General features: G+C 39.7%; 5 protein-coding genes and 1 long non-coding RNA gene across 15 annotated transcripts in view; 2 read left to right on the forward strand and 4 right to left on the reverse strand.

Moving 5' to 3' along the window:
• Positions 1-7,429, reverse strand: part of LOC120807000 (neurexophilin-4) — a 116,530-nt gene extending 109,101 nt beyond the window's left edge. For all 3 annotated transcript variants that reach the window (XR_005709773.1, XM_040158595.1, XM_040158596.1), the window contains exons 1-2: positions 7,026-7,429; positions 6,366-6,533 (exon numbers count right to left, since the gene is read on the reverse strand). Coding sequence is in view for 1 of the 3 variants with exons in the window: in XM_040158595.1 (XP_040014529.1) it covers positions 6,366-6,368 (3 nt within the window). In the remaining 2 variants the exon portion in view is untranslated. The remainder of the gene's footprint in view (positions 1-6,365; positions 6,534-7,025) is intronic.
• Positions 7,430-13,241: 5,812 nt separating this feature from the next.
• On the reverse strand, positions 13,242-20,780 carry LOC120783229 (SH3 and cysteine-rich domain-containing protein 3-like). The gene is made up of 12 exons (XM_040116053.1): positions 20,764-20,780; positions 20,226-20,304; positions 18,308-18,464; positions 18,108-18,205; positions 17,815-17,896; positions 17,212-17,309; positions 16,921-16,987; positions 16,619-16,668; positions 16,309-16,412; positions 16,085-16,136; positions 14,919-15,056; positions 13,242-13,340 (listed from the first exon to the last, which is right to left on the reverse strand). Exons 1-12 carry the CDS (start codon positions 20,778-20,780, stop codon positions 13,242-13,244), a joined length of 1,041 nt encoding a protein of 346 aa, XP_039971987.1.
• Positions 20,781-26,426: 5,646 nt separating this feature from the next.
• LOC120807483 (R3H domain-containing protein 2) lies at positions 26,427-87,473 on the reverse strand. 8 transcript variants are annotated; one of them, XM_040159585.1, is made up of 28 exons: positions 87,160-87,473; positions 86,743-86,795; positions 79,482-79,584; positions 59,580-59,738; positions 58,691-58,849; positions 58,332-58,554; positions 57,707-57,748; positions 56,467-56,553; positions 56,161-56,299; positions 55,333-55,411; positions 54,407-54,466; positions 53,581-53,721; positions 51,016-51,124; positions 49,318-49,413; positions 48,589-48,638; positions 44,407-44,642; positions 43,266-43,441; positions 42,622-42,720; positions 41,222-41,515; positions 36,857-36,992; positions 35,449-35,606; positions 33,905-34,044; positions 33,317-33,417; positions 31,191-31,360; positions 30,698-30,842; positions 29,074-29,168; positions 28,139-28,223; positions 26,427-27,613 (listed from the first exon to the last, which is right to left on the reverse strand). In XM_040159585.1, the coding sequence occupies exons 6-28, from the start codon at positions 58,488-58,490 to the stop codon at positions 27,210-27,212; spliced, it is 3,201 nt and encodes a 1,066-aa protein (XP_040015519.1). In that variant the 5' UTR covers positions 58,491-58,554; positions 58,691-58,849; positions 59,580-59,738; positions 79,482-79,584; positions 86,743-86,795; positions 87,160-87,473; the 3' UTR covers positions 26,427-27,209. The 8 variants fall into 8 exon arrangements, with proteins under 8 accessions (XP_040015519.1, XP_040015518.1, XP_040015521.1 ...); XM_040159584.1 differs by lacking the exon at positions 79,482-79,584 and having other exon boundaries at positions 59,617-59,738; XM_040159587.1 differs by lacking the exon at positions 79,482-79,584 and having other exon boundaries at positions 56,161-56,278.
• Positions 87,474-89,735: 2,262 nt separating this feature from the next.
• LOC120806965 lies at positions 89,736-110,513 on the reverse strand. The gene is made up of 9 exons (XR_005709768.1): positions 110,397-110,513; positions 107,453-107,683; positions 106,296-106,403; positions 105,597-105,633; positions 105,016-105,107; positions 102,284-102,424; positions 101,647-101,728; positions 90,870-91,595; positions 89,736-90,186 (listed from the first exon to the last, which is right to left on the reverse strand). It is a non-coding gene; the product is annotated as an uncharacterized LOC120806965 (long non-coding RNA).
• LOC120806964 (inhibin beta B chain) lies at positions 89,753-94,460 on the forward strand. Its single transcript, XM_040158533.1, has 2 exons — positions 89,753-90,352; positions 90,830-94,460. Exons 1-2 carry the CDS (start codon positions 89,983-89,985, stop codon positions 91,609-91,611), a joined length of 1,152 nt encoding a protein of 383 aa, XP_040014467.1. The 5' UTR covers positions 89,753-89,982; the 3' UTR covers positions 91,612-94,460.
• A 1,494-nt stretch (positions 110,514-112,007) lies between the features above and the next one.
• Positions 112,008-144,179, forward strand: part of gli1 (GLI family zinc finger 1) — a 55,374-nt gene continuing 23,202 nt past the window's right edge. The window contains 1 exon segment of the mRNA XM_040116232.1: positions 112,008-112,302. The gene's annotated coding sequence lies outside the window, so the exon portion shown is untranslated.

The following is a 144,179-nucleotide window of genomic DNA, read 5'->3' on the forward strand; positions in this document are numbered from 1 at the left end:
CATAACTATAAAAATATAATACTGTTAAGTTGATCATCAAACTGTGAACATAGATAGCAAACCACACAGAAAAAATAATATTATAAATGAAGATCATAATCTAAGGGTGGTCGTTAATTCAATATTATCATTAACCACATTGCATGGAATCATATCAAAAGTATATGATAATATTTTATTACTGTTTTAAAAAATTGTTTTTAAATGAATAATACCAAGCAAAATGAAATTTAAAAAATTACGTTTTTCACATATAAAGCTGTCTAATGTCATGCACAACAGCGAAACAGCATTTAACGCCATGAATACCAATTTATATGTGCCATGTTATTTATGTGCCATTTAAAAATTTTGACATATCAATCAGAAAAATTATTTTGTATTAATATTGTGATAGTGATTACATAGTCTTATGCGGATTTTAGAGTGTTAACCAACTGCTTCTCACTTGCAGATTATTTGTTTGATTCTTTGACAAATAGATGACTCATTTACCTTCACTATTAGTTCTTAGTGTTTCGCTCTCAGTTCTAATGTTCACCTGTTTCGATGTGGAGCTGATATTTGAGGATAGGCCACCTAGCATGTGACTGACACTTTTTTTAAATGTACGCTGCAGTGAGCTTAATTTGACACCATATGAGTTGAATGCTAATTACCAGTATTAGCATTTGTCAGCTAAAAAAAAAAAGGAGACTTGGCAATCAGCACTTTGATATGTTTTCAAAGTAACAGGAGACTAGAATATTCAGCGTACTCAAAAGTAATTATAAAACAAATATCATTTCATATGTCAATGGGATCTGTCAAAATATGCCAAACAAATACTGCATAAACTACACTAATAAAAAATACAGGAAGGCACAGACAGGAAGTAATAAACAGATTTGACAGACTACATTTTACAGAATACAGAATATAGATAATTAGGTAACACAGCTCCAGAATGACCACGTGATTATCTCCAATTTTCTTTTCACAAAAATAAGCAGCTTTGGTCTAAAGGAAATGTATTTAAATGGGTGTTTCCGGAAAAAAAGGTTATGAAAACTGATAGTGAAAATGCCTTTACTTGTTCTGTAAACCACTGAGGTGAGCTATGGCTCTGTATGACATCACCCTCAGGGGAATAAAAACAGAATAATTCTCATTTGCAAGGTTTGCTATTTTAGACAATCAACGAATTATTGAATTTTTTATTGATTCTTCCTCTGTTCTCTAAATGGGTCATCTGCAATTGTCTGCAGAGGTGAACCTCACTCCTGGTTTTATTAGGAAAAGGAGAAACAAATGCAGAGGGAAGAGCTTAGCTGCTCATGCCGTTCTCTGACACCACGCCAGGCCAACCATTAGCAAGCAAGAGGCAATCGCCATTTCATCAATGTTCACTGCACGGCCTCTCCCCGTCTCTCTTTTATTCATGTCTCCTTTCTTTTTAAGTTTTGTTTTTACTCCTCCATTTCTCATTTTGATTCTATTTTCATCACTCTTCTCGCTCTCTGAGCTCTTTCCTCCTTCCCTTGGTTGACTGTGGTGGTGGACATATCCATTCATCTGCCTCTGCATGCACTGATTTGTGTGAAGCACACAACCCCACTGTGAAAGATTTTGTGCGTATGTGTTGCTACTGCGAGTGTGTGTTGATGTTTGTGTGCGTGTATGTGGAGCCACCTCAGGGCGACCTGTTGCACCCTGATGGCAGAGGAGGAGAGCATGGCGTCCAGCAATGCTGCTGTTTGGGGATAATGGAGTACGTGTTTCTCTCATTATAGGTCTCACATAAACACAGGTCTCTTTCCTTTCACGCAAACACACCATACAAGCGCACACATACGCACACACCTGTATCGTTTCCCTTTCCCTTTCCCTTTCCCTTCTCTCTGAGAGGCTTCACTCACCACCTTATCAGCTTAAACCAGCTCTGACAGTGCTGGCCCCGCTCACATAAACCTTGTCTCGGGGGCACACCACATTATGAAACAATTACCCCCTTAATTGACAGTTAATTAAAATAAAGTCAATTTGACCTTGCCAGCCTAACCTTGAGATTGAGAGCCGTAGTAGTCGTGACACTGAGACGAAGAACTGGGCTGATGGTGGGATGGAGGGGAATGATGGACTAACGTCGACTTATCTCTACACCAGTGGAGAAATCACTGGTAGTATCTTCTTGTCAGCATAAAGATAGACTGCACTAGTGTGGGGTATGTTTCTGTGGGTGCGTTGTGGTCTGTTTGTGTGTGCTCAACATTACACCTTATCAGACAATTCCCAGCTTATTCTGCTGGGTTGATCATTAGGTGTTAATTACACCTCTCATTTGAAAACTCTGCAAAACCTCTGCATTTTCTCAGGCATCTTGGCTACAGGCTGTGTGTGTGTGATTGTGTGTGTGTGTGTGTGTGTGTGTGTGTGTGTGTGTGTGTGTGTGTGTGTGTGTGTGTGTGTGTGTGTGTGTGTGTGTGTGTGTGTGTGTGTGTGTGAACATGTCTGTTTGTGTCCAGATGTCTTTATGGCTTAAGATGCACTTACCAGAAAACTTTCTTATTTCACTTTCCTTTTTTTCCTTTATCCTCCCTGAGGGTCAGAGGTTGTTTTCTGAAATTAAGCCTATCTACAATAAATACCTATTGTAGGTAGGTTAAGATCAATCCCAATAGTTTAAGGAGACAGTGTGATATATTCAGACTCTTACTTCAGTACTTACTAGAAGCACCTGTGGCAACAAATTACAGTTTCAAGTCTTCTTGAGCGAGTCTCTACAAGATTTGCACACCTGGATTTGGGCAGTTTATCCCATTCTTCCTGGCAGATCCTCTCAAGCTTCGCCAGATTGGATTGGAAGCTGCGTTCATCCTTCTCTCAATTCTGACCAGTCTCCCTGTCCCTGCCTCTGACAAGCACCACTGGAGCATGATGCTGCCACCACCATGCTTCACTGTACGGATGGTGTTATCCCGGTGATGAGCAGTGCCTGCTGTCCACCAGACATAGCGCTTGGAGTTCTGCCCAAAGGGTTACATTTTTGTCTCACTAGAGAATGTATTTCCTCCTGCTCCCAGCGTTCTTCAAAGAGCGTTCTCCAAGCAGACTGTCGTATTTACTTAATGTTGCTTCCAACTAGCCACTCTACCATACAGGTCTGATTGATGGAGTGCTACTGAGATGGTCGTCCTTCCGGCAGGTCCTCCCATCTCTGCAGAGACCTTCTGAATCCCTGTTAGAGTGACCACGGGGTTCTGGGTCACCTCCCTGACCAAGGCCCTTCTTGTCTGGTTACTCAGTTTGGCCAGACAGCAAACTTTAGGAAGAGTCCTGGTCAATCTTGTTTACTGAGCCCACTGTGCTCCTGGGAACATTCAAAGCTTTAAAAAAAATGGTTTTACGCCCTTGTCCTGATCTATGCAATTCAATTTGCCACAGACGGACTGCAATCAGGTTCTAAACACAGACACAGGGTTTGAATACTGTTGTAAATGAGAGATTTCAGTTTTTGATTTTTAATAAATTGGCAAAAATTTCTAAGAACATGTTTTAACTTTGTCATTATGGATTATTCAATGTAGACTGAGGGGCAAAATGATCCATTTACAAATAAATTGTGAAAAAAGTGAAGGTGTCTGAATACTTTCTAAAGCCACTGTATATACCATGAGACATTAGGAAATTCTGCAAATTAATAAGCAGGATAGCTTTATAGCTATATTGGATATACTTGATTTTGTAATGTGATAAAGAACCTTGATTTGTCAGGCATTAAACTGACAAGATTAATGAGAAACAGACATTCCCATCTGTTTATCTGATTCTATAAAATGATTCTCAGTTGAATTTCGAAAAAACGACATCGAAATATGTACTGCTTGCTATCGTGACATTAAAGTGCATACACTATGAGTTTATCCGTATCAACCAACCCTGTCCTACAGGGTCATGGGTGAATAACGGAACAAATGCTGGTAAATCAAATGTGATCATTTAGTTGCACCAGCTTGTTCGCGTCCTTACTTACATATTAGCATAATGCTGCATTTGTATTAGAAATACATTAATGATATAATGATATAATGCCATCAGCTCCAAAATCACATTGACAAGGGCAATTGTTTACGCTGCTTTGTCCAACTTTACATCGTCATAGCTGTCAAATTAAAAGTTCAACTTCTTGCCATGCAACCAAACAGAAGTCAACACTCATCAAAAGAATATCAGAGCCAACCTCAACATGAAAACCCCCATTTTCGTTTAGCCCCTTTACTTCACAAATGCCTACACATTTTCTGTATCAAAACCTATGGCGCGCTGGATAAATTTGTCTCCACTTTGTGTTGCTTTGACAAGACAGAGCTCTGGCTTCATGGCAGACTGAATTTGCGTGATTAAAGAGACGACAAGCAAAACCATCTGCTTGTCACATCCATCTGTCATCGCCCAGCGTTTGCCATCAGCCGCACATCACTCAAAAACAACAGCAAGTCGTGGCGAGAGAGAGAGAGAGAGAGAGAAAAAGACAGAGAGAAGAGGCCCATACGCTGCGATGCCTCAGAGAGAGAGAAAGGGGGAGGGAGGTGAGGAGAGAGGGGCCTGAGCTGAAGAGACCGTGAGGTGCGAGGATGAGAGTCAGAGGGTGTGAGTGAAAGTGAATGAGGGAGCGAGGGTGAAAAGACAGAGTGCAAGGGTGATGGAGAGAGGAGTAAACACAGCAAGAAAAAGGGAGACATAGATTTTCTGCTGTTTTCTGCTGCCCGTATAAACGGACATTCCTGTTGATGTTGCCCCATTGTGCCTGCAGATTGTCTTAAAGTTACAGAAAATGTCCTGCCAGCTCCCACCTGCCTACGATCACATTTCATCAGAGCTTTAATCCCTCTGGTTTCCCCACTTGTCATCCATTTTCCCAAATAAATACCAAAGGCAAGTAGACTGCTCATACCCCTTAGAACAACAACAACACAATAGGACTGATCTGTCTGCAGACAATGTTTAGGGAACCGGTTAGTCAATATTAAGTTCAAGACAAGCCCTTTCTCCCTATGGACTTGAGTATCTTACACTAGTTCCCCATACATACAACCTGGTTGTGAGAAATTTTGGGGTTCTGTGTCTTGACAGGCGATGGAAGCACCAACCCTACGAGTAATGGCCAGATAAAACTGGTCAGACAAAACTAGTGTACTCTGAAAAAAATTGTGAGTTAATTTTTTTTTTCCTTTTTTCTTTACGATTGATGGAGAAAGTATTTGGCAGATTAATTGATAATGAAAATAATCATTAGTTGCAGCCCTAAACTAGTGTGAGGTCATCCTTTCTTCTAAATGTGCAAAAGAAGAAAGCTACAGGACATAGGAAAGGAGCCATAAAATCAGTGCACTCCTGAGCAAGCTGAGTCAGGACTGTATGAAAAAAAGTCTCTCCAGGGCAGGGTTTTTTTGAGCAGAAGACACCTTGTTGCTTCACTATATTTCTATTTGCTCTGCTTTCCTTCTCCATTTTTTCCTCTATTTCAGTCATTCTCTTCTTCCTCTCTTTCTCCACTCTCTTCTTCTCTCCTTTCACCTCAACAATGTCCTCTCATCTTCAGATAAAAACACAGTCAGCAAAGGAGCCGTTGGGAGTTTGTGGGAAAACCAGCCCTCATCTTTCATCTTCCAATCCTGGCCCTTTTCTCCCCCTCCTTCTCTGGAGTTCCCATCTCCTTTTCTCTTCTTCCTCCCCCCTTTCTCTCTCTCCCCAAGCCACTTTCTCTCCATCTTTTTTTTCCCTCTCCCTCTCACCAACTCTCTCCAGGATTATCGATTTAGCGTAGGCTGTGATTGAGTCTCAAAGGGTGTAATGCGGGCCCTAAGGTGTCTCCTGAATGGAGAGCATCATGAGTTATGGACTAACTATAGTCACTCTTCCACAACACCTGAATCACAGGCAGACACGGCATCAACACACACACACACACACACACACACACACACACACACAGAAATTGCTTTCTCCAATGCAAACCAACCTTTGTGTGCAAAGACAAGGACACACACACTTATCATAGTTACACTCGCTGACACACACCCACATGATCTGATGCTCATTGTGGACATAACTTAACTTGAGGGAGGTATAACTTAACAGTGTCATTTTATAACCTCTTGTGCTTTTGCTCATTTGCATTCAGGGAGATCGCATCGAGCTGTGACCACTGATGTATATTTATTTTTTTCATTTTCATTGCAATAAAGGCACATCAAACATCCTTCTCTAATATTACGTCCATGATTCAACAACATGAACAGCCACAGATTGCATGGCGTACAAAGTAATCTACGGGACAACAGACTCACAATAAAGGCAGGGCTAAAATATTAAGCTTTACTCACCATTAAAAGGGGAGAAGATGGCAAAGGGCCCGTGCTGAGCCATCTTAGGATAACGTCCTCTCAGTCACTAGCGCACAGGTAAGGTTTTGCCTCGAAGCCCCAGCAGCAGTAACCAGGCCTTTCGTTGCATGAGGCACCTGCTCGCCCGTGTTTAGTGAAAATGATCTTCTGTGTGAAAAACACAAAACTTACTGCAAATACATTTATCCAAGAACTTTGCTTAAGTACAATTAACTCGGTACTTGTATTTAACTTTCCATTTTGTGCTACTTTAAGCTTCTACATCTTTTTTTTAAGTCTTCCAAGCTATTGAATTCCATTGGGTTTCAGACTGCAAGTTACGGAAATAACTGACAGATTAATCAATAACGAAAACAATCATTTGTGCCAGCCCTAATGTTTAGTTAATATGCTTTGCTGTAGTTTTATTAAGGATATTTTTGAATGCATTGTCTTCACTGACAAAGGTCATTTATATTGTTGTGCAGTAAAGTTGTTAGGGCGTTTTGCTTTTTTGTTTTGTTTTTCATAAACAAAATAAAATGTTTTACAAATTTGAAAGTGCATTTAGACAGCGTAAATAGGGCAAGGCAGCGAACTTCAGTGTCGCAGTGCCTTGACCGTTTCAAATAGTCTGGGTCCTTAAATGTGAAGTCCTACATTAGCAAAATAGACGTGGTTTGGTGCGTCAGTCCGCCGGGTGGAGGAGTGTTGGCTAAACTCTGGCCGATGCCTTTCCCCTGACACCTTTAGCTCAACCGGCCTCGGCTCAAGCTGCATCCTCGGGTGCTGCGGCCGCTGGAATCGCTACTGATGGAAAGTTTGGATCCATTTTTCATGCGCGCTGTCTATTCAGTCAAGGTGGGCGCCGGATGCTTTGTGGATTTCCACTTCCTGTCAACATTGTTAACACCTGAGCGCGGGGATTGGGGGGGGTCACGTCCAGTCTTAGAAACAGTGTGCACGGTTTTGCTACGGTTTCCGGGTTGAACGACGTTCGCTCGAGACGCGTGCATCGGGCGCATGTGTCCGTTGTCAGTCGTTTGGGTTTGGGTGTTCAACGCGCCGCTGTTTCCGTCTGAATGGACGTTGTGCTACGTGTTGACGGGGCCTGAACGTGCGCCCGGCGTTCCGGTCCGGAGGTTCCAGCCTCGACCCCCCCTCACACGAACAGGACAGCGGTGGAGGGACAATTCAGATCCGTTACTTCAGTAAAAGTACTAAGCCACACTGCAAACACACTCTGGTCCAAGTAAAAGTCCTGCATTGAAATGTTACCATAGTCGCTGATTATACTGTAATCAGGAGAATGCACCTAAAGTACTGAAAGTAAAAGTACTCAGTGCAGAAAAATGGCCCCTGTGCCTATTATTAATGTTATACTGTTATATATGATACCATATTATGATAAAGCATTAATGTAAAAGCAGCACTTTGTACTATTTTATATAACGCTGCAACCAATGATCACTTTCATTATGGAGTAATCTACTGATTATTTTTCTGGATTGATCAGTTCATTGTTTGGTTTGTAAAAATGCAGAAAATAATAAAGTGTGCCGTTACAACTGTCCACAGCCGAGAGTGACATCTTCGCAACGCAACAAACCTCAAAGTGAGCAGATCCTCACGTTGGACTAGCTGGAACCGCGAAGTACTCTCTGCATTTTTGCAGGAAAAAATTACTCAAACAGTTGTCATAATAGTGGCCAGTTGCTTTTTCCTTCAGTCAACGAATCGACGAATCTACAAGCATTTCACCTCTACTTGTATATACTACTGGTTAGTTTCATTTATAACAGAGCATTATATTGTAGAAACTCTTCATTTGTTTGTTATTCAAAAATCTGTCACTAAAGCTGTCAGATAAATACTGCTTAGACGCAGTACTTAAGTAAATGTACTTAGATACATTCCGCGGCTGACATATAGTAGTAGTTCAGCATACATGTCTCTAGTCACAGTGAAGCAGTCGCTCCAACCACAGCCATTTTAATGCGTCTGGCACTGCCAATCTAGCCTTCTCCACAGCAGAGCTATCATCTTTAAAGTGGTGGTCACCATTTCTTTATATAATGTTTCATGATGAATAATTCATTAAAAGACGTTTATTTTAGCATCAGCAAGTTGTATTTGCTGCTGATGCCTCCAAATGTTTGCTCACTCGTATCCATGCATTAACCCTCCCCTCCTCCTCAAGCGTCCTACCTGCCCCAAAAGCAAGACGCTCATTGTAATTCGTGAATCCTATTAGGATTGGCCCCACAGTCGGCCTCTGCTTAGCAAATAAATAATGGTAATGATGATGATCCCTCATCTTGTCACTGGTGCTCTCCCCTGGGGGCCTCATAGTGCAGGTGGAGGGAGCCTCTCCTGGCCTAATTGGTTCCAACCCTGCAGTCTTCTCTCCAGCCTTTTCTCCCTACCTCCGTCACTCTGTCACTTTCCCTCTCTGGGCTCCAGGACTCATTCGGTAAACTTGTCTTTCTGTGTGTGTGTGTGTGTGTGTGTGTGTGTGTGTGTGTGTGTGTGTGTGTGTGTGTGTGTGTGTGTGTGTGTGTGTGATCACCATCTTTAATTTATTCTTGCACAAGCATGAAATCACACGTATACACCAGCACTTTCTGTCTTTCTGTCCCTTTCTCCTTCTCCTCACATAGATGGATGGACAAAAGTGAAAACACACACATACACACACACATCTAAGTACTGTACTGTGGTAACAGGCTGCCAGTATCTTCATGCTGGCTTCCCCTGTGGTGTCTTTTTGGCAGCCAATGCATATTGAACACCTTGAATTGTTTAATGGTGCCAGACTGCTACCTGTCCACCCTGACCCCTACCCAACCATCATCATGCCTCGTTACAACTTCACTTTAAAAAAAAAAAAAGACACAGATTTGTATCTCACGAGATTGAAAAGTCATTTTGAATGTATGAGTAATGGAGATTAATAATTGTACAAATCAGATTAGATAATTGAATTTTGGCGCCTCAGTGAAAAATGGAAGATAATAAAAGGGGTGTTATTCTGCAACAGTTATTAAAAGAATCATGTCAGGGCTTTAATCTAATGCTTCAGATGTTCTGTCAGGAAATATGAGATTTGATACACATTCACGCTATTGCACGCTCATACACACACACACACACACATCTGTATGTCACAAAAACAGAGACAAAATTCTAAAAATAAGTCCAGTCCCTAAGCTTTGCGAAAGGCCTAAAATGTTACCGTGGTGCTTTGAGGTCTGGGAGAAGAAGCGGCATTAGTATTGGCCCTCAGGAGAGACTCTGTGAAACCTTTCTCTAAAAATCAATACCTTCTCTGCTAGGCAAAGCGGATCTCTAATATAGTTTTATGTTATTTTATTTTCCTCACACATGATACATTTCTCAGCAGCTGGCAGAGGGAAGATGGATTTTCTCTTCGACTGGATGCTAAATGTGAATCTGAATGCAGTGGGTCAATGAGATGATGCAGAGCCTGCACTCTTGAAAACGCATATGTCACTTCCTGCACATCCATAAGTGCAGCTGGACATCTCACAAAAAGTTGTATCGCTTTTTTTTTTTTTTAGTGCTGCATAATTCTGTGCCAACATGTGTTGCAAATGACATATCACACATTTGGGGATGCTTCTGTTAAAGTAACGAGCTGTGTGCAGCCTCAAACTGCACCCATGGGTGTGATACTTAACACCTCCGAATCACAAATTAAGGAGAGGAGGATTGTGGAAGTTTTAACAGCAATTTGTTCACTGGATCTGAAACAGACTATTGATACTGATTGAAGTCTATTACATATCTGCATTTGATTGTTTGAATATTGTAGAAATATGGGCTCTATTATAGAGACCGAATCAATCTCTGCAGCAGCTCTGCAGAGTTATTTTAGACCTCATTATCGTTAACATAAAAACTAACATGTTTAATTGTCTCTAACAAGCCTGGTATCCTTTGGCTTGGACAAGACTGCACATCAGCTTCACTACTGTTATCACAATAAACACACACTGTCTTTTTGTGGTGTGTGAAGTTATTTCCGTGAGAATAACACTGGGCTTTCCACTATATCTGGTGCAACAGGGACCTCTGTTGGGTAAAATCACCATTACATGTCAACGCTGTCCGCGTACAACATACTGTAATTCAGTATGTAATATATTGTTGCAATATGTGTTCGTTTTACACATTAAAATTCACCTTTTTATCTTCCCTCCGGGGTTCATCCTACAGCAAAACACTGACCCAGAACACTGACCCATGTGAAGCCACTGGACGGTGGCTTCACATGACGGAAGACCAGCACTGACTTAAACCGCATGGATCTAGTTTGGGATGAACTGGACATAAGGTGAAAGCAAAGCGACCTGCAAGTGCAACACATTTGTGGAAACTTCTGAAACAGTGTTGGGACGAACTTTCGGAGCAATGTTTCATTGTAGAGAGAAGGTCGCGAGTGTGTTCGGCTGCTGCAAAAATTTAGATTGAATTTAGTTCAACAGGAAGATTCCACGATTCCTTGTTTTTAAAATCTCCAATTGTTTATTTGTTCTTTGCTTTAATATCAGAAACGCTGAGACACTGAATCATGTCAATTTAAATAACAGATGGAAAAACTGAGGTGTTCTAAGACCTTTGACGGGTAGTGTAGGTGTTTGACAGTGTGGAAACTGAGCTCGACAGTTGAGAACACAGTCTCAACTCATGCTCCCGTTACTCACTTACTCTGGAGCTTTTGAACATATTACACTGTTGTCATCAGCTGGAATGACCTAAGTTGCCGTGAAAACTTGCACGCCTGGACTTTCAAACTGCTTCCGAGGTCAAGAGTGAACGGTGAAGCTCGACTTTTAAGTCAACATGGATGATAAGTCGCAGAGGAGTCATGGAAAGTATGTGGAAATCTGCAGTATGTTTCTATGGCAACGGAGCAAACTCGCTTAGCTGATGAGGACCACCTGATAGAGTCAAAAGCACCAGTACAAGAGAGTAAGGGGACCTGGAATTGAGATTATTTTGTCAACTGTAAATAGTGTTCTGTATTATTTAGGTAGAGGTTATGAATGAGCCTTTTTTGCTGACTAATATAATTTTTGTGTCCTTTGCTTGATTTTAACTCAATCAAATAAATAAGAATCATAGTTCCAACTCAAAGGTTACCTGCAGCTTGACTCTGAGTTTGGCTCTTAATGTGGTGTCCCCAACAAAAGAGAAATTCTCTTGAATTGAACAGATTCATTGCCAAAGCATCATGCCCCTCACCACGCACACATACACACACACACACACACACATATATATATATATATATATATATTATATATAATATATATATTTATATAAAATCATCCATCCACACAAACCCACAAACATTTTGGCATCCCTTCTCCATCCTGCCTGTCTGGAGTGGCAGGGTCAGGGGGTCAGGAATGACAACATGGCAGCTGTGATATCTTCCAAGAGGTCCCTCGGTCCAGAGAGGCACGAAGCGGAGGCTTTTTCTCAGGAGGAAGTGACCCGTGTCTGAAAGGGTGCTCTGTTGTCCAATCAGAGGACTGCCGAAGAATGGCAACGCTACCTGCTCGGGCCACGCTGCTCCTTTCCTCTGACAGACAACAGAGGAGGAAGGAGGCGTGACCTGACAACTCATCATCTGCATGTGAACGCGCCTGTTGCATGTGTGACGGAAAGGGAAACCAGAGAAATTAGTACAGAGAGCTACTGAATGAGAAAATCAATCTAATCTAGGAAAACAAATAAAGAAACGGCAAAAGTATAACAAAGAAAGGAAGGATTCTGTACTTACAACAATCAGAAGACAAGATGGAAGGTAAAAAAGGATATATGGAAAAAGAAGCCAGATTTTCCTTTGGATATTCATACTGCACCCTGAGTGCAGTGCAAATAGCTCTGCAGTCTTTTGAAGTTCTGGAAATGCCTCCATTGCACTTGAATCTCTCATTTGTTCCCCGACACGTAAGGGAATGAATACACGCTTACCTCTGCTATGAATGACACCAGTAAACCAAGTGATAACATTCTTTTACACTCTCTCACACACACACACACGCACACACACACACACACAGAGCATATCAGTAGTAATAATAATAATGATAATATAATTATGATCATAATCATAATAATAATCACAATAATAATAATAATAGCTTTGGGAGGATATTTGGAAGCTAAAAGTCACTGAGCTGCTACACTTTGATTGGGTCAAATGTGCAAACCAAAGTACTTTCCTTCCTCAGCCCTCTGACCCCAGTTAGTGCAGTTTTGCAGAGCACTGGTATAAAAGCAGACATAGTAATCAAGTTGAACAGACAAATTTAAATCCTGTTGCTTTTTATGCCAGAAAAAATTACATATTGCTCTCCTGTAAAATGAAATGAAAAGGACATTTCAGATGGGTAATAACGCTTAACCTGTTACCAGACAACCCCATTTCTCTCTGCATAAGCCTGAAAATAATGCACAAAAAATAAAAACGTAATTGTGTTCTTCAACCCTTTTGATCACAGTCACAACCGGGGTCTCATTTGAAAGGTAACTCTACAAATTTTACAACCAAAAAGTCAGACTGAGTATAAGAGTCTGAACCAAAGTTACAGAGGCGGAAACTTATTTTTAATTTTTTATTCAGCTCTTTATCTGAAGCTGCATACTGAGTAGGTACACTTGTTACAATATATTCTGCATGCAGGCTTTGTACGGTAATATATGAAGTATATAATAAAAATTCAAGTATAAAGAGTTACAGTATTGCTGCTTTGGACCAAGAACAAGCTTGTCAGCTACATCAGGTGACGAAACTGAGATAAGAGCTGGCCAGAGGTTTGACGAGACGCCTGCTGGTCCTCCTCAGATCTCCTGCAGCAGGTTGGCGGGGAAGAAGCCAAGCTTGCGTCCCGTGCTGACCTTCAGGTAGCCATTCACCTCCTCACCCTTCTTCACCACAATCTGAGGACACACACAGCAAACACACTTAGGTTAATTAAATCTAGGTTTTCCTCTTGAGGCCTGAGTGTGTTTTTGTGTCTGTGTTATATGGTGGCTTATCAGTAACAAAATTATTGAGAGCACACAACAGTTTTGAGCAGGAAACTAATCCAAAATTCAACGGTCAACAGTACAGCATTCATTCTTCTGTGCAAACACCAAGTGCGACGGAACAAAATCCACCGGATCTGACCATGAAGTGAAGGATCATCCTCCACCTCCTGAGCAACTTCATGACACCGCGAGTGTGGTCCTTTAGCTTTTGCATTTGTCTCAAAGACAGATCATGAAACTGATTGGACCCTAACAGCTAGATTTAAGTGCGTCAAGTTGAGGTTTTTGGTATAAGCTTATTTTCACATTTTCAGTCATTCAAAATCAAAAGAAAAAAAAATTGGAGAAAAAGTGAGATCATTTTGAAGAATGTGCTCAAAATCTGTATTTAACACTTTCAAGTTCTGGATCTGTGCCTGAACACTCTTAAATCTTGATTTGCAAAAGTGGTTGAAGCCACTATGGGTAGAACTGGAAAATTTTCCAATTTTGGCACCATGTGGTGTTAACGTACAGTCCGTTATAAAGACTCTGTAGCAGACGGCAGTGCGTGCCACTGAATAGTTTCCACGTCTCCACAAGAGGAATAAGAATTTGAAGTTAGAATTCAGGCTGATTTACAGTGAGGGTTAAATTTAAACAGCTGTGAGATTGAACAGCGGCTGGGGGTTAGTGACTGAATGTGAATCAGTGAAACTGCAACATTTGTCTTTTCATGTCAACACGACACATGCTTGTGTGTGTATTTCTGTGTACAGTGTGTGTTTTTGGGTTTATGTACAGCAGATGTGTCTTTTATAGTCATTATGTCAGCACAAATGATAATTGTATTTACATGACTAGCTGCTACACCCTATTTACTTCATTGAACTGGAAGGAACATTTTGTTTTCTTTCAGATCACTTTTTGAAATCAGTGGCGTATAGATGTGCGTAACAATTGGCTTTTCTTATTTTTACCTTTCTCCTCTGGACCAGTGTTTATTACTTATTAAAGGTATTTGAAACTTCCACGGCTGAGTAACCTAAATTCTTTAGTGTGTGGATTATTTAAGATTTTAATTTAAACATTTATAGAGAATTAATTTCAAAGACAACTCGTCAGACAGTGCCTTAGGCTACATGTTGTTGTGGTTCTTCCGTGTATATGTGTGTAAACTATGCAGTATATCTGTGTGTGTGCATGTATATGTGTGTGTGTGTGTGTGTGTGTGTGTGTGTGTGTGTGTGTGTGTGTGTGTGTGTGTGTGTGTGTGTGTGTGTGTGTGTGTGTGTGTGTGTGTGTGTGTGTGCGTGTGCGTGTGCGTGCGTGTTTGTTCTTATGAACCTATGTGTGTAATCCAGTGTGTTTTGGGCTTCAGTTTGGAGCGAAGACTGGGATTAGGTTTAAATATAGTGGACACACTCACGGATTGGTTATACAATGATGTGTCTGCATAGGAGTGTGAGAATCTGCGTGTGTGTTTGTGTCTGTGAGTGTGTTAACCTGGTCTTTCTTCAGAGTGATTTGGCCCATCTCTCTGTTGCCGACAAAGGAGCGTGTCACCTTGTAGACCCTCTCTCCTGCCCGCACTCGGATGATGTAGTTGGCAGGAATGAACCCTGTTCTCTCTCCGATCTTCCCCTGGTGGAACAAAACAGTGAGGTGCCGCAGCTCCAGTTTCACGTCTAAATTGCCTCGATGGCTCAATTTAAATGTGAACATATTGTCCGGTGAGGCTTTGAAACCTGAGTGACTGATAAAAATAGGTGGAGGGATGATGAGGAGGAGACAGCTGTTTTCTGAAATACTCTCAGCTCTGGACCAAGAGATGTGGCCTCGCAAAGTTTAACCACATCTCATCAGCTCTGTTTTTACCAGAAGATTATACAGAACAGATAAACGCACTCGATGAGGAGGGTTTAGATGATGACGGAACTTACTGTTTCCTAAAACATACATCCTCTTGGGCAACCATTGGAACTACCTGTAGAAGGAAGCATGACTCAACAGCTACATGCTCTATTTAGATCCTGATTTCAGTAGGTAGTTTGGGAGCATCCTGATAACTTTTCCAGAGCCACCACTTCCTTTTTTTTTTGTTTAAAAAATTGAAAACACAGACGAATGATAGTCTTGCAAGTGCTATGTTCATCCAATTGATTGTAGGAAAAGTTTATGTTGTCTGAGAACTGTCCATCAACTATTGTACAAATTACTTTACGTGATGGCCTACCAGACCAAAATGGCGGAAATGAAATTGTGGGCTGGCAGTCACTGAGAACTGGAAATTCAGAACTAAAGAACAGTTCTCCAGCTTGCAAAGCTGCAGCACTGACTCCCATGGTTAATATTTGTTTATCATTTGTCCCTGGAAGTTACAGCAGTTGGGCCTTCCATCCAGCACATAAAATCAGCGAAAGTGTTCTGGCTCAAAAAAATATAATCATCCAATGGCAACGGTCCCAGACCGAGATAATGACCAAAATCTAATTAATTGATCCACAAGCCTTCTGGCTGACTCCTTGTAGAATTTCATAACTTTTGCAGAGGAGACAGGATTGAAGTCACCATCTAAGTCATTAATACACTGAAATATGTTGTGTGGCTTGTATTTAAAACAAGCAAACAAACAAACAAAAACAAAAAATATGTATATATATAGGACTCACCCTCCACCACTCCTCATTGGAGTCATCTATCACTGTGATGCGGTCCCCAGCACTGGGGAATAAACATGATATGAGTACTTAAATATTTAAGTATTAAATAATGACACAAGCAACTATGTTTGGTGCATGTAAGACAGTCAGGAAGAAGGAGAGCGACAAAGACTGAAAGGGAGATTTCAGAGAGGCATTGAGAAAGACCAGGCGAGGTGTGGAGAGGCGCTTACTGCACGTCCAGGTCATCTTTCTCTATGGCCTTGAAGCGATAGAGAGCCAGATAGTAGTGAGACTGACTGAACACACCGATCTTCCCTGGCTGAAGCTTTTTGCTCTGAAAAACACATAAAAAGCACGACACTGACTTCGCCTCATTGGTTGTTTCATCATAGGCAGTACTTCACATTATTCAGAGTTGTCTCGTTATCATTTTGTTTCTAATTATCATCGCTCTCACCACTTTTCTCATTGATATAATGATTATTACATTTTTATTATAATCATCATCATCACGTCATGTTCATGGCCAAATTCTCTGACCTTGTCATCAGCAGGAGCTTTGTCTCCTCTTTTCTCTCCCTCTGTGTTTGCTGGTCCACCGTCCAACAAAAATGAGCCAAGCCAGCGATCAGACAAAGAGGAAAATTATTCACTAACAGGGATCTTTGTCAGGCATTGACAAACATTAAAGAGAGACAGTGAACGTGGAGACAGAGAGAGCGAGGTGTGAGGGAGGTGGCCTCAAACCTGGGACGTACAGTTAAACCACCTGTCCAACAGGATGCTCCATTATTATATTTCTACCCTCTCTACCGGTGACACCCTGTTCGGCGTGCACTCACCTCCCTCACCTCCGTCATCCTCCTGCTTGGGCTGGGTCTCGTCTTCCTCCATCATCATCATCATCATCTGGACAATTTGGGAACAACAACAGTAATATAGTCATATCGCCCCGTACTGTAAGACTTTTCATGACAGAAATGTGCTTTAGGAATCAAAATAAAACTGAAAATAAAATAAGTTTAAAGGAGACAAAAGGAAAAAAGTAATAATTTAAAAGAAAGTAATAATACAGTGGCTTTGTGCTGTGTGACAGCTTGAGTTAGAAGACCTCTTAGGGCGTCCACACCCACCGTCTTCTTGTCCTCCGACCCTTTTTTACGCTCCTTGTTGGCCATGATCACACCGATCCGCAGTGTCTCAAACACAGGGTCAGTGCGGTTTGACTGTGCTGCCAATCAAACATCATCAGTCAATAAACAGAAAAAACCTGAATGCAGGTAGGAAAAGACTCACAGGTTAACAAGAGGTATTCAAATTTAAACAGCTTCACGATCATTGAAGTGAACAGAATTTCTACTTGTTATTCCAACAATCTTGGAATCCTACATTGGATGTTATGAGCCAGGCTTTCATCTGTACTGGTATCTTTCATTTCAATAACTGACCTGTCACCAATGAAAAGGATAATGTGGACTTTTGTAGGGACCATTATCTCACTCAAAGCCTTTGGCTCTAATATTAAATTAAGTCTCTTTCATAAGAGAGCTTTAGCAAATATTTAAACAAGGAATTGAACACTGAGTTGATAAAGCGCAAAAACTACAAAAATGTTTTGAACAAAATTACTATGTGAGATTTGTCTCCTAGTGTATAAAGAGAAAGTTTGATTTATTTTCCTTTTCTTTTAAGATGAATTTCCTCTTTATATAGATCTTTACATAAGTGGGACTCACAAAAAGGCAGCAGCTGTGAGACTGTGGCATTCTGCTGACTGCTGTACAGAGGAGAGCTGTACGCTCTTCTGAATCCTGGAGGCTGAAAGAGGAGAGGAGACAAAACTAGATTTGTATATACATATATGTATATAGGTATATATATGTATGTATGTATGTATTTATGTATTTATATATACATATATATATATATATATATATCTATATATATATATAAAGGATATCCCTTTAAAAAAATGATCAGCAGTTTACTTTTGATTTAACATCAAACCACTGCGGAACATGAAGCTCACAATTTTGCCAAAACACCTTTGGAACTCCACGTAGGACTGACACTGGTGGTGGATGCTGGTTTTGCAGTTCTTACATCGCAATGCAAACTTATTGTTTACTGAAAAGACACCAAATTAAAGCAAAAATGACGTCATTTTTACAGACCGCTGAAGTCCACTTGCTTTGTCATGCAGGAAACAAAAAGAGACGAGGAACGTACAAACGATCATGCGTGCACAGACATCACAAAACTTTGGTTTCTTGCAATAGTGGTCCTTGAACTTGTGAGGTCTGTCGTTAACTGGTTTAACTGGCTCTGGGGGAGGAGGTTCCTCTTTCTCTTCCACTTCTACCTCCTCATCGTAGATGAAATATACCTGGAGATTAATGAGGAAGATGGAACAGGATAGAAATGGGTCATACAGTACATGTACAGAACGCTGCTGGAGGACATGGCACAGGAAAGCGGTTTAACATGAAACACAATGCACTTCAACTGGATATAACAGTAGAGAATGGAGTGTTGTATAACTTAAAAAGCCATCTGACGATTTTATCTGCCTGTATATTCCTAATTAAGCAACACACTTGGGTCGTTGGATTCCACTGAATTGTCCTCTGGTTGTTTCTTTATTTAACCCAAACAGTCCAAGTATCCGGCCACACCTACCGTCTGACAGATGTATATGAGAACAGTTCTATTAATGCTGAGCCACCCTGCGGTCTGAGTCACATGGCGTCTCTCTGGTCTTTGCACAAACTCCACATATCAGCCAAAGCCAGATCCACGAATAATGACTTCACAGGTGTCAAGCCTACCGTGTCTTTTTTGTTTGTTTTTGTTATCATTATTGCTCAAATTCATAAATCGGGTTTAGAAAGTAATTCTGCATGATACTGGGAGTTTTCTGTACTCTTCTGCGTAGAGACACAGTCATACACGCACATACGCAAAGCACAGGCGGGACAGGTTGAAAGAGTTTAGATCTCAAAATAGCCCTCAGCAGAGCCCAACAGAATGCCCAACTGAATGTTACAAAGCTCGACATTGCCACTCTTAAACAGACTACATTCTAGTCAAACAGTGCCATAAGGATGCCACACACACACACACAAACACACACTCGGAGGCACGCCTGACAGATTGAACTGGCCCCGTCTCCCCGCTACTGGCAGGATTCGAGGCGTCCTTTGGCCGTCAGGCTGTGGATTTACACTACAATAACTGATAATACCAGGGACAGTTCACACATCACGGGAACATTACTCTGAACCTCTATTTAGCTGTGAAGATTCATAAACAAACTCATCGCAATTCCTGAGTGCGTTTGTCAGTTTGCAGTTGATATAATCAAATCTACTTTGGCAATCATCAACAAATCATGAGAGCAGAAAAACACGTCCTCTGATATCTGTCAATACACACTGTATCATCAAGCATTAACAGAGGGAATTATTGTCTGAAATTACGCTCAGTAAATACACATTAATATGTGTCAAAGGGCTGATTCCCCCATTTTGACTAACTGACTTCAAGGCGGATAGTTTTAGTTTTCTTTGTCCGGGTTTTGAGAGATCTGTCTCCAAGCTTCCTGCCGCCATCCCAATACAATGGTGGAAAAAGGCGTTTTGTTTGTGGTGCTCACAGCACTGGAAATTTACACTTGAAATAATTCCACAGCACCCTGTCTCTCCAGGGACCGTGTCCCGGTTACTCTGGATAATCCACAGGATATACTGTGGTCATCTTTCAATGAAACAACTTTATACCCAAAAAAATATTCCCAATGAAATCTGTTGACAGCGTGTTCTGGTGATTATCCAGAGTTTTTCCAAATTTGTTGGGGCAGAATTGTATTGTATCGACATGAAACTAAAATTATCTGCGTGGCTAGATGCTACTAGTGACAAGAGAGAATATAGGATGTTTGGAATTTGAGTAAACCCTGTAATTGATGGATTTATGTGAGTGTATGTGTGTATAATCTGATACAACCAGTGATTTGTAGTAAGCATCTCAATATAAGCTGTAACAAATCTTCAGAGTTACTCGGCGTGAATAAGCATCGTTCCGCTTGTAAACAGGCCCCCTGATGTGTGCGTCGCATGGTAAGTGCTGGATATTATAAGTGTCTCACCGTGTTGTCCTCCTCTTTCACCACGTTGTCGGGGAGAGGTGGGTTATCGTGAATATCCACAGAGTCCTTGTCATCCAACCTGTCATCATCGTGTAGCACATGTCAATCAAGAAGCCAGTGTTTGAAGGCAAGAAAGAAATTGTGACTCAGATTTCTCATGCTCATCGTGGTCTCAGTGTATCAGCGCCCGCCTCGGAATTTACAGTCTAGGTTTTTAAAGTTTCTAAGTGTGTTTTTTCCCCCCGTAGTTCTCTGGTATGTAATATCAAAAGCTGAGCTTTGTTTTCTATTTTTTCTTCTATGTAGCAATTTGATTACTTATTGGTGTTTAAGACTTTGTTCTTTAAGATTATTTTCTGATATTAAAAGACACTTCAAGCATTCAAACAATTAGAAACCAACCTCCCACACAGCAGGCCTTACGAGGAAGGGAAAACTTTATCCTACAGGGATTTTTGTATCAAACACATGAGGGCATTGTAGGTGAGTGAGGCAGTTTGACAAGAGATTTTTTTCTCCATCTGCAGACTGAACTCACGAGTCATAATGAGCCATGGTGTTCGTTCAGTTAGAAGTTTTTCTTCCTCCAGATATTGAGAGATTTGACCAGCAGATGTCCCTGTAGACAGAAAACACACCAGCATCACTTCTGTCACTGGAAAGGGGATTCCTTTCCCTGTAGGTGTCTAATAATAAAGCATAATCGTTCTATTTGGCCTCCAGTCATGATTAACGAACAACCGGTAACCTTAGATCCGCTGGGCTTGTCCACAAACTGTTAATTGACATGTTTTTTTCTCACCATGTTTCTCGTCACTTTTGACACGAATGAACAAAGTTCAGTTATTTTCAAGATGCAGTGGACACTGAGGTCTCTTCTGGGGAAACAACTTGATCTTAGCAGAGTTAAAACAGGACTCACTTGTAACCTGGTACAAGACATATGTCCAATGCATCAACAGAGGGTTTAGAGCATTTCCCCCTTCTCAGGTTGCTTTACGTTAGGATACATGTTATGGACATGAATAAGAAAACATTCAGTGACTCAACAAGCAAGTATTAGTAAGGGGTTAAAAATGACAAAGGGAGGGCAGATCATTAATCTGGATGCACACACATGCATAAATACTTTCAACTGACCGTGAAAATTGAATTCCGCTTCTTCTCAAAGTGACATGGTTCGTATACACTCAGCGCCGTCAGGAGGGGTTCCTGCAGCTTAGAAGTTCTAGGGACTCTTTTCTAGCCTTTTCTACCAGCCTAGTTGTTCCTTTACATGATCAACTTTCCAAATGAGACTCCAACAGGTGGGAGATTGGGATGAGTAATGCGGCAGGCCAACCCGGCCCAGCCCTGACTCTGTGTGTGTGTGTGTGTGTGTGTGTGTGTGTGCGTCCATGTGACTGTTTGGGACAGCTGCAAACTTTAAAAACCGAGAAGCTCTCCCATCTCCCAACCAGAGAGCTCTGCTTCTTTTTCCTTACTCAGGAAAGAGCAATGTTACAGTATAAAGGCACGCATGCACACACGCACGCATACACACACACATTATTAACTCGATGCCTTGTTTTGATTTTAATGAATCAACCACCAAAACAGAAAATCAAGTTTTATTTGGATGCAGTGGTGAAATCTAACTTGTCACAAGAAGATGAACAATGATTTTAACCAAAAAAATCTGAATAATATGCTGAGTTTCATCAACCTGTCTAAATCACAAAATGTTTATTTTCGCTCACAATGTTTTGTGCATTTTTTAATATAAAACAGCTCTGTCCCCTGAAATCTACATGCTAAGAGTCCTGCTTCTGAAAGATAATACAATTATCACCATTCATTGGCTTAATGATAATCCACCAAACCTTGAATAATGGAAAAAAAAAGGTTGAAAAATGAAAACTGAATAGATAATAGTACAGCTGCAAATAAGATGAATAAACATTTAGAAAAACAGGGTGGACCCTTTTAATCAGGGATTTGAATCTGAATAATTCTGGATAGAAAGTAGGTGGAGTTTAATGTATGTTTCTGCCTTGAAGTACATAATAAATTACCATACATTTGTCAGAATATGACTTGATTCTTGTAGGGAAATTGAAACACTGTATGCCCATATTTAGGTCTGCAAGTGATATTGTGACTATGGGATCCCTCTGCCCCATGGCTTTTTTTATTTTTTTTTTTAATGTACATTGCATTCAGAAAATATTCAGACCCCTTTACTTTTTTCACATTTTATTATGTTGCAGCCTTATGCTAAAGTCGTTTGAATTAATTTCTTCCCTTATCAGTCTACGGTCAATATCCCATAACGACCAGGACAAAACAGAATTTTAGAAATTTTTTGCAAATTTATTAAAAAGGAAAAACTGGCATATCACATTGACATAGGTGGTCAGACCCTTTATTCAGTACTTAGTTGAAGCACAAAGGGGCAGCGATTACAGCCTTGAGTCTTCTTGTGTATGACAAGTTTTACACATGGGGATTTGGGGATTTTCTGCCTCTCTCTGCATTTCCTGTCACGCTGTCAGGTTGGATGGGAACCGTCGCTGGACAGCCATTTTCAGATCTCTTCAGAGATGTTCGATTGGGTTCAAGTCAGGGCTCTGGCTGGGTCACCCACGGACATTCACAGAGTTGTCCCTAAGCCACTCCTGTGTTGTCTTGGCTGTGTGCTCCTGGTCATTGTCCTGTTGGAAGGCTGATCAAGGTAAATCCTCAGCAGCTTGTCATACCCACCAAAAGGCTGAGTGGTATTGGAAAGATTTTCTGCTCTCTGTCGAGTATTTGCAGAGCACCAAAGACACGGGGCGTCACAGAGGGAAAATCTGATCGCTGAGATAAATTCAACACCAGGACCTTTAGCACAAGAGGGACATTGTGAATCTAAAACTGTCAGTATACAAGTCTTTCATTTCTGACAGGGCAGATGAGAAATCTACAGGCCGATATGGCAGCAGGATCTATAAGAAGTCTGCATGGAGGTGTTGCTTCAGATGGAACCCAAAAAACAAGGTCAAACAGGGAGAAGGACAGGATTTTGGATGATGCTGACGGGTCAGAAAGTGGTGACTTGATATCTGGCTCTCTGCGTCCTGAAGAGACATCTCCCATTTCCTCAATATGCTTGACGTGAGGGATGCAACAAAAGCAGACCTGAGCTCTTCCCTTCTGGAGTTGGTTGATAATGTGTAGCATGAGGACGTCACAATAGAGATCGGAAAGGTTTCTTAGCTTTGTCCCCCACTGGCTCATCTAAAGTAGTGGAGCATCGAAGTGATATCTGCTGACTTGGAAGAAGACCTTGTCACAAACATGGATTCGGGACAGGATGGATACCTTGAACCTTTATAGGTCCACCTGGGGTCTGAGGAAATTTGTGGGTGAAATTATCAATCCGGCCAGCAGTGACCTGACATCCAGCTGTGCGTCTCCTAAAGAAGTGTTTGCCACTGCCTCCGTCAGCTCAAGTGAGGACACCAGGGCTGCTTCTGGACGGGATAGACGTCCTGAAGGTTCCCAAGAGCACAGTGGAGCAGCAAAAGTAGCCAATCTCACTGGCTTGAAAAACATCTTCTACACCACAACCAAGAGATCCTGCTGCAGACTTATTGAAGAGTAGTTTGACCAATTATCTCACTGAAACTCCAGCAAACTCACGAATACAATTGTGACATTTGTTTTGTAGGTTTTTGTGTTTTACCTTTATTTCACTGATTTCTTTTTCAGGCTGCAAAGCGAAATAAGGGAAAGTTATGACATACAGTAGATGTGAAGGAGAAACCAGCTGACACGTGTGCAGGAGCTGATGATTGTGATACGGCAATCACTGAAAATGTATCACAAACCAACTATCAATTTATTCCCCCATATGGTACCTTGACCACAAAGAGTCCCACCTTCCCTGACTTTCCAGGTATGCGGGACAGAGGTAGTTGGCCCCAAGGTGCCTTCAGAGCAGGGAAAACTTAGACATCACTTTAACATCCATCAGTGTTTGAAAAGCTCTGTTGGCAAAGCTTTCTTTAAGCTTCTGATCGCCCAAATTCAAAGAGGCGTGTAACCATGACACGTTGCCGGGTGTACATGCCTGCAAAGAAGAAGTCGCCGTGGGATAGCTGCTTTCGCAGATGGCAGAAGAATAAGGTCCACCACATTTCAGAAATACAAGTAAACAAGGCTGTAAGGAGGTCAACCAGCAGTCATCTAGACACAAATATCTTTCATCCCCTCGAGACACAATCAACACCTACTCAGTGTGCTCCAGTAAACTGAACTCCACCCATCTGGAGTTAGTTGGGGATGAGCATGCCACACCAGAGGAGATTGGAAACGCCTCATCTTCAAACTCCATTGGCTGGTTTCCACCAGCCTGTCTGGAGAATGAAGCCTAGATGTTCTAGATTACTAAGAGCCCACCCCTGGCCAAAAATCCAAGGTGAGAGGCCCTGCTTGTCATCAGTCCAGTGACTCTGGCGAAGGGAACTGTCAGAATGATGTTCCAGCAGAGGTTGTCATAGTTGCCTCTGACACTAATGTCAATGAGACGCAGTCTGAGAAGAGCAGTAGAGTCTCCAGAATCTTTCGTATGGTATGGATGCAATCACTGAAAATGAAGTCAATTAGACCAGACTGAAATTTAAAAAAAAAAAAAAAAAAAAAAAAAAAAAACTTTAGACAAGACACAAGGAGAGTTCAGTTTCACAAATTTCCATTTTTTCAGTGCATCTTATGGAGCTCTAAGATATATCTATATATATAGATATAAATGTAAAACATGCTTAAATATACAAAATGAATGAAAAAGGAACATGTATCTTTCCATGATAGATGATAGAAGATCTGCTGATGAAGATGTGATTAATGTGATCCAAAACAAACAAACAAAAAAACAAAAAACAGAACCGCTTCTTTATGGGATTGATTTCTCATCTGCTGTATCCAAGGCCAAATTGGAATTAACTTAAAACCTTGACATACTGATCATTTTGTTATTCTTACAGCATTATAGCTTAGTTCTTCCTTAGGTAGGTCACGTCATTGTTAAAAAGAGTGCTCCAACAAAGAGTACTCCATCAAAACCATTTGGACAGTCATTGTGGAGAGCAACAGGATATGTAGGGAGAGTGAGAGAGGGGTATGACATGCAACAAAGGTGTGGTACACGCCTTAACCATCCTTCTTCCTCCCCAAGACCTGTAAACTGTCTCTGATGAGTAAAATTGGTGGAGTTCTCCTTTTAAATCACAAGGATTCTTCCCCAGGGGAGCATGAACATGCTCAGTATGTGCAGAGAGGTGATGAATTACAAAAAACAAAAACAAAAAAAAAACCAAAATGCCTCAATGAAGGACTGGTTGAAACAGAGAATGTAGATGCTTTATACGAGGTACAAGAAGCTAAATGGCTTTGATGAGTATGAAAATGATGTGAATCATATGTTATGGCCTTCATAATCGCCTGATCTCAACCTAACTGAACACCTACGGGAGATTTTTGAGTGAAACATGAGGGAATATCTTTTGGACGAATGCTGTCTCATCCCTCCAGCAGGGTTAGAGACTTGTAGAATGTATGCCAAGGAGCAGTGAAGCTGTTTTGGTCAGACACTTGGTGAGATGTTTTTCCATCTGTATATGCACATACAGAATACTACTGTATATATACAAATGTACACACACACACAACCAAGGTGGAACTGACCTGATTATGGCTCTGTTGTTTGGCCTTCAGAGTCAGCTTCAGTAAAGTCATACAATGAACCACATGACACAGAAGATGTTTTGATAGATTTTTCTCGACTTTTATATTTTTAAAAACAAACAAAAAATAACAGATTAAATAAAATTTACAGTAGACATATGCAATCATTGTGCACTTTAACTACTTCTTCTGATACGTTCTGCACAGCTGTCAACGAAAAACGCAAACACAGTGGGGCGTCGGGGGGAGCGGGGGGATGTGGGGCAGTTGTGGGAGAGAGGAGAGGACAGAAGAGGTGAGGTAGAGGGCAGAAGAAGACAAGAAGAGAAGGGAATGAAGAGGGAAGGAGTGAAGGATAAAGGAAGGCCTAAACTTTGCCACTCAGGGAAAGAAAGAAAAATCACTGAATATATAGATTTCTTTTATTCCTTACATCACTTATATAAATATATTGAACCCCAAAAAAAAAAAAAAAAAAAAAAAAAAAAGAAAAGAGGAAAAGGAAAAGAAAAACTTCTCAGAAAGAAAACAGCGCAATACAGAAACCCACAACAGCAGTAAGGCAAACAGAAAGCAAGAGAGGAGAGAGCAGAGAGTACATGAGAGGGACAGAGGAGCAGAGAGGGTAGGAGGAGTATGAGACATGGCAAGAAAAGAGGGAGGAGCAGCGGAGGAAAGCAGAGGGATTGCGCAACTGTGCGTATGAAAATGTATAAATATGTGAGATTGAGAGACAACTGGGTGACAGAGAGTTGAGGAAGGAGAGAAAGCACTGGAAGAAAAAGGAGGAAAAGGAGGAAGGGTTGGAGAGCAGAGGGGAGGAGGAAGAGGAGGAAAAGGTTTGACTGAGGTCGACTGTCCAGTGTGTTTTGTTATGTGCTACGTGACCCTGTTGCCTGCGTTTGTGTGTCTGTCTCTCTTGGTATGTGTATATGTATGTGTGTGGCATTGCATGTTTTTGTATAATGGCAGCACACATTCCACGGCAACAGTGAAACACATGCTCACGTGTCTTGTGTGCTCTTCTGCTATATAAATACAAAACAAAAACAATGAATAAAAACAAACAACAAAATCATATTTGCAACCAAACGCCAGCCACCTCATGATTCACACCTTCTTCCCTTTTATACATTTAACTCAAGTTTTTTTTTCTTTAGAATTGTACACTAAGAGCAGTCCCCCTCAGTCCTCCTTCCTTTTCCACCACTCCACCAAGAGTCTCTCTTTCTTTCTGTCTCTTTGACTTTCTTCCTTTCCTCCCCCTCTCTTTTCCTTTCACTGAGAACTGGCTCTCTCCAGCACGCGCAGGTCATAGTTCTTTTTGGCGGCCCTCAGTTTGAAGAGGCTGGCCCCACTGTTGTTAAGTTTGAAGGAAGCACTCTGGGCAGCCATGGTGCTGGGGAACACTGCCACTACTGTGTAGAGGTGAGCCGGGTCATGGCCGTCGCCCTTTGCTCCCCCAGCTCCCACACTGGCCACGGGGCCAGTGGTGGCTCCTGGCCCAGAAGGACCAGCACCAGGACAGGGGCCACAGCCTCCTGCTCCTCCTCGGCCTCCCTGGGGCTCCTTCAGCCACTGGATCTTGGCACCACACATTGACAGCTGGTTGAAGAGCTTTTCAGCTTCTGGACGTGAAATCCCCTCTGGCAGGTCCGTTACCTCAAGTACTCGACTCACCACTGGAAAAAGAAGTAGTAAGGAAAGTCAGAGAGAGACATATTGTAAGATGTTAGCAGGGTTGACTGCTCAAGTTGTATCCTTAAAGACTTGAAGCACCTGTTCCAGAGACATGCTCAGTGTGTTTACTCAATATGGGGTTCTTAGGGGAAATATTGTGCGCATGGCCCTGTGGCCGGCAGAAACTCCAGAGGACATCCAATGTGGTGTATTTACAATGGCTGTAGAACTGCATTTGAATGCAGTGCTACAAGCATATGTCAGTATACTCAAAACAACTACTTTTTAATTTAATGGCATCCACATCAGATAGAGAAATCAGACACAACACACATACACACACAAAAAAAAAGCCCACTAAAAGTGGTATAGTTGAGCCACATGCATTGCTGTCCTCTAGTATCTACTCTTCCCACATACTATACCTGAACAATACCGTGTGTGAGAGTTTATAACAAAAACCACAGCAAAATTTAATGGCACTTGTGGAAGATATGCTGGTCTGTGATGACGCAGCTCTAACTTACCAACATCAGTGGTTCCGAGATCTGTTGATGCAGATTTGAGTGTTTGTTTTTTCCCTCGTCCCCCATGTTTCATTCCTCCTTGGCCCTGAACACAGCAACACAGATATTATGAGGCTAATTATCACAACGCAGTAACATGACAGGACACTAGATGGAGGTATAAGTAATCAGTGGAAGCCTCAAACTTAATAGTCTTTGGTAACTGGAGACACCAAAAGTTACAAGATAGTGCACACTAGTGGGCACAGGAAAGGTGATGACGCCTGCAGCAGAAAGGCGAAGTGATGGACAGTTCACAGTGTATTATGGCTTCCATAATGTCTGTAACGTTAGTATCTCCAATTCCCAAACAGCCAACATTTTACGACTATGACATATTAAAGTTGTGACTGATCCCCAACTTCACAAGCATATCTTAATTTACAGAGCTAAGATATTCTGCTGTCAATACTCAGTAAGGGATTCAGGCTGTCATTTTCACCCATTTTACCATTGTCTGCACCCTTTAAGGACAAATTACAAAGAAGCACAGACTTTATCATCCTGTTGTCTTACATTAATATAAATGTCACCGCTCTTCCAAAGAAATTGCTTATTTTGGGGGTAAAAGTTTAAACTAACAATCCGAAAGTGAGATGTAGCAGCACTGAATTGCAGGGCATTTAGTTTCCACTTCTGAAAAACTTCTCTCCTCAGAAAACACAGTTAGGTGCCTGGTGGTGTATTTTACACAATTTTTAAAGAGTGGAATTCATGATGGCTCCGTTTAAGCCAGAAATAAACTGAGTTACATAAGAAATATATACTTGAAACGCCTTGTCAACAGGAGCATAATCAATTATGAATGCCTACTAGTTTTTTAATTCACACTAACAGGAAGGTTCACAAATAGTGAATACAGTTAGGATAAAGTACAAAGGCCTGCCAGTACTAACCTGATGGGAGCTGTAGGACGACTGGCCATGTATGAGGGGAGGCGCACAAAGGCTGTACTGGAGAGGCTGCCCCAACAGAGAGTAGCGCCCATCACCTAAACAATCATAAATCATAAGTTAAAATCAAAACGATCAATTCTGAAGATACATTTAGAGTTTATTGCCCCAGAAGAGACCAGGTGAACACTTTCTTTTTCTTAATGTAACCGGGTCTCAATCTCTCACTGACATCAAAATCTCGTTTTCAAGAGGGACCTGGCCAAGCGAGCAGCATAAAAACAGTATGGAAGATTTAATGAGGCTTTAAAGATTTTCAAGATTTACTTTCATCACAACTTGGAGAGTTTAGAGGAAAACCTGCAAATGCAGCTCACTACTATAGTATTTTTCCATCCTGGTGTTTTGAAGCCAATGCAATAAAGACGTGCGTCATGGTGATATTACAGGGATCGCAGCCTGATGCAATACCATATTTGTCCGAGTAATCATGCATTCCAAATAGTGGGTCTATTTGTCAGTAAAGGTAATGTGGCGCTGAGTGTAAATATAGGTCAGAGGACAGGGACGAGGTAAAGGCATGTGTGGTTGCCAGAGGTTTGACCATGTGGCATGGTGCCATTCATGTGAACCAGCTGTGGTAAGGTGATATGATGGTCTGTTGGCTCAGGGCCAGAAGCCACCTGGCAAGGTTCAGAGGGTTGCTGTGGAAAAGGGTGAAAGAGCATGAGTCTGAGCAGGGGTTTAGAAAAGCTGGAACCGTAGTTTTTTTGTTTATTTACCTGAGGAATACAGGAAAAGTCCTGTTTTTAGTAACCTGCTTCTTATTTTTGTAGTTTTGGCCACCATTTCTAATGATTATGACAACATTTTACTCAAGTGAATTGATTAGATTTGGGGAAGCAGCAACACTGCAACTGGTTATGGGAGCAAACAACAAGTTGTACACAAACCCAGCTTAAGCCATAATATCTAAAGTGCGTATTTGGAGGTGAAAACAAAACTAAACACAGCTGAAATGTCAGTTACAATCCCCTAGGTCTGATGGAAAAACTGACTTAATGAATTTACTATAATTGGTCAGACACACAAACTAATCTAATGGATGTTAAAAAGAGAGACAAAGACTAAATGAATATTTGCTTTTATTTTCTCATCCTAACACAGTTAGTATCGTCTCATTGTCTGACTGCTCGTGTTCCAGCCATAGTAGATGCACAAAGTTTGTGAGAACATGAGCCATGGGAATGATGGTCAAGACTATAAAATAAGACACTGATTTTTGAAACTTATGATTCTTTTAACAGCAAGTCAGGGCTAATGTGCAATGAATAGGCAACATATAGTACCTACCCAAGTTAGAAGTGTACATCATTCAAGTGGGAGAACGCAAATGCATATATTGTGGGGTGTTACATAGGTGTGACAACTGAGTGCATATGCAACATTTCATTTGTCATTGGTTACATTTAAGCATTTAAACAGATTTTCCTCACTCTTGGTCTCTGTTGTGTATCTGCAGAAATGTTAATTACAGGTCTTTTTCTCCAGTATTGTTGTATCTATCTGTAACGTAGCTGCGTATGTATTTACTTCAGTTTATTTATTTATTTTTTTTTAACTTTACCTTGGGCTGGTCCTCCTGGCCGGGGAAACTGGGAAATGAGAGGTAATGGTCCAAGACCTGGACAGACACTGCTGACGCTGCCGGAGGGGGACGGGGTGGGAGACTGAGTTGGGGAGGCCAGGGGACTCGTCAGCTGAGTACTGGCCTGGACACAAGAGAAAAAGAGAATGCAAAATATAAAAAATACTGAAACATGTGAACTCCATGTTCCCGAACAAGCGACAACCTTTTGTGGTCTACATTACTTTACTCCGACTTGCAGACTGTAATTTCATCTAACGACGACAACACTGATCTAAAGCACTTTTTACAGTTAAGCAGTATTACAGATTTCCACTAGGGGGCTGACAGGCTAATAATGAATGCACGAATGAACGCATGTAGTTGAATGAAGGGATTTGTGGGTTGCAGTGTGGATTCATGAGGTTCTTTGCACTTACAAAGGATTTCACCCACTGACTGAGGAGATCTTAATGTTTGTGCGTGTGTGTACCTGCGGAGTGTTGTCAGGTTTGTAGAGCTCTCCTGGCTTGCTGGGTCTCTGCTCTATGCTGTAGTACTTGCATGGGTTCCACTGGACCAGAGGAGGATTCTGGGAAGGCTGTGGTCCATTGGGGACGCTGAGTTGCATGACCATCACCCCAGGCCCAGGAGGGGGTACTCCTGAGGGAGTGTACGGAGAGACAGGCAAACGTGTAGTTATATAGGTGGTTTATGCTAATGTTAGTGCCTATGGACTTTTAACAATATTGACAGGCCCCTAGAGCCGTGTGAAAGCTTCTGTTTGAACAAGTTAGGCCTTGACCCTTTTTTTCTTTTTTCTAGATTTGTAAAAAAAAAAACCCTAAATAAATAAATAAGCGAGTGAGTGAGTGCAAAATTCCTAAATGAGAGGGATATTGGAATACAACAACCCCCCATTTTGCACCAGTAAGATATCAATCATTATCAATCATGTCCACACAGTCAAATCATCAGTAGGTGCCCTTACATGTTATCCAAAAAAAAAAAAAAAAAACACCAAGTATGTACCTAATTCAATCCTGTTGTTCAGGCTATATGGTTAAAGTATAATGGTTTTCATCACATGTAATTTCTAGTACATAATTTGCTAAATTGCACATCATTTTCAATAAAGTTATCAGAATATTTTATTGAGTAACTTATTATTTTTAAATACAGGATATAAAATTTAACAATGTCTTTGAATATAGCATGTATCAGAGTTAATACCAAGGCAATTTATTTACATTGCCTCAGGGTGCAAATAAAAGGTTTATATTAGCCTCATTATCACTCTTGTTTAAGAATTTTCACATTTTTTTTCTTAATCTAGGGACTTAAAGAAAATCAATAGGCATGCAGAACAAACTTTTAGTCTTTTCAGTCATACTGGGAACATGTTTGTTTTCCATCCTACAAAGTTTGGTGAGGCTAGGAATAATACTTTTCAAGATATTAATGCCCAAACATGGCTTCCCAGATAAGGCATTTTTGAGAGTGTTGAAGTAAAAAATATCAAGGGCCAAAAAAAATATAAAAACCTAGGAATTGAACAAAAATATTTTTACAGGCCTCGGTTTTGGGACGCGAACATTATACAGACAAACTCTGAACAAAATCTGAGACGCTGCTGCAACAACTTTCTTGGATTCTTTCTGATTTGACACGGAATGACCCAAGTATCAAAGTAAGTATAGGAGATCAAGCACAGCGGTAAGCATTAGGATTTGTGCTGCATAGACTGACATGTCAGATTCTACAGATGAAGCAATTGACTAATTCACACAAAAAAGACTACCTTATAAATTCAATCCTCAGGGCAGGGTAAAGTTTGAAAACAGAGCCTGAAATATAAATTTTAGGACAAATGACTAACCTCGGTCTCATTGATCGCTGGGTTGAGAAACTGACCAATCAAATTACTCTTTCAACAAATAACATACACCTGAGTAAATGACAAAAACACAGCTGAGGTTGAAAGGATAACATGACCATCTTTTTGATCAACATTTACTTAAGGCCAAAATTGGAGCACAAGGTCTTTGTGGTATTAGATTTTCCTTGATTTCTTCAAACTCGACCTTTTTAAGACATTGATTTACATGTTCAGTGTGTGAACCCTGTGTGCCTCTGTCTGAACTATCCCCTGAATACCCTTCACCTGATTTTGTAAAGGACAGTTGCAAGCTGTAACTCTATTAGTCAATGTAGGGTTTTTAGGTATAAAGCACACTATGACTTAACAGACTTACATTCTAGCCAGTTTGATCACCATGTTCAGCTGCAGTTCTTGACAAATAAAATTGAGACAACAGTAGAGAAGCTGATGCAATTGATCCTGCTAGGAAATCTCTTTCTCAATTGTAAAAAAGGTTTTGGGAGCGAAACCAACTTTGTTTTTGAGGACTTACAGTTTTTAAGAACAACATAAGACATGTATTGTGGTTGTTACTTGTAAGATAAATACTATAGGCGCTTGTCCCTAGAGAATAATGCCTACAAATTAAATAGTTAAAATAAAATAAAATTTAAAAAAAAGCTAGAATAATGTGTGGAAAAATGTTATGTTATACTAATGGTCACTTCACAACCTCTTGACAGTACTTTAAGTCTCACCTGAATATTGCTGCTGCAACTGCTGAGGGTTGCAGGGGGACGGCGACTGTGTGATTTGATACTGCTCATTGCTGGGGGGCTGCAGATAACCTACTGACGGGCTTTAGGACAGACACATACAAAAGGGGAAAAGATAATTAAAGGGATATACACGAAACATTGCCAGAAGATTAATAAACTACATTTTATATATCTATACCTAGGAGTTAAGAGTCAATGGTTAGCTGTAAGTATATAACATTTGTACAGAACTCTGCTGAGGAAGTTTCGTTTTATTTAGCAGTCCTATTGGTCTATACAAAATTTTGCAACATCCTTTATGAAGTTCTGGTATTTACAACTTGCTTGTGCAGATGATAATCACAAGAGAGTTAAAAAACAAACAAACAAAAAAACAACTTAATTGATATGAAGGAAAGCTCCCATAAAACTTCCCTGTTGCTGCTACTTTAACTGCTTTAGTCATCATAGCGCCTTATGTTTACATTTAATGCACAATATATTTTTCCACAGAGGGCTTGATATAATTTGCAATATTTCAATACTAATGGCAACTCTTTTGTAAAAGTATGACATATTCATACATACCTTGTGCTATTCTGCTGTGTGGGTGTGATAACACTATAGTAGACAGGCATGGGCCCCTGGACAGACTGGCTGACTGGCACCATCACCTGCTGCTGGTACTGCTGCTGCACCACCTGCTGATTTTCATTTCCCACAGGCACCTGGGTAAGGGGTAAATGTTCAAAAGAGAGGTAGTTTTTAGGAAAGAGAAGAATTAATTGGTGGTTCGTCTCACCACTGCTAAAGTTAAAAATGTTAGGAGAAATGAAGACAAGACTAACAAGAGGATTAACACTAGACCTGTCATGATGTCATTTTAACATTTGATTTGGTCCAAGGCTTGTACCTCTGTTCAGTTAAGACTGCATCAGTCTGTCCATTTTCATCTTGTTCTGTTGATGAGCTATTGGAATAGTATCTGGAAAAGTTACTGAGTTTTTGCCCAACAAATATTACTACTGTACTATAGACCGATATGTTTAGGCGTGAATCATGGCTTTTGCCCTTTTCTTTTAACTAAGTCATGCACAGAAGTGAAAGTTGGCACATGTATCTTCAGCACACTATCCTACCACTTTGAAAGTCCCTATGGTACTGATAAGAAGATTGCTACAGAGTGGTTGATTAATTGGATCTGTCCTCTTCACTTTTCCTTCACTTGTCACAATATTCAAGGATTATACCAGTGTGTTGCATGACTTTTCCAATTTAATATATTTAGGTGACAAAGTAACACATACTCAATTATAGTGTAGCTGCCACTTCTTGTTGTGCTGTGGTGTGTTCATGTGCTGTAGGAATATCTTGACTGTAATAATCTGGCAGTGGCTGCTGAGAAGCTGTAATTTTAATGGACAATAACATTAACATCATCCTTCTGATGATGTCCATGTTTACTTATCATTTGCTCTCGTAACAATATCATTACGTCAATATGGATTGTGGATGTAGTCCTTTTTGGCAACGTACAAGGTTCAGATTTAAAGATCTTAACATAAGCCATAAACACAACACACACAAAACTACACAGACAGAGCAGCAGCTTTTTTTCACTTCTTACCTGACTATGAACACAACCACAAGCAACAGGGTCTGACCTCTGGAGAGAACCAAATAAGACTACAATATAATTGACTCAACCTGACTCAAAACAATCAACTGCTCAAAAGTTATTCTGCACTAAAATTTGTGCAATGTCACACTATTTGCCTGGTGCGTTTTTGATGAGCTTCAAGTTTACCGCTCTGGTGTAAGGATGTATTATGATTACTGATAACATACCCATTATTCACATTCATGCTGATAAAGATTAATAATAAAATTCATACATTTTTGAGGTCCTTTAACTTTGTCTGACTCTTCAACATAAAATGACAATTTAAGTGTGCAGTAGATGGAGCTGTTGAACCTGGTGAGATTACCCATATGTGTATGGACATTAATGGTGCTCAAATTTTCAGCTAGGCTCACTGAAAATTTGGGGGAAATTAAGTCATATTTACATAACAATAACAAGGTTTTATTTTTGTATCATTTACAAGTTTACCCTATGGCTGACTTAATACCTGATATGATGGCATCTGTGGGTACTGAACCATTATGCTTTGCATTTGTCCCCCCATGCCTGCCCTCTGGGAATTGAGCAGACCAGGGTTCTGGGGCTGCTGCACGCCCATCATGCTCTGGTAGCTTGGCTGCTGGCTGGGCATCATTGTCTGGAGACCTGATGACAACAGACCACAATTGGAGAAGAAAATTTAGGAAAGGTGGTAAAGATAGAGTACAGTACAAAAGAGTAGAAACTGGGGGGAATTGGTAGTAGAGAAACGGTAGCTGAGTTATTGCCTTTGAAGAGAAAATCAATGTAAAGCCAGACAGTAGAAGAATTAGCTTCTTCACTTATTGTACAATGGCTAATCCTTACCCAATGGCAAAATTAAGTCTAACTGGAAAAGACAAAAAGAAAAAAAAACAAAAAACTAATCTGGAATACCATTGCACTTCACTTTGGTAAATACATACACAGTGTCCTTTTTTCATAAAAGGATTTTAATAGCACTTTATTTGCACAAAATTAATTATGATACAAAGTGTAAGTATTTGTAGAGGTACTCATCACTCAAACAAGCTTCACACAAATTATGTTTCAACATTTACAGCAAAAAAAAAAGGAAGAGGAAAAAAGTAAATGATAGCAATCCAGTAGGGTCTTAATTCACAATGTTCCTGGTTTATTTAGCTATAAATCTTTGCCAACACAAAATTTGTATTTCAAATGAGGCAGCAGCCTTGGACTGATGCAATTGACCGAGATGTTCATGATCCATTTGGTTTTGGCAGGCTTCCGCTATGAGCCAGAGTCCATTCAGGTTGCCAATAATGTCTATCTGTCAATTACTGTATAAACACACAGCCAACCTTCACAGACCCTAAATGAAAGAGATTGAAGGATAAAGCTTTCAGGTTTTTCCATGAAAAAAAGGAAAGCTCTATTTTGGTCTGAGCATATTTGATTTGGCAGAACAATGCAGGACCAAGGTTGTTTAAAATCAACCTTCAGCGTGGTAGACTTAAAAATGAATATGACTTAGCAGTTTTTTGTTGAGGGACAACATAATAGTTAAAAAAATAAATAAATAAAAATCAACTCGACTGTACCTGTGTATTGACTTGTTTTGGATACATTTTGAATGGCGCTCTGAATGTGTGAAAATTTAATATTCTATTTTCATGTCATAACTTATCTCTATACTTATTTATAGTGATAACATTATGTGTGTTCACCTCAATAAAAATATTAAAAAGGACTGTGTGTGCTAACAACAATTATTAATAATTTTAGTGTTAAAGCAATGTACAGGAAACACCGATACTGTATACATACATGTGCAGTGGTAATCGATATCTATCCATTCATCTATATAGACATGAGGTAGAGTTTATGACAGTACACCACAGTAGAAAAGTACTGACCTGACTGCTGTGTGGGCTGAGGCATGGGTTGCGTGCGCTGGGCAGGATAAGACACCTGGTGGGACATGGGCTGGGGCACACGGTACTGCTGGCCTGAGCTGGGATACTGACCAGGAGGGTAATATGACACTTGTATCTGAAGAGAGGCAACACAAAAATACTGTTTAAAAAAGTAATAAGCACAGAACCAAGAGGAAAAGAAAACAACTGCTGTTGAATTACGACGACTTAAATTAACTGTCTTCAACCTTCAGCCTCAACAATAGGTTTTTTTTTTGTTTTTTTTTACATATTATTTTATTATGTATAATGTATATTACAATATAATATTTGTAAACATATCAGTTGATAAACATATCGGTCTAGTACAGTAGTAATATTTGTTGGGCATAAATATTATATATAACCAATAAACCATGAGGCCAAAAAAAGAGTTTATTTTGTTTCTGCCAAAGAATCAGGCTCTGGAGGTATTTCAGAATAAATTTACACTGCACATTTAGACTCTTAGGGTTTTAAAAAATATTCAGACTTGTAAGTGCAACTACGGGACAGATTGCAAGTTGGTATAAGAATTTGAGCAAAAAATCTTAAGATCTCAACATTATAGCTTGGACATTAAAACTGCAATAACTGATTTTTTTTGGCCAACTGGGAGCAGTGGAAACACAAAAGTAATATATTATCACGTTTTAAGTTCATATAGCAAACAGAGAGCAACATTAACATTCATTTTATGTCATGTATCTGTCCACCTGATGAACCTAATCAAAGTCCAACATTTCCTCTCTCAGCTGTTTTTGGTCTCCACCAACTCCTGTGGTATTTGGCTGTTTAGTAACTAAATGCCACACTATGTTAACCAGCTAGTCACTGACTTTGTCGGTCTGTTGTTTGTTGCTGGACAGGTAACGTACTGTCAGTTTTTAGAGCTTTTTTGTTGAGAACAGAGGCAACCAAAAATGACAACACAGTTGACATAGATGACATATGAGACTGAACCAAAGCAGCTAAGTATTGGACCAAGAGACCAAAACAATAAGCTACCAACAATAAGCAATTATCGGTGGGTTCGTGACTATAAGCGACCCCTTTCACATACATATTGTCATGTGATCAACTGTTAATATAACAATATTAAGACAGTTCCTCCAAGATCTCACAATAGGTACAGATGTATAAGTGCCCAGTGTTGTAGGTGGAACAACATACACAGCAGGACTAAATGTAGCATACAGAATATCCAAACAAGACATCAAACGGACAAAACAGAGTATAAGTTGAATGTTAGGAGGATCGATATGTTCAGCTTCCACCTCCATCTGCATACATGACAACATTCAGCCCATCTAGTATCTGCAGCGGTGTCAATATTTTCACTCCTGTTACACTGTCAACCACCCACACATTAAACAACACAGTGCATCTTCCTTTCCCAGCCAATACTGTTTATACAAGTATGGAGATCTAAGATTGAGGATTATATAGGAAGGTGTGTAGGGTGATAAAAGGCATGAAAAGCCACTGTTTAAATAGGTCAGAGCAAACTACAAAACAAAAGCACAGAGAATGAAAGCTATAAAAAAAAAAAAAAAAAAAAAAAAAGTTTTACTAAAGAGGAATCTCAAAACTATTTGTAAGATTGCAAATAGGTACACGAACAATACATATACTATTTGATAACACAAACCCTCAATTATTCATTAGGTCTACCGTGAAATAGTCACCCTGGTCCTGGTATAGTTTACTCCACTCTTGATTTAGATGCTTTAATTGAAAATCTGCTTTAATGAAATACTATTGACCCCAGATTCCCTTCACATAAACAAAACACTATTGCCAATTTATAAAAAAATTAGTGACTCCAGCTATTAAGAAACTCTGCTAAATAGACTATCTTCTTTAACAGCTTAGCCCCAGAGCTACATTACAGCCCCTAATTGCTCCCACAGGGTGTTTAATGGCCAGGTAAATTTAGTTCTGTCACCTCAAATGAATTATAATAACTACTTTATGGATTCAAGCAAAGGCCTGAGGGAGGGAAGGAAGTGTGTGAGTGACACAGAGTGAGAGAACTCATTATTGTCACCGCCTCTGCAATCAGAAGAATGACCGAGCTTGTGAAGGAGTGCGAGGACCAAACACCCCACTGGGTGAATCCTGCGAATTCACAGGAATCATATTACTGACATGTCACACCTCACTCTAAGTTTAAGAAAGAAAGTTAATGTCTGAATGTTTCCACCTTTTCCAAGAACTTAATCTTTTTAAGTTGTGATGCTTATGGCATATATTTTGGATAGTTTTTATGGTAACATGTTATTTTACAGGACCATAATTTCCTAGAAAGATTCCTGGAGAGGACTATGTAATTTGATACCGTAATGTACAGACAGTTTCATCTTGGGTCACTTTCAATTAATTGGTAAGATAGTGTAACCCAGTCTTTCAGTCAGTGCATAGCAGGTCAGCCGAAAATGCAGAAGCACGAAATGGTTTACAGGCTAGCATGCAGTTCAACATATGAAGAAATAAAATAAATAACTAATGATTGAAGACTTTCTTGGGTTTAAACGGAGCGGTTCTGTCATATGGTTCTTTCCAGGAAACATCTTATTAAATAACTAAGAAATTATTCAGAAATGACATACCCTTACAATAAAGCCTTCAAGTTTTTACAAAGGAGAGAAAGACTGGAGGCAGAGGGGGGGTAATGTGACACCTATAGTGTTGCATTTTCAATTGGCCTGCATTTAAACCAAGACGCAGGTGGCTCTATCTTTGTCATTCAGTGACACTTGCAAGAACACAGGTTGTGATGACACATTTTTTTGGTAATTTCCTTGCCAAAGGCGTTTGGCATACCTGCGCCACAGCTGGAAATAGAAACTGTAAATGTATTTACTGTGAGCAGAGCTGGCTTGAGTCATTGTCAAATAAACCCGTTATTTCCTTGTACCAAGAAAACTATTACTCACAGGAAAGCAGTGTGACATTGTTTAATTATAATGGCTGGTCCTTATTTTGTCTTCATTTTTAACAGAAGCAGCAGCAGAAAACATAATTCTGCCGTTAGCTGTGATGTGTATCTCAGATCTCTTATTACAAGGGATCGGGAATGACTTATTGTTGCAGTTAAGTTCCCTTTAATGGAAAACCACCATAAAAACTGTCATATTACACATTCAGTGTTACATTAAAAAGAAAGCAATCAAGCTTTATCTCTCTGTATCTGTATGTTAACAAGGTGCTGTGGTGATCACTGTGTACCATTCCTTTTCATCAACAAATCTTAACATTAACACTAATAATATGAGGTGTAAGGAAGAAAATTAGATGCACTATTTCATCAGTGCCTCTTGGCAATGTATTTGGCCATAGCAGTAATGTAACTCTTCCATTCATAAAATATAAATTAGTGAATATTGTCAAGCAACATAGCTGTTTTAAAACATCAAGTATCTATTTCTAGTTCTTCACATGTAAACAATGTTGATCACTCCTCTGTTACAAAATTCTCAGATATTGTGGGTCACTGTTGTCCTATCTAAATAAATGATGTGCAAAATTTTACCAAAAAATGTCTGTGAGAGATCTGAAAGAATGTGCATTTTTTTTTTTTTTTTTTTTAAAAGGAGAGGATATTTTCCTGCGAGACACTAAAAATCAATTCACTCTGAGATGAACACGAGTTTCATTTTGGTATTAACGTTAATGACTATTGTGATTTTTAATTTTTTAATACTAAAAATTAACATGATAAAAAGAGATAATGCTGTAATAGTCACTGCGATTACTATTTTTTTGCACATGGTCCACACCTACACCCCATGCATATACTGTAATGGATAAAACGCATAAATATTGGTACTGTGCATTAATAATCATCTCCACACATTCATGTACTTTCAACCACATGCCTGATTTACATGGCGTTCCTGCACTAAGCGCTCAAATCTGCCCTCCTGAGATTACTTCCAGGAGTCAGGGCTGTTCTTCAAATTGGCTGTGAATAGGTTTGAGGCGGTTCAAATGCATTAACAGTGACAATATTTACGTGGATAAGTCTCATCCTAATTTCCTTTGACACAAATTTAGATTTCTTTGAGAAAAATCAAGCCATTCCTAATCGGTGAATCAAACTTCCACCAATAATTTTAACTGCTAACATTTTAGCTAAAGTGAAAGAGAGGGCTATCTCTGTTTCCTAGGATCTTTCCTGGGTAAATGATGTTTTTAATGTCTTGGCAAACAAAGAAAACCCCCTGTACGTGTAGAATTTCAAATGATCACTTCCACATAAACAAACTGTTCAGTATGATGGCCCTAGAATAAAGCACAGTATGATGCCTGAGAATGGTGTACCTGTTGAGGTGGAGGGGGCTGCATGTAGCCTTGTGGGGGTGGTGGAGCCTGCATGACAGGCTGGGATGGAGGAGGTGGTGGAGGTGGAGGGTGGGGGTGTCCAGTGGCAGGCTGGTAGCCAGATGGAGGTGGCATAGGCTGACCCGTGGTAGCCATGATGTAGCCGGTCTGAGGAGGGGGGTGCTGGGACAACACTGTGGGAGGAGCCTGATACATAGGGGGAGGCTCAGGGTTCTCACTGGATCCCTGCCGACTCAGCGTCATCTGGCTGAACTGGGGCGCCAGCTCTTCTCCCTGGGAGGAATGGGAAGGACTTTATTAGTGGTCATTTGCAGCTGGTACCTCTAGCACTTTTTGTGAATTTTGGAACTGCAGTGTAAGGTCTAACTGAGGGCTGAGCGATTGAGAGTGATTACTAGCAGAACATTAGCAACAGAGGCATGATACGCTGAGATTTTGGAAAACACCCATCTGCCATTTTGCAAGGAGTAAGAAGAGCAGATCAATATCCATTACATCTCTTTGCATCCAGTACAATAAGAATGTATTTGGCATTCTGTGCATATTCTGTGCAATACTTAGGCAGTACCTGGATGTATTCGTGGCTAGATTGCAAGCTAAAGCTAAAGACAGTTGGGCTGAAAACTAGTATATTTCTCTAAATATTACAGTGTTCCTGTAAGGTTGGGGTCTATACAACCACTGCTCATGTGGCAGAGCATGCTTGTTTGGCTGATTAAGATGAGAATCCATGATTTTACGGGTTCATTTAAGAAGTGAATGCTACAAATTCAAAACTGTTACATTAAGTCAAGTAGGATGACATAAAAAATGATTTTCATTGTTCTCCCAAATTCTATTTTAATTTTTTTTTGGCTCAAATATATACATTTTTTAAAAGATTATGTCAACAGTAATAACTTATACAACTTTGCTTCCAAAAATAGGTACTTTAGTGTAAAGTGCTCAGTGAACTAAATACGTATTAAATGAAACAAATTTTAAATAAAATACAAAATGTGCTATCTAACTTTTTTGGTCACTTTTATTTTCAAGCATAGCAATTTACACGTGCTTTATGACAAAACAGTACATGCAAACACGTAGAATCATTAACATCCTGGAATAGCATAAAGACTTTCTTGCTTCGACTTCAGTCTCTCAGGCAACTCCAGATTGGTATGCAGCCTGAGACAAAGTAATACTTGACTGGTTCAGAGCACCAAAGACATAATTCTTCCATGAATGCGATTAAATACCTAACATATATGAATAAGAGTAGGGTAATAGAGTGCAAGTGCTTTTAGTATAATACAGCATTAGTTAAGTGTGAGAGTGTCATTAATGCAGTCTTTAACTGAATTAATATTAAAAGATGAAGCTACAAGAGGTATCAGTACCATTGTGTACTGCTGTGGAGGAGAAACTGGCAGGAGAACCTGGGGGCAGGAAGGGCTGGAGTAGGAGACAGGCTGAGAGGGCTGCAGAGACGCCACCGGCTATACACACCACCAGGAAGAGGGAGGAATGAAGAGGCAGAGCATAGAGAAAATGGAGCAAGCCAGTGAGAAGGAGGGTGTCAGAAGCAGATGGAAAGAAGGAAATAAATGAAGACATAGGAAAGATATTGGTTAGAACACAGAGGAAAAGTTGTTAATGAACAGATGGATAGTAATGGAAATCAAATTTGGTTTCTAAATATTAAACAAAAGCAATAAAACACTGTCTACAAAATTATATGTAATTACTACTACTCAGAGGGAAACAGAGAGAGGAAATGACTGCTATCAGACATGTGGTTATTAAATGTCAAAAACTTTTATATTGTTTCTCAAAGTACCTTCTCCTTATATATGGCCACATTTCAGCCTCAGGCACAACATTAATTTAATAACTAGGCCTGTTAGAGGAGGATTGTGGAAAAAAGGACCACTAAAGCTGTTCTATCAAACACCAGATTGAATTAGATCCTCTGTAACTTGAAAAGTGTGTCTTCATTATTACTGACGTGGTTGACATAAATACAGGTAGTGCAGGTACATACCTGAGCAATCATGTGGTTGCCCATGGGGTGTTGCTGTGGGGTGGGCAGCAGAGCAGTCTGAGGCGGAGCCTGGGGCTGTGGCTGCTGTGGCTGTTGAGATGGGCAGGGAAGCAGGCTACGGCTGGACTGGGAGGCTGCGGGTGGGGGACACACATCAGGACTGACTAGGGGCAGGCCTATTGACGCAAGAAAAGACATGATAGATACAGGAAACAATTTCTGCATTAACTGCACTGAGTAAAATGATGAACCCAAAAAACTTACCCATTAAAACAATTTTAGCCATTAAAACAAGTGGGTTACATTAATTTTCCTGTAAGTATTCTTGTAGTACACTCTATTTTATAAAATAATGTATGTTTACCAGACATAAACTCAGGTTGTCTCTCTCTCTTGGGCCTGGGGTTAATTATATGATTCCTGATTGTTTAAACTTGCAGGGAATGGTAAATAGGCTGAATATAAGACAATATTTTTTTTTTCTGGAAATTATGTTTGAAAACGTTGCGGTTGTATTATATTTGAGGACCAGACAATTATGTATTCACAAAATCATATTTGTGAATACATAAACATACAAAGGAGCAAATGCCAGTGTAACGCTGGTGTTTCATTATGGGTTGTTTGTGGCTTTAATGTTTCTTTGATTGTTTGAGTTTCTTCTAGTCAGCTTATAGTATGTCAGAGTTAGCCCTAAAAGTGTTTAGTATACGAGTTCCTAACGGCTTGTGTAACATATTTTGCTGCGATGGAGGACATAAATTCCTAATGAGTGAAATTGAGTCAAAACCATCTCTGGACATCTCTGTTGTCTATACTGAAAAGACTGTATCATCTGTGAAGCAGCCAATAGTTACTGGTATCACAGAATTTCATGAGGAAAAAAAAAAAAAAAAAAAGAGAAAATTGTTCTGGCCACTTCCAAGAGCCTAAAAGAGGAGTGTTTGATTGATGTACAAAGCTTGTCAAATGTGGTATTTAGATACTGCTTCTCTTTCTAAAAGAAAAAGCTTCAAAGGACCATCCTATAATTAGGGTTAAATTTGGGCAAATACAGTACTATACAGTTTGTTTGTTTTTTTAAATCATTATGCCTTAATGACATACACTAGAGAGACCCAGATGTCTCTCCACTCCTTACCAGAGCGAGAGCCTTTGCAGCTTCCCTGTGAGCCTTTGTTGCTGCCCAGGCTATCCCCCCTGGTTAGGATGGATATGCCAGAGAAGCTGCTGGCCTTAGTGACGGGCGGCCGGAGGGTGCGGTTGGAGCTATCTGAGTCGGTGCTGCTCCAGGGCCGTGGCTCCAGGCATTTCATGTCACTGTCTGTGCTGCTTTGACGACTGCTAGATGCCCGGCTGGAGCTCTCACGATTCCCTCTGAGTGAAGACAGAACAGGGAGGAAGAAGAGAGAGACAAACAGATGAAATGATGGGGATACAATGGAGATAGATGCAGGAAAGGGGAAAAAAAGAGGTGAAGTAATAGGAGAGTTTAAGTGAGGAGAGTGAGGGGGTAGCAAGTGAGAGATATTTGCAAATTACAGTGATCAGAGTTGAATAATAAAAAGAGGAGAAAGAGAGACAAAAACGTATAAGGGCAGGATGAAGAATATATCAAAAAATGGAAGATGTACATAGGAAAATTTGAAGCAGAAATGAATGTAGGAAGGGGCAGTAACATAAAGACAGTTAAACAGAAGAGGATAGAGGGGGGAGAGCAGAAGCAGAAGAGCAAGGGAAGGTCACCAACAGGTAAAGAAGACACACAGTTTGACAGGCTTTAGGATGGGGCACTCAACACAGATGCATATTGGCTAGTTTAGTGAAACCACGATACAAAATCAGGCAACAAACCACCAAACAATATTATCTCCACTTTTAAACATACAACCACACACACATTCACATACACAAACACACATACAAACCCATCCACAGAGGAAAACACACATGCAGGGAGAAAAGATGCTCCAGACAATTAACACAAGGGTGTAGGAGGATATTACAGTGACACTAGATGAGACAAACTTCCGTGAATTGCACACACAAACCATCTAAGAACAGAGACAACATTCACATAAAGGAATATCTAGAATGAGTACTTGCATACATGTGTGTTATACATTTGAATACAGATTAACAGTAACACATGCGCTTAAATTACATTGTATTAAAAACAAGGACTGAGACAGAAACAAGACACACATACACCTGTAAATTAATACAAGATGTACATCAACACTCAGACTCTCAAACACTATCTACAAAATAACCACTTGCTACCACAGGATCACCACTATTGTTCTTTAAACTATATTGCTGTATACACAATCATTGTGTTGTTGTAATGCTGTCACCCTGGATAAGGGTAGCTGCCATGAAAACCAATGATCACACTGTAAGCGTAACCACCACTCTGGGCACACCTACCCATCACAAGTGAATGGTTGCGTCTGCCACTGACATGTCAGCATTAACAATATTATTGTTACATTTGAACATGTCCTACAATGCTTGTGCTTTAATATAACAAATTTAAATAAAGATGAAAATCAAAAAAGAAAAATGTGTCAGCGGCTATAAATACTGTGATATAGGTATTCAATTTAATGTAGGCAGAAAGCCTTGCAGGCGAACAAAGACCTATGACTGCATATTGAAGACAGCACAGAGAAAAAACCAGCAAGTCAGCTGTAAACACTTGGTTTTTTTCCATCCCCATAGGACTGGAAGAGGGATATGAACAGAGCATGTCTGTCTAGCAAGAACCAGAGTAAAATGGATTCAAAAACATGTAAGGCTAACTGTGGGAATCACCATGATCAGAACAGGGATGTGGTAAGGGTTGTAAAACCCTATTGACAGTGAGCGGCAATGGCTGATAAATATTTCAAGAGACTGTAATTAATGGAAGATCTATTCTGAGTCCTCTCTCTGCACAGCCTATTTTAAGGAAGGGTTGGTACTCTGCCATTCTCTGTACAGGCAGGCGCACACTTGTTCGCTTCACTCTGTAGACAAAGATGAGAGCATGATGAGCGGGAGGAGGAGGAAGAGGAGTAATTGTGCCTTTCATCACATATTTTATCTCCACTCTCTTCTCACGACAGCACTGCCCATCACATGCACAAACAGGAGAAGCAGCGAAGCTAGGCTTTTGTTGTTATGTGCTTCCATCACTCTCAGTCTTTATTAGATGCTAAACTAACCCATGTCTCACTAAAGACCTTGTTGTTTTGGTTCATTTCAATGAAGTCTGTGGCATTATAGCGCTCTTAGTTTAACAGTATGTTTTCTGTAAAAGGCTAACATTTGGCTTGGGTTATTACAGGCAGTTTTAGGTTAAATGTAAAAAGGCTAAAATAAGATTTAAAACTTCAAACATACATCATTAATCCCATTTTAGATTTCAAGTCAAACTCCGATTAAATTCCTGCAAGCAGCTCAAATAAAAGTAATTAATTACATGGTTCAAAGGCTGAGGATGAAAAATGTCTTAGAACTACACAAGACAAAATAATATATAGATGAAAAGCTTAAAAAATTAAAGGCGGGCCAAGTCTAAAAACATAATCTTAAAGCCTCTAAATTAAATGATGCACATAAGCAACAATGTTTATAAACAGCTGCGTGTATACTCAATACTTTTTCATAATCAAATGAAAAAAATACACACGCACGCAAATATATATTGTTGTACTCTAGAACAATAAGTTTGATTAAATGATCATTTGATTAACCGGTTAACATATAATTTATTGGCAACACTTCTGATTATTAATTATTCAATTAATTTTAAAAGAAAAAAAATGCTAGAAATGACCTGGTCCCATCTTCTAAAATGTGAATATTTGCCAGTTTTCTTAGTCTTCTACAATAGTAAACTGAAAGTCGATGGGTTTTGATTGCTTGTTAGGCATTTAAAAAAAAAAAAGAAAAATGAAAAAAAAGAAAAAGAAAATAAATTTCACTATTTTCTGATATTTTACAGAGCAAAAGATTGACCAAGTCATCGAGAGAATAATCTGAAGATTAATCAGTAATGCAAATAACTTAGCTGCAGCACATTTGGACTAAGAAAAACATAAGTCTTTACTTCATAGTCTCATGTTTCTTATTTTCTTTTTGTCAGTTCAACAACACTATTTCAGATATGTACTGCTAACACTTATGTGCTACTATGCAACAGTTGACATGTTAACAAAAACTACAAGACCAAGTAAACCACAAAACAAACAGGTTACTGTGGAAGCGATGCAGTTACTTTATATAAAAATGTAGTTGACAATGGATGGGTAAGGAGGTCAATCAGTCCCCAGTGAAACCACAAAGCAGCCATGCATGGGCCATGGGAAGCCCCACGGTGCAGTGCTGGAATAGCCATCAATCAGCCGACTACGCCAAGCAAAGATATAAAAACCACCACAAGTCACCACTATCATCACCAAATCACTTTCAAAAATGGGCATGGCAACACACAAGTCAAAGTCAGCAGCACCCCAATACCTAAAGATCTGCCTCCTCTTTTGAGAGCTAGAGCAGTAGCCCTCAGTGGAAAGTCTGTTGGGGTTAACATTAGGAGAAAATGCTAGGGTTACATTGGAGAACAGGAGAGGGTTTAACGGAAGGTAAGATAAGAAAGGGTGGGAGGTAGAGGAAGTCACAGTATTGTAGAACTTTTACCTCTGAGAGGAAAGAAAGAAAGAAGAAAAAAAAAAAAAGAAAAAAAAAACGCACACAAGGCAGAAACTGACTGTTGAAAAGCCCACGCTTCCTCTCTCTCTCTCTCTCAGCATATTATGCACTAATCTTTCAACCTTAATGGCCAGGGTGCCTAGGGATGGAGTCTAGCTATAACTGCTGTGCGAGGTAACTTACTTAAAGAAAAAAATGTATCCCAATACATACAAATCTTTCTCAAAGACAGTGTGTCCCTCAGTCAGTTTCAGCATAACACAACCGTTTGTTAAATTATTAGATATAAAAATCTCGCATTGGAGAGAAAAATAAGCAAATGCATATTGATCACTTGCCTGGAAATGAGAAGAATAAAACAACTATTGCTTTTTTATATGTATATTTTAACAGCAAATGTTATACAAGATCAACTTTGCCAGACTGTTTTGTAAACTCCAAGAGGTCAGATTTCGTAGCCAGAATCAAAATATATTCTGTTGGGTTTGCTATGTTTATGGGCCTATAGCTCCTGACCTCTCGTAACTGAAGCCTAACAAGCAAACTGTAGCTTAAAGGGGATAGATGGAAAGGATGGAGTCTTATGTATTGCGCACACTAGAGTCTCCAGTAGGATGCATCATCTTACCTGCTGTCGTTTATGTAGCCATTTTGAGAGGACTGTAAAAAAAAGGACACCTGCACATTATGAAATGCTTCATTCAACCAGGAGCACTCAACACCACATTTTCTCCATGCCAAGCTTTCAGAAGTTTTCACGTTTGACATCATATGCATTTAGTATGAGATATAACACTTGAAGCAGTGGTTCCCAATCTGGGGATGGATCAAGGGATCGTGAGATGAATCTATGATCAAAAGACCATTACTAGCACAGGAAATAAGAATAAACAAAATTGTGGTACACAAAATTGTGTATTTTTTTTTTTAACTTTTCTGTAATCTTTATTTTATTTCCAAATACTGTATAGTTTTACCTTTTCAAGCCTCTAAAAACTATTAAAATTAATGGTCTGAGAAGGTAAAAATCATTCTTCAATGATTCAACTTTTCACATCTCACGGAAGTGCACCCTATGATGAGGGGTCACAAGTAAAGATTACTTTGTATTAATGGGTCACAAGCAGAATATGTTGGGAAGCAAATATATATACTACAACTACACATTAAAGAAACAGTTTCTATTTATTTATTTATTTTATTTTATTTTATTTTATTTTTTTTAAATCAAGACATGCTGACTTCTTGCTAATTAAAGAGATAACATTTAATGAAATTGACTTAATATGAAAATGACTGATTTAATGTTGATTTGTCCTTGCCGGTGCTTGTTACCCTGCCCAGGTCCAAAACTTACTTCTCGGGCAAAGATCCGGTCTCGTACCCGCTGATATTCCTCCTCTCGCTCTTCAATAGACTTGCTACGTCGCCCGTCCTGCAGTGGCACACGGATCTATCATTTGGGAAAACAAATATCAAAAAAATTTAAAATTACAATCTAATATACTCAACTAACAAATACACCCTGTACTTCTTGTAAACTTTATGTAAGTACTTATATAGCCACAATTTGTCCAACTTGCTGTAAAGGTAAGTTGCAACAGGTCACATGATAACAATAGCATGTGATTGTGAGCAGCTACCTACCATCAAAACAAAAACAGCAGAATGTAGAGAGTGGAGTGTTCTGAGGGCTGGAATCAGTGTGGGAAGGTTGAACACCTTTATGATGATCATACCGTTTCTGCGGTTGAAAATTTAGGGTTTCAACACTTAATTGAAAGCTCAAAAACTACTGCTGCACATCTGCACAAGCAAGGTATTAAGTTCCTTTTCAAACAACTGGAAAATGTTGCAGTTGTGAGTTTTATAGCTGACATACAGAGTTTAAATGGGTGTCTTGTGTCATTACTAAGTCTGACAGCACACTAGATAGGTTCAAATTTTGCATTGCAAAAAGTGGTGCTTCAGGCTGAACTGTTTTGTGGCTCACACACAGCGAATCAGCAGGAGCGGGGGAGACATTAAATGCATTGCAAATTGAAAACTGTAAACTGTGTGTCATTTTAAGAGAAAGTACCAGGTCCATACAAGTTACTGCATATGAATGGCTTATTAATAGTTAAGTATACTCCGGTGTTGGTGATAGTGGTATTAGATACAAAAAAGTGGTATCAGGCCATCTCCAATTCTAACCTTAAATTTATCATAAGCAATTTAACACAACCAAACATATTGTGCATACAGGAAGCATGAGATGTTCAATCAGCATAAATATCTTTATCCCGAATAAACATTGGACTTAAACACAACAGAGACACAACCTAAAATTACGGGCAGATATTCTTCCACTACTGGTATCATCCCATGTCTTATATATTGTTAAATTTCTTTTCACATGCCATTTCGATCACTGTTGAGATGGATGCTGCTCCACAACCACCGATCAAATGTGTAACTACAATAATGCACAGTAATCACTGCTCAAAAGCTGCATGCCCTTACACACAGCTACCATTGACAAATCTTTTAAGACTCCTTTGTGAAGTTATATATCTTTATTTGAATAAGAGGTTTTTTAATTATGAACATGGCTGGGTCAAAATTATGCTGCATTATTTGTCAAAGCAACTCTGCCACACCATTACTCTCCCTTCCAGATGCCTCGACAATCTGGGGGCTCACTATTAGAAATCTATGAGTGTTTGATTCACAGCTTTGTGCCATCAAAAATAGACCTTGCCTGCCTTCGTCTGATCTGGAAAAGGTAATAAGAAGTCAGACTACTGTGTCCTTCTACCTCTGGTGAAACAACAGCTATGGGATCCATCTCCAACTGATGCAACAAGCTGCAGCAAGAATTAGCCAGCGCTAAGAAAAAGGACCACTTATCTCAAAAATGCAGACTTAAATTGTTGGTTTTAAGGTCACTGAAGTGGAGAGAAGAAGTGGCACATGTTTGGATGATTAAATAACACATATCTGGTAACAATGAAAGAAATGGATAGTAAATATAACATAGTTAAAAAATATCATGGTATACAGTGCAGCCAACCTGATTATCATCCTTGTCCATGCTGGCATCATCTCTCTTAAGGATGAATTTCTTCTGGAAGTCCATGTTACGTTCATCCTTGATGTGTTCAGAGAACCTTTGCTCTGGGCTGTAAAAAAAGTAGAGGACAAAAGCATGTTTTTTTTAAACATACTAAAACAAAACTAGACAAAATATAACATTTAACTACATTAGAGGAAAAAATTAAAGCAAAGTTACAGAAAATAGACTAGGTCAAAACCTAATATATGGCTGGGCTGTGTATGATCAATGTGTGAAATTGAGGATGTAGTTGAAAACTGTTCTGCTGTTAACAACTACTTTCAATGGAAAGGAGCCAAAGCCTGCTCAAAAAGTTGCTAAATGTCGCTAGATGACCTTAGATTCTTCTCTTCTACTCTCTGTGCTTACATATACAATATTTTAATACAGCCAAAGTCCCAATAAAGCTGTTCTCATTTACATGTGTTTCATGTTACATGTATGAAAAAAAAGGACTGGCCCATTAAGACTACATGTTAACGCCTCCCGATAACACCAATTCATTTTGATAGAGAAACGGCCAATGGGTAAACTTCAACACTTGGCCGGCCAACCAGTATAATGACTAAATCACAGAGTCACACAGTATTCAGCTGACCATTGGTGTAACTTCATCACCCAGTCAGTCAGTCAATGACATTTTCGTTTGTAAGGCTGGCCTCGCCATTGCAGTCCAGCCAAAAATGGGATTCTTGTGAGGCAAGAAAAGTTGTTCTGCATCAAAAAATTGACATTATAAGATTGATTACAATTAGTGAGGGTTTCCACACTAATTGTGTAGATGCCATTGATTTAGATCAGCTTCTACTGTTAAGTACAATTGTAATATTTTTTACAGATTTGAAAATATTGTATTTATTAGTACTACTTTTTCACCATAAAAATTACAAGTAACTTATTACAGGCAAGGGGAAAAAATTCTGTAATTATCTGTATGCATGCACACAGCCAGAACTGGAAACAAATTTTTGTCAAATAGTACAGGATGTTGGTGCTTTTTGAAGCAACAGGTATGTTTTCCCAAAACAACTACATTACCATTGACGCTACATTTATTACCTACACATTTCCTTAATAGCAGTGGCATTGGGGTATAACTTGAAAAAGTAGCCAGTTGCTAAACTATTAAGTTTCCCTCTCTCAGCCGCAAGTGCACACACAGTGTGAAAAGCACATTTTCATTGGGCTGTTGAAACGATTAGGCACATGCAGGGCCTAAGTTTCTCAGGTGTATTAATACCCTGTCAGATTTTATTAGAAATAAACTTTCCATTCAGTCACATGTTGCTGCTCTGTTGAATTTTTGGCTCAGGTTTTTCCTCATCCTGCTTGAACAGAGTTTATGGCTCTGGGATTCTTCTGTTGCCTTCATGCTGTGTTTCTTGTGTTGTTACAGCAAAATCATCCATGAGGGTTCGTTATTGTTTGTTCCCTTGAGGCTGTTTACATCATCTTTGTAGCCGCCTTGATTTCATTTGCATATCGTAGCACCTACAAGAATGCATAATAACACCACCACAATCCTGACATCTGGACTGGAGAAAAGTCAAAATAAACTATGGTGTTTCTTTGACTTTATTGTTTGAGTAATTTCAGTACATCCTATTCATACTATGGCCGGGTGATATGGGCCCAAAATCATATCTCCGTATTTTTAAGCTGAAGGGCCTAAACATTTGGCCGATTTGGCTGAATGGCCAAATGTTCAGCTGTTAGTCAAAGCCACATGTGAGATGTCACAAGCACTTTTATTGAAACAGACTGTGGTCAAAATAAGATACAAAGATAGGGTTTCCTTGCCTGCTTGAAATAAACAGCTCCAAATCATGTAAATGAAAAATTATATAAAATAAAAAGCCTGTATTAAATTAAAATAGGCCTACCCAGTGCTTCCCACAGATTGAGAATTAACTTGTGGTGGGGTATGGCGTGGATTGTGACCGATGTGCTTGAAGAAACTCAGTTTAGAGGGGGAGTGTGCGACGCAGGTTATTTTCTGTAGCCACAATTTACAGATGTCCCCCTAGACCCTTCACATGCGGGCTATCGGTAGACGCTAGCTAGGCAGCTGCGCACAGAGAAGCCGACAGTCCCCACTCAGTCACTGTAGCGCACATAACTCAGACAGGTGTTGGCAAACATGAGGTAATTTGAAAAGAGAGAAATAAGGCGTTCTAATGTGAGATTTAACTATGTTGAAAACGAGTGATTTTATCTACCTGGGCGGGCCACCCAAGTAGAGCCTACGTATGGGTTGTGCAGAGAGTGTGAGAGGGGAGAGATGTAAACACTTGCATGGCTTTAGGAAGAAATTGGTTATGTAATGCAAAATCAAACTATATTGATATAAATGGTATTGCCTAATCCTATATCTCTCATTTGAAAAATAGATCAATAGACCTTAAAAAGTGGATAAACCATCCGTCCCTAATTCATACCAAAATATAATTCTATATCAGAGTTTCTCCTAGCTTTTTGACTGTAGCTGAAGAGGCCTGGACCTAAGTCAGGAACTACACTCACATGCGAGTATTGCCCGTCTTGTTGATGATGACAGCCTTGCCCGTCTGATCTACATTGTGGTCCATGCCAAAGTAGGCAGCCACACGGTGCAGCAGCATACGGTGATAAGAAGTCATCTGAGGAAACTTCTTATACTGGTTACTGCAAGGAAAACAAAAGAAAAAGTGGCATAACTGTATGTTATTTCAACACTGCACTGTAATGAACTGCTAATTGCTACATTGATATTTTTTGCTTTGTTTTTCTTTTTGTTGAATGCTGTAAACCTTTAAAATAATTTTTGAGAGGGTTGTTTCTTGTATGTACAAATGATGAATGCATCGGTATTTTAAGGGATTCTGTGAACACCAACAAATGTTTAACCTGGCTGTTCCCGTCTCTTTTCATACAAAACTGAGTTCTAGATATTTTCTAGAACAGTGGTAAATACTCCAATTATGGGATTTTTTCAACCTTCTGAAATAAAATATTTGTAGTCTTATTTCCCAACAAAATTGATCCTGAAACAGGTTTAAGTTTTTTTTTTTAATTTTGAGGTGTATGAGGAGGAGGATGTCACACAGTTGGGGACAACTCATTTGGCCTTTTTGTGCACAAGATTATTTACAGCCTTCATTCAAATTATAATACTTGAGTCTAATAACACTATTCTGGTTACAGGGGAACACAAAGTCCTAGTCAGAAATACTGACATAAGCCTGCCCCGTAGTATCAACTGCAACTTGCCATATTTATCTCATCACTTTGGCAGTCTATAAATAAAAGGAATGGATGTAGAGGGGCTAAATTTAAATACAAGGGAGTGGTTATGAAGAACGTGGCTTACTTGTCGTCATTAATGAACTCCAGGATATCTTGTTCTAGTTTGAGCAGCATCATTCGATCCCTGCTGGGCCAAAGGGGGAAAGAGAAAGAGAGAGGGAGATGGATCAGAAGGGGGAGTGGGTAAGTGACTGGAGTGTTCAGGGCATGCCAGCCAAAGATCAAAGATGGGATGTACACCAATAAATGCCTCTAATAATGGTTGTATCACTTCTATTATGATGGAAATTTTGTATCCTTTTCAAACCCTGACTGCATTTTTATCTGACCTTCTTTAAACAAATGGATGCAATACTGTTACTATTTTTGTGGATATAAGACACCATATAAACACGATACAAACTCCTGCAGAGGAGTTTGCAGATAATAGTCAGCAGAAAATTAAAAAGGTCCTCGCCTATTGACTTCAAAAGGAATATTATTCCTAAGACAGTTACACAAACCTAATGTTGAAAATTTTGCACCGTGTTAAAGTTTGTCTTTAACACATTTCACTACATGATGCTTCTTTTGGTTAATTACGTGTTTCCATAATAGGCAGGTATTGTGCTCGTCAGATGCACTTCCAATCAATGAAACTTAAATGTTACCATACTGCAGACCATTATCCTTTATGAAAATGGAGATGAAGATGTATTTGCTTTTTGAATACACTTGTCTTCATCTATATGTTCCAAGTATTTACCTAATGAGCAACTTAATAAAAGAACTGATGTATGATACTGAATAAAAGATCATTAAAAAATGTACTATTTAAATACTCAACTTTGTCATAAAATGTTTTAGTATCAGCAGCAGTTGGACCAAAACTAATTCTGCTTGTGCCATTAATGTGCTTGTGCTTAATCCCATGTTTTTTGTTTCATTTTCTGTTGTGCTCTTGTTATTACAGCTATGTCTATCAGTCAGTCTTTGGTGGCAATCTCATACCTGGGATTGTTTTTCAGTGTGTTGACCAGAAACTCGTGAACATCAATGCCCGTGGAGTCAGTGTATTCCTGACTGGAGTCTAACAGAGATAAGACAAAAGTACATAAGCAGGCAAGGGGAAGAAAGGCTTGAGAGACTGAGTAGGAAAAGAGAGCAGGTGGCACGTCTGTAGAGTGCAAGTGAGATAGAAAGAGCAAAGTCAGATTGCTACTAAGCATAGCTCCTAAAATGGCACCTCAACACACCAGCAACGACATTCCAGCTTGTTCAGGGAGGATAAACATAAGAAGCAGATGTCAGGAGACATCAGCTAGTTGTTCTACGCTTTCACACAAACACAAACGCACTCTTCGGGGGATCATTTTCCAGTATTTTCCACTACACTAGACAGTTGGGCTAGCCAATTCATCTCTGTTGCGTTCAGATTCTAATGACGCCTGAGAGCCTCTGCAGAGATAGTGTTTGAGGGAGGTAAAAAAAAATAAGAGGTAGGGATCCAATTATCTTCCAGAGAAATTAGCTTGACATATTAGTTTGGGTACTACAGTGGACATCATATTTACATGTAACAGGTTTTGTCATGACATGGCAAAACCTTTTCAAATTTACCAGTGCAGAATATTTGAACTGAGACTATTGTTAAGCATTCATTGTATTTTTGTAGGGAAGTGAATTTAAAAAAAAAAAAAAAAAAACATCTCCACTTCGCCAATGTGACAGATTTAAATCTTGTCTTGTTTAAGATTATACAGAACTGTTGTTAACAAATGTGGGATTAAGACCAGAACAGGCTACAAAATGCATTTAACTTCCGAAGTTGCATCTTACCACGTGATAGCATCTTTCGCGGAGTCTTGTCCTTCTTCTCTTCATTTTCATACTCGTCCTTTGAGGACTTCTCCTCCTCCTTGTCTGATGGACAGCTGATGTGAAGCTGGATGATATCCTGGAAAACCACATTCCATTGCTATGAGAAAAGACGGTAATTTTTTTATTCTAATTTTGTTAAGTGTATTAAGTATTGTTAATCCTACACAAACTGCAGTTAAATACAAAAAACCGCAAGCTAGGCTAACTGCAGGTTATGGACTAAGGTTAGGAGTTAGTGGTTAAGGTTAGAGACAAGAACAGTACCGATTCTGGAGGTCCATCATTGGAGAACGGACCAGAGGACTCCTCACACACTGCCAGACTCCGTACCAGCTTCAGTTTGGCATTAGACTGAAACAGAATCACAGATGTATTATCTTTAAAGCTTTTTTTAGGCATGTTCACTGAAAATTTATAGGACAAAATACAAATTAAATGCTGCTTAAGTCCCTCAAAGTCAAAATGAATAAGTAAATGGTTAAACTACAGAGTGCTCTCATTGCAAGCTGCAATTGGCCGTTTAAAAATCCAATTTTTTAAATCAGATTTTTGTATAATGACTTGTTTTGTATTATTAACATTTGTTTGTTTGTTTCTATCAAAATAAAATCAGTTCCAGGATTTTTTTTGAAAAATTAACAACCAAAATAATGAGCCCTAGTCACCTGACTTATATCTCTCAATACTGGAGATTACAATATAAAATATGATAATAGCTGATTCTGTACAATCCCATGGTGTGTAGCTATGTGTGCAACGAGTGTTTCTTAAACCTGATGTTTTGATGAGAAAAAAAATCTTCTCTACTTTATTTCAGTGGTTCACTGTCTTTTGCTGTGTTAAATTAAGATCTGCTGTTACTTTGAGTTTTCATACCATAAACAAGGGGTTACGTCTCCAAATCCCTTGTATGAATGTAAGCTTACATAAAACCCTGAATAATGACTGATAATAGAGTTCCCTGAGGAATGTTGGAGACGCTGGTGAGGTATGGAGAAAACACAGAGGTAATTTTCAACATAGCTGATTAGGATGCTTTCCCTTTGCCGATTATTATTTTATCTTTGACTGAGCAATAAGACCAAAAACAGTCTGACTTTTAAAAAAGCTGCTCAACACAACTCACAAACCATGTTTGGGAGTCAATTGACAAGATTTATTTATCTATCAAATCAACATCTAGTTATTAAATTTAACTTTTCAACTCTTTATGAACTGTCTTAAGTGTAACCTTCTCTTTCATAGCCTCACTGAGGTCACTGTGACTATAGTATACTTTTAACCCTCTCATAGAATTTAAGATTTTAAGCCAATGGTAAGAGGAAGGTAGTCCACTGTAGTTGAGAGGATTAGAAGGTTAATGATGGAAGGTCATCTTATACAACAAACCAGCAGGAGGTTATTTCAGGGAATGGGATTATAAAGTTATTTGGGTTACTTGCAGAAAGATGAAAACCTATTTTCGTAGTAAAAAAACAAAAAACCACACACAGAAATTAGTTACCTTGGCCCTTTTCCTGCCATGGCTGTGGTTAGGAGCCCGTTTCTACAAGAGAAACTTGTTATTTTTCTAATCTTAATAATAAGGTGCAGATTAAATACTCATACAAATTCACTACGTATAGATTTAAGTATAAAATATAGATTAGGTACAAATAAAGGCATTTGCATTTGTGTACACTTTCATATGCCAGGTCTCTGCCACGAAAAATCACTTTTAGTGATTCCTTGACCATGTATGTTTAAATGGGTTTGTAACCGTTTTTTTAAAAAGATGGATGTGTTTTCTTTTATCCAAAATAATTAAATCCAAAATCTGGCTAAAACTGAAATTAAAAATATAAAATTCAGACAAATGTGCAACATAAGCAAAAAATAGATTCCCGTTCATCAGTATATAGCCTGTCCTCTCAACAACACTTAAAATATGACAGTCTTGGCTAAAAAAAACATTATTATGGACCAGCAACAAATGCTACTTTTGCTAAAGCCAGGTTATTGAAGCGCATTTATATGCACTTCAATTTCCCGTCTTGAGTTTATTTTATTCAATTATTCAACAAATCCATCACTGAGATATACAGCTCTGAAATTCCTACTAGGACTCTTACATCATCACTTCTTCCCACCTGTGCATCCTGTGGGGAGCTATCCTCAGGCTCCAGGCCCTCCCCTGTCCCCTCCTTGGTGCCCTGTGGTTGAGGGGAGGTCTTGCCTCGACTGCAGGGCTCGATGAGTGGCCCACTCTCTCCCTCCTGCTGGATGTCTGTTGTCAGGCTCACTGACATCTTCTTAGGGGAGGGGGAGAGGGTGGGAGTTGGGGAGGGGGTTGGGTGGAGAACCCAGGAGTGGCTGAGAGAAAAGAGAGGGAAATTCTACATCCGGACACCAAAGGGCTGTGACATTTTGACAACGAATGACAAAGGAGAAAGCAGAGACAGAGAGCACATAAAGTATATGTATGAGTGTGTACTACTATACTATATACCTGTAGATGGTACCAGATCTGTGTTGGACTCTGTAGAGGGAGTCTGGATGGGAACCACACACAGGAAAATGAGGGGAACCCACTAAGGTAGTGTACTGGTCAGGGCTGCAGCAGGGGGCGAAACGCAGTCCATAGCAGGCTTTAGCCCTCAGGATGGGGCTGTGAGGAAACAACAGAAGAAAAAAAAATGTTACACCTCAATTACAAATGACAAATTTACTGAGTTAAATTGCTCATTACGGCATGATTATTTATCTCATCAGCTGATTAGTTCTTCTACTTGTTAAGAATAAGCTGGCTTATTTTGGGATAATGTTCCCCATGTTTTTCAATGTTAAAAAAAAAAAAAAAAAAAAAAAAGTTAATCTGCAAGGATACAGTAACTACATTGTTGTTTACTAATTAAGATTATTAACGTCTTGATTTTTAACAAGAAGTGTTATTTTATTTTTAATGTCAGAACAAACTTTACAGCCAAATCTCTACTAATTTGACATTGAGATTTCTTATACTGCCCCTTGTGACAACTCAACTCTGATGGATAAAACAGACTGGATGTTTTCATCCAGGTTGATACATTAACAGCAGATTTGTAGTAGGAAATCTGAATTGAATAAAAAACTGAATAGGTTGTTTTATAACTTTTACTTTCCTTTATGCACCAAAGTGTTTTTGCATAAGCCAAAACTTTTTCATTCCATTCATTAGAATCAGTTACAAAAAAAACTTCTTTGAAGATCAATTTTGTACTTTTTAAACAAATAAATTACTATTTAGAGGTTTAACTTTCATAATATGGGTACAAACCTGCTCCAAAAGACACATCCTCAGTACAACAATATTACAGGAAAAACAACATGTACATGTGAAAAAAGCCAGTAATATTTACAGCGATCAGGTGAACTGAAGAGGCAGCAGTTAGCCACCTGGAAAAGGGGGAAGGGCACACGAACAGGCCAGCCACCACCTCAGCGGTCCTCTGAGGCCTCTCTCTTTTCTCTACCTCCAGCTCAGTGCAGCAGCATGGTCTGTCCTCCAGTGAGGAGCCCTGGACACCAAAAGCAGAAAAGGAAGACACGGATGACGTCATGTTTCACACACTGAGTGATTCATCGCTGCTGCCAGGGAGGGGGACAAAGAGCTGAAAGCTCAGAGTCCCACTTGCACACAGTGTTTACAAATCAGCACTTCTATTCAGGTTTGTTCTTCCCAAAACTGATAAATTGCTAATTATTTGACTTTGTCACTTCCTAAAATGCAAGTTTCTACAGTGTGCGTACCAGTTTTTATGAATGGTAAATTTATGTTTTAGGAGAAGGGATAGTTAAAATTGTGTTTTTTTCCCCCACTAGAGTTCATACTAGCAGCAAAATGTCAGACATGGTGGGTCATCCTGGCAAAGCTGTAGACCAAGTGCAGCGGATATGATTGCCTTTTCTACTGGAGGTTCTGTATAGTGCCACCTGGATTTGCCTTTTCTTACTACCAGTAGTTAAGAACAATCCTTTGATGTATCTCCCTAGATTATGGGTATTTGTCAGACACCCTTGCCAACTTTATCTGCTTACAGAATCACTGAAATAAGCTAATAAGGTTAACTTCACATGGGCAAATCATCATAATTAAGATAATTAAGCAGGACTAGAACAGGATGGTAGTCATGACTTGCCTGACGTCAGTCAATTGAATCATATTTGGTTCAACATACAACATAAACTCACGCACCAGCTTTACCCATTTAAACTATTAGACATCCTACAGCTGCAAGCTCTTCTTAATTTAACTTCCAGCAAATCACAGCAACGGCTTATATTATGGCTATATCATCTTCAACAACAAAACTGTTAATTACAGCAATACCTACAATGATCATATCCTTACCATGACTATGTAGTCTCTCTTTTCCTCACTTCTTCTAAATTACATCATTAAACCTATTTTCCCATCATAGAAAAACATGAAACAGAAGCGCAAAGAGCTTTGGGGTCAATTCTGGCTCCAAAGCCTCTGACTTAGGTATCAGGCTTTACACCCATATACAGGCATACAACACAGATGAATAACAATCCATCTAACTCCAAGCCTATATCATCTGGTATGATGGTAGCCTGCTAATGTGATCACCCAGGTCAAATTATGAGTTATCTCTATGTTCGCCTAAACATGGTAACATTAGCCTTTGTGAACTTTGTGGGCGGGGCGTTGCTACAACAGATGCCAGCTGTCGCAATTCGCAAACAATAACGGTAATATTTCAGGATATCAACATTTTGACGACATGTTGTTAATATAAAATTAACAACTGAAGCTCACTCACCCCGAGTTCTGTGTAAAGATCAAGATGCCTGTCTTTGAGAAGCTTAGATAAGTTTGAGAGGTTTCCTCCTTTCATCTGAAATGCTCTTTGGTACACTTTGCATACTGGCTTTTAGTTGTCTATATTTTATAATAATCATCAAATGCAAAATATCTCCATACACAGTATTTTGTTTTTCCACAAGTCACAGCCAACGTGACTGCACTTTCCACTGCCATTCCATGTTTTTTTTGCTTTTGTTTACTGTGCATGCCGCCTTCTTTTTCTCTTCGAGTTTGATGTCAGACTAGAAAGATTTTAGGATTATGCTGCTACCCTTGTCAGTCCTGGAAGAATCACATCTCCAGGACCTATAACATCTATGGTACCTTCAGTACATACGGTACTGTAGAAAAAAAAGTACCGTAGATTTTCAGAATTTTTGCATCGACTTGGCACTGAAATATCGGTTTCTCATGACATCCATAGTCAGCATGTATGCATGCAGAGTGGATGAGTGCCATTCATGCATGCCCCTGGCTGTGCTGTGCTGTGCTGTGCTGCAGGATAGATGAGAGATGAATGAACAAACGAGGAAGGGATTCCCACTGCGGGGAAGACCCAGGCAATGCAACAGCAAAGGCGTCATCAGCAGCAGCATCAGCAGCATTACAGCACATCATTGAACAGGACACCCACATGCCCCAACCCCACTCTGCTTATACAAGCCTACCATACAGCAGCACAGAATACAGCCACACTCTCTACTGTAGGTACATACAAATGCGTGAGTTAGTCACTTCAAAATAATCTCCTGCTTTTGCTTGCTCACACAAGTACAGCGTATTCTTACACGTAAAGATTGAATGGTTTTAGATTAGAAACCAAAGATAGCTATTCATCTCAAGTGTCATTCTCATGGCTGAGCAGACTGTCCTGGCTTAATGGCAGGGAAGGGCTGGAGGAAAAATTGTGAATCAGTCAGAGATGGGGCGCTTATGCATAAAACACCTTTACCTATTCTCTCCTCCTCCACTCATTCCTCTTTTATGTTCCCTCAGCTCTCTCAACACTCCCCTCTGCCTCCTTCAACACACAAAAATACCATAGTTGTCGTACATTAGTTGTGAGGGTACTCATTGACATGATGCATTTCCCTAGCCTCTACCCTAAGCTTCACCATCACAAATAAATGCCTTACCCTAACCCTTACACTAATCCTAACCTGAACCTAATTTTAACCTTAAACCTACAACCACATCCTTTGAAGTTGTGAGGACCGGCCAAAGTGTCCTCACAACGATGGTTTCAAACCAAATTTTGTCCACAAAACCATAGAGAGACATTTACACATACACAAACCGGCCCAAAGGGTTGCCAAGGAGATGGTAACGTCATTCACAACGGCTGCCATTTGTGTTGAGCAAGTACCAGTGAGAAGGGCAGAGAGGAGAATGATATTGGATATAAATATGTGGATTGCAGTGTGCACAGACAGAGAGGTGGAAAGAAAGAAGCAGAAAGAACAGGACAGAATGAAAAGAAAAAGGATCAGGAAGTTCAAGCAATCTTAGCCTGTTGTACAAACAACAATGTGAGTTCTCAGTCATCCAGGTCATGGGATATCAAGTGGAAGAAACTTAAATTAGAGCTGCCTAACTGATAAAGCCAACACATGATACCCTGAATTTTAACCCAACACAGTTCACATTGAGCATTTCTGATTATTTATAGCAGGTCCATTTATTCTCGATCACCTGATAAATCACTGCAAACAAATTCATATGACCAGTTACCCCAAAAGATGGGGCTATGTGCTATGCCCTATGCTATATGGGGCTGACAGTGGCTGACTGGCAGTTTAATTTTGAAATGGTGACAGGAAGTACTTTGCTTGAATCAACATAAACTTCATCATAGCTCTGAGCAGAGCAGATGAAGAGAAAGAAATTGCTACTAGTAATTAGGGATGTACACAATTAATTGACTAAACAATTTATCATTACCCTCGCTACTCAGCCCCAGAAATACTAGTCGATTAATCTAATTACTAATATTTTATTAATGTACAACGGCAGTTAACTGTTACATCTGAGATGTTGCGCAGCCACCCGCAACTAGCCGGGGCTGCAGCCCCAGCAGATGGCAGGCCCTCTCTCCCCACGCCAATGCTCAGATATTGTAAACAAGCAAAGTAAAAAGTGGGACAGATGACATTGAGTAAAACAAGCGTGGTGTGGCAGTATTTTGATCTAGAAAATGAAAATAAGGTTGTATGTAGACTGTGTCAGAGTAAAATGGCATATAACCACTTGACCGGAGCAATGTCTAACCACATTCACCATGTGGACTTTAACCTGCAAGGAAAGAAGGCTGCTGGTGCTAGCACTACAAACGTTAGTCGAGGTTTGTGGAGTGTAAACCTATTGGTTTATACAGTGTGACTGGGACATCATTTCCCACAGACATTGTGATCCCACTCGGTCTGAAAAGGTAACACAGCTCATCACAGTAATTTTGACTATTTTCTGAGGGTTATTCTTACTTGTCTAACTTTAAGTTAAATTTTAATCTACAGGGAAATTGGTTGTAGGAATATCCCTACTAGCTAATTAACTCAACACAACACTATGCCTCATGTTACCATAGTACTGTGATAACATTCCTTGCCCTGCCACTATTACTTCTACTGTCAGTGTTACTACTATTACCTGCTACTGTAGCTAGTAGTAGTAAAGAACACTGATATTTTTATGTAGTAGTGACAAAAAATGTTATTCGGGCATAAGAACAACAATGTGTCATAATATGGGCAGACTCAATGACTACAATACCAGCAGTAGCTAGGGCACTGATCTCTGCCTGTTGTGTCCCAGTTCATACAGTGTGTCAGTGGGCCTGATGTTGATATCGCTCTTCCAACTGCCTGTATCATCACATGTGGCTGCAGACATGCAGCAGGGCAACCGATTCACACAAGACTCAGGCTAGTTACATCACAGTGAAAGAGGTTATACACATCATGTTTCACTCGTAAAAACCACATTTACAGGCTGGTGTAACACAGCAGGATAGGGATGCTTTGATCAGGCATTATTTAAGAGCAAGTATTAATAGCCCATTTAATGTCTTAAAAATTGTCCAAAATCCACCAATTGTAACTTTTGCGCATAGAAATTTAGTACTATAAACTACTAGTTGGTCATTTCAGAAGTATTTTTTTTGTGGGACCAATGAGTCATTGCATTGTGTTATATTCTGTTACTGTCTCCAAAAATCAGCATGCATCCTTCTTAATATTCAAAATTTGTGCAGGTCTCCCTCCCCTGAATGCCACTAATAATTATCACAGAGCTAGTTGAACAAGTGATATCACAAACTACCACTTTTACATTTCTTTCACACAATTCCTTTCAACATCACAGTTGTGGGTGTTACTATCAGTTTCTGTCTTAAAAAGGTGCTATATGTAAGTCTTTGCTATCACTACATAGCCAACATTAGCATTAACAGCTGTTTACTTATCAGTCTAGAAGAAACGTTGCAAATTCACCATCAAACTTCATTCCTTTAATCAGCCAAGAGCTCTCTCCAGCGGTGGAAAGCAATGCTAATGTTAACTCTTCTTTTTCTTCTATTTATTTCACTGTTATTCTACTGAAGTTAACATGCTTACCAGCTTACCCCAGCCCATTCTGTCTCATAATACAACTTTTTGATAGTGAGTCGCTGTAGCGTCCAGTCTGCCTTCAGTCCAACATTGGAAGATGAAGAGGCAGTAGGGCTGTCACTTTTTATTCAAAATCTGAAGATTTGTCTGAAGGTGGTAGAAAAAGTTAAAATTCGAACTGTAATGACCTCTTCGAATTCTAAATTTACAGTCCATAAGTGCAAAGGCTGTTCCAAATAGTTTGCCTTGTGATCCAGCAGAGGGCACTCTACAACTTCACCATCAGCTTGACCTATGGTATGCCCTATTGACCTATCAAGCTAGTAATGTTATGTTGTTTGCTATGAAAATGGAGGACACTAGGTGGCGCGAATTCGAATTCATTCATACGAATTGCGTCTGAACACCCTAAGAAGTAGCACATAAAAGGAATGAAGTTTTAAGCCGAACTTGCAACGTTTCTTCTAGACAACAGCTGTTAATGCTAACGTTGGCTATGTAGCAATAGCAAAAACATACATACAGCACCTTTAAGACAATAATTTGTACCCACATCATACTGACTTTCTTTTGGTTTGCTTTGGTTAAAAAAGATTAATCAACTGTTTACCAAGGCAAATTATCCGTGTGAAATAAATTTTCACTACTTTTATACAATACACAATGACTTTTTTTTTTTTTTTTTTAAATTTGGTTTCTTGATTAATGTCAGGGAAAAATGTGAATTTTCACAAAAAACCCATGACACCCCACACGTACACACATAGATGAGCCACAGACATACACAACTCAAAAGAAAAGAAGAAAAAAAAAAAAAAAAAATCACCATCATCCTCATCGGCTGTCATAATGCTGTGCAGGGCACGCTGACCCATTTCACGCACATTAATGGCCATGCAGACTCTTGCTTAGGCCCTCCTGATGACAGGCAACCAGCTGAGACACACAGCCCTGCCCACTGTGTCAGGTTACCACACCAAAGACTGCCAATGGAAGGGAGCCTTGAGTGAGACAGTGTGTGTACGTTTGAGTGGGCCAGTGAGTTAAAGAGACAGAGAGAGCTATCTGTCTGGTCAACACTGTGTGTATGTGTGGGTGTTTGTGTTAAGACACACACGATCACTTCAAACAGTAGGCTAGCTGGACTAAATAGTTTGTGCAGGTATGAGATCAGTGTCAAAATTAGCTGCTCCAGGTCAGGCTGGGTCAGGGTCTCAGCAATAGTTAGCAGCGCGGCAAGCCAGAGAAATGAGAAGAATTCTACTGCATGGTAGGTGTTTAGAGGAAAACGCTTGTATATATCAAGTCTTTTAGCTGGTTAACTTATCATATAACTAATGTCTGACTACCTGACAGACAACACGCAAGCCAAAAGCCAGTGTTAGATACCAGCTGTTGCCAAAGAGCACCAATATATTAATTTGACAAGTTGGGTACATTAAAAACAGGGTACATTTGGCCAAATTTTAACTTGCACTTTCATGCTAAAATGAAAATCAATTAATTAGTGGATTCAAAGAAAAGTACAGGACCACAATCTTCATCTACTCATATTTTCAAATTATTTCTGAAGTAAAAATACCAAGCATATATGTATGTTACAGATCCTTCGGCGTGAGGATTTGCAATTTTTCTCTGACTCATTATTATATAGCAAATAACTTTGGATTTTTTTTAACTTTCATTAAGACAAGAACCACTACAAAATGACACCACAGAAAGGTACAGATACAGAGTGAAAGTGAATAGGGAACGAGCACTGTATTCCTACAATTTTGTGTGGGTAATGTTTGAAAGCTGTTACTATTACTTTATTTCATTCATTGGATTATTTCAAATTTCATAATGGAGAAGCATGCGTAGCAGACATGCCTCTCCATTTTCTCTGCAGAGGCTGAATGAAAGATAAAGGTGAATGGAAGCGCAGAACGCTGCAAACAGGAGTGAGCAAGCAAGTACAAAACCCACAGACAGCAGTGGGAGAGACATAGGCAGCTCGACCCAATTCATCTCCTCTGTATTCAGCTGAGCACCTTCTCGTCATTTGACGTCAGAGAGAACCCATTTCACAAAAGGCAGCAAGGTTATGTCTTCACAGCACAGAGTGGAGGCTGACGTGTAGTAATGGCAGAGTTTGTGCAAGCTCAGTGCCTGCACATATTATATATCAGCAGTGCTTGCAGTGTGTGCGTACCAGTGTTTGTCTGTGTCAGAGAGGATTCCCCTTTGCGTTGGTTGCACAATCTCACACAGGGAGGGGTGAGGAGGCTGGCACAGCCCTAGGGACTGTAGAGCAACAGTCCAGGCACATTCGCACTAAAACAGAGTCGGTGGTTCAAATGGTAAAAATATGGATACATGCATCATTGGCCAGCACGAACAAAGACACCCCAGAATGCTGTGCATATTTTTTCTGCCATGAGCTATGTAAAAGTGATTAAGATGACTATGACTGAGAAAGACAGAGGAGAAGAGACAGGAAACTTCGATGACAATAGCAACAAACATTAGGAAAAAAAAAAACATCCTGAAGGGAGAATAACGAGACACAAAACACAGATGAAGCGGACACGAATGGTCAATTGAAGCGGAAGACAGAGTTTCTTTTTCCATGTACGTCTCTCTCTCTGTCCTTCTCACTGCCACCCCCTCTCTAGTTTCTCTCTCAGTCTCACTGAGGATACCCCTTCCTGCTTTCCACCCCCTCTACGTCAACCCCTCCCATCAATCTCTCTCTCTCCATCCACCCACTATGTAGTGTTAGTTCTCTCTCCCGCTCTCATTTTTTTCCTCCTTTAATGTGTCTTCTTAAATTGTCAAGCCTGCTGCTGACGCCATCCTCCTCCACTCAGCTAGCCCACTCAGTCCTGTGGGACGAGATATGACTCATTCTCTCCCTCCTTCCCTCCCCTCCCTCCCTAGTTACCTACCTACCTTTCAGTAGCTCTCTCCAATTCTCCCTCTCTTTCTCTGTTGCTCTCAATAGTTACAACCTATGTATAGTTTTCTGCTTCATGTAGGGGAACATACGGAAGGTGTATGGAGAGAACAAATCAGACTAGACCTAAGAATAAGAACACAAGGAGAAAGTGGGTGATGGAGAAAAAGATATGTTGGCCAACTGAATGACAGTCTCCCTTCTGCATAATGAACGAATGCCATTGGAGAGAGGGGATCCTGATCTTGCATGTATTATTGATGAAGGCAGGAGTGTTGGCTTGTGGGTGAGGGACAGAAATAGGGAGTTCCAATTAGGCCAAAAATAATCAGGAAACACTCATCTTCCAATTAATTATTACATTATTCTTCTTCTATAATTAAAAAAAAAAAACATTTTCTTTATTAATATTCAGTGGTGATCAGATGCCATTACTATTTTGAAATGGCATCTTTATTTTAATATGATACTTTTCCTGTTACAACAGGATGTTGGGGCGGGACAAAACAGTGAATTCTCAACCAATAGGATATCAGGGACTGAGAGACACTAATATCTTAACAAATATATGTAGGGTATTAACCGGTTGAAGTATTTATTTAAACCTACTTGTTCAGCATAAGGTATTAAAAACAAAATTTCCATTCATAGCACCATGCAATCTAATATGACAAATGTGCCCTATTTGCATCAGAAGAAAGATCCACTCCCTATTTCCAAGACAAGACAAGGCTGCTTTACACCATGCGACAAGCTACGCACACACAAGTGGAGGCTACGGATGAGAACCAACCCAACCCATCAGAATCGTGTGCCTCTGAGCTTATAAATTTCTTTTCTTGATGCCACCATGTTATTCTGATAGTTGCGCATTGCAAAACAATGATGTCAAAATCATGCGTCCACGCTGCTTTAAACTTGCAACAAGACGACGACTTGGCAGAGAGGAAGAAACGGTCCAAAGCGTGGCTTCATTTAACGAGGAAAGATGATGACAGTGCTAGTTGTAATGTCTCTACAATGGTAATTTCGAGTAAGGGTTGGAACACCAGCACGCTGAATGCTGAAACATCTTTCTACACAACATGCGCTTAAATTCTAGGAATGTAATAAATTTGACACTGTACGCACAAGTGCCACTGCTTCCCTACGAGCAGCACGTCTGTTACCGAGGGTAAATATACTGTGTTAAAATAACATTAGTGCCGTGCAGGCAGGCTTAGATTTTTTTTTGTGACTAAGAAAAACCTAAATGAAAACAGTGGTTAAACAGTGGAGCTTTTGAACACCTGAGGCACACGCAGTCCTTTTTCCTACTCTGTTTCTACACTGTGTTCAGACTCAGAGATAATAAAACAGTTGCATTGATGATGAAAACCTGTGTAGGCCTAATTCAATTAATATTATTTATGCTCAAACTCTCTCCATAACGTAATACAATTCAAAACACCACCACAAACTACATCCGCCAAATGATCATACACCTCATCAACACCTCTTTAAAACAGTTTCCACAAAAACGGATCCTTATACCCTTCATAAGGCAAGGATTAAATACAGTACAGACTATTGTATAAAACTGCATTAGTTTAAGCTAGCTGTACCTAATAAACTATCTACTGAATGTAAATATGCCTGTATAAATGGTGGGCATCTCTCAGTCTTTAAACTTTCTAGCCAGGCAGAAACATAATTCCAAATAATGAAGTTTCTTAGCTGTCCTATATACACATAAATGACTGAGTGTGGGATTGTCTTGTCTTCTCAAGTACAGTGAGGAAATTTGTGAAAGATTCTGCCTGCTCAACTTGAGCTGCTAATATAAAATAAATAACTGTCAAAATGAAATTGGGTGGCAGCTCCTGCAATCATTATAAATCTTGTGTAATTTATCAGCTTCTCTTACTTTGAGAAGGGGGAGCAGTGGAAGAGAGTGCAAGAGAGAGAGGAGACAAAAAAAGAGAACAGAGAAAGATGGAGGAGCAAAGGGTGGCTAGTGACACAGGAAGAGAGGAAAAACTTCTCAATGATGAAACAATCTTTGCTGTTAAATGATTGGACCAGACCTCCACCAATGGGAGGACCAGCTCCATGGCAACAGGCTCTGTCACCAAGAGAAAAGCAGCCATATCCCTCAACACCCCCATATTTCTCTCTCTCTTTCTCTCACGACCCCCCTCCTTTCCCCAATTAAAAGGCTCAGTGTATTTATCACTGGGTACTCACATTAACACAAATTAAAACAGCACACATACACAGACACAAAACATACAGCAGCCTCATGTGTTACTTATTGCCTGAACAACACAGCTCAATCGCACAGACACAATAAACATACACACACGTGACCAAACAAGGCTTGCAGATGTACACCAAGGCACACAGACTTAATGGGGCTTACAAAGTGATCAGAATGTGAGCCATTCACACACACAGTTATTTAAATGGCAGATTGGCGATGACTCCCCTCACACATTGTCTGACTGCCGACACTTCTGTTCCACTCCGTCCTGATGAGAGCCAGTGACTAAATATCAGGTCAGGTGGAGCTGATCCTTGAACTAAACAAATTGAGCTCACAGACAAAAGAAGAGACCTCAAGAATTAGGAAGTAGGCCCTGAAGATAGACTGCCCTTCCCTCACAGAAATATATATGACAAGGTGAATTCAACATGCATCAGATGGTATCATTCTTAGTTACCAACCCAGCTTTAGTAGACTCAACTAGTTTTAAAGGGTAAAGCTAGCTGATATAGGGTAGTAAATCACTGGACACCAGTCTTAACATTTGAGGTTAACCCTAAAACTTCACTGGAAGCATGATAATAATAATGGACTGCTGCTTAACAACTGCTACATTAATCAACTGAAGATGCTATGCCAGCATTGCATCCTGAAAGGTAAAGCCTCCCAGAAGCAGCAAGGCATGCTCAAAGTACACTCAAACCTTATTTTGCTGCTGCGTGACAGACAAATACTATTAGGCAGACAGCCTGCACAGGCACGTCTGTGTTGAGTGGGATAATCATAAGTTTAACTTTTTAAACATGTGACTATGAATACTTCTGTAAACACTGCTAACATATTGACATAATGGTGTCGTAAAATTCAATCTTAATTTTATCCATATTGCCTACTAGTTTGCATTTTTTGGTATTTCATTTAAGTGTTAATGTTGGCCATGATGAGGGAAAAAAGTTATCACTCACTCATCACTCAGACAGTCACAGACATTCGCATTTAAAGGGCTGGCCCCACTGCTGTGGTCCACCCAATAAATAGTAATCCAAAATTATTAATTATGCATCAACATTAATTATTATTAGTTATTCCCAGACAAAGTCATTTAATCTTAGTAATAGCTTTGTGTGTCACAGCTCTCAGCTAACATTACCAGCACTGACACTAGGACAGTAAGACGTGACCACATCACTGGCTTTCAAGTTACAGCTACACTAGCAAGATACTGAACTTGTCAAGCGTCTGGAATAAATTCCAAATTTGCGAAGATGACCCCAAAAAAGTCGAGTGCTAGATATACGAACGGAAACTGGCATATCACAATCCTACAATGAGTTTGGCAAATCACCGGAAAACTATAACAGCCTAACCGTCTTGTAGAATTTTCTTTTTTCTTCTATCGCTGATGTTAATGTGACCTGCAAGCTAACAAAGTATAATTTTGAAATACAATGTTTGTCCTCCTCAACTTCTGTTCTCTATCGAAGCTTCAAATATTCGTGGGTAATTGTCACTGAAGCTTTAAAGCCCCAAAAATGGTATTCAGGACAGCCTTAGTATACCACAACATCTTACTACCTGCTGTATGACTCTGAAATAATTTTCCATATGACCAGTCTCAGTAATTGATATATTTAATCAGGGAAGCCCCGGAGAGCAGAGCATGAGTAGCCGGCTTAGTCAGTGGGGTTTCCTGGAATACTTCACGCAGCCACATATGGGGCAGGCACTCCAGCCCTGAGGGATGGACCACCAATGACTACTGGTGCATAAATCAAGGTTACGTCACCACACAACTTTATTGGCACAATCTTTCCTCTGTACTGAAAGTCTAACGCTTTCTCTCTCTATTTTTCTGTCCCTCTGTTTAGCTGGTGGTCTTTAGCTGACTGGCTCTGCCTGTAGCTTAAGATGCATATTTTAATCACCCCGCAGACTGCTTCCTCCAGGTCACACATTTTTAAGGCCAACGACTTGGCCTAAGGTACAATAAAGATGATACAACTCACTGTACAAATTCCTCAGACCTCTTAGTTTAGTTTCTTAATGTCAATTTCTGTCTCTTACTGCTTCCCAATATCTATTATATTCTACCCCAACAAGTTTGAGAGCAGAATGGAGCAGCATTAGTTTCTACTCCCCTCAAAGCATTTCGTAATAACTCCACTCCCAGCCACCTTTTGCTTTCCACTCACACCAAATGAATTCCCACTTCTTTATGCTCCATTGCAAAAATGGAAAGTCTTGTCTTTGTTGCACAATACAACACCAAGCACAATTTAATGCTACCGTGAATGACTATAAAATCAGTCTCAAAGTTTCAACCTGAAAATAAAATTTGTCGTTATCCCAAGTTGTATGATTTAATTAACAGTGAAAGGACCAAAAAAAGTGTGGATGAAAATAAGAGAAGCAGCTGGAGTTCCTGACAAGTTTGAAATCGGTATGTCTGATCTGTAACATACTACACACAAGTTGCTAATGCAAAGTTCAATAACATCAGTGAGGGAACATATGCCCTGTGACTGCAAAACAGTGTTCAAATTCCCACAAATAAAGCTAAACATAATTTAACCTTGCCACCTATCTGAATGCAGAAGCTTGTGGGATTGATCAGTATCTTGAAGCGAGGAAGAAATCCAATGTTCCAAGCTGCTTTGCGTTCCTGGCAAAATCATATCACTCTGCTCCCACACCCTGTTCCTATCTATAGTTGCTGGTGTCTTAAACCCTCTTCCACAGTCTTTTAACCCTCAAATAAGGACTGAAAACTTTTGCAATTTATCTGAGTGGTCAAAATGATCCTTGATCTGAGGGGGGCACCAAGAAATGTGTTTGAAGCATCTACTACTAATTAGTCTTGTTTTGTTTAGGGTAACCTTATTATTAGGCTATGTTAAAGTGAGGTGGTTCCTAATTTTTATTTTTTCTTTTAGCTACATTTATATGAAGCTGTACAAGCTTTACATGCATGTCAATAACATTTACTGGAAGTTTTTTTACTGAATGTGTATTTAGTGTCTATTATATCATGTTGCACCAGAGCAATCCAGCTCACCAAAGAACGTTCCTCCCAACCTTTGGAAATACGGCTAAAAAACTTACAGGTCATTGAGTATATTTATAAATTACTAATTACTAAGTACAATTTGTTATTAATTTAAGTACTGTCTTTTGTTAAAGCAAAACCATGGATTTCTTTAAATATTGGTAGAAGTGGACCTTTTCCTCAACAGAAACCAAATGACCTGTGACCTAGAGCTTCCCACAACCCGAACTCTTAAGACCCTGGAAGGGTTTGTTCCTCGGTTCTGCCCTTTCATTTTAAAAAAACATAACGTTTTGGATATAAGTCAATAGAAAAAAAAAAAAAAAAAAAAAAAGAGGACAAGGGGACAAACGCCATAATTTTCATGCACTTTCATTTTGGCTTTGACCGCCTCTATTTTTAGACCCTATCAAGCGCAAATTATATGCCTGGCCTGATGGAAGGCCAGGAATTATAAAGGCTGAATCAACTCACAAAATTCTGAAACTAAAAACTTGTAAGCATGCAGTTACCGCAGAAATGTAAATTTCAAAGCTATATTAATGAAATGACTAGCCACATTAGGACGCTTATGAAAAAAAAACTTGCTCACTCTTCAATATTGTAGACTCTCCATCAGTAGAGGTTCAATCAATTCCCAAGACTGACGCATATGCTTTCGCAAAAAGGAAAATTAACAATCAAAATTAACTGACGTTTTATTTTGTGCTAATGCAAAGCTTGTGTTCATTTTAAACTGAGTGTAACCTTTGCTCACATTTGAATGATATGATAAATGGATAACACTATGGATCCCGGGGCAAAGATTACTTCACTTGAAACAGTGTTAGGTTTTATATTTCTTGATCCAGTATTAAATAATCAATTTGTTTAAAATTAAAATTATTTATAGATGACGACCTACTTTCAATTATTTGGAGTAAATGGAGCACCAAAGCTTTCATATGCACACAATACTCCTACTAAAAACTGGCTCATTAATCAGTACAAACTTTTTGCAAGTAAAGTACGCAGACCCTCTCGTAAGCTCAATAAACCTGGTATTGGCAGTGTGAGCGTAGGCAAAAAAATCGCAAGGTTGTATAGGAAAAAGTTGCATCTGCCGCAACTTCAAGTACAATCATTTATTAGCAAATTTCCTTGGCGTTGGACAATGACATATATTCCTGATAGATCATGGTCTTATAAGCAGGTGTGATTTTTTGGCATCCAATGAGCCTTCAAACTGATGGCTGTATTAGTCAAACTGGACTTCCTAGATCATATGTCATCTTTCCACCAGTGTCTGTAGCAACACACCCACACCAATGCAGCCCCTTGGTGTTATTTTTTAACACACTGCTATTTTTGGTCTGAACATTCCCTAAGAGACTGAGAGCAACTTCTATCTACATGATGAAAAAGATGCTTTTAGCTATAACGTATATGTTAATTGGCAAACAGTTGGACATGTCCAGATGATAACCAATGTCCTCTATGATCTGCACAAACACTTCCATTTGCCACAGCCACAATTAATGTGGCTTAACAGCTGGCTGGCTTGGCTGCAATGCCAAAACAGTGATGGACACTTAAGTACTGCCAGCTTAACCTGGAAGTCAGGCATCCAGCCAGTCAACCGGCAAGGCCGTCTCTGTTGGGCCAGCAGAAAGTGTGGTCTCTTATAATTTGGCTTGTGCACTCCAGAACAGCCAGCAGGAAGGCAACATGCCAGTCAATTAGACATCCATCCAGCCAACATCCAGCCAATCAACACTGAGCTCAGTCTACCACCAAGCTTCCCCCTTAAACTCTTTTCAGAGCTTCTCGTTGTTCATTCCACAGACATATAGCTACTAAATATAGGTCCTTCATATCCTGTAGGCCACAGACCCACAGGTCAGGGTCTGAAAACCACACACACCCTAAACAAGATCTCTCTATCACACACCAGATGATATCTCTAGTACCCATCAACACAGATGGCATTAAAAGTAGAAACATGAGCAACCATAAGAGTAAGTCAGCACAGACAGATAAAACATGGCCTCTGTCCTTAATGCATTACCACTACACCAGGCAGTAAACGAATGCAATGCTCCGACAATGACAACGCTGTGCTAAAATAGAAAAATGGAGCTGATGACGACAGGTCCACTGTTGGCTGTACAAGCTGTGGACACAAAATGACATGCATACGATGTAAACCACTCGACAGATGTGTACGCTAGACTAACTAGGGCTAAGACTATATCTGAATACTGTTTAGTAGATTAGGGCTGTCAACGAATATTGTAAATTCAATTATATAATCGAATTGTTCAAAAAAAACAAAAAAATGTGGTAATGATGGAAGAGAGTTCAACTCGGGCGCAGAGAGACTGATTTGCACCTGGAGCAATCTAAAAAGCCCCGTTTGGAAATACTTCGGATTTTGGTGAGTAGACCGCAAAACTGTGGAACCTAGAGATAAAGTTGTATGCAAGCTATGTAAGCTACAGTTAGTCTACCATTCCAGCACTAGCAACCTGAGGGCACATCTCGAAAATATTCACCCAAGTAGTTATGTCTCTTGTTGTATTGGTTTGCCCTCTTATGGACATTATAAGCAAAAACAGATGTTTAAATGTTTCGAACCCATGTGGGGTTTTTTTTTTTTTTTTTAGAAGGAATAATTTTGGCCAGTTTTGACAGAGGTAGTGTAGACCCTAATCTAGTCACCAATCACCTACTTGACATGTTTCGAACTAAATTTCTAGAGCCTACATTACAACACACTTATTTGAGAGGTTTAAGTTCATAAGTCCTCATATAGTAAAGGACTCTTTCCCTTACTATGATCATTCATCTTCAGAAAATGAAAATGCTGCCCACAACATACACTATGCATGGTAAATTAAGAAAACCTTGACTATTTGTATTTTAAATTTGTTGTCATTGTTAAACTAATTAAATGCTTTGCTTTCTACTCACCCATTTCATGTGTGAGAGAGTGAGCGTGTATGGCACTGGCAACACTGCAGCCCCAGCATAGATTAGCAGGTAGTGTTAATTAGAGAAACTGCACACGGCAGCAAGTCACTAGATCACGTAACTGACCTGACAGTGGTGGTAGGTCAGCATGGCGCTGCAGTATTCCATCTGTTTACCTGTAAAAGCCAACCACTCCCAATACCTCTGCCTGCCTAAACATAGCAATTTATCTGTCCCTACCTTCTTCCAGTATTTCTTGTCTCTCTCTCCTTCAAGCTCCCCATCCAACTTCACAACCTTCTAATTATGTCAGAGAGAACAACTCCTAAACTTGTTTCGTTAAGTATACCATGTCCTCAATCCTTCAATCTCAACTCTTCTGTAGATGTCATAGGTAGTGGAGATGTGATTCTTCTGGGATGATGAGGGCAGCATAATAATCCTACAAGTGTTCTACTCTGATGTCAAATACAAAGGGACAAGGAAGAAAGGAAGACAGACACAGTTACAATAATAACAACACATGGAATGGTAGCAGCAAGTGCAGCATCAGGTCCACAGCAACTTGTGGAAAAATACACACCAAGAGTCGATGCATTTGAGGTGGATCATCAGGGACAAGTTATAGACAACCATAGGCCAGTATCCAACTGGTGTCACAGTGCATTTCGAACGAAAGGAAGTAACCCTTCAAACTTCCCTATGCACCTCAAAGACAGGCATCTGGATCTGTACACAGAATTCAGGATGAGTTTCAGTTTTTAAACTTATATTAACACCACATCGTCCTGAAACGTTACTGTTATTGTTTGTGAATTGCCATAGCTGGCATCTGTTGTAGCAACACTCCACACACAATGTCCAAAAAGGCTAATGTTATCTTGTTCCGGCAAACTTAGCGTTAACTCATCATGTGAGCTGGTTGCTCACATTAGAAGGCTACCGTCATTACTGTTCAGTGCGTCAAAATACAATGCTGACTTTTTAAATGAATATTTTCAAACTGTCACTTTGTTAGTCAATTTAAAGTACTGCTTGCACACTTGGAGGGGTGTGTGCATGTGCACTGTGGTATCAAATACGGTATTGAGAATCATGAAATTTCAAATGGTATTGTTACTGACTACCAAATTTCTGGTATGGTGGCATACCTAAACAGTTCTATCATTTATTTATTGACTTCTGTTTTAAAAGGCAATCTAATGGCTTTAGATGCCTCTAAAGCCATTAGATTGCCTTGCTTTCTCTCAGTTGCTCCCTCTGTTTGTCTCTTCAAAAACTTGAACAAGTGGGTATGTCTCTTCCAGTCTCTTCTGAGCATAGGACAGACACAATGTTGGGCTGGCTAATTTACACCACACTGTGTTTAGCCCTTTTTCACGTCAGCCCTAAAGCAGAACCTAAAGGAAAAATTTTCTCTTTATTGTATTTCTTAAAAGTTTCACCTATGTGTTTAACAGACAAACATCCCTGCTACTATTAATTATCCACATTAAACCCCTGCTTGGCACCCACTACATCTACAGTATCTGCACTGCAATCATCTTTACATTCTGAAGTAACTGATATTATTACATGAATAAAATCAAGGCCTGTGGATATACCAAACATTATTCACACATACAAAAACAAGCATTAACACCATAAAAACTTGATAGTTGAAGGCAAGACAACGAAAAATTCAACCGAAGAGAGAAATATGGAGGGAAGAGGCTACTAGAAGGGATGGGGGGGGTGTAGGGTGGCTTTTACTTAACAGAATTATGGAGGTTTTCAAGCATTCAGTCACTATATTTTTGCTTCTGTGTTTGTTAAAGTAAATAAAAATGTATGAGGATTTTTTTTACTAAAAATTCCACGAGAAAGTGTGAACCATCTAATGTAAAGGCAATTACAGCAGTAGTTACTACAGGGGTTGCTATTGATTTTTTGCCTCCCTTCCTCTCCCTCTCTTGCTTCCTCTCTATCATACTAAGTCTTTTTCCCACGCACTGACAATTAGTATGCAGGAGTGAAGCTGCAGGAACACCAACTACCTGGGGAGCAGAACTCTAAAGTCACAAACAAATGAACAACAAAAGTAATGGTCATATGCAGAGACAAGGGTGCACACACACAACTTATTAATGCAAGGGGATGGAATACATTATGTCAGTCAGGGCTAAGCAGCTAGCTTCAGCCACTTCAGCCATCCATGTATGTACTAATTCTAACATGTAGACTAACAGACATCAGGAAGAAAACAGAGCATTAGCTCTGGCAACCTGACACCAATTGGGTGGCTTTTATCTAATTTGGGGGTTGCTAGGGTTGTTGTCTCTCCGTTTTGCATTTCTAATTGACAAGAGGGCAGAATCATGGGATCGTCGTCATTTTAGCAGCCAAAATCAAGCTAGCTGATTTAGGGTGTTTGCTTAGGACACCGATGCATCTTTATTTGTTATAAACATTGTAAGATGCACACGCAAGTACACAAACAGGCGGTCCTTATATAAACAACCCATATACTGCACAAGACAGTTCTGGGCCGAGGGAACAAAAAAAAGAATAAAAGGATTGTGAGTCTGATTTTGCAATACTCTAACCATCTGAACAGAGCAGGACATGGAAGAGCCAGGTCTTCTAAACCTGAAACAGTGCTGAGGCCCTGAGAATGGCTTGCTATTTATAGCGACAGATTTTTTTTATTCAAGAGGGCTCTGCTGTGCTTTCTCTCACGCTTGTGCTGCCTCTCTCTCACCTCCACTCTATTCTCTTTGTTCCTGCACAGTGTGTTCGACAAATAAAGGGGGGGGGGGGGGGGATCACTGACATATGCAGGTATAAATGTATAATCGCCTTTAGAGAGAAAAGGAGATTTCTAACTTCGGATCCATTCATAAACGGTAATAATCATAATCCTTTACTGCATTTTCAAGCCAAGAGGATCAATGAGCATGAAATTCAGGGTCTCTTAACACAGGACTTCCCACATGCCTTATGTAAGCCCATAGGTTGTCCTTTTTTACTGTACCCCTCCCTCCCTCCTCAGTATGACAGTGTTGCAGAGTGACGCCTACTTCTTAGTGACTCTCCACCCCCACCAGGCCACCTCGACCCTCCTCCCTCCCTCCTCTCACACAAGGAAACAGTGGAAGGGAATTCCTCATTACCTCAGCATTTGCCTCACTAAACACATTTTGTGTGTGTCTGTACATACATATAAGAACATAAACTGACCACTAGGTGCACACACAGTCAGCATTAAACCATCACCAATTAGATACTATTTCTCAGCCTCTAACGTGTAAAATAGAAAACCAAAAACATGTATGTAAGACCAATCTTGGTTCTCCTTTCAACTTTACCACACTTTTAAAATCAGTTGCAGTTATATAAGCAGAAACAGTATGCACAGTATAAGAAATGATCTTCCAGCAACTGCACTGTTACTGGGGCATAATTAACTAAATTGCAGCACAAACTATACAAAGAGCAACAATGAAAAGAGCCAAGATAAGTAGCAGTTATAACAGCGGCACCGGCGGCATGTTAAAAGCAAATCTCAAGAGTTGAGAAAGGCACAAGAACAGGCTACATCTCACCTAGAAATTATTAACACCCACTGACAAAGACACTGAGACATACACACAGCACATGCTTACTGTATTTAGAGTTCAGCTCTGTGGATATCCAGCCAAGTCGGATCAGGTGTCTCACAGATAAAAGCACATTATCGCAGGAGAAGCAGCAGCAGCAGAAGCAGCTCTGGACAGAGACAAAGCTGGTATTAGTTGTATCTCGTTAAGTTGTAAAGATTAATGAATTCCATTTCCCCAGTATGTAAATAGCTGACATTCAGGGGTGTTTAGCTCTGTCACTTTCTTTAGCTCATTCTACTTTCTTCATCTTCACACTTGTCTCGTTCCCTTCCTGTCTGTAGGTACCAACAGCTCTGTTTTGTTAATGGGTTGTAAAATGAACAGAACATTCTTTTTTGACTGCCCCCTTTCTTTTTCTGAATGAAGCACAAGCACTACAGGAAAACGGAAAGCCTCGCTTGCTGGCTGGCTCTCTCTCTACTGCTCTTATGCTATCATGCGCACAGTTTGCACCGCTCCCTTCTCCTCCAACCCCCCCTTCATGTGGATTCTCTCTCTCTCTCTCTCTCTCTATCCCTTACATATTTTGTTTTCTCTATGCCTCTGTGTAACAATATAATTGCAATGACAGCCAACCCAGGGCTCACAAAAATCTCAGCTGTTTAAAGGGCTACTTGGATTAGCCAGTATGTGACTTGATACAGCAGCAGGATACTTACGAGAGGTTACAGTTAATAGATTTATTCTTTCACAACTACTTTATTAAAAAAAAATAATAATAATTGATTAAAAAATAAAAACACATTTTTTACAATAATAAATTATAAAAAAAATACCTTATAAAATAACTTCAAAAAAGATTTAAGCCTCTATCTGCAGACAAGCAGAGACACAATACGGGCACACTCTAGTCACCATTCATGTCTCTCCATTTCACTGGAATATAGGAGTTGGTAATCTGTAGCCTGTGTCCTGGCAAACTGAGCTTAAGGTGTTGACAGCTGCTGGTGAAACAGAGCATTGCTGCAATTTTCAAAAATTAAATAATAAAAACAAGAGGTTTTGAAGGGAAGCTATTGGGGGAATATAGTGAAACCACCTAATTAGCTAGGAAAAACCTTAATCCCATAAGACGACATATTTGGATCTTCTCCCTGCAGCCCCCTCACTGCAAATGGCAGCTGAAAGATGCAGTGGAAAAGAGGTTGTCAAAAGTTCAGCATCAAAGGAAATGTCTATAGGGAACTCTACATAAGCTAGCTGGAGTCCAGGGATGTCCGTCTCATATATAGTTGACTTGACAGCATGGGTACATGTGCTTCATTGGGCACCTAGAAGATGCCAAAATTTGGCACCAAAATTTGAACAAATGTGCGGCTAAGTTAGGCAGCGTTCCAGCTTTGAATTACTTTTAAGTAGGAATGACCAGACTAGTCTTTGATAGTGCCATCAGTAGTTGTGAATATTTTGGCTGCAACTGTAACCCTGGATAACCAGTAAACCATGTCAACACTCTACTGTATGATAACCAAGGAAGGTAACCAGACCAACAGTCATAGTTAGGGATGAACCCGTGTACGTGTTAAATCCAAAACACATCAGAAGATTACAACCTGCACCAAAACAGCGGGGCCTGTTATTTCTTTGGTGCTCCTTTGTACAGGTGGATACATCTCAACATAACATAACCCTGTACCATTTTCCAGCATTGACACTGGTCAATGCTCCAGAAATGAATATTTTTTTCCACAATCAGGCATGTGTACACTGATTATTTGTCTTCTCAGGTGATAGCACATCTTCTGTGGTCACAGCAGACAAGGAGAAACGTACTGCTAATGTATAAATGTATCATGACATATGTGACCCAGTCCTAGTATTAGAATTTTTTAAAAAGACACTTCCCGGCAAATCATAGCTAAAGGGGTTGGCTCTCAGGTAAGGAATTAAGTGAAAAAACCCCCACAAAAGACAGGTTCATGTTACTGGACTAAAAATTATGAATTTCCACAATACACTTAGATATTAGCAAGAAGAAAAGTGAAACAAATATGCTCACTGAAGAAGTAAGTGCTAGGTCCTGAAGTAATCCTTCACAGTTTCGTGAGGGATTGCACTTTGCACTATACAAAATAACATTGGTAAAACAAGGCTTATAGGGAACAGACTTGAATTGCTATCTTTCTCATCGTCCTTTAGCCATTTGACAATGTAACAACCTTTGGCTACCAATTTCTGCTCTGCCCGACGTCCTAAGGCTTATTGCGTTTATTTATTGTTTTAAATCCATTATATGTGACAGCACATCTCTGGTACGACTGCGTAGTAGATGTATAAGTCTTTAAGAAATGTAAAGGCATGCACATCAGACACAACACTTACCACTACATTGAAGTTCAGCTGAAATCTATATAGTGAAGCAAACTAATCATCAAATCTTTAATTCAAAGGGCACTAAAATGGTCTCAAGCACTACAGCTTGAGGAAGAAAAAGGACCTATATACCTGTAAAAGCACCTTGAGTGTTCTGAGTTTGTCAACAAAGTCAGTGTGCCACTTACATTATATGGAGCAAATCTCAGATTTGACTCTTCACAATAAGCGAGGCAATGTTCTCCTTCGGCTTTGGGATAGAGTTGCTCTTGCTTACATATCTGTCCAAGTGCATTTCACTGGTCTATATTTCTTCTGTTTTTGAATATACATTATATTTCACTTTAAATTGTGTATGTTTAGCATAGGATCAGCATTGTGGCTCAGTGGTTAGCACTGTCACCTCACAGCAAAATGATGATATCTGGATCCTGCACAAAATAAGCACAGAAAATGGATTAATGGATGGACGTTTAGACCACAACTGGCCTTCGACCCTTACTTCGCCATGTAAAAATGAGAAACCAACCACTGAATCTGCACCCCTAGCATGACCCTGGAAAAAAGGGTTGTCTCAGGTTGAACACATGACTGGAATAAAGGGGATGGCACGTACTAATGCCACCTAATATGTCAGCCCAAGTCCATCACCTTCTTCTGCATTTGGGCAGCCAGGTAGGCTCATTAACAGGATGGTAAGAGAAGAGGGCAAAGGGCTTAAAAAGAAGGAGGGAGAAAGGGGAGGAGCTGAGCAAGGATCAGTAGCCAGAGATACCACAAATAAACCATTTGTGAACACAATCACCTGACAAGGTGCTGCAGTTGCTACACACAGTATGTGGCTGAGGAAAAGCTATTAAGACAGAGAGCAAACGTACAAACAGGCCAAAATAAGGCTTTATTAAATATGACTTTGTTAAAACATACGTTTCTTATTGACTCTTGATTCAGCATGGATTGAATGAGGCCTACTTTTGGTCAAAATCTTTTAATAAATAAAGCTACACTTGCAGTAAGTCAATAGATATTCATTCTAAAAGCCTTAATAAATCTACCTGAAAAAAAAAAAGAAAATAACAAAATAGAGCTTTGTCAACTGATCCAACGGTGAATTTCAACATGTGACAAATTCTTTCACTTTGAACTATCATGCGAAAACCCTCCAGCTTTGCAGCAATAACACTGAAGTCAGTCAGGCACCTATACCCAATCCAAGGCCCAAGTTACGGCAATGCAACCAGTCACTTTCCCTCTGCTCTGATCAATAATTTACATCAAAGCAAGCAATGAAAGATACATATGGAAACAGAAGATTGAAAAACAGCGAAACATCAAGAGAAAAGTAGCTCAGAAAATAGAGAACAGGACAAGAAAAGAAGAGGGACAGAGAAAGATGGAGAGACAGAGAAACAGAAGAAGGAGTAGTTAAAAGAAGAGAGAGATAGGAGCAGCAGCAACAGCACCACGCTTGGTGCTCTGGCAGAGATCTATAAATAGCTCTTCAAATCTATCTAGAAAAAGGCACTCTTCTGCTTCTGCAAACAGAGATTCAGAGACAGAAGCAGATATGGATACCTGGCTGCCAAATAAATGCAGAGATCATGTCTTATCGGATAATAGTGCTTATTTCAATTACATCTGCCTGTAAAATACAGCATTAAAACCACTCTAACCATCTTGGCTTGTATAAATATTTGATCATAGGACGTGAATACACTAAAAGGAAGTAGGTTAACTCCAACACATAAAATCACATGTTCTACTGATTTGTTTATAGTCATGCATCCTGCAAACTAGTGTTGTCAAAAAAAAAACTAAATTATGACTTTGATAGCTAACCAAATATCTCATTATCATACTGATGATACCACGAGCCTGTTCTCATTCATTGTAATTTTTAAATGTAATTTGACTAAATAGAAAACTAAAAAATGCCCTCAGTAGAGCACAGACCTCCACCAAGGAAGTGTATTGATACATTTGTTTTCGGTGTACTTTAGGGCAATGCTGTAGTGTTCAGGCTAACAATCATGGGTTTGAGCTTCATCACCATGAAGTGCCAGGCTTACAGTTTGTCATTTATGTTTATTATTTTCAATCTCAATAAAATTGTATTTACTGTATGTTATTTGGTGTTAAGTGTTCTTGTTTGTTTTTTCGTACATATAGGTTTGTTTTTGAAAATGAATATTTGTTTATAACATTAATAATTGGATTACTGTAAATATAAAGATCATAGTATTATTAAAGACTTGAATGGTCTGCAGTAATCTGAGGTCCCCTATAACTGAGTTTGTGATTTCTTTTATAGTTCGCTTTATATTTGCAACCAGTTATCACTTATTAAACAGCATTTACTAAGATTTAATACACCTTCTTTGTAGAGGTCTGTGCTATACTGAGCACATTTTCTTGTAACAGAAAAAATATTGACATACCATGATTATCATTACCAGTACTAACTGAGTATAAACTTATCATTTATAACTGGTGTTACTGATCTGCATACTTGTGAATGCCTGATTTTTAGCAGCTTACAAGCTATGCAAGGTAATGTTACTAATATGAATGCTGCATTTGCATATAGAGATGTTTGTTAGTCAAAAAGATAAAACAAAATTAAACAGTTATCATTGTCCTTAATTACCTCGTCAAACTCCAGTAGTGAAAAAAGTTTACTTGTCACAAAACAAATCACACTTCTTTGACTTATATTTGAGGGCATGGGCATGATATAATTATGTTATCACATTTGCTAACCTGTTGCTCTTTGAATTCTTAGAACAGGCTGGCATGTCGGTCATTGAGATGCTTTGCCAAGCTGGGCGTGTTGGCTCCCTTGGGCTGCATCTTCTACAGATGGGCTTTGTGGTGTGGGCTTTCCCTTACTGTCAGCTATGCAAGTGAAATTATGCCACATTTCATTTAATCTGTCTGCTTTCTTGACAAGCCATGGACAGTTGGTAAGAGAGTGTATTTGCAGCCATGCCTCTCATTTGGTCGCTTTCACGGTGAGTGGAAGCAGAGCATAGGGAGTGCAGAGTGTGGAAGCAGGGCACTGCAAGCACACACTGCCCCGCTGTTGACCATCGATGCAAGTGAAGGAAATACAGGACTGTTATTATTAAAGTATCGGTACTAATAAAATGGGGTATAGTACCTTTTTTATAGCAGGGTATCGCAATACCTTTCTTGTACTGGTATACTATCCAACACTATTGCAAGCCAAATACGATGTCAGATGATGTCATCTTTTTCTTTGTGTCTGGACAAAATATTAATTGTAGGTTCCTTCCCTCGATTACATATATTATTTCAAAATTTCAGATTTTTCAAAACTAATTTCTGACATCTTAGGGTTTTTTTGGATGTTCATTACAAATTTCAACCTAATCCATTGAAAAATAAGCAATTGGTAGGGTTTAGAATACACATACAAAGAATAGCAAAAATCCTGAAATTCAAAAAGTCTTACCTCAAAAATATTTGGAGTAGAGCTATAGGATTTTGCAAGGTTCCATGAATTAAATAAAAGTTTTTAAATGAATTTTCGAGACAATCAATGACATGAGCTCGGAAAGGTTCTTTTCTGGGTGAGTTGACATGGAATGACCCATCGTTCTCATTGAAGGGCCTTAGCTACAGCAGCCTGTTGATTCAACGACTCACCTCAATCAGATCTTACTATAGGTAAACCTTTTCTCAATTATACTGCCTTACATCAGTAACTGAACTCAGTATTAAATAGGAAAGATAGATGCCCCATGTACTAATGCAGAGAAAAGAGCTGTGATAGGGTCACATCTGGTACAAAACAAATCACTGAGTATACCAATGCTTTCAACCTGAAATTGGCCAGGAGGTGTACCTCCTTAACCTGTCCCTGATCTCACTCAGGACAGTCTAAAAAGGAACAGAAGACCTGATATTTTCAAGGCAATCTCAGCATAAAACACGACCAGGTTGGCAGTCCATGCCTGTCATTTGCCAATTGTCAAAATCATATGACTGGCCAATGCCAACTGATATGAATATTTATGTTTTCAGACACACATGCCGTTTTCCCAGAGCAGATGTTTGAGTCGCAGCCCAACAATCTGTGCTGTAATCCCACCTTGTTTGACACAACGGTCTTGCCACCTATTTTCGGATTGAGTGTCAAAAAGTAGCCCTAAAGCCAAGACAGAGCGATGACCATTCGTCAAATATTCCTAGACAAACCCTATTTCATACGTGAATTCTCTTCAGCCGTGTATTTTACAAACTATGGACTGGAACACAGAATGAGTGACAAGCTTGTTTCTCTTTACTCTCGTTAATTGTATAAGAATTGTGCTTTACTGAGCTAAGGCCTAACACGATAGATATAACTTTAGTTTGGAGGGTGGCAAAGAAAGCTTAGGAATGCATTAAACACAATATAAACTTCAATGCCTCAGTGCAATAAACACAGCCTACGAGTATAGCCTAGTTTCTTTTAGACAATTTCTTAAATCAGCTCACTTAGATTCAGCTTCAGAACACTAACATTCAATTAGTAATCCGAAATAAGGGTCTGTAACTTCCGGCAAACTATTCATTACATCTACACTTTGTTTGCTGTCGTTTGTGACCATCAGTGGACACACATATATATTATAACACTTTGAAATCACCAGCTAAGGAGGGCTTTAAGCATTTTTGCAATGAACAGCTACAAACAATTTCCAATCACTTCATTCTGATTCAATCGAATAATTAATCACCTCATGCCCAGTCACTTCAGTCACGCATTAATTCACCGAGTTTCAGTACTGTCTCAGTTAAGATTAGAAGAATGAAATGTTAACATGGCCATCTCGAGTCAGGCATGGAGAACGCGGACTTTAAAGATGGTGCTTAACGCTATGTTACATATCTAATGGATCATCGATTTCAAATCATCTCAAGTCATTTTAGAGGTTCAGCTCACCCTTTCGCTGGTCGTATGTCTTGAGACCGTGTGGAGAATCCTTCAAGTTTTGTCTGTAGAGAACAGATGGCAGTATGGTCAGAGCTGTGGCTGTGCAGTTAACTGAAAATATTAGCTTGCCCACACGCTAACAATAGCTAGCTCACGGTATTAGCTTGCTTCCCCTGGCCAATATAATTAGCCACCTACAGCACCTAGCCTAGCTAATGTTAGCCCGCTAGCTAGCCTTTTCTTTTCAGTGTAAGATAGCTACCCAACTTTAACAAAACCTTGGCGTTATACTGCAACTGGCTAGCCAACAATGTAGCATATATTTACAATAAATGGAACCTTGTTATAAATCTCTACCAACACTGTCAGGTCTCAAAATAGCAGGTGCTAGCTTGTACGGTCAGCTAGCTTTCCCGAATGACTTACCGATGCTAATATAATGGTGCTGCTAGCTTGAGTTGGTTCACTGCGACCCCGACTGTCAAAATAGCGCCGCGTGAGGGGAGAGCGGCATGAACGTTTAAGATAAAGAGCAAGCGCTGAGGAGCAAGGCAGTAAGATCTGTGACAGCAATACAGCTAAATAACAACAAAACGCCAAAGAATAAAAGGACACAAATTAAAGAAAAAAGAAACAAAACGCTATTCCCCCTTCTCGGCTCCGGCTTATGTGAGTGTGTCAGCGTCACTTTTTTCCCCCTCACCGACAGTTTACGTCAGTGGCGTACTTCACAGTCGCAGGGACACGTTCAGGATACTGTAAACTTGTTTATACACCGCCAAATGTTACTGACTGTCAAAATGTTTGTCTGTGCTGTGGACGTGTGTCATTAAGGTGCTTCTTTTCTTTTCTTTTCTTTTCTTTTCCTTTCTTTGACCGGAAAGCAATGTAGGTTTATCAACATGATCTGTCAAACCACTGCAACATTTTATGAGGTTACTTTTTTAATTAATATCTCAAGCGGTGGAGATAAGGCTGAGTACATTTACACGTGTATTGCACATAAGTACAATGTTTATCTGCTGGTACGTTACTTGAGTATTAAAAATTTATGCCACTTTATACTTCTACTCCATTACATTTCGGAGGAAAATATTGCTTCACCACATTAACCAGACAGCTGTCGTTACTAGTTATTGGGGTTTTCCATACAAAACATATGATCACTTCATCAAATATGCTGCAGTACTCAGGATGGAGCAGTGCAAAGTTATGCTAGGATTTACATGAGGTCACTGTATACTGATAAGAATTATTAAACGATAACTCGTTCTGTAGCAAAACTAACAGTAGAGCTTCTGAAGCCCTGAAAGTACTACTATTTTTTTTTTATCATTAAACAACGTATGAAGAGAATGTTATTTTGTGAACATAGGATTTCAAAAGATTTTATGTACTTTTACTCAAGCATAGTTTTGTAGGCAGGACATTTACTTGTAATAGAGTATCTTTACATTGTGATATTGATACTTTTACTCAAGTAAAGGATCTCAGTACTTTTCCCACCACTGAATATCTCCCACATATCAGGTCAAATCCATCTCAAAAATACAATATAGAGTAGCCTATCAAAATACACATAACATTATCAGCCTAAAATCGAATAATTACGAGTTTTAACGAGTTTAACCTTCCTTAGGAGATAATGTATGTTCATGATTAGGGGGCTGTTGAGTCGAATAAAAAGTTGTCTTTACTTTTAATTTGCACGCTCGTATTTTACACAGTATACATTAACAAGAATAGTAAAGTTTGTTGTAGTTCCTAAAATTCCCCACATGTCGGCAGGCAAGTACTTCAGTGACATGGTAAAGCCCCAACGTCCCGTTCAACCTTAAGGCTAAAAGATAAAAACATATATATATTCACTATAGTTACCACTGATATAACATATATTTTGATGATAAACTTACACTTGATTTGATTGTCAATACTTGTCAGATATGTGTCAATGTGGAAGGCCGCACAGGCAAAACGTGTCCCATTTTATTGAGTTTGACTCTCAAAATCAGTCCTTCTATGGGTGCATAGGGCTCCTCACCCGACTTTGTCAAATGGTAGATTAATTTGGGACTATTAGCGACCTACTCCAGCGTGTTTCCCTATAGTGTGCAGGTCCACACTGCACAAGCCATTTGTTACAGCAGCTTTCTTGAAACTGCTTTCAAACTGACTATATGTCTACATAACCCCTGATAACATTATTCTGGATTAAATAAGCCTGTGTGCTGCAGGCCTGTGTCATGTATCTGGAGCAGCCATGCCATTTGAGAAGAGTCACACTGGGAAAAAAAAAAGAAAAAAAGAAATCACACCAGTTTTATTTGAACCGGTCGATTTAAAATTTTATGAACAAAATGCCGTGAGCACCGAAACACACAAGATTTGTATGGACAACAGAGTTCTTCTTCTTCTTCTTCTTCTTCTCTCTGTCTCAGACACTCACACGCACGAGGCGTCATCCTGAGGCATGACATTGTGACACCTTGTAGGGAACGTGACGGAACGTGTTTCAAACGCCGTGCCGCGGTTCCCCGCCTCGTAGCCTCGGGCGCCTCTGCACATTTTGAACTACAATTCAATTGTTCGGCGGCTACGACGCCGCTGGCCCGTCTAACTGGGTTAAAGATCACCGAGTTTCAACTTTGATCCGCAAGAATGATGGCAGGTTGCGTTTCCCGCTCTGACGTCCCCGCGGAGGGGCAACGTGGCACAGAAACTACCTGTTGTGATAAAGAAGGTGGCGACCTAATAATATCCAGTTGAACCTAAAAAAAAAAAAAGAATCTGTCGACACAGTCACTTTGAAGGCGATGTGTTCATTAACGCAGAGGGATCCTGTGCTAGGTGTGTGCTAATGACATGAGTTTCACTGAATCCGTGAGCCACCACACGTCCCTCTCTCCGACTCCGTGATTGCGAGTCTTCGCGTGAGTGCGTGTTATGCGTGTGTTGTGAGACAGACAGATGCTTTGCCAGTAATTTCCCCGGTGCCCCGATGCGCTCATTGGTGCGTCCCTCCAACGTGTCACCAGTTTTGGTGGATTACCCCAGATGATATCTTCACCTTCAGGAGGGTGACACACCACTCCTCTCTCTCAACTGCTGCCCTCGCGGTGTCCAGCTGCCAACAAGGACCTTTGACAATATTTGGAAAACTTGTGGCTTCCAAGGAACAACTCAGGGGGAAAGGATTTGAAGATTTTTTTATTAGTTTTGTTTTGTTTTTTACGCACGTCGAGCACAAACATGCATTTATTTACTTTTGGGCCGCGGACGACGCAGTCTTTTTCATTCCCATCGTTTCTGTTTTTGGCACCCTTGCTACTGAAGGGTCTCTGCGTCAGTGGCTCCCCGGGCTGCGCGTCGTGCGGCTTACCGTCAATGGAGAGAGACGCGGAGGAAAGGCTGATGACAGAAATCGCCAAGCAGCAAATTTTGGAGAAGCTGCACCTGAAAGAGAGACCAAACATAACTCACACGGTACCCCGGGCGGCGCTCCTCACTGCGCTGCGCAAACTGCACTCGGGGCGCGTCAGACAGGATGGCACTCTTGAACTAGACAACAATATACCTACCAAAGATAAAGGCTATGAAATAGTGAGCTTTGCAGATATAAGTAAGTTTGGTATTCCCCTTTATAATCTAAAGCTGTTTTTTCCTCTACATGGCACTGAAACGCCACATGAGCGCATTTTGTGTGCCCTTTACGTGCTTAAAATGCACACAAATTAGGTCAGGGTTTCCATTTGCCTTGTTCACTACTCTAGGTTGCTCTAGTGTTCCATACAATGTGGTGAAAATGTAAGATTACAGTATCTGCCATTAAGTTTAAGATTTAGCCCTAAGTATAATATGTCTCCAGGGCTTGTTGTGAGCTTATAGTGTCAACCATATCATAGTTATAAGGAAAAATGCTTAAAGTTGGTGAAAATAAATTGACTTATGCTTTATTTTTACATTAATCCGCAACTTTACTTTACAAGAGTGGTTTAAATTTTTTTTCCCTTTGCTGGTATAACAAAAAGGTGGCAACCTCTATATTGTCCAAAATATTAACAGTCTGTGTTGTTTTTAATTTGTCATTGATCCGTAGGGGAGACAGGGAGTGGAGATGAGGCCAGCCTCAGCCTTACCTTCCAGTTTCTGCAGGAACGTGGTCAGAGCATCCAGGTCCTTCAGTCCTCTCTGTGGATCTACGCCCGCTCCTCTGAGAACCCTTACCGGGACTCCCGCCTGCCCGCCAGAGTCTTCCTTTCCGTAGATGGTGGGGTGTCCGGCACTGACCGCACCCTGGTGATAGAAAAGATGTTGGAGGTCCAGGAGAGTAACTGGCACACCTTTCCCATCACCCGGACCCTGCAGGCATTCCTCGACGGTGACCACCACCAGCTACGGCTGGAGGTAAGCTGTGATGAAGATGGGAAGAACCTTTGTTCCCTAGATGGCTCTGCTGACAACCCCTACCAGCCCTTCCTGGTGGCCCAGGTGCGTCCCCGTGACGACAACCCCAGACACTCACTCAGGAAGCGCTCGTTGCGTTGTGGTGATGATGTAACCGTGTGCTGCAAGAGGGACTTCTACATCAAGTTCAAGGATATACAGTGGGATGAGTGGATCATTGCACCCGAAGGCTACCATATGAACTACTGCATAGGTCAGTGCCCCCAACATCTGTCTGGTTCCCCAGGAATAGCGTCCTCGTTCCATGCCACTGTCTTCAGCCAGCTGAAAATCAACGGCATCAACACAGCTACAACTTCATGTTGTGTTCCCACTGGGCGCCGGCCACTCTCCATGGTCTTCTTTGACTCTCAGCACAGCATTGTCAAAATGGATGTTCCTGATATGATAGTGGAGTCCTGTGGATGTACATAAAGGACAGAGTATGAAAGACACGCAGCGTCATACAGTAGATTTGGTTTTGTGTGTATCGTAGACAGACAGACTCACAGAAAGACACAGACACGCATGAACAGAGGAGCTTTGGACAACCAGCATTTATGTTACTTTTCCGCACAAGACAGGTAACTCATTTTGAGATAACATCTGATGAAGATGGCTAAAAATGAAAAATGTCCATCATAAAAAGGCAGATTCTAGGAAATATAGACACTAAAAGTTTCATTTCAAAAAACCCCCCAAGAAAAATAATTTTTTTTACTTTTGATGTTTTTATTAGAACTATTTTGAAAAGAAAGAAGGAACAAATTTGCTTTGACCCAAATTAGACACACAGGTGTGTTGAAATAGACATGCAATTTTTGCAGTTTACACACACATAAAAGATCACTATAATGTCACAATTACATTAGGGACATAATAAGCACAAAGAAAAAGAGTATATTGTAGGATAAGCTACTAGCAGGACACTCAGGCAGAAGTTTAACCAATTCCAAGACTTAAACTGCTTGATTTTTTAATTACATTTCAAGAAATCATTACTCATCTACAATGTTCATGTAATTTGAAAGTCTGGTAATATGCAGTATGTAAAGAGCAGGCTGCAGAGAAAAAATCTCATCCTTTCAGTTTTAAAGACTAAGCAACACATCCTAGAACCAAATGAGTGAATGAGTAAATAAGTTTATACACTAACACACTAAGTCTGAATGCAGAACCATTTCTTCATCCATATGTCAGAGGCATAAATTAAACAGAGAATAAACTAAGCAACACTAACATATGGCAGACTCAACATAGATAAGAAAGGTGTGATATAAAAGTAAAACATTTTATAGTGGTAACAAGTAGATCAGGCCAGGGCTGATTGACGTCCCACTTACATTAAAGAAATTGTTTATGGAGGTCACACCATACACAAAGAGATAAATATGATGCCTTTACTGCAGTGGAAATCTTTTTTTTTCATTTTGTAATATGTAGTTTATTTATTTTGTGTTCCACAATTTCTGCAGGGATTCAGTTCAGTTCAGTTTATGGATCTCAGGAAATTGTGAGTAGAAGTGAAACCACTTTTTAACTCTTTCAAGACATATTAGCTATGTTTCCAGTATGTTTCATGTTATATTCACAGTGTCCAGATGCAATATATAGAATCTAAATGCTTTATTTTACAGAACTGTTGTAATTTTATAGCAAATCTGCCACTTTCTTGAGCACCTTAATTGCTGCCATTTTAAACCAAGACTTTTAAAACAATGAAAGAGATGCTTGATTTAAAGTGTGCCTTCTTCTTTAACTCGTGATGACAAAGTGCAACTTGGACATTGAGTATCCAGTCATTTTGGCTAAAAGAAGTCTAAATGCTAAAGAGTATCAATTTATACTTGAACTTCAGTTTAAGTGTATCACTTTTTTCCAGTAATGACTAATGGGCTTTTTATGTGGACCTGTGCCACCATGCTCATATGGAAAACTACTGGTACCCCGATCGTTTTACTTTTTCTTATATGACACTCAAAAAAACCTTTTCATCATGTTGTGAAGTTGTGATGAGAGGTAGTCGTACACAGTGCAAGAAAACACTGAAACGGAACTTAACCAGTTTGAACTGGTAAAATCTGCTTGATCTCTGCAGTCGATGCTGCATGCAGGTTGAAGTATGGTTAATCAGCGTCTTCACTGTATTATTTACACAAGTCGGATAATCGGTTGGGTAACTGTGACTCTGACAGCATTTGAACCCAGGGTTATTTTTCAGCAGCGTGAGCAAACATTTAGCTATTGCTTCAGTGTCACGTAATGTGAAGGTCTGTGAGGCATTTGGGCCAATGAGCATGTGCCGTTGCACATTGGCATTTATATCTCTCAAAGTCTAAAGTTTTCTGGGATTATGTAAAATTAGAAGCTTTCCAGCTAAAGGTAATCTGTTAATCATTTTGGGGGGGGTGGTGGGTTGAAAATATCTTTTGTATATGGCACAATCTATAGTGGTATAATTTATAATTTATAACTTAATACATAGTACATAGTACAATAATTTATTGTATATCAACTAAAGTGTTACACTGCTTGCACCAAATGCATCTATAGTAAAGATTTAAAGACCCAGGCCTTTTCTACTTCTCGCCTATGTATGCACTAAGCAGTATAAAAGTCAAAGATCTTTTCTGTCTTCTGAATGATGTTTCACGGCTTTGTCCTTACTGTATTGGTAAACTGTACGGCTTAAGGACCTGTATTGTCCTGCCGTGATACACAGGAAATATTTTCAGTTAGTTGGGGCATTTTGCACAAAGATTATTAAATTAAATTAAATTAAATTTTTGTCTGAATAGTCCACAAACTTGTTTTATCTCTCTCTGTTGCCTCTAAAAGCTTCACTTGTATTAATGCTTTATAGTTCAAACTTGTGTAAAATTTCACACACTTTTTTCGAGTTTATTGTTTGTTTTATCTTGTAAGCATCTCCTGTCCCAGGGCTCAATGTGACATTGAGGTGCTATTGTAACATAACTTACTAAGCACTTTATCACCCTACTGTATTTTTAGAACAAATTATGTAAATAGGCCCAGAGAGAGCAAATATCAATCAGCTTATTCTCTTAAACTCTAGTTGTGTTTATATGTGTGTGATATTGTATACACTTGCAGAGCACACAGATGATGCCGCAATTTCTGTATACTGTAACTGATGGAAATGGAGCCAGGATTTGACTTCTGTTTCAATTAAAAGTTATAATTATTGTCTTCATTTTTTATATCATACTATATTTTATGTATAATGAATTATTTGTATAGCAATTAAATGTAAGACGTGTCTCAATTTGCTGAAATGACATGATTACAGTTAAAATATATTTTTAATAAATAAATATTTTTAAATCAACCTATTTGTTTCCATTCTGTTTTTTTTAAATCTTTGTCTCTCTCCTCTTTAGCCACAGTGACAACACACTGCACCTTAGAGCAGAAAAATAATGGTCATTAAAAAGAAGTATACAACTTGATCTGACCACAGCATAAAAAATAATGCATCTGTAAACACAAATAGCTCTTATTCTCCTTCTTCTCTTGTGACAGTTTTGATTTAGAAAATATCAGAAGTTTCCCCTCAGTGCTTTTGGCAATGCATTGTTTGTTTTTTTCTTCGCAAGCAATATGAAAATACATTTGACCATTGCATAAAGGATAAAACACTGGTAAAAGTCAGAGCTAATCTTCTTTAAGTAGCACACGTATTTTAATCTGTGCCATCAACGCATCTTTATTAATAGATGTAATAGTTATTAGAATTCTCTGTATGCGAAAACACAAGTTATCAATTTTCCGATTTTACCCAGCATGAGAAACAAAGTACGTGCCATGTAATCACATTGGTACTGTCTGTAAGGCAAAGGTCGTATTTGCTCATACAAATAGTGGAAGTGGCTTTATGGACTGTCTGTGTTTGGTGTGTAAACAGCTGTCACACTAACTTGGCATGATATCATTTTCACATCAGGCATTTGCATTTGGTAATCCTATGAACTGTAAAAAGGCGCAAAACTAGAGAGCTTGTATTCTCTGCTATTTTTACATTGTATTAATGCAGTAGCACACAACCATACATCATTATATGGTGCACCACGATGGCACACTGACCTGTAAAGATTTTTATGCTCTATTCTTATTTTCAAACTACATCTATGATATTAAATTCTCATATTGAAGGAAATTAGTAAGATATACACACTCAGGCAAATACCTGTACATAAACTTCTGTTCCATGTTTTAAAACAATCTCGAGCTGAATGTCCCAAAGATCAGTTGTCAATATCCCTGACTGGCACTATCAAAAACAGTAGATCATAAAATAATGTTCCTTCCTGCCAAAACTTGCCAACTCCCCCTGTACAGCCAACAGTGGTGCTGACGTTACACCATCCAAAATGGACTATAATCAGTGTCTGAGGGTAGTCTGGCACTAAAAATGTTTTTTAGATTATACAAGTTGTTTTTACATATTCCTGTAAAAAAAATTACAGTTCTAAAACGTCAACTTTACGTGTAATAATTCAGCAATGACATGCTAAAATGTTTGTGGCCCAGTGTGGTTATTCCTCTTAGTGGATAATCTCATATTTAGAAATACTAATAAGACGAAAACTACATAGACTCCCAAGGTGCAAACCACTGTCAATTGTACACAGACTCAATCATGACAAATCAATCATCTCTCGTCTTACTTACTTTACACTTGACCCTATCCAGAGGGGTCCAGAGCACCTCTGCCTTAAAAGTGGAAGGAAGCTGATGCAGGTGCTTTATCGCCACGTGCAGAAAACTGGTAAGATTAACAGATGATGTTCAACAACAAACCCTGCAAAGATAATTTTATGTGTCCACAAAAATGGTGTTCAGAATCAATAGTGCAGAAATTCAAGCAGAAGAATAGCTCAACTATTTGACCAGTATCTGGCATCCGACCACAACTGTGAGCACAAATAAAGGTTTAGATAGACAAGTAATGTAAATGTTCAGTAGAAGTCAGGTGTATCATGTGGGTCTCACATGCTTAGAGTGATATCAAGCTGCACTGATCTCCCTGAAACTCCTGTAAAGTCAGCTGAGAATTTATTGTTCATTGAGCAATAATGTGAAATGGAAGGTTGTCATAAGATGGTTGTAGGAGGACAGAAACGTAACACAGTAATAGCTAGCATGACGTAAGGGATGAGTAACTTCACCTGAGTAAGCTTGGTTCCACATCACTGTTAGATAAAGCTTTACTGCATCTGCAGATTTATGATGGACAAGACACACCCATAAGATTCACTCCAAAATACAGTCCTTCATTTGTACCAGGAACGCCCACCACACAAAAGTACAATGCGTAGCCGTACGATTAGGTCAAACTGTATTTTAGTATTTGTTTTTTCTTATAACAAAAGATGTGGTTTAATTGGGAATCTGTAAATAGAAACATATGTAAATGAGATATACTGCTCACAAAGCTAACTTTGTTGATGCCACCAGTTCTGATTAATTCTAGGAATTGGGTGCCCCCTTCTGGCATGACAGTGAACTATTCTAAAAATGTGAATTTGTACTTTGCTTTTCCAATGGAATAAAATAAGTGCTGAACAAAATGAATGGAAATCATTGACCACATGGTACATAAAATCCTGAGTAGCTACCAAGGAGCACGTAAGAACTAAAATAGAAGCTAACTGCGAATTAACAAATAGCTAACAAGTACTTTGTGAAAAATTCTAAGTACAGTAGATATTGACTTACTTGAGAGCTGACTGGTAGATACTACGCACCCTTACTTTATCCCAGTTCGAATTTTCACCCTCAAATGAGTTGGGTTTCACCACAGCATACAGGTTCCTGCTCCCAGCCTCACAGGAAACAACAATGGCAGAAATGGCTAACAATGGGGTACACTTCAACAATTTCTACAACAGCTACTTTTATAGTGTGAGTTGTACGACTATGCATCAACAGCAGTTAGCAAGGGACCGGCACACTGTTGATTTGGGGGTTTCAAAGGCTTGTTGTTGTTGGCTAATGAAGGACACATGTCTTAGCTACAGTTTAGAAGATCCTTTGGAATGGCACAGCCTGTTGTGATGTGTTTGGACAGGAAATGTGAACCTTAAAGGAGGCAGCTCCTGAACTGGCACTGCAAGGTGTCTTTCCAGAAACAATATCCCTAACACTGATATATATATCATATATATTTCCCAGACCTTGATGTCTGATTATAGCTGCTTTCTACCAAAGAAATATTCCCAATTGCTTTAATTGGGGAATTATTTTCAAGCTGAAGTAAAAAGTAGTGAAAACTCTCCACAGTGACGACTGTGGATTATCCTGGGTAATCAGGACATTTTACTGAAAAGTCACATTGATGTTGAGATTTTAAACAAAAATGTTTTATTCGTTTTAACGACACAAGCAAATTTTTATTTACCACCACTGGCTGCAAATGTTTCAGCAGAAGGTACCTTAAATCTCTGGTAAACAACACAAAAACAATCTGCCTGGCCCAATATCACAAGAGATAAAAGAGGGGAATAAAAGAATTGTAATTTGGTTGAACTGACCCTTTAAACAACCTGTGGTTCCTGCTGATGTCATGTGTGCTTTCATGTTTCTTCCAGCTGGTTAGATTTGCAGGTACTGGTCAGTGGATAAAAAAGGTTTTTCACAGAACTGACCTCTTTAAACTTCTAAGTAAGTGAATAAATGATGACATTCATCCTCCACTTGCCAACGACTAAAAAGATCTTTTCTTTAAGTTGGGGGTAGAACATTGGTAAGTGTTTTACTGCATGTGTGATGGTTTTAGAGCTTGAGCATATGAAAAGTTCAGTGTTAACATGTGAGTAGGTGAATACTCTTTGACACAAGGAAGTAACTGCGTTGGCCTTGCTCATGGAAAGCAGACAGCTGACCTATTCTGGGAAAAATAAAAGCCTACTGACTCACTGATATACTGACACACTGACCCACAGACCCACTGTTGGCTATGCGGCACTAAAACCCTAATCCTTCACTCCACGAACAATCCAACAAATCCCCTGGGGAGGGTTAAGGTGTCAGTCAGACTCGTCCCCCGCAGTGTCATGACAAGACAACCTGGGGAAAACTGCTCTCACACTGTCCTTTCCCCTAACAGACTTAAGGGAAAGAGTAAACAACAGTATTATGTAGGGTGGTTAGATTAGTGCAAAAACATCTACATGTACTAATGATTATTTGCCATGTATTAATCATTCTATGACATATGTTCAGGGATAGTACAGCATATTGCAAAAATGCTTGAAAAGTGAGTCTGGCTTTGATGATAAAAGTACCATCAGACTCACTGTTGCTCGGTCAAATTAATTCTTAAGCAGAGGGCAGATCAATTATTCAATTTAACAATCTAAGATCGAGGCTAGTCAACTGAGTGAACTGGTGCACCTTACCCAAACATTTGTGAACTCCAGCTGACTGCTGGTATATCTCCACTGAGATCTCTCTATGGCAGTCTCATGTATTTTACAGTTAATTGTGTTATTTAATTTAATTGTACATGTTTCATGTCAGAATATTCATTGATATTCATTTAAAGGACAATGTTAAAACTTCACTTAAATCAGTCAGTAATAACGTTTCCTGTAAATGCACAGAATATAAAGCATATTATGATAGAGAAAATATTTTAACTTGTAATATATGCATTCAGTTAGTCCAACTAATAAGTTAAGTGCCATACTATGCTTTAGTCATCTGAAAATGTAAATTATGGAGGTAAAACTAAAGCCCAGATATATCCTGAGAACCATTTCAAAAGGCCTAGATCTGTAATGCTGCCTGCATTCTTGCTCCAATGTACGCAACACTTCAAATAACATTTTAATCCACAGGATGATCCCATTAAGACAGACCCAGTTACCTGTTATAACTCAGAGTGTTACATCAGAAGGGCCTTGTTACAGAACAACATCCTGCGTCCTTAATGTGAACTCAGGTAGAGCTTTACTTTTGACTTTGTGTCCACTGTGAAAGACATCATTCAATTTCAGCGGTCTTCCAAAGATAAATTGTACACAGTATCAATAATTATAACAATGGGAGTTTACTTTATATACTGTCACTGTCTGTACATCACGCTGTAGAATAAGGATTCTGGCAATTATTAAAAAAACAGTCAAAGATAATCATAGAGCATAATTTCCATTAGGCATAGCAAATCGTTAAAAAAAATCTCACTATCTGCCAAAAAAGAATAGTTTCATATAACTCTTCAAAATATGCAAAATACTTTGAATAAATATGTAGTGAAATGCATTGTAGAAATAACATGTTCATGAATTCACCTCTTGTTATATCTTAAAATCTAATTTCTCTCAGAATTTGATAACATCTTATGATATACAGTATCTCAGTCAGTGGTGATGCTGCTCACTAGCCGAAAAGAAAAGCCAACTGTACATTATAGATTAACCGGTGTTGATCTTCTATTACTTAAATATTAAATTACTGCTAACTGCAAGAAAGATTATCGATATTTTTATTCTTTTATAAAATGTATTAGGCGGCTTGTCTACGAAGGCACATATTTGCTGGTTTACTGCCAATGTTGACAAAACTCAGCATCAGATAGCATCAGGCCACTTGGTGGCGTTGCTTAAGTAGTAAACCCGAGATTTACCAATTCAAATTTACTACAAGTAAAAGTCTAATTAAACCAACTCCTGCTCTACTGTGATAATGCTATTTACTCCATCACGTTTACCTCCAAGAATTTTCAAAATTCAAGGTTGTCAAATGCTTGAGACCAGCAGAGCAAATATTTGAGTTGAGGGGCTGAAGGACCGTAAATTAAAGAAAATAACATTTATTGGTATCATTATCTACCTTGTACAAGAACTAATATATAAAGTGAGGAATACTTGTCTGTGGTATTCTCTTTTAAATCTTGGTGGTCTGGAGTAATCAAAACATCATATCTGGAGAAACATTTGTCCAGATATGATGCAACAGAGTTTCAACAGATAGGCAAAGAGAGAAGTGTAAATATAGTAATAATGACTGCTGTTAGGATTATTTACAGTCTGGTCAGCAGAGGGCACTAGACTTACTGTCAGTGAACAGTGAACAGCTGGGGATGAAGCTGCAGATAACAGCAATTATTGTGAACATGAAGTTCCTCATAATATCAAACATCTCTCACATACTGTGTATGATTAGTAATGTGGAGACCGAACTCTTTACTGATGCCACTGGCAGTTTGGATCACCAATAACCACAAGCCCGAAGACCTCTTAAGACATGTAACCGCTTGTCAAATAGCGCTGTTAAATCACATCCCTGTCTCACAAGTTGTCTGGAACTATACAACTGATTTTTGGGAATACTGATCAGTGCAAGTACTGACATTGATTATTAACACTCGCCCAAAGCACATTTTAAAATGAAAAAGTGAAGGGTTAGGGTTCAACTCATTTACTAATGCTTTTACCAACACTATGATTTGGGCTAGAGTCTATGCAGTAGCAGAGAGTATCCCTGGATAAACAACACAGATCTACCTCAACCTATGTTCATATGTTGTTCATTCTTCTTGTTGGTTAAACTACTGTAAAACACTTAAAAACTTACTACAGGATGAATTGGGTGTATATACATGACTCATACCCTTGTTTCTGCATGAGCATATCATTGTAAGAGTAGTTTGTCAGGGCATGCCAAATTGGATTCTATTCAAACATGCTGACTTTGTTTTACTAGTAATTAGGTAGTAGAATATGACTTCCAAGCCTCTGCTTGTTGCTAAAAACTTTATTGGACTATGTTTCTGCAGCGTGGGCTCTGTCTTATAAAATTGATATGTGGTATTAAAGGAGGGAGAAGAGTTTGGTAGATCAAGAGGAAAATCAAGAGGCTGTATGGTGTCAACACACTATTGCCCTGCAAAGTGGCCTTGCAACTGTCCTTTGAAATTCACAGAATCCTGTAGAGATAGCCTTGGCCCAGACTTGACTAGTAAAGTAGAGGGCTTTTTAAATGTTTGGAGCAGGTAAGTTGTCAAAGATGACACAGAGAAGTGTTTTAAGACCTGCTCACAAGTAAGCTATTTTGTGAGACTGAAAACCTTGGCTTAAGACAAAAGGTGCAGTAGCTCACTGAAACAATACTTTGGCTTTGTTAGACATGTTCCAATCATCCAGCTTCCAATTTGAGCTGTTCGATCATTCATTTTTGATTTCTGCAAGTGAACATGATTTGGAATACTTGCTTACTCTCAAAAGAATGAAAACCCAACCTCTCTCGAGCCTGAAAAAAGGCAGGGTACTAGGAATCCTGGGTAAGACCTTAGCCTGAGTCGAATCAGAGTTGGCGCCTGAGTCTCTTATATACACAACATCAAACCATGCACATTTTAAAGGCACTACAGCAATACCATACTCTCTTATTTTGTACCTACCATCTTGAAACAACTTAATGTTACTTGCAGCTAACAGTACTTACCTGGTAGACTTTTGGCTGTGAGAGGACTCCCATTTTCAACAGATAGTCCCGCACAGCAGGTTGTCTTTGGCACTATATGGATCTAATAAATATGAAATGACAACAGACATACTGCTGAAAACAAACTAGATGGATATATGAATGAAAAACAACAGATTTACACCTCAGTTCCCCGAGGAATATATGGCCACCTCTTGAAGACACAATTTGAGGAGGATACTGCATGAATAAGGTATCCAAAGATTTGGGTATGCCCAATGACTTGAACTGATGTACCAGTGAGTAAACACTGTGCCATGACCATACTAAGTGCTAACTCTGAAATTTTGCAGTGCCATGACCATACTAAGTGCTAACTCTGAAATTTTGCAGTGCTCCTGGTACAATGGCTGTTTACAATTTGTAAATAAGGTTAGGAACAACAATACAGTAAGCAATAATGCAAGCAGGAACATGCGCAAAAGGCAATAGACAATGTCCTTGTTTGTTTTTTTGTGTTTCTTTAGTTGAGAAGTAGCTATGAATCTTGGATAAGTTAACCAAGGAATTTTTACGTACTACATGCTAATTTTGGGCATCAGATGTTAGCTTTTTCTGCCATGGTGATCACCTGTGACTATTTGAATGACATTCATACCTGGTTTTAGTGTCACTCCAGGAGAAGCACTGACTTGTCTTGTCAACATGTAAGCAACTGGCCTAGAGGTACCAATAGATGGAACCATGGACAACAGGTCAAGAAAAGTCCTCTGCGAGTTTCCTGATTTAGTTTGAGGCACTGCAACAGTATAAGAGAAGGCGGACATGAACACATATCAGATAAGCCAAACAAACCACATGGCTAAAATGGCCTGGTCCAGCAAAGGCCTAGGAATGACATGCCTGAATTGTCCCAGCACTGGGATGTACACTGCTCTGATTCTCAGTTTCAACACTGGCCCAATCCTAGTCCCAGTGCTGTTAAGGGAAGATAATTTAAAGTCCTAATTGTCCAAGCCCACATACCCAACATCTAACCTGTCTGCTGCAAATATTGTGTTTCAGGTGGCTGGGGTGAGTTTGGGCACTCCAGAAATTGGGCAAGTGCACCAGGAATCAGCTTGACCGAAGTAGCTTCTTTGGACCTCTTGCTGTTAGTCCACAGTCCTTATGGGAATGGCACACTGGAGATCAACAACAATCGTTTGTACTTTCCACATAGGTCAGATTTCAAGCTAACGGGGTTAGTAGCTGACAGGATTAATGTGGCCCTCGGGCTCACATGGAAGCAATGGTCAAATATCTGTTTGAATTTACAACATGTAAAGATCTATGTAAACAGAGTATGTCCAATGCTATGCCAGTGGTGGCTATTTTTTCTCTGTTTCACCTGGGCTCCCCGCCTACTCTGACTGTTTATGACCAAAATGTTGTCAAAAGTGTCACTATAGGGCCTTATACAGTATGTATTTCGGGGAAGACCATTTCTCTAATACGATGCTATTGAGCCTCTAAAAATAGTAAATAAATACAATGCAAAAATATTCAGTAGTCATACACTGTTGATGCTACTAGACAGATGTTTCTTAAATCTGATCTGCAACAACTGATTTGCCACTTGGGGGCAGCAGAAACAAGCTGTAAACCCCACACTGACATACAGTATTATCACCTTTTAAGTCAATGTGGTAAACTCGTTAGGAAACATTTGCCTACACATCCAACAGATGCAGAGCAACGTAGTTACTATTTTGGTTTTGTTTTTTGTGGATCTGATAAATCTAAGTCCAATATTCAGTCTCCTGTTAGCTCTATTTTAGTCTCCACTAATTCCGGAGGGAAATATCTGGCTATTTAGCTGCTAAATGCTCCACCATGTTCACCAGCTAGTCTCTAACTCTGTCTGTCTGATGTTTGGTGCTGGATAGGTGGTGCACAGTACGTTTTTTAAGTAGGTTCTTTTTCTCTGAAAACAGCTGCTAATTGCGCCGAAAAAAGCGGAGAGTGTGAAGCAAAACAGTAAAGCACCCTTATTTAAAACCAAACAATGAGCTGAAAGAGGCTAAAACGCACTGTAGAGCTAAGGGGAATTTCAGAGTCATGCGATTATTCTATGTGAGTTTAGTAATACAAGCGGCCCCTTTCACATACAATTTGTCATATGATCCAATGTTTCTAGATAAAAATATTTATTATAGGCACTTAAAGCACTTAAGTGCTTAATCTGTGTACAGGAACCACTGTATAATTTAGCGAAGACAATCAATAAAAACTCTCTCAGGACACAGTTCAGGAGACAGGTAAACTGTAACTCAAATATATTATCTATATTTAGTAGCTTTTAGGACAGTTTTTTGAAGTGGCCAGTGAAAATTGAGTCAAATTACCAAATTTACCACATTATCAAAATTACAGACTACATAAATAAGACAAAACACTTCCTGAAAGCCACTCAAACTAGAATTTTTAATGTGATTACAGCACATTACAGATTTTTCCAATAACGACTTTTAAAAGTGGGACAGTCCTGGCGAAAATTGGTATAAACTTTGTGTTGTTTGTTCAGTGTCACTGGACTGGATCTGTGGGTGGGAGGGGGATGTGGGAGAGGTCTGCCACCATGTATTTTTCGGGCTATACCATTGGAGGGAGCAAAGTCAGGTTTCAAAATTCTACACACAGTGGTTTAAAAAACAAACAAACTGTGAAGCTCTGTTCTGAAAAACAACAACAACAAACAAATACCAAACTGTGAATAAACTCTTCAAATAGTCCACGGCCCTGAGATCTTCACTTCGGATTAAGACTCCTTTCATTAAACCCTTTAGTTTTTGAAGGCCAGTATCTTTAAAAACTGGTGGGTTGTTAGGAAGTGTTTCAGTGAGGACAGGGGCTGCTGGATTTAGATAGTTCATGATCCAGCAGGAGCTTGCATCAGTGCAGCTCAGGGAATTAATGTCACAGTCCTTGCTGTTCCACCTTAACCCTCACTCGGGTGTTACAACACACAGTTTCCTGCTGGACCTAATTCTGTCAAGGAAGACTAAACTCAATCCATCCAATCAGGTTATTGTATGCCAACATCTAATGTGACAGCTTACAGATATAACAGCCAAGATGTGCTGCAGAGTTTTGAGTGTATTCTAGACAAGATTTTAAAAAAGTAAACTACTGGTTAGAATCTATACGTTTTAATTTTTTCAACTGCAATATATGGGACACAATATAAGGCATAGGATAAAGGGGGAAAATCTAGGTCACTCCCACTCAATTTCTCTTTTGTATTTAAACTGATCGAAAGTACATGGATATGCAGTTTACCATATGTACAGGATTGACATTCTGTAAATTATATGTGCAGTTTCTCATTGCATTTTATTTCATACGTACCTAATCCAGGACAAAGATATGCCTCTCCTTGTACATAAAACGGTATTTACTCAGGTGATGCGGATTCTGTCCAACTGCTGGAAGTTGCAGGTCTGCAATGAACACATGACGGACAGAGAAAAAAAAAAACCATGTAGGACATATCTGAAAAGGTTAAAATGAAAAAGTTAAAATGTGTGCAAAACATTTTGATTTTTAACATTACAATGACAGAGATTCAAGCTGTGTGTATGAACTAAATGTTTTATCTTAATTAATAATTTTCGCCATTTTCTCCAAAAATTATGCTTTTAGCACTTATATTCAGGGTTCTGTTTGTCATCAAACAACACAACTGTTGGGAGAAAGAAAACAGACAAAATCATGAGCTGAACTCTACAGTGTGCCACATTAGATACTGTGTATCTATAAAAGCATGCGTATAGTTCTATAAACAATTTTTATATATTATGCATATATACCGAGGATGTGTACAAGCTGCATATGTTACGTGAAGAAAGAATATCCTCTGTATATACACAGTTCTCTAATGGTGTATAGTGTATGTAGGCCTGGATTGTTGTCATGGTTTTTTGGTTTACCCTGTTCTCATGCTTGTATTATGCTGCCCTCTGGTGACTGTGAATCAAAAAAAAAAAAATTCCCTCATGTTAAATGACATATATAAAGAATTAAAATGAAACTTTTACACGATCAGTTGCACTGGAAAACAAAACACATTGTTATCTAATGTATTTATTGCAAGTTGGATACATCTGTTTGTAACTGCCTTGAGCACAGCATGCACGTCATATTTATTCTAAAACGTTTTAAGGCACTCACAGCCACATGTATTCTGAGAAATGCATCTTGATTTAAACAAATATTGACATAATTGTTTACTGACACAAAAAATGATAGACCTAATATCTAGAAAGACAGAGAGATATGGCATACACACAATAATATATAGTATGAATGGCTATAAATCACGCAAAAAACTACTACACATTAATACCATATACTGATATAAATATATATATATTCTCTTTTTTTTTTAAACCCTTAGTTAAATATGATACCTCATTATCAAATGTCACATTTTCTTTTGCAAAATTGCTCAAACTTGCAATGAAAATGCATAATTAAAAACTTACGTAAAGCAACTAAAAATATTTTTTTCCTGTTTAGACTAACTATAGCTAGTTTTCTATTTAAAAAAAAAAAGAAAATCAATTTTTGTCCTTATTTCATATTTAAATCAATACCAAGAAAAAATGCAAATAGTAAAATGTGCTTACTTGTCCTAGCTCTGGTGTAAATTGTCTTACAGTCTCGTGTATATAATCCATTTAAAACAGTACTCTGGATTAAAATGACTCGAGACTGGCCAGCGAGTAGTAGTAATGCTGTAAAACAAACAACCATTCCATTTATAGTGTACACTTGACAGTTTTGCTTGCTCAGTTATTAATTTATATTCATTAATAATCACAGCTTCCTGTGTTGTAAATAAAAAAATTCCACCATTACACAAAGATTGTAGAGATATAGTGAACATAGAGAAGCTTGACAATGTAAGAAGAGAAGTAAAACACCAAATAATGTTATTTTCTTATTTTGAACATTTTTTCCTGGATTCCAAAAAAGTCTTTGTAGTCTACATAATAACAAATCCAGACCATTAAACACAGTGTACATGTTTATGATAATGAAGATATATTACAATAAATTCATGGCAAAAGGATATTTGTAAGATTAAATTGTGTTTACATTTGGTACATATCAAAAAAACAAAGCGGCACTCTGTAACTTAAAGAATTCACTAATGCATTAAGGGATCTAAACATGTTTATCTGCATGGACTAACAGTGTTACCTTTAAAGTGCAGTATATATTCTCAGTACATACCACAGGCCTAATGTATGTCAAAACACATGTATGGATTTTTTTTAGCATTCCTCCCTTGTCAGACAAATATACAGCATGTTAAGTACCTTAGTTAGTTTGTGATCAAAATCAAGGCCATTTCCAACTAGATCTATGTAATATCCAATAAAATACAGTCAGACAAACTTAAACACATGAATGCACATCATAATTTATCTACAGAAAATGCTGGAGTATTTAGACATGCAAAATATCTGCATTTATAGCTACATGTATTCTGTTAGTATTAACAAGTGCATTGATTGAACAAACTGTTGACTTAATTTTCACAATTCAACTGCATGGTAGAAATACTATAAAACTGATATAGCATACTGCAATACTCCAGTGCAACTACTTCTGCTATACACTATATGCGTCACGAATGCTGTACATGCTGAAAACAGCAAGCATCACTGCAAATTTAATACATTTAAATTTGTGCATGCATTGCAAAAGCAGTGGCACTAGATGCACAGTGAATCCTTTCACTTGATAAACTGAAATACGATCTCTGTGCAGCTCTTACCTGTGCACTCAGCAGTGACTGAAGGTTTTACAGCAGTCATGCAGACCTGCTCCTCCTTGTGTATTGTTTACTGCAGTCTCTCCTCTCCTGTTCCGTCTCTTCAGCGTGTAAGGGCCTGAGGTGAAACCAAGTGCAGGCACAGAGCACCCTTTTATGTAGTACCTGCAGAGCTGCAGCACTGTCAGCCTGCGACCCTGGACCAATGGGAAGAAAACATGTGCAAAGGACCATCTGCAATGGAAAAACAAATCCTGTAAAAGATTTTGTGGATTTTGCTGCACAGGGGAATGGTGTCCAGCTGCCCCAAGTCTTAGTGACAGATGCTTTTTCTCCCTCTCACTTGGCTAACATGCACGTTCCTGCGTATCCTCCAGTGGCCTTAAAAACTCTAAACCTGGATGCTCTTTCACCCTCCACCCATGCAACACTTTCTTTAACTTTCAGTAGACCACAAAATATGCTAGGGTTTTTTTTAGTTTGTTTTTTTTTACAGTTAAATAAAAAATACTTCTTTTGGATTTTCATTTAGCAAGCTATAAGGCACTGTTTACACTTATTTTGATGTGGATATTCTTGCTACATATAATTGTGGGACTATCTCACCTTGTCATATCAGTGCATATAAATCACAGCGGTATATTTCAGAAGTGCAAGTAATTACCAATACCACTTAATGCTTTCTACTGAATAAGGACAGTGAAAGGTTTTGTGATAACATGCTTAGGCAAGGTTTCAAGAAAAAAAGGGATGAGCAGTGATGCAACGTCTCATTTACAGCTCTCACCTCTCGTGTTCGCTTGAACTGAACGGCTTGGCTAAAAGCTTTGCCCTGATTTACCTACATTACTTACCCTGTCTGTAATCTCACTAGTACTGTAAGCCCCCTATGAGCTTTGAGGTAGACTTCTCTAACTTTTCCTTCTGTCCCATTCACCCGTCCTCTCTATCATTCATTGAGAAATGCATTTGGTCTTTTTTTTTTAAATAAATAAAAGTCAGGCTTTTCATGAAACATAGCATATCCAACACAGCAAAATTACCTCTGGGTACCTTTGTGAGGAAGCATTACTAAAGTATGATTTTTTGTTTCCGCATCAGATTGCATTTGGCAACATCCTTGTTAAGTACTTTAACACTGCAGCAATCAATATTTATTAACAACAGATCGGATTGAGTGTAATGTGAAAAGGAGCTGCTCCTATTGACAAACCCACAGAGAAGTGCTACTCTACTCTGCAGTCTCCCTCAGCTCTACTGAGCCTTTCAGTCTTTTTCAAGCATTATTTTTGGTTTTTCCAGTCTTATGCCAGATTCTGTGACCTTATTAAGAATTTTAGCTTTATTTTAGCTTTTATCACATACTTTATTTCGGTAGATGTTACCAAACATTGTGCTTCCATAGTGTTTAGAAAGAGTCAAAAATTGAGATAGTTGTGATTTTGGTGTACTGATTTACAAAAGTGTTGGCAGGTCTTAGTGTTCTATAGACAGACCTATTGCGTCTGCTAAACCATTAATTTCCCCACACACTATAGTACATTATGTACTAATATATTGGTATTACTTTAAAATACTGTTTGATTATTATTTGTCAGTCATCTAACATGAACATTTGGAAGTGTTTTCCAGTACTTAATAGTTTTGCTACTACTATCAACTATCATTTCGATTATACAGATGAGTTATCAGTGTTTGGATGTTTAGATAATACTGGTATATTGCATACATTTCGTAAATGTAATTTGAAATGTAATTTCCACTTTTTGGAAATACCAAAAAATACATCTCTTACACAATCCAGTAAGACCAGTAAGACTATATATGCTTAGGCTCACTGGATTTTTCTGCTTCACCCTTATAATCCCTCCCCATTGATAATCTAGAGTGAAGCCTGTGTTGGATTCTCTCTGCAGTCAGCTGAAGCATATGGCTCCAGCATCTGTGGGCCGATTTACATCCAAGAATTCCCTGCTTGGCTGCTACAGCAGCAGCTATACTGGGACTAAAGCCCACAACTCTCATTGACAAAATCTGATTTAACCACTGGCCGTATGTTCTCAATGGACTCCAGCCTCGCCTCAGGTCACCAACTGTTCAGACTTTGAGTCGCTGCTATTTTAAACTAAAACGTCTACATGCCTGTATATCTGCTATATTCTGATGTACACAGAAACAAATCCTCACTGTCTGGCTGAATTATGTTGACTGAAACTCACCTCCCATCATGGTTACTGGGCTTGTGGTAACTTTTGCTACTGTACCCCTTTTATCACCACAATAAATACACCAGTCTGAAAAATACTATATAATTAAAAGCAGGGAAAAAAAATTTACATTTTCATTTTCATTTTTTTAAAAATAATTAGTACTGTAAGATCCATTTACTTACACAATGTGTGTCAAACAAGAATGGCTCTTGGAAAGTGAATATAAGCTGCAGCATTGTGCTAGTTGCTAATTGACTTTTTGGTCCAACTTGTGGTCTCTGTGGGTATAAACATTAAAGATACTCCTTTTTTAGTGGGTCAGTTCGCTAAAATTATGAAAGACATCTGCGTGTTTTTCTACTTTAGTGGTATACCATGCAGATACGTTTTAGAGAAAAGGTCCTGAGAAATTCATCTGTACTTTCTACCATTTAAATTGTTCCCATGAAAACACAGAGGTTTGTGTTTGAATCAATGATGAATCAGACAGAAAGCTGTGATAACACTGCAGCCTGCTAATGTCTACCTATGTCAACCAACCCCTGCCTGTAAAAAAACGACACATGGGCCTGAAAACTGAGGATGAGCTATAGCATTTCATAAAACACTAGATTATCATAAAGTGTTGCCTTACCCTGGGATGAACTTGAATGCAAGTCATCCAACAAGAGGAAATTAGTCATTCAGGCGGTGCAATACATTTAAGAGGGCAATAATTCGCTAATCTAATAACCTACTGTGGCAACAGCAGCGCCTAGGATGTGCCATCATTTGGACTGGGGCTTCAGCAAACAGATATAACACCAAAGACCATGAAGGCAAACAATTTCAGAAAGACCGCGGCTGTTATTGTCCTCTACTGTTGGCAAAGGAATTGAAACAAGGCCTTATTCACAGCAGATATTTTGACTCGTCAAGGCAAGAAAACGCAGGTGTTACTTATCACATTAACAATGGCTCTGTTCTATTCAAGTGTCCCAGTAAGTCATGACAGTGTGACAGGGAGCGAGTGAAACTGAAGCGGCTAAATGAAACTCATCCATTCTTGATTTCAGTATTCAGACCTGTGCTTTTCCTACTGTGACCCGTCAAAATTGCTTCCCTGAAAAAGGCCTATGATGGAATTATCCAGGGATTGCCACAGCCGTACTGAACTTGCTCTATTAAACACAAAAAAATGTTCACACTTTCAATTTTATAATCTAGTGAAATACCAGCAAAATGCAATTTAATTCCTGTAAACTGTTAACAAATGATAGAAGCCTATTTTTACAATGCAAACAAACCTTTTTTGCAGTGCACTCATCAGACTATACATTGCATCCTCATTTCATACCTAGAGTCACCGAAACGTCCCTGTGTTGGGATGATTTGGCCCCAGGTTTTCTGGTTATTTGTTTAAACACAAATTTATTTAGAAGTGTAGACCATATGAGCACAAAACAAACATATTATAAATAATACAGATGGTAAAATTAGAACTTGACAGCAGGCTCCGCTACATGACGTGGACACACGATTGGTCAATGCAAGTGTAGGCCTTGAATCCTACTGTCTGGAGCTTTCAGTTAGTTGTCCTTTGCCTGATTGGTAATTCAGCCTCGGTAAATTGTGGACATTATATGTTAAAAAAAAAATAGGAAGTGTGTGAAAATGCAGCATATATGTTGTTATATGAATAAAAATGTGTTGAATATTTATTTTTTAGTACATCCCTGTCATAGTCCATTTTCATTACACTGGTATTGTATGTACTGTATGTTCTCCAGCCTACGCTACCTTAGTAAAACCCAAATAAAATGTTTCAGACCTGGAGCACTGGTCCTGGTCCTGAGCTGCAGACTGAACTCCGGTCCAGGTTTTGCTTCGGATTTCACTGGCAGGGCGCAGCAATCTGCAGCATCCCCACACGTAGCCTGCCACACACGCTGTCCGAGAAGCTGCTATGAAGTTACACCATTAAAGTAAACACAAACATTTATAGATACATTATCCCAATTACCAGATAGGAACGCACTTTATTTAGACACAGCCATGTCCAAACAAGTATTTTTATAAATATATGCATGCTGTAATGTCTTTATATAACTCACTGTGCCGCTGTAAATTTATTTACATTTACTAACAAAGAAAGAAGACAAGGAACTGAAAGTCTATCAATTTGGGAGGGGGGGTAAATTAGAGCATGTTAACTTTGAGGAGAAAACTGAATCAGCATGGTCCTTTTTTTTAAGAAAAACAAAAAGTGAACTTCCTGTTTCGGGGTGGTCCACAGACTGTGGAGAAAGGGAGGGAGGAGGAGAAGGGGGTGCGCATTCCCACATTGGCTGTGCAGCCAACTCCAGGGCGCTTTGCGGGACTCCATAGCCGAACATGGGGTTCAGTTTTGTCACCGCTTGCGCAAAGTGACTGAAGAAAAACGCTATGGAAAAGCGCTTGTGAAACAGGATAAAGTCTCGGTTTCTGTGAAGAGCCCGGTCATCTCCATCCGTGTGCGTCTGCCAGAAAGTAGAGAGAAAGAGAGAGGAGGGAGGCTTTACTGGAAACTGAGACTTTCACAGTCCTTGGACCCACTGAGCTCTTCCAAGGACTGTGGGAACCGAGTCAGAAAGTTTAATGCTGAAATCCCTGCAATAACCTGAGGTAAGCAGTGCTGATGATTCATATTTGCTTTTGAAATCACAGCCGATCACTGATAAATAACAAGATACAATTTTTTTCGTGTTTGGAGAGTTGTGTTTTGTTGCTCGACTTAAGATAAATTACTTACGTACTTTCTCAATTCGGAAAAAAAACAAAAAAACGTGCAGATGTGTTATCAGTGATAGTATAGTAAGTCCTCTTTTGGCTGTATCTCTTCAGGTGATGGTGCGTGACTTTTACGCATTGGGTGCATTGACTCAGATTAATTGGGCCACTTCACATTTCCCTCTACACTCCAGATTTCAGTAATTATGCAACAGAATATTTCTGCTAAGCCCCCAAAAAGTGTAATGCTCCAGCCACTCTGATATGCTGGTTTTTCTGGACTCATTCACTCATTAGGTTCATCCCCACTGCAAAGCAGCGTCCAGTGCTTTCTGCCCATGTGGAGGCATGGGCTTTGGTTTTTCAAACTTTACAGCTCAGACAAAGCAAGTTTTTCTGCCTTTCTGCCTTTCTGCCTCCGTGTCTTTGGGAAGTCCTTCTTGTGGGGGTTTGACTGCAAGCACAGTTTAAAATCATCTGGCACAGATAAGGGTGGCAGGGCTGCCCAAGAACAGCTGTTTCTTGTAACCTGAAATACTTGAGGTGCCAATCCCTTTTCCAAATGTGAGTTTCTGTCAGGAAATCCACAAAACAACAGTATCACTAAAAACTGTTTTAGGCCTTAGTAGCGAAAAGGCTCCTGTAAATGTCCCATTAACTGCCTGATAAATATTTGAGTAACTTTTGGGCTTCTTGAAATGTGCCAGCCGATTATTTTTGCTTTAAATCAAAAAGTCTTCCTTTCGCTTTTTCGTGCATTGAGGCCTTCGATAATCAGTCTCTAATCTGAGATAGATTATTTAATCTGATCTAATTATCTCTGTCAGAGGTGACTGTAGCTGTTAAAGTGGAAAGATTAGGCTGCCGGTCTTCATGTAGTGGCTCTGGACTGAAGAGCGTCAACACTGGACTCAATAGAGCAGCCAAACACTTATTTATTCCAAAGTGACAGTGAGAAGTGCTAAGCACACAAACTTACAACCTTCCTAAACAGTATTTGTGCGCGCACACACACACACACACACACCCACACATACACACACACAGAGTGTAGTTGTGAGTCACAAAGGGTCTTTAGTAGATCTCCAAAAAAATTAGAGGAAAAGACAATACATTGGATTTATTTGGCAAGTTCAAAGTGAAATTGTAGATTGTGCTCGAGCTACCTACCAAATTACTGGTGTGTTTTATAAACTGGTTACATTGGGCAAGAGGTAAAAAATTATGACCAGAGGTCAAGAATTTTTGTGAAAGTTTTTGAAATTGTTATGTCCTAAAAGTCTAACTTGACTTCGTGTCACTTCAAGTTTTCGTGCGTCAAGAACAAACTAGTGAGAACTGGAAAACCAGCATGCAAGCACCTCAGACATTTGTTCAGGTATAGGAAATCAGGAAGTATAATCAAGTAAAATTTTCGATGCAGTATGGGTCCAGCTTTTTGAATATAATCAGTTACAGAGAGGCACTCGGGCCCTTCTCAAGGTTGAGACGGGGGAGAGTTTTCGAGGGAGCAAAGTGCACTTGTCCTCTGGGCACGTGTGAAAAGCTCTGCAGGGGAGCTTCCTCAACCACCCTCGTCTTTATCAAGTGTGTTAAGGCCAAAAGGCTCCTTAGTGGGAATGCCCTTAAACAAATAGACCATACAGGAAGCAACTGTCCTCTTATAGCCAGTTACAGGACAGGACTGATCTCGGGACTTATCACAGCCATATCAGAACAGTGAGAAGTCTCTCGCAATGGATTCCTTATTCTTTGATGCCCGTAAAAAACAAAGAAAGGTGGATTGTGTGTTTAATCTGTGCTCTTAATGTGTGTTAAGCAAAACGATGACAATCGTGAGTTAAATGGAGACTATGGAAACATCTCAACATGGAGTTCTCTCCGGTTTTAATGATCTGGACGACATGTTTAGTTTCTGTGTTCGCACCATCGTTTGTGGGTCACGTGACACACATGTACCCAGAGGCAGGCAGCAACAAGTGGTGTGTTTCTGTCCAGATTCCATTTTGGTCTGCTCAGCAAGAAACATGCGTCACGTGATGCCTCCAATCCCCCACCCCAACACTCCTCCCCCTCCTCCTCCTCAACACCCTCCTCCCACCCTCCAGAAAGAGGGAGGTTAGGGGGAAGGAGAGAGGGGGAGAAAGACCACCCTCACTGAGATCACAGCCCCTCAATCAGACCCTTTCACACCCTGTGAACCTGAAACAATCAGGGTTTAATAGCAGCTGTCTGTCTGTGCTGGCCCTGGCTAAAACCATGTAGGCTCACAGTGCAGAGCTGATCGGCTTCGGCCACAGAGAGAAGAGGCCTGGGGATGCTCCAAAGGACACATAAGCATAGACACGCACACACTCACTCCTTTTCTGTCTTTATCCCCTGATAGATTTCTCTCCCTTCATCTTCTAGCTTTCCTCCCGTACTCCAAGGCTTGAGAAGAGACCTCAGCTCGCTGATGTCGGGGTCTGGTATTTCAAGGTTATTTTGTTTCATCGGATTGAGTTTTGTGTTGTTTTCAAACTGCTGCAAAGCTTTATTCACTTTGTGTGCGTGTTGTCAATCACTGACATGGATGTTGTTCATTGAGACCAGAGTGAATAGATTTTGGTCATGGCTGTTTTGGTTATTATGGAGCCAAACTTTATCCCATGGAGGCATCTGAATGTCACAACAAGAAGCCACAATTATCATCTATGCAAATAGTATGCATTCACTGTCCAAAATTGTTTCAAACAGTCAGATCACCCTAATGATTTCATGGGATCCCTGTAGAGAACCCCTCTTCCTAGAAATCTAAAATCTAAAACCTCAAATGATGCTGAAATGAGGCAGAGGAATGGGGGAGGTTTAAGCAATGGGCTGACACAAGAGGGCAAAGGCATTAGACACTTGAATTGCATTAGCCAAAGGGCACACATAATAGAAAAGGGAAATGTTGCAGTCATGGGAAATATTCTGAAAATCATTGTTCTTGGTCACTTGGAGTTTTCCCACCCGCTATAAGGCGTATCAGACAAATTGCTGGAGTGGAGATTCAAAAAAAAAGAGAATCAGTTCAAAGCAACAAAAGAATGAGAAAGACGTCAGCTGTGTTTGATATAATTATTTTAGTGGATGGATGATGGGAAATTGAAGCCACAGTGTTTCATTCCAAAGAGCAAGATATACACTTTTGACTCAACATTCCCTGCTAATGTTGGTTGTTCTGGAAAATTAGGTTTTCCATTTCCAACTTGATAATGTTTTCTGTCACAGTATAGAGCAAACAATTAATCAATTAATCACTTGTTAGTTGTAGTCCTTATCTAATTTTGGAAATACATGTGTTTCAGTTAATTATATTTTCATTGTGCCATGACGTTCATCAGCTGTTCCCTCATTAGAAATCAAGAATTTGTAAAGTTTATTAGTTTATAAATTTGCTTCAAGCTGGAAGGTTTTTTTTTTACCAGAGGACATCTTACTTTACATCCACTGCAATTCTTGTCTTGATGTGACCAGAGGGAGAATTGACTAAAATCAGGACATCCCGTATTACCCCTTTATTTCCAGAGAGAACATTGTATAGGATGATTCTGCAAAAAAAAAAGGAAAAAAAAAAAGGATAATGAACAGCGACAATGCTATTTCTCCCATTCTCCTGGATTTTGATATATGCCTTGGGTGATTTCTCTAGATTTTAACACAAAAAAAGTACTGGGCACTGAGATCTCAACACCATCATAGGTAGGATCGCCTATGCAGCCTCCATGTAAATCACTTAAACCAGCTACAGTAGTTACCTCTGTTGTGTTGGCTCCAGGGAAATGAAAAAAACAAAACAAAACTGAGGCCCGCTCATTAATTTGAATGGAATTGGCTCAGCGGAACTTCCAACGGAGGGGGCTCTGGCAAAAACAAAATCAAACAAAACAAAAAACAAAAAAAACAACAACAACAAAATGCAAAGTTGTCTGGAATAAAAGTTGACCCTGGCTCAGCTTTTATTGACAATGAAATGCAGTATCATCCAGCAAGGCGCTACATAAAGGTCAGACTGCCTCCTCTGTTTGCAAAGAATGTTAGCACTGGACATAAATTGTGACCTGTGGAATCATCCAATACAAACTCTTGCAAAACCCTGCTGCATATGAGGTTGTCGGCCAATGTCCAGGTCCTAAAAAAAAAAAAAAAAAAAAAAAAAACTCATCTGGGGCTAATAAATTGGTGTACCTCCCTGCCATAATACTAGATGAGAAAGGTCAAGACACGTGTGGCACATCAGGCAGCATGAAGAGAGATGTTGGTTGTATATTGCAGTAAACGCCGTGTTTTTGCGCTAGCCTGTGCCTTGGGGAGAATGTGCACGTGTGTGATTTAGATTTGATCGTGCTGCTGACAGTAAAAGGCAGTCGATCCCTTCGCTATCCTCCCTCCTCCTTCTTTGAATCAGGGTGGCAGTTTTTGATAAATGTGTGTGTGTGTGGGTGTAAAGCAGTAAGGCACAATAACGTAACTACTGTCTCATGTGGTTGATATTAGAAACGAAGCTAGTGCTAATGGGATCCAGGTGAGATTGTGAATAGCTTGCATATGCACAAACAACCCACACTGTTACTTAGGCATTTCACACTGTTACACTAGCTCAATTTGTAACAATGGGCTTGTGGCCTGGGTTTCTTTAAAAGACGTTGGTCAGGTGTGGATGATAAAGGTGAAACATTAGCAGCGTCGACGACGAGGAGGCAGAGAAACCTGGATCTTGAAATTCAGTGATCAGGTTCAAAAGAAAAGTCAGTCGAACTGCTGCATAAGCTTGAAATCTCCAGCTGGCTGAATAGTTAATTTATTTGCAAGTGCGTGTGTTTATGCATGCAGGTTAATTCACAGAGTATTTATATTCTTGCAAGTTTCTGTACGTGTGTGTGTGTGTGTGTGTGTGTGTGTGTGTGTGTGTGTCTTTGGCCGTGTTTTTCTTTCAATGTGTGTGTTCTCAGCCGCTGATGACTCACGACGTGCTGTCCTGTCGGCAGGCAGAAAGCAAAGAGGAGGCGGTGTTTATTATTTCACCAGGTTGCCATAGCCACGGTGCATTTGGTTGCTGCCAACATCAGTGTAATTACAACACGGTGTCTGACAGTCGCCCTCCTCACTGCCTGTGTCTCTATGGCATCTAATTGGTGGACGCCACCGAGGGAAAAAAAAAAAACCTCTCAGGCTTACGTATCCCTTATGCTGTGCAGGAAAGGATCATCCTGAGAGCTTTGGTGTGATATGAGTTTTTGAAGCCTTTTGAGTTTCCCAACACAACACAAAAGAGCAAAAAACATCTGGGTGACACACTGATCCAGATTAGAAACTCTTGTTTTTTTTTAGCCTTCTTTTTTCCCTCTCCAACAAATCTGCAATCTCTCGTTTTAATGTCAGTCTGTAAAGAGGTTAGATTACTCCTACTTAGCAGTTTGTATGCAAGTCATTAAATTTCCAGCACCATTTTATGTGATAAGCTATTACATTTTACTGCTGGAATAATGATTTCCGACTTCCATGAAGTGAGAGAGAAAGATAGAGGGAGACAGTGTGAAAGAGGCTAAGCTGAGGGAGAGTGCAGAGGCATATATATGTTGCGTGTGTTTGCGATGAGGCTTCTGGACAACAACTCTGTTATCTGAGATGAGATAACATCCTAAGATTCTTGGGGTGGCAGATGTTCTTGGCCAACTCGCAGTTTCACATACCACACACTCTCCTTAATGTATACAGCATTAATTTATCGAGATATTAATCTATAAAGAAACACTGACAAATTTATGATTAATCATCCAGCGGTATTCAACGTGTTTCATATGTTTACATACGCTCAAAGATGCTATCAGATGGAGCTAGACATGAGGGCTGACAGCTACTTGATATTTCATTCAGTACCTTATTATATGTCACTGCAGCCGTCAGCACCAGTGAGGGCAGCTGGGTATTGTTTGATTTTTTTTTTTAAATTAATTGATTAATTTTTTTTATATTAGTGCCAACACAACACCTGAGCTATTTAGCAATTAAACTAAGCAATGCCTCAGTTTGAGGAATATAAACATTTTTTTACCCTTTTTTCGCTTTAACTATATATACAAAACTGCTTAATGCACTTAATGAGTTAAAAATGAAGAACTTTGGCTGTACAGAAAAGATAGAAGAGTTTGATTTAGATCAGGAAATATCTGGTCAAAAAGTTAACAAGACAAAGCATTTGATCCTAACTTTGGATATCGGTGTTGACACATTTCAGTCAGTACTCAAAAAGCATTGAGTTTTGATCCCCAGTCTGAGTGCAGGACTTGCTTAAGGGCATCTCAGTGACCATATAAAGATCTGGTGAAGGTCAAAAGGAGCAATCCAAAAATTTCTAAGAGAAAAAGTGCAAGAGAGCGTATTCACCTACATAAACTCTCCATAAGATCTGTTTAAAAGCTACTGAAGAGTCTGAAAAGTGACTACATGGAGTTTATGTGCATTTACCCGAAACTGCACCCAACTGTGTATGTTTTTTATGTATAATGAAGGACATCTCAATGTGTTCCAGGATTACAGAGTTACAAAAACTAAATTTAAAACAATGGAGGACCCAAACCACATTGGTATTGCTGCTTCATACTGTGTATTTGTGAAAAAGGAACAGTGTGGTCAGCTTTCCAGACCCACAAAGAAAGATAAAAATTTCTTTCTCTTTGTTTGTTTTCTGCTCCTCATCTTGTTACTTCTCTTCCATGTTTCCAGGTCTCTATAAAACCCCCTCCTTCGTCTTTTTTGGCTTTCTCATTCTTTCTCCTCTCGCTCGTCCACGGCTGCTCGGCCTCTTGCGTCTTTTTCTATTCTTGTTTCCCTTCTCTGTGAGAAGTTACAGTGGCTTGCTGATGCCACGTTAACCAGATCAGATGCCATAACAGGAAGTCAGTCCACATGCATGGATGTAGCACAGTGACACACGCATATGAGTTACTACCACTGCAAGCCAAATGCAGGCTGAGCCGTCACTGATACACTGACATGAATCTGCTGTGGGTCAAAGGTAACTGCGCCCTCAGTCAAACAGCCTCATATCTACTACAACCCATCTGACATGACATTCAGTCTGCAGAGTGCTTTGATCAGACTTCAGGCTCCATATGGAAAGAGACAGGCTTTTGCTGGTGATTCAGAGAAAACTCTACACCTTCATTTTAATTTATAAGTTACATCTGTTAATTTTTTTTTTTTTTCTGAGCAGAGCCAGAATGATAAATCCTCTTTTAAAGAGAACCATCTGTAACCAAACCGAGCCCATTTAGACGGACGAGCTCTACAGCACATGATTAACAAAAGCGATGTGGTGTGCTTGTTTTGTCGGTTTTGTGATAGCCTAAACTGAAGTGAACTAACTGGATGTTTTTTTCTGTAGCATCAAATATTGTTTACAGTTATGTTCCCTGTGGTCCACTGCCATAAAACGTAAATGGAAACTAGCAGTCTTCTTTGTGTTGAAGTTGTTATTGAGAAAATAAATCCCTTCAGGAAACAACAAACTATTGGAAGGTTGTGTTTTGTGAGATGTAATTAACTTTGTTTCAACGAAGCTTTGCTGTTGTCTTCTTCCTCTCTACAGAAGAGAGGAAGAAGAATCCTTTATGAAAACTTTATAGTAACACAAAGTGTATTTGCTGCATACTTGCAAACATATTTGCAAACTTAATTAATCTGTTAGAAAAATGATATTATTGGCAGACTATGAGAAAGAACTTTCCATTTTCATTAACAGTGGAATTTGTTGGACAGGAAAGAAGGGCAAAAGAGAGTAAAGGTTGAAAGAGAGAAACATTTCATCGTGAATGTGGAGGAGTGAGTAAAAGAGAGAGAGAGAGACAGAGCGAGAGAGAGAGAGATGCAGATTGTTTTAAATCCGCAGCGAGTCAGGCTCTCAAATTTATGCCCATGGGCTGCTTCTTGGGTGGGCTGCAGGGAGGGCGGTGCGCTAGCTGGAGCAGGGGAAAGTTGCCGACTCCAGACTGCTTGCCTTGCTCTGAAGCTTGGCTTTTCCTGCTGGAACACATTTACAACTCAACCGTCCTGACTGGCTGACTGACTGCCTGGCCCTGCCCTGCCTGACTGAACTACTTATTGAGCAACCTCGGTGCGGTTGCGTTAGATAGTATTTCTCATTTTAATAACGCCTTTCTTGTTTTTAGCACTGGAATGTTGTTGGAAGCTACAACATAACTGTTTTGTGCACACAGAAGTTGTCATAGGCGAGAAATTATTATGGTATTTTGCAGTTTCTGTTTTTTTTTCTCTCAAAAATGACACTTGAAATCAAGTTTGAAGAAGAAGTTTGTACTCGAGAAATGACAGAGGCATTTCACATCTCAACTCAAGAACTTGGATCAGATAAGGAATAATTCTGGCTCCTCTGTATTTTGTGCCAGCAATGATTGTTTGCTTTGCTCGGCATGAGAAAGATCCGGGCCCACATCTAGCCCTCGAACAGATTCCCTGATGTTTAAGATGAAGGAGAGTAGCTCACTCAACAACCAGCTATCAAGCCGTGTTTACCACAGTTGAGATTCAGGGCTGGATATAAGCTCCTCATAGTGGAGAGCCCCAGTGGTGTCAGCTTAGCATTGCATCAAATATAAAAAGAATCCTATTCCTTCCTCCTCCTTGCTGATGTGTAGTTTAAGAGACTGTCTAATGCCGAAGCTCTCTGACCTGGTGAAACCAAGTCTCGTAAAATTATTTTGCCTCGTTTCATCAGACAATATGCCTCAGTTTGAGTTATCCTTACGCTGTGTCCTACTTTTACACTGAAAGGCCTGTTTAGTGCTGAGTTTCTCGAACGTTTGAAAACAGGGAGGTTTTCCCTGCCTCAGTAACAGCACAGCACTGAATACACAGCGAGGGATGACATAAGCAGCATGTAAATCAGCTTGCAGCAGAGCAATAATCTAAACTTCAAATTTAGAGGCTGGTTGGTTGGTTCACCACAATAATGTGCTGGCATACACCCACACACACACACACACACACACACACACACACACACGTCCATGCATGCATACACACAACAACAATAAGAGGCCAGAGGGAAGTAAACAAGTAGTTTTATTAGTACGAACAGGGATCATTTATGTGCCAAGGTTATAATCACAAAATGTGTATCTTTTTAAAAAAAAAAACAAAGTAAAACACACATTATCCTTGAAGTTAAAACAAAAAAACTCTGCTTTTGAAAAGAAAAGAATTGCGTGTGTGTGTGCTTCTTCTTCCCAACAGTCTTGGTGCGTTCCAGCCTGTGTGTCTGGCTGCTTTGTGAGCTAATTCGCTCTGAAGGTATTACGGTTATTGGAAGGCTTGTAAACCATTAAGTCTTTATTTACAAGAGAAAGAAAAGAGGGTCTGGGTAACTGCATGGGGGCGAGCAAGGTCTTGGTACGGGCGCTGACCCCACTGTAGGTGATCAGAACAACTGAATTACTTGACTGGCAGGCCCGCGGGACATCTGGTCCTATTTGCAGCAAACTGCGGACCACTCCTCAATTACATAATTGTGCCCATTAATTATATGAGGAGGGCCTACATTTCCTGGCAGCCAATAACTAACAGAAAGAGAGCCAGTAAAGAAGGACTCTAAGACACACATGATTATAGTGTGTGGTGAAACATGGCCTTCCATGTATGGGAGCAGCCCAAGGTTAAAAAGCCATATATTGTATTTCCAGAGTCAGGTTTGAGGAAAGTGTGTGTGATCGTCCATTGAGCTTCGGTGAATCTACATATTATAACTTAGAGCAGAATTTCAGAGTAAAAGAGGAGTGAAGTGAAATGGCAGCACAGCTGGTAGTTAAACAACGTTCTTGATGTTAAAATCTTAAGGACAGTTTGTGTTTGTTTCTTCAGCATCAGTAGCCACTGTTTTTGGCCACACACAAAGCTCCCTGCAGGTCATTTCTCCAGGAGAAGACCAGGAGAAGGGGCTCACCTACATGTTGTGACTGGATGGCTGCAGGTGTGATGGCTGTGGTAGGTTTAACACCATGGCAGATCTGCTGAGGAGAGCTTCTGTTTGAGTGGAATGTATAGTTACCACAGGGTTTCAGCATGATCGGAGAGAATGTAAATATTGACTTAAACATGCCCATTGGCCCTCTATAGCTGGATTGTGGGCCTTTTTGGTCACCAAATGACCAAATCTTGTTTTTTTGATTTTGTAGAATTCAGGTCACTTAAAGGATAGGTTCACATTTTTTTCCTAGTCATTAGAAATACTCACATGTATGTTAAAAGAGTTACTAGTCAATGTAATTGTTCCTCCTGTCCAATGTGAAGATATCCTCTCCTAAAACGTTTTAAAACTACTGTAAGGGATCAGGGACAAAATTCTAAGGTTGCAACTGCTCCTTTTGTCGATTTAAAATTTGAGAAAATAGTGAACATTGTCATAATTTCCCACTGTCCAAGGCTACATCTTCAAATTGTTTTTTGTTTTTTTTTGTCCAACCAACAGTCCAAAACCCAAAAGATACTACGTTTACTATCATTTATGACAAAGAAAAGCATCAAATCCTCACATTTGAAGCTGGAAGCAGCACACATTTGGCATTTTTTTTGCCAAATTTACTAAAACGATTATTCGATTATTGTAATAGTTGCCGATTAATTTTCTGTCCATTGACTCTGGCGAATAATCCACTAATCACTGCAGCTCTACAAAATTCACACTCCTCTAAACCATATTAAACTTATCCTTTAAACTGCAAAATGATGCGAGTGAGGATGCAAAACAGAGTTAGTTCTGTGGTTCCCATGCCGGGAACTGACCTGCTGCTGCACTCAGCATGAAACAAATGTTGGAATGACAATGCGGCTGTCGCAGCTGTTGTTTTTTCAGGTCCGTAGCTGTTGTCCTCTCCTGTTCCTCCTCCTCCTTCTGCTGTACTTCTTTCTCCTGATGCTCCTCTTGTCCTCATCACTGTCTTTATGCCGGGGGGGTGCAGAGCAGGGTGAGCCTGTGGGACAGGAGCTCAGACAGTAAAGCACCTGCTAGCAGAAGTTTGAGGAGAGCGTGAGACAACGGAAGAGTAACTGGTGGGGGAGAGACACTGTCTTTCTGTGAGTCTCACGAAGAGACCCAGAGAGGGCAGGGTACAGTGAAAGGAAGAGGCTGTGAGAGTGAGCCTCTTGGTCTTTGGACTGCAGAGAGGATCGAGGTACCATGCTGGGCATTTATGCCGGGCTTATGGGACCAGACTCAGCTGAATACACAGAAGGTCAACAGGGATCCACGCTCACTTTTCTTTTCACACAGAGTACAACACTGTGTGTTCGCACTGTGATGGACTGGCGACCTGTGCGGGGTGGTTCCCTGCCATTCACCCAGTGCATGCTGGGAAAGGTTCCAGCTCCCCCAACCCATCCCAGACCCTGGAAACAGTGGAGAATGTAAAGATGAATGGATGAAAAACACTAGCAGGGTGTATAGTACTTTCTTTATTCACATTCTCTATACATCACACAAACTGGGATATTATACCTCTATACTCTCTATAACATCCTTTAAAATATATAAGAATTACAGCACTTATTGACTGACGATTTGTTAAGCTTCAGAAGTTGACACATTGAAATGGTAGGGATGAATTACTTTATGAGGAGTGGTTCTAAACAGCAGTCAGGCCCCCATCCAGTGAGTCACAAGATAAAACTGAGGGGATGGCATGATTAATGGGTTAGGAAAGAAGAAAAAACACATTTCTGTTACATACACTTTTTTTTTGTTGTTAAATATTGGATTATTATGCAGCTTTTTATAAGGGGTCAAAAAGCCAAAAAGGCTGTGAACCAATGCTTAAAAGTGTACACATACAAATCCACTGTGATCATTTTATGATGATGTTTGATGTGCTTTAAGGCACCAGCTTGACATAAGTGGACTTGTAGAATAAATGTGGAGCACACAGTTACACCTGTTAATAGAAACTGAAGTTGGTGGAGTGTCATGTTATTTTGTCAGGACAGCCACCCTTTAAAAGACAATCCCTGCAATAAAATTGATTCACATTACAGTACATATGAGAAATGGTCCACTTTTCAATATACTTTCTAACAAAAAGTGACAGCCACTCAGAATTTGCATAGTTGCAAGTTTTCTGTGGCATGTATGTGGTCACATAGTCTGGTTACAGTAGGTTAATCGTAGGATACATTGTTTTGGTTAAGATTATGTGTGGAGTGTTGTTCATGTTTACATTTAGTTTAATGGCAAATGTTTGACTCAGAGTTTTTGAACCCCGTACCTATTTATGTTCTTTTTAACTGAAATGCTAGTATACTGTACTCCCTGGCAGTCATCGATCCTAATAATCCTTCTTTTATTCTTACATCTGATGGAGATATCTCAGTCTTTCCATCAACACAAAACCATACAGTCTGCTAATCTGATGACTCTACACCAGGTTGTGACTTTGCCGGACTTTCCCGACTGCTGATTATTTCCCCAGCAGTTAAATCTCCTTGTCCAGCTCGGTGTTCCCGTTATTTCTATTCAGGACGGGACAGGCAGTTGTTCTGCTGTGGCGTATTTATTGGCCCTTATTAGCTGGCACCTGTAGTCCATTAAAGGCCCTGGTCTGCTGACAGACTGACAGATACATACTGTCTTTGAGGTCTCAGTGTGTTGAGAGCAACGCTTCATTTGGGATATGAACGGAAATGTTTTAAGGCTGTAGAGAACAATCGCTTATGTTCAAAGTTTCAAACGCTAAAACCCACAGGATCCCATTCAAAGGGGTTATTTATCGACTCTTGTCCTCTCGCGCAGCTGTGGAGCAGAAATGTGGTGAGCACTTGTGTGTTCAGTGCGTGTCAGTGTGTCTATGTGAATGCTAAGTGTTGTGTGCATGTGCTATGGGCGTACAGTGGGCGAAGGGTCCCAGATGTGGAAGCTGAGCAAGGAAGGAAGATGTTGGTGATTATCTGAACGTTTGGGTCCTTTTGTTATGCTTGCTTGTGTCAGTTACTGTGATTTGATTGGTACAAATGTGAATTGTTGTGCTTAATGAACTTGTTGTGCTTAAAGAACGTAACACTGAGCGAGCCTTTTTAACATTTTTGAACAGAAGCCACTGTGGAAACAAATGACAATTCCGAAATAATGGTAAATGTCACAGTAGCACAAGTCAGCAAACTCCCTTCGAAAAATCAGTTACATGTCAGTATCTGTTTTAAGTGTGTTGAGAATTTACTGTAATTCGGCCCGGCTGCATTTTATTGTTCAAGAACTAGACTTTTAATTTGCAAGAGCAATAATTTGTTATTTCTTCTTGCACAGTTTCACTTCAAGTAGCTTATGTCTTAATGCGAATTGGTCATTGGCACAGCTAATTCCACAAGAAACGTATCAGAAACATCTAGTGCGGAGCTAATACAGTACTATATAACATGAGCAGAAAACAATAACACCGCTTTGTTATTTTTGTTTTTGGCTTTACAATGATGAGCATAGCTCTTGCTTGTACCACGGTGTTTTATGATTAAGTGGTTGAAAGAGCCATTAGAGGGGAGTTAAGGAAGCACCTAGCAAAGTACAACTCTTGTCAACCTTCCTGGATATGTTATGATAAATTTGATACTAGAAAGTAGTGTAACAAGAATCAACTACTAAATTTTTCATAATTTAATTTGTTATATTTTGTCACAGGTCACCTGGCAACTGGTCCTAGCCGAGAAATAGTTTGGCACATAAAACTATTAACTCTCGTTTTTACGCTTGGGTTTTGTAACAAAGGAGATACAATATGCTAATTAGTGAGCTTAAGAGATGCTCTTAGGTGGATTTTGTTACTGTTGGACAGAGGCAGGCTAGCTGATCCCCGCCCCTGTTTCCAGTCCTTGTTCTAAGCTAAGTCAGCCGACTGGTGGTGGTAACTTCATATTTACAGTACAGTGATGACAGTGGTGTCAGTCTTCTCATCTAACTCTTAGGCAAGAGAGCGAATAAGTGTATGTCCCAAAATGTCCAACTGGTCCACTCCCTACAATATCACTTAGCATCTAAAGTCAGTCTTCTATGAAAACTGGAGTTTGGACTAGAAAAAGTCCTTAAGGGAGCCATTGGTTTTTAGATGATACAAAGTGTTGACAGGGCAGACAGTAATGACAGGAGAAAGCTGTGACGTTTTAGAATCAGTTGGGGAACAGCATTAAATAATCACAAAACCTTTCCTCATAAACTGCTGAAGTTCCTCGATAGGTCATGGCTTCCTTCTTTTTTTCTAATCTAGTTTGTTCCTTTCTTGAATCTTTTCTTTAGTGTGATGCAGGATTGTCAGTGGAACAAAATGAAATAACCTACGTGACCTACGTGTAAGTTGGCTGTCTCCCATTTTATTCACATCTATTTCTTATAATCAGCACTAGCACTAGCAAATCAGCATTATAACATTATAATTACAAAAAACAAATGTTCCAGTTGATGATCCTGAGTGCTTGTGGCTGCCCCCACCCCACCCCCCTTGTCTTGTGCATCCCAGCTCACACTCCAGCTTCCTGTGGGATAGAGCCAAGCCTGGGGGCAGAGGGATGTCTGTTTCCAACCAATGAGCTCTGTCACACATGCTCCAGCTTGTCAGACTGAGTTTGTCTGAGGGTGATTGGGTGTCAGAGTGAGTGTATGCATGTAAGGGCCCATACGTCTGTGTGTATGTGTTTAGATGTTCAGAGATATGAGTGTTTTCTCTCTGTGGGTGGAGGCGACTGTCTAGGACACAGCGAAAAATTCAATTAGTAGGAGTTCGTAAGCTCCAGGTCTAGGTTCATCTCAGGTTGCCTAAACACAACTTTGTCTTTGTGAGTTTTATCTCTGGGATGGCAGTGGAAAATCTCTGAAATTTAACGGACTCTGTAAAACATTTACTGTCTCCTGTTGCAAAGGAAATTAAACAGAATGTGCAGGATACTTGCTCATTAGTGTACAACTGTTAATTCACCTAAGTGAGAAAAACACAGGAAAAGTTTGTGTGATTGCTTTTTTTCATTGCAATCAAATGAGCTTAGCACAATTTGGCCATAACTTGCCGAATTTAGAGACAAGAGATACAACCTATGAAAACCTGGATTTTATATTGTTGCACAGCTAAAACTTTTTATTCTGAAGATGCAGTTTTCCTTTCAGATAATATTTACTAGGCCTGCAAGTAACTATTATTTTCATTATTGCTTAATCTGCCAATTATTTTCTTGATGAACAGATCATTTGGTTTAGAAAAATGTCAGAAAATAGTTGAAAAAAATGTCCGTTCCAATATGTTTTTCATCTTTTGTAAGAGTGAACCTGATGGTAATGATAAATCTTTTTCAGTAGAAGGAGTTAACGTGGTGTTCTAGTAAAAACTAATTCTGTGGTTTTTCTTGAAACCAACCTGTTCAGTTCTAAAATTTCACACAGTCAGTTCTGGCATGTTTATGTGGTTCCACATCATGCCTGATCACTCACAGGCAGCATGTTAGGAGACAGTCTGCGGTATACAAACATCAATGGGATCTGTGTGTATTTCTGTGTAAGCAAAGCTGTGTGTCTTTATGTTGAACTTTTTACACATACAGTGGCTTGCTTTACCTCAGTACTCCTTCCCCTGCTGGTTGGCCATCAGAGCAGACTGGTGGTGTGTCTGAGGTGTGTGGCTTACCACCATGTCATTGCCTGGAGGGCTCTTGCTGTCTGTTGTCACCTATACACGCAGACAGATGTTGTGTTTCCCTTCTCTGATTGAGCATTTATTCTCATTTTTTATTCACCTGCCGTAAGCATTTTACCATTTATTCATAATGTCATTCATGGGGGGAAAAACACAAAAGATGGATTTCCTCAACAATCTAACATAAGCTCACTCTGTGTTTCAAGGTTCATTAAACTGATTCTATTTTCTTTTTGTTTAAGAGTATATACGTGCATTTATGTACATTTATTACAGCTCTTTTAATAAGGCTAACACGTTTCTTTCTCTGCTTTTTCTGCTTTTATGTTAATCTGACAGCATTCAGTTCAGCCTTGTGCTGTGTTGAAAGTCTTTAGGAAGGGTTACTAGGTCCGACCTAGTAAGATTACCATCACCTTTTCTTAAAAGTAACTGCACTTATTCAGACATGAGACCAACATGGAAAATTGCCAGAATTTTACATTTGACAAACATAGCAATTCGTCGTAGTGTTTCAAAATTTAGGGCTGTCACTGGATATGATTTCTAGCAAATGTAAGAAATGGATTTACTGGTGATAAGAATAAGCACAGTATATATGTGGCATATGTAGACACGCATACAGATACATTCACACACTCACCTTTCCTGAAACAAACTCTAATACACCCTCAGGTCAACAAGGGAGTTGTTTTAACCTCAGCCAAGTGGGGTTTGGAAGCTGGGGGGAAGTGAAATTAGCAAGTAGAAGATAATTCACTGGTCTATCCCTCCTCTCCTCTCCTCTCGTCTCCTCTCCTCTCCTCTCCTCTCAGTAAACACACTGAAGAGCAAACGTTTTTAACTTGGAGTGTTAGCGCCAGAGCTCTTCTGCTAACTGACCCGGGCCTCTGAAGAGCTGCACATAACAGGCGCCCACATTGGCTTTTGTGTGCAGGAGGGTCTTTACATAACCCACATAACCAAGCACATTGTCTAGCAACCAGCCGGCTACTGAAGGGCCTTGTAAATGGAAGAGGGGGTCTGCTTGAGTGGAGGCCAGTAGCCGGGTTGAGAGGCTAGTGGAGCTAAGCTAGGGCATGACTGAGGGTTAGTTTGTTAGCCTGATAATGCCCTAAGGGTACTGATGCAATGAGCTCCTTCAGCAAGAAAGTGGCAGGTTTTGTTGCAGCATAGTTTTAGAAGAAAAAGTGTCAGATTTAAAGATGAAATCATGCCTGTTTACGAATAAAGAATCTCATTTTCCAAAGGTATCTTAAAAGCCTGATGTAAAAAAAAAACGCACTCTTCACAAAACAGTCACGTTTGCCAATGTAAATCATTTCTTAGTTACCTAACAGCCGTCAGTATGCTCCCGACACCATCTCTCCACAAAGCCCGGCCTTCTTCACCCTGTTTCCATTGTTTGGGTCTGAGCCAGAATTCCCTTTGAGCTGCCCAGGATGTTGAGGTATATTTTTCCTTCCCACTCCCAATGATTACTTTTTTACAAGATGTTTTTTTTTGTTTTTTTTTTTGTTTTTTGGCAGAAAAGAAATGTTTGCATGTCTCTGTCACTGATCCGTCCAGATCACACCCCAAAAGACTTAAAGAGCTTTAATAAGTACAGTCAGGAGTAATTTTTTGATTATTTTAGTGGTGGATCTTGTTAACAGGAAGGAAATTCCCTGAATTTACTTCCATTATCCGGGTATTTTGACGTTAAATTCTTCTTCAGCTCTGAGGAAACTTCGATTTGACTAACACCAGTTGTCCTTGGACAGTTGCAACAGTCATTTGAGTGGCAGCACAACAGGCTCTCGCTGGGAACTGTGACTTTGACACAGAGACTCATTATCAGCTCCACACTTCACCTCAGATCAGATGATAATGACCATTTATCACCGACACTTGATGCCCCTGTCATTCTTAACAGCTCCCTGCCAGGACAGAGGAAGCTTTTACTACTGTTCCTGAGATGGTGCTATTGTCTTCCAATACACAAAGACAAGGTGTCCATGGCCCCTGCGTGAGTCCCTGGATGGCTCCTAGTTGCACCACTGAGGGGTTTCTCGCTATTGTTGCCCGGCTGCGATCACAGGGCATGGCCAGAGTATTGAGGCAGGGGGAGGTGGAAGTGGGTTGTATGGGTGCTTTGAAAAGATGTGTGAAATAGGAGTATGGGTATTAAGGGTCTTGGCTCAGTTGGGGGTCTATTGTGCTGAAGGCTGAGCCCCCTACTGGCATCCATGATCTCCTCCATTGACAGAGAAGCTCTGCTCCGCTCCCTGTGTTTTTTTTGTTTTGTTTTTTTTTGTCAACCTCTTTCTCACAACTCTCTCTCTCTCTCTCCCTCTCTTGCACCCGGTGTCTCTTTGCGTCCCCTTTTCAGCTCTCTTTTTGCTCTGAGTCACAGTCAAGGAATCCGGAGAGTCTTCCTATCTCCTGTTTGACTTAGCGTGTTTAATGGCTATGAATGGCAATGATGACTGGTCACTATAGCTGTGTTTCACCATCATCTGCTACTTTATATATGTAAAAGAGATGCCCGTGAGACATATGCTGCCTGGCCCCTTTCCTTAGTCAGGGCCATAGAGAGTATTTTAAAACACTGAGATGAGGCCAGTTCGTGAATATAAACTCCTCTTCATGTCAGTAAACACAATTTGATTCCCAGGAAAATGACCAAGGACATGACCTTGGCGTCCTTAATTGTATCTACGGCCCTCCACTCAAGAGAAATCTTAATTTCCTGTTTCAACTGCACAACCCCCCCCTGCGCAAAGCAAGGTCTATATAGAAATGTTTTTCTGAATTTGGTGTGGAAGGCCTTGACTGACCTCAACCCAATCCAACACTTTTGGGGTGAGTCTTAAGCAAACTGCCAACAAACGTGTTCAACCTCACTGACGCTCTTGTGGCTGAACGGCACCAAATCTCTGCAGCGTGGTTCCTAGAGGACGGGAGCCTTATATGTTAGCATATCAATGCTTATGGTTTTGTACTTTATCTTTTATCGCCATTTGCATTGATATAAGGTAAATTATTCTCTTTCTAACTCATCTTTTCTCTCTGTCCCCCCACAATGTGGTCTGGGTGAGTCGGACGCAGGTTGTGAGCGTGTTTCGGACAGATTGTGAATGTGTGTGTACATACACCTATTTGCACAGCGTTATCCAGCTTGTGTGAGGCCAACGGGAGTCGCGTAATTGTCAATAGTAGAAGTCTATAAAAACCCGTCATTGACAAAGAGAGAACAAACAGCCGCGGTTTGTTCAGGATTTCCTAACAAACACTCCACAAGGAGGGCTACGAATAGTGGAGAGAGAGAGAGAGAGAGAGAGAGAGAGAGAGAGAGAGAGAGAGAGAGAAAGGCAGTGAGGATTTGACTGTCCCTGTGTAACGACAGATGAAAGTGGGTTTTCCTTTCAATCCTCTGGTTATGCTACAGAGAGGTAAATTATTACAGTGACTGGATGCCGACATATCGTCACATAAACACACAAACACACACTGTGAAAGAAGTATTCAGATCCTTGACTTGAAAAGCAGCAGTAGCCTACCACAATGTAAAAGTACTCAATGATAAATAAAAGTTCTATATTAAAAAAATTTTAAACAAAATGTCTGAAGTACTATGAGCAAAATGCAGTATCAAAAGTAAAAGCGCATTATTATACAAAATTAAGCATTCACTTGTTAACAGCATTTTCATTTCACTTTATATGCTGCTGAGTTGTTAAATTAAAAAAAAAGCATATTCTATTTTTCCATATTTTTTAAGATTTTTTAAAAATTTGATTTATTTACTGATCTACGAAACACAACGAATCCTCTCGTAACCTTAAAGAACAGACAGAGAGTAGAACATAAAATTAACTAACCCTTGTTAGACACCCCCTTTTAATGTGCGAGCCTGAAAATAGCAAACCGGAAATGAAATGAAAATGTTTTTTGTTGTTGAAACCTTACGTTACAGTCCTGATCCTGGCATCTTCTGAAAGAGATCTCTGTGGGTTCACCGTCAAAAATTCACTGTTCTTTTGCTAATGCACTCCTGTTGCAAATTAAGCCACAGTTGTAGTAGCTTTGTGCTTTCAAATGATGTGTAGAAAGTAACCTTATGAAATGGTAACAACCCCTCCATTAAAAGTACACAATTTCCCTATGAAACGTAGTGGAGTAGAATAAATTACCTTAGTTACTTTCCACCTCTGCGAACGTACTGTAAATGCAATCATACCCCAAAGATCGGGAGTTCACAACGTGTGTAGGCTAATGAACTTAACCTACACACACTTAGTTATTGCACTTGTAGCGGACATCACCATAAAGAATCGAGGAGTTTTCTGACCCTCTCGTGTCTGTTGTAAATGTCTTCAGCTGGTGCAGGCAGTAGTAAGACTGGGACAAGTGTGAAGGCTGACCGCCTGTGGCCTGTGGAGAGGATATGAGGAAGGACTGTGGGACCTTGAAAAAAAAAAAAATCTATCTTTAAGTGTCACCGTCTGGCTAGCCGGGATGCCTACATGTGTTGGCTGTGGTGGCCTTTAGCTTTTACTCTTGGCACTTGTTATATGACTACTTTCTGCTATTTCTTCTACTTGCTCATTTCAGTGGATATTACACTTGCTCCTCATTTGATAATCTGCTTTTACTCTCGCTGTTCAGAGTTGTATTAATGCACTTTTTCTTGTGAAGAGCACCTGCTAATTAGTAAATGTGTGAGATGTGAATGACATCAGTGTCCCTGGCTTGCACTGTCCCTTGGGATAAGTCACCACAATAGGCGCACAACCCTAGAGCCCTTGTGCAAACAAAGTGTTCTTAAATGAAGGAGGCATTTAAAAATGATCGCTCTTCACAAACAGAATGCGGCCCTCCTCTCTTTGTCCTGCAACCCCCCATCACCAACACCCTCCTCCCTCTCCTCCCTAAACTCCCTCTTTTTGTCATTCTGGGCATTTTTCTCTTCCTCTCTTTCACAATTATCACCTGTCCCTGTCCCTGTTAAAGACATTTGGCCTGTGCTAAACCTTGAGTGACAAATACTCCCTTCCTCTCCTCATCAAAGGGCTGTGTACTTGTATTCTCTGATCCTTTCAGGGGCTGATCAGTGGAGGAGTGGTAAAGAGAGAAGGTGCTGCAGTGCTGGATATACAGTATAAGTTGGAAACAGGGAATGAGTGACCAGACTGGGGAAAGAGAGGGAAAAAAATCAGGGGAAACTGTGATCGGAGGTGGAGAGCGGAGTGATTAAAATTCATCCCACGGTGCAAACAAAAGGAGGAATGAAAAAGGGGGAGAATGCAGGAGAGAAGCGAGGGTGAGTGTTGGAGGGGGGGGGCGGGGGGTAAGAAAGATTTGGGATGAAAAGAAGATTGTAAGCCTCAGCAGATCCCAGAACAGCCCCCCCCCCCCACACACAAAATGACTGCCTTTGACTCACAGCACAAATCCTCTGAGACAACGGAAAACAAGGGAGGGAGAAGGGGGGAAAGTGAAGAGAAGTAGGAGATGGATAGATGAAGAGCAAGAGGAAGAGAGGGAGAGAGAACATTAATTATTCGGCAGGCTTTTCCTCCCAAGTTTTGCCGAGGCAGGCTGAACAGGGGGTCAACAATTGACTCAATTACAAGACAAACTCTCCAAGGGCCCTACACCACCACTCACCGCGGACCCTGCAGCTCTTGGGCAGGCTGTTGATTTTTTTTTTTTCTCCCCCTCTTTTCTTTGCCGGTAAATGTTTGCCCCTCTTCAGGTGCCCCTGGCAGACGCAGGAACTCCAGCCCTCGGCTAGACTTTAACCTCTTCAGCCACTGAATGATTCCCCTTCTCTGTTCTCCATGAAGAGCCAGAGGGAGCGAGGTAGCTAGGGAGTGGAGAGGCAGATGAAGAGCTACAAGCCTTCTCTTTGTTAGGCTTTATAGCTGGTAATGAATAAGAAACGCCTGGTGACCCAAGAGGAGGGTTTTTTTTTTTTCTTCCATCACACAGGTGGAATTTTCTTTTCATTCTATTCAGCCTGGAACAATGCAGATAAAACTTTTGAGTATGAGGGAATGATAAGAAATTCAGCAGTTGTGTCCACATGTAGGATATTATTGCATCCAGCACTATTCACCATGTACTGTCACTGGAGATATGTTACAGTATTAACAGAACATAGAGTAGGTTTGTATTGTTACTAGGTGGACAAAGCCAGTTTGCTCAACTTTGCCAGTTTGTATGAATTGTATTTGTTTGCGGATGAGTCCATACATCCGCTTACGCAGAGGATGTCAGTTGAGTAGGCGGTCCTTCAGTCTGGCCCTGCTAAAAGAATGTGGCCATATGCAGTGAGACTACCTCCAAATGTGGTCTGAGTGATCGGACCTGAGTGTGTCCTCAAAGCGTCTTGGGTGCATTCACACCTGTACTTAGACCTGTCCGCTTGTGATCGCAACTCAATACGAATTAATATAATATCTCAATGCCGTGTCAATGATTTATATCGTGCTTGAAGGTTTGCTTTCTTGAAGAGAGTTAAGATGAAAAGATGAATACCCCTCTCATCTCAGTCTGGTAAATGCATGGCTTCAACCAGCTGCCCGTTAGCTTAGCACAATAACTTGGAACAAGGGGAATCAGTTAGCCTGGCTCTGTCCAAAGGTAACATAATGCACTTACCACCTCTTAACATGTTATATGTTGTTTATTTCATTCATCCAAGAACTGAAGTGATAAAAAAGACAGGTTGCAGTTTCATGGGGGGCTAGACTATTTCTTGGCTGGGCGCAGTAAACCAGCTGTGACTTCAGGAAGTTACTGGTCCCAGCCAAGAAACAGTTTGGCAGATAACCCACATAAAACCTCAACTTGCCATTTTTGCACTTGCGTATTAAACAAACAAGGTATAATGTGTTAATCAGTGAGCTTTCAAGGTGCTACTAGGTGGATTTTGTTACCTTCGGACAGAGCCAGACTAGTAGTTTGCAGTCTTTTTGCTAAGATAAGCTAACTGGCACCTGGTGCTAGCTTCATATTTAACGGACAGACATGAGAGTGGCATCGAGCTTCTCATTCTCGTCAAGACAGCAAATGAGTGAATTTCCCAAAATGTCAAACTATTCATATAATAAAATTGCAAATTTGATTAAAAAGTTATAATGCAATATAATTATTCATAATCAGTATTATAGATAATATGCAGATAAATACACCGCAATTTGATCCCTGTAACTCAAATCATCATTATATTAGGAGAAGATAATAGAAAATAAATTTTTAATGAACCCCATGAAGAAATGTTATTCCCAACCTAGTGAAAATGTTTGCCAAAGAGTAATGGAACAATAAATAATGAGTGTTTGTATCATCATTAATGAATGAGTGCCAAGGCCATCATATACTTTTTCGTGACTCCTGAAAAGCTTTGCAGATACAAGGTTTCACACCTGCGTAGTCTGTTTGCCACGGGCCACTTCACTGTGAACAACTTAGAACTTATGGGAGCATTCACCATTGTTCCGGATGACCCCGCATTGATAATGTTGGTCAATACAGTGAGGAATGGGATTTCAACAATGGGTCCCCAATCCTTCTCTCGTCAGTCAAAAGGACTGCTCAAGCATAGTGCCGCTCAACACTGCTCTCTTTCTCGCTCTCTTTTTTTCCGTTTCTCTTCTTCCATCAACTTGCTTTTTCTTACGCTGTTTCTCTTTGTCACTCTCATTTTCTCTACCTTTCTGTCTCTGTCTTTCTCTCTCTTTCTACCCTTCTCATTCCCCCAACTCTTCCTTTGTAAAAGAGAAAGGAGGGCATGAATACCACACACAGACCTTGAGTCACTCGCTGCACAGCAACATTACTGCTGCCAGATTTTTTCCATCTCAAGTGAATCACTTTACCTCTTTTTTTCTCTCTACAGGAAACGGTGGTAAAAAGTGTACTCTCCTTGGCCCCCTTTTATCTTTAATTTCCCCTACGTCAAGTCCAAAAGCTCTGTTTTTACTGAGTTCATGTCATGAGTTTTTATTTATTGAGAGTTTTATCTCAGGATATTAGAGATGCTTGAGTCCTTAGGTAGGGTCTATGTGTTTATATTAACATTTCTTCAAAATAATATCTTGTGTGTCTACTCAAGAGCAGGATAATAACCAGTTTTTAATAACAATAATTCTCTAAGGTCAAGATGTATTCTAAATTTGAAAGGAGTAAATCTGAATGATAAAAAAATTAGAATAAGTCTTTCAGTTTATAAGCAATAAAACGTACTTCATTTCATTTTGCTGCTAAGCTAGTCGAGTGTGACTTGGTTAAGTATGACCAATGGTTAATGTTGGCCGACTTTAGCCAGATATTGCTGTGTAACTGATGTTAATGAGTCAGGAAACTGACTTTAGGAGTCTACTTTTGTGAAAGCTACATTTTAGCATAGCACCTATAAACGTTTAAATAATTTTACAACACGTTTGTTCCTTGCTTTCGGCCCCATTCCACTTCCTCTTGGTTATGCTGCATTCATATCATATGGTATGGATGGCTGAGATGGGGAAAAATTGCCATCGTGAGGATTCATGTCAATGGACAACTCACGACGGTTTTATGATTGCAGAATTGGTCATACGAGGGTTAAAAATATTCTGAATCCACAATATAACCCTGTGTCAATTAAGTTTGGGTGTAATTCTGCCGTCATAGAGAGAGGTGAGATACGAAATCATTTAAATATGGTGATACAATTTTGATACAGTCTCTCCTAGAAAGTGCTCACAGTGTTGAACTTTGTTGTTCACGTAGAAAGTGAAAGAAATACTTGTGTACAGAATGTAAAAAGAGAGTTGAGAGAGGGAAATTCAAACCCAGGCTCCGTTCTAACCTCTCTACAGCTGGCCAATCACTGCGAGACATTGGTTTAAATGTCGGATTGTCAGTTTTGAAAAGATAAGCCGTACATGAAGTCCGGACAACGTCCAGACCGGATTCGACTGGAGATACTCCTTTTGGTTTGGGCAAGGGGTGGCCCCTGGGTAGAGCGAGCAGGAGGCAGGACATGACGCAAAAAGTACGCCGTGGAGATTGTGGTGTTTTGTTTACAGCACATTGAAAATGATCTGACGATTTTAGAATCGGCCCTTATCGAAAAGAGGTTCCCAGATCTCGTCGTCTCTCCAGTTTGACATTTTCGTTGGCATCTTTGTGTAAATGACTCTTCTGCTTCACCCTCTGATGTTTGTATTCTTCCAGTTTGCATGATAAAAATGTCATCAACATGCCAAATCACTCGCTGTGAATTCTCCGGACAATGACCTCCTCTATTCACACATGGGCTGAATCGCACATTTTATGTCCAGTCCAAATGATTCGGACATTTGTATTCTCACATACAGCTCCTCCGGGTAATGTCTAGACAAGTTCAGGGTTACAGTGCATGTGTGATAGCATCATAACAGAAATGTTCAGACACAGCCCCCCAACAATCCGACATCAGAAATTTGCGAAGGGAAGGGGTTTCTGAACCCAATCAACCATCTGGAGAAGCATACCGGCAACCGATATATCAGTTTCCCGATTTCGATTGTGACTTGGATGTTGACGTGAACAGTATTTACAGCTCAGAAAAAAGTAATTGCGGTCGGACATGAAATGACTGCGGCATTGGGTCGCCTCATGGTGATGTCATTAAAGCTACTGACTCAAGAGAATGTACCACTTGTGACCAAAGTGGCCGCTGTTTACCAGAAGTTATACTCACTCACTTTAAAAATACTACTACTCTTTAAGTAGTAGTACTCGTCAAACTTTAGAAGTTGTCTTTTTTTTGTTTTAAATGTCACAGGGCACATCATCGTATACAAAACAAGGGATGAATGCTCTGGGGAAGCTGCTAGAAGGATTGTTTGAAAAATCCTCCAGTAATATAGCAGGACAGACACAAGGCGCGTTTGTGTGTGTGTGTGTGTGTCTGTGTCTTTACTGAGCCATTCACTAACTGCTGACGTAAACTGTGCCATTCTTATTGTGTTTGTCACATCAGGTCCCTGGGTCATCAGGGCCATCAGCCGCCCTCTCAATTCCCTGCGTGTCTGTTTTTGTTTGTATGTCTTTGCCTGTTTGCGCGTGTACATCTCTCGTTAGTGTATATATGACAGTTTGTGTCGAAATAAGTGTGCACTGTGTACCGCATGCCTTTATATGTTTGAGTCTGTGTATCAGAGAGAGTGAGTGTTTATGTGTATGTCTGATTGGTGTGTGTGTGTGTGTGTGTGTGTTTGTGCATGGGCTCCCTGCGCGTCACTGAGCACTGCATGGAGATACAGAGTGGAATTTAGGGCTGAGACAAAGTGAAAGGGAGCTCCTTCCTCATGCATGAGATAGGATCAGTGTTTACATGCACACATAGCAGAAAACTCCCATCATTGCAAAACATCTCCTACATTTTCTGATGAAAACTGCAGCATTTGACAGACAGTTAAACATCTTTATCCCGCCAGTCTTGAGCGCATGTAAATGAAAACCAGTGATACTGATTAGCATTGATTGTGTGTGGACAGTGATTCTTAGAAAACTGGTTATGTTTAGTCTAAATCGTCAGTAGTTTTTCCTTGTTTACCCAGTATTCAGTAAACAATAAAGTCAATGCTGAATGTTGTGTCAAAGGACAGGATGAGAATAAAGTTATTTGGCTTGTTTATCCATTTACATATTTGTAATCGGAAGTGTGGTACCAAAATAATTTCATTCGGGCTTTTCCGGAACAGTGACAGTTCTACAACCAGAACTAATGCTGTGAACCAGGAAAAGCTACAAACTGGCCCGTGTTTCTTTAACAAAAAACGAAACATAAAAACAACCACGGTGGATCTTACACACAGCATCTAAGTAAGAAACACCAACATAAAATTGGAAAATGCTGGAATGTATCAACAAACAATCAGTCCATTTACTCCTTTCTCTGTACTGCACCACTCGCTAGTTCTTGTGTTGCTTGTGGTCGATGCTAGTTGTTGTGTTGCTTAGGATTTTCAGCCTGTGATGGATCTGGAAAGTGTTTGAGTGAACACCTTTGCTTTTACTTATTAGTTCCCCAGCAACACTCATCACTTGTTCCATGGCTGAGACCAGCAGGTTTACGATGCCCAGAAAAAATATTCTTTGCCAACCAAAATACTGTTTTTTTTTTTTTTTTAGCGAGAGAAACACTCTGAACCATTTGAGATTTGATATGGGAACTAGCACTGGTTCCAGCTGAAAAGCCCTTTTTGTACAAGTAGATAACTCTGGTGCTCATTCGTACCTTACACCTCACATACTGCAAGTTAAATGTACCCCATGTAGTTTTCATTGTAAACAAACACATTTGTGTTTACATTCAATGTTTCTCACCAGAACATGCTGCATATATCCTTAAGGCCTCAAAAACACGTTGAATGCATTCATGAAACATTTGCAAATAATTTTTAAATGCTTTGAAACCTCTTTGTTTACTTCAGTTTAGGTTCTTCTTCTTCTCTTTTATTGCTGCATTGCTACTTTTTAGAACAGATTAATGCCACTGGCTGTCAATATGCATCTGCAGTCTGCAAGAATGATGTTTTAAAGCTAGACGCAGCCCAAGGGAGCCAACACGCCCAGCTTGGCAAAGCATCTCAATGACCGACATGCCAGCCTGTTCTAAGAATTCAAAGAGCAACAGGTTAGCAAATGTGATAACATAATTACATCATGCCCATGCCCTCAAATATAAGTCAAAGAAGTGTGATTTGTTTTGTGACAAGTAAACTTTTTTCACTACTGGAGTTTGACGAGGTAATTAAGGACAATGATAACTGTTTAATTTTGGTTTATCTTTTTGACTAACAAACATCTCTATATGCAAATGCAGCATTCATATTAGTAACATTACCTTGCATAGCTTGTAAGCTGCTAAAAATCAGGCATTCACAAGTATGCAGATCAGTAACACCAGTTATATATGATAAGTTTATACTCAGTTAGTACTGGTAATGATAATCATGGTATGTCAATATTTTTTCTGTTACAAGAAAATGCGGTCAGTATAGCACAGACCTCTACAAAGAAGGTGTATTAAATCTTAGTAAATGCTGTTTAATAAGTGATAACTGGTTGCAAATATAAAGTGAACTATAAAAGAAATCCCATAAACTCAAGTACAGGGGACCTCAGATTACTGCAGACCATTTAAGTCTTTAATAATACTATGATCTTTATCCAATTATTTACAATAATCCAATTATTAATGTTATAAACGTACTAATTCATTTTCAAAAACATACCTACATGTACGAAAAAACAAACAAGAACACTTTTTCAACACACCTGGCACTTCATGGTGATGAAGCTCAAACCCATGATTATTAGCCTGTACACTACAGCATTGCACTAAAGTACACCGAAAACAAATGTATCAATACACTTCCTTGGTGGAGGTCTGCACTCTATTGAGGGCATTTTTTAGTTTTTTTATTTAGTCAAATTACATTTGAAATTAGAAATGAAAGTTCCATGTTCAAGTCATCTATGTATTCCATTAATTTTCCTGATGTTTTAGGTTTTTGCTGTGGTATCGTTTTAGTATTGGTATGACAAATTTAGGCAGATATCATATCAAAGTAATGGTATCCTGACAAAAATAGCTTACTGATCCAACAAAAAGTTGAAGTCCTGCAAAGACTGACAAAATAGCAAGTATTGATTCGGCCCTTTTTCGCAGCCAGATTATGTTCTCCATCCTTCTTTTCTTGAAAGTCTAGTAGTGTGTACCAAACAAGTGGTGGAAGACTTGCATGTGTGCAACAAGTGGCTGCTCAAAAGAATCAGAAGAAAAGTTTGAGTGACAGCTCTGAGGTCATTTGGAAATCTTGTTATTGGGTAATGTGTGGTGCCCACACTTCGTTGAGTTACAATAAGTGACAGAACTGGGGAAGACTTTCTTTATGTGTGTGGTCTCCCACAGCTACAAATGAGAAAATCTTGTAAAATGTGTTCCCAAGTTAAGGATTGATTTCACAATGAATTAAAATGAGCTGCAGTTTAGATTGTTGAAATTCCTCATGTGTTTTTGATCTCACAAGTTTGTGTCACTGTTTATTTGAGAGCAAGTCCTAAACTGTGTCTACAATAATAAGCATCAGTTTGTGTGTGTGTGCGTGCGTGCGTGCGTGCGTGCGTGTGTGTGTGTGTGTGTGTGTGTGTGTGTGTGTGTGTGTTTTAAGCTCCTCACCCCTCCAATTCACAGCCAGCTGATTAGCTGATTTGTTGCCTTTTAGTTATGTTAATGCCACTTAATTATAGCCCTGGTGGGAACTCAAGACTCTCTCTCTCTCTCACACTCATACACATGCACACACATACACACAAGCACACGCACACACACACACACACACTAACAATGAATGAATGAATGAATGAATGTGTAATATGTGTCCAAGAAATGCAATGTAGCAGGATCATTCTGCAATTCACCCCCGCTTCTCTTTCCCTGACCCCCTGTCTGTCTTTTTACAGTCTAACATGCATGTTTGTATGTCATGCTGTAATAATCAGCTCAGCACATATCATGGCCACTGCTTGGTGCAACAGTCAGCAGCTTGGCATCAGTCCATCCTTGGATCTCCATGCGTGTATGCACATCGGAGTGTGTGTGTGTGTGTGTGTGTGTGTGTGTGTGTGTGTGTGTGTGTGTGTGTGTGTGTGTGTGTGTGTGTGTGTGTGTGTCTGTGTGTGTGTGTTCGTGTGCGTGTGTGTGTGTGTGTTCGTGTGTGTGTGTGTGTGTGTGTGTGTGTGTGTGTGTGTGTGTTGTCTGCATTAGTTTAGTTTGTAGACTCCTCTGGACAGCCATGACTCGTCCCTTCCTGACAGCATATGAGACTGCCACCCTGTCAGAGCCCAGCCAACCCTTTTATTCGTTCGGGGAAAGTGTGTGTGCATATGTGTATGTGTGGGCGCTTTTTTCTTTGTGTGTGTGTGTGTGTGTGTGTGTGTGTGTGTGTGTGTGTGTGTGTGTGTGTGTGTGTGTGTGTGTGTGTGTGTGTGTGTGTGTGTGTTTTGCTGAGTCACATGCTAAGCCCCAAACATCAGCTCAGGGATCCCAGCCAATTAAAAGCTAACGGAGGCCCGGATGCCTTGCCCCTACCAACATCTGGGTATTAAACTAAACGCCTGCAATATATTAGTTATGAAGTCAGCAGCTCTGAGGCAGACCACACAGGAGAAGTGTAGATTCACAGTATGTCTGAGTGTATATGATCCAAATAGTTGCTCTGTAATTTGTTCGCTATATAAATTGATGAAGTGTGTTTACCTAAATGGCAAAGCAGAATGAAAAAGGAGAACATGATTTTCATCTGTACTGTTTTGCATCTTAAGATTTGTTCAGCTCTCAGTTCTCGTATGATTTGTAGTTTACTGCAGATTTGCCAGTCGCACAAGGAAGCTGAGCTGTGGAGTAAGACAAATCTGGGCACATTCTCCTGGGAGGATGTGTTGTTTCAAATGTTGAAGTTGTTGTAAAGTCTTTTTAAGAAAACACAGACAAGACAGGCTTAAAAATGAACAGGCAACTGTAAAACTGTGAAAAGTCATTCTTTTTCCCACAGATAGTGGGAAAAAGAATGAGGCAAAGAGGAAGAGGAGGCAGGTTCAGGGAAAGCACAAGCGTGAAATTGATGATGTAATGCCATTTAATACAATGACCCTTATCAAGGGAGCACACACAAACACACACAGAGACACGCACAGGTGTGCACATTTAGTCATACAGCTGTGAAGTGATGGAGACAAGTCTCCACATGTGTGTTCAGCTGCTGGGACAAATATAAGTACAGTTTACATGTTCAGGAGAGAAAGAGAGATAAAAAAAACACAGAAAAAGACTGTTTTTCTTTACGGAACAACAGGATTTGTTTATAACTCATAATTTTTTGCAAGTTTGCCTGTTTCATGTTTCAAATGAAGGACCCTGGCAGAACGACAGTGCTCGTGTTAAAGGGGAACACGGCCAACTTTACACATCAAAGTGCAAAAAATAAGTTTGAAAATGAAAGCTTACCAGACCTGTGTTGTCCACTCAAGCTAGCAGCTAGAGGCTACATTAGCTGCTACTAGACACTACACACTCAAATCTTCAACTGAACTGGTGGTGGTTGAGTTGCATTGTGGGTAATGTAGGTGCCAAGTTATAGCATTGAAGAAGAATGCGTGCAATAAAAAAGAAAAAAGAAAAAAGTACCTGGTTCTGCTGGTCTCTGATTCTGATCCATTTTTTAAACTGTCCATTGTGAGTCCAGCAGTGTTATGGGAGGTCCATGCTAAAATGGTGGACAACTCCTTTAATACCAGCTCAACTGGCCATATTCATATTTGTGTTATGGCTAACATCTGCTCTTACAGTATGGTGACAGCTGGACTTCAGATTGTGACTGCTCAATTTTTGCAAATGGTCAGCTCCATATGGCAGTTTCAGGTGACTGTTATATGATATCTGAAAACTGCAAAGACCAGTTAATGAGCGTTTGATATCAGTGGATTCAAAAAAGAGCGAGGAAAGTAAAAGAATGAAGGTCTTTGAGTCTAAATTTGTTGAGCTGAATTTGAGGTTGATTGCTATTGTTTAGGAGCCAGCCAGCGTTGTTTCTCGTTTGAGCTGAGGTTGTTATTGACCCTCATGCACTACCTGAAATGTGTTGCTAACAATAGTATCGAAAACTGTCAAAAAACAGAAATTGAGATTGAATGCTTGGTCAGATCCTTAGTCCTGTTTTATGTTTTTGATCAGATTAGTCCTGTTTAAATTAGGACATTTTGAAACATTTTTGTACGGCTGCTTGTATTACAGGAATTTACAGTTGCTTTGGCTCAAATGTCAGTGTGCAAAACTCTTTAAGTTTTAAGACTCTTAGTAGTAAGACAACATATAACACTGATGTATTGAGAAGTTTGACATATTTTAGGTTTAGGTTTAGCTTTGTGGGTTTCTGTTGGAGAGACAGTTTCTTAACCGTGACCATGCTTCGCACCAGAGATTCTTTTGGGCAAATAGAACAAATCTCCAATGGCTGACTAAAGATGGCATTCTCTTGGGCTGGATGACAT

This window comes from Xiphias gladius, chromosome 21 (genome assembly GCF_016859285.1).
Source record: "Xiphias gladius isolate SHS-SW01 ecotype Sanya breed wild chromosome 21, ASM1685928v1, whole genome shotgun sequence".
Taxonomy (NCBI): Eukaryota; Metazoa; Chordata; class Actinopteri; order Istiophoriformes; family Xiphiidae; genus Xiphias; species Xiphias gladius.

What these genes read in the sequence shown, in the direction of transcription:
- LOC120783229 (XM_040116053.1), bottom strand. An exon ending in CTCACAGCTGCTGCCTTTTT is followed by an intron (nt 17,310 to 17,814) that starts GTGAGTCCCACT and finishes TTTGATTGGCAG; the next exon opens with CACAGTCAAACCGCACTGAC. An exon ending in TCACTCTGAAGAAAGACCAG is followed by an intron (nt 13,341 to 14,918) that starts GTTAACACACTC and finishes GTGTGTCCTCAG; the next exon opens with ATTGTGGTGAAGAAGGGTGA.
- LOC120806964 (XM_040158533.1), top strand. Translation starts at nt 89,983, where the DNA reads ATGCATTTATTTACTTTTGGGCCGCGGACGACGCAGTCTTTTTCATTC. An exon ending in AGTGAGCTTTGCAGATATAA is followed by an intron (nt 90,353 to 90,829) that starts GTAAGTTTGGTA and finishes ATTGATCCGTAG; the next exon opens with GGGAGACAGGGAGTGGAGAT.
- LOC120807483 (XM_040159584.1), bottom strand. Translation starts at nt 58,490, where the DNA reads ATGTCAGTGAGCCTGACAACAGACATCCAGCAGGAGGGAGAGAGTGGG. An exon ending in CTCCACAGCAGTACACAATG is followed by an intron (nt 41,516 to 42,621) that starts GTACTGATACCT and finishes CATTCCTCCCAG; the next exon opens with GGAGAAGAGCTGGCGCCCCA. An exon ending in TCAGCCCACACAGCAGTCAG is followed by an intron (nt 35,607 to 36,856) that starts GTCAGTACTTTT and finishes TGTTGTCATCAG; the next exon opens with GTCTCCAGACAATGATGCCC.